Raw genomic sequence first — 127,284 nt, forward strand, 5'->3', positions numbered from 1 at the left:
CAGTAGGAAAGCACCTCAGCCACAAATGGGCATTCAAGAACTTGCATGGGATTGAGACCAGGTTCTTTGGACCACCTGTTTCTCACTATGGTCTGTACTGGTGACTAATGTAGACGGGATCAAAATTTACTTGAAACTTTCAGTGAAGAAGCCCAGTGAGCTGCTCTGCATATCCTAGATTTTAATGTACTCATTGACTGTCTTGCTGCAGTCTTGTCTTATCAACAATGTGATTTTATTCTGTATTTACCATTCTGCAGAGGACTGGAGTCCAGCCTGAAGCCTACTGCTGACTTCTCCTTCATGACCAATGTGGAATGCTCAACTCCTGTGCTGCTAATTCCTCAACAGCTAAAACGAGAACATGAACTTTTTGGTAAACTTGTAAGGCCTGTTTCAATAATTTGTGTAAAAAATGCTCTTTAGCATTTCAAAATTAGGTATATAGCGGATTTGGTTTCTTTCTTTATTATTTCTGGGCTAAATCCCAAACCTGTTACATAGGCAAAACCCGGGTCTGGAGTACTTCTAAGAAGAAATAGTGATTAAACCAGCATTTGTTGTAATGACTTTAACAGTTCTCTGGTTATGCTGCCCAGTGAGCACACTGTTTTCCAAGAAAACGCCCAACGTCTGGCAGAAGCATGTCATTTCAGGACTGACTTGATCTTAAAGAGGCATCAATTTTACTCTAAGTGCAATTCCATTAAGAAGAGCTGCAACTGATGCTAGGACTTGATATTAATATGGAGTCTGAAAGCTTAAAACCATAGACTGCTCAGCAATTAGGAAACTGCACATCGATTAGGAGATCTGAATTTGGTGCCTTGCCAGCCTTACAGATTTCATGTATGACCCAGAATAATCACAGGACCAAATTTGTAAAAGGGTACATTAACCCCAGTTGAAATTGGCCTCACTTTGCCATGGCTCATCTAAGCGACAGCTTCTGCTCTATGCAAGACATCTCTGTCTCACAGAAAGAAAGATCCATCCCATCTAGTTTTGCAGGCAAAGAAAAATAGCACACTTTTTGCTGTTGCTGATCATTTTTGTTCTGTGCTGAGGGACCCTGGCCACTGTGCCAAGAACACCTTCCTCAGCCCCCAGGTAGTCCGAGAGAAGCCCCTGATTTTCTGCTGCTGGATTTCTCTAGTCTTCCTCTGCACATGGGCAGAGCATCTGCATTGCAGACTTTTGTGGTGGAAGGGACCACTGGGGTACTAAGCCTTTCACTGCACTAATCCCAAGGGAATCTGGCCCTTCTCTCCCAGCTGGGAACTCTTCATCTCTCTGTGTGTCTGTTTCTTATTTGTTCAGTGGAGATAACGACACTACCACATCCCACAGGGATTTTGCAAAGAGAAATCTATGAATATAGTCCTTGGGATTAGCAGAAAGACTGTGATGGTTGGGATCACAGAAATACCCAGATAGATCTCTTAGGGAAACAGCTGGTAAAGGTATTGGGAGGGATTTAATTGCCCTCTGAACAATTAAAATAAGAAAATGCCAAAGTTCTAACTTACTAAGTAGGAGTAAAACTGAACTATTGGATTTTACTCTGCTTAAATGAGAAAAACTGCAGATTTTGTAATTAGGTGGTAGAATTCTCTGATAAATTTATTTGCTTTTATTATCCAATGCTTTACAAAATAGGAGTAGTCTTTGGGACCTCTTGTAATATGTTTAAATAAACCCAGTGCTAATTAATATGAAGGGAAAAGGTTGCACCCGAACAGTCACAAGCCTGGAACGGTTAGCATGGTCATTTATGGAGAAATCAGTGCTGAAATATGAGCAGCAGAATTTGCTTGAGATTTGAGGAGGAATTGCATTGCTCACTAATATTCCTGTCTCTAAAGGTCAGCTGTGGAAACAGATGGTCAAGAGAAACTAACTAGAAATCTTATTGCAGTGAATGCTAGAAGTGAACATAAATTTTTAAATCAGCAGATCTGAAGGTACAAATATTATGACTTGTGACCACAGTCTGCATTGCTCCCTTTCCACTCTCCTAAGCTCTTTCACATCCTATCAGGAGTCTGACTCAAGTGACCAGGCTTTCTGTGTTGAGACACCCTGAAATCTTGTGGCAGCTCTCCTGTGGGGCAGGGGCAGCTCGAGGCCCTAGGACCTGAGCTCAGTCATTGCACATGCTTTCTCTTGGTAACAATGTCCCAGGTGGGTAGAGCAGCCCTGTGGCAGGTAATGCCATGGAGCACCAGCTGCTGGGACTCCCTGTGTGTTTTGGGCTTTGTTCGGGCTTCAAAAAGTGTATTTATTGAAGCAATCCTGGTTTGGTTTGGGTTTTGTATGCTTCCATATGCTTTCTTTATGAAGTCTATGAGTTCGCATTTATTAGAAATGAATTTTGGTTTTGCATAATCAGTCTTTGCTACAATACTGGCATTGTGCTGGTATTGAATGATTTTTAATTCCGCCGCTGCTTATTTTCTTGACCTATGGAGAACTGCAGTGTGTGTACAGTGCCCAGTAAACCCTGTCTGCAAGCAGTTTACCTTGCTGTTTCTGTCAGTCCTGGGCTTAGTGAGAGCATAGAAGAACAGCTGAGAGAGCACAAAGTAGACAGGGACATTTCCAGCCACTGTGAAAAGCACAATAGTGGCATGTCCCACTAAGAGGGCTGAGTCCAGGCAGTACATATAGTTGATTAATTACATATCTGCATGATGCTAGGCACTGTATAGATGTACTGTATCTGTCTCTGTGCCCTCACGGCCAATGCCCCTTAAATCATCCCTTCCAATGGTGTCATCCGCTGCACAAGCTGGCACATAGAGTTACATAAATATCAGCTGACATTTCACATAAATAGGGTGATCAGAGGCAATACAAGGGGTTTTTTGACTATGAAATTATGAAATCATGATTCCAGAAGACACCCTGTTCTGCCGGCAACTGTTCCCTGAGAGATTTTGCCATCTACAAAGTGTGATTCTTTAGGAATGCAACCCAAGAGCAGGCTGTGCAATTAAGATCAAGTCATTTATTCCAGGCTTTGACACCCTGTTATGTCTGTGTGCATGATGATTATTTCTGCAGGACAAAGTGTTCAAGAAGATCACTTCTTGAGGGATGATGGGGGCCAGGAGCTGGACCTGGCCAAGGATATGGACAGGCCCACGTTTTGTGAGGAGGAGCTTTCACATGATGTGGGGGATGCTGAGAAAGCTTCTGTGCCTGGAAGAGGGCTGCATATGGCTCTAATGAGGGGAGAACAGACACTCTGGACGGTCAGTGACACCCACACTTAAACCAGAGTGGTTCCTTAGTGGGTGATTGCCCTGGCAGGGCTCTGGCTGTGACCACCCCGTGTGTGCAGCTCTGTAAGGGTGAGCGTGCCTCATGCCTGAGCGACTGGCAGAAGAGAGTGGCAGCGTGTCGCTCCCTTCCAAGCCTTCTGGGGAGCCCTTCACACGCGTCCTATTTCCTCCAGCCCCCTGACAAAGCGGCAGAAACCGAAATCTGATTTACAGCTTCCATCCGCTTGCCTTAATAGACAAGGGTGTGATCCGAGCTCGCACGCCTTGCTGCTCATCGCATCTGACAGTCCAGACTTGCACCTCCAGGACTAGGAGGGCTGCATCCTGCAGCCGATCTCATTATTTCACTCCAGTTAATAATGTCTGTATGGGAGGCGCTTTTTTTTTTTTTTTTTTTAACATGGAAAAGTTAGGAAGCAACTCAAGTCCTGTGACTTTCTCAGATATTACATTCATCATTTTCTCATCAATGTAATAGTCAGATTCTCCCACGATGGGACAGGAGCATGAACAGAGATTACAGCTGAACAATCCCCTTTTACAAGAACAGGCCCTTTATCACTCTCCTACTCCCCTTCTGCAATATTCTGCGGTTTTGACAGAAACTCAGTTTCTGAAATCTTAAAGAACTGTATTAAATACCACTATTGTGATTTCTTTTCACTGAGCATTTGGCTTCCTCTTTCTTATTCTGAAAAGAGAACCCTCAGTTCTGATATAGGATCTGCATAACATGAACAATAAGGAGCGCAGCAAAGCATGCGGGAGAGCCTTTCACAGTTTTTTTCTTGTATTTTTCTGTCGTCCTCCTCCTCCTGCTTTAGATTCTCCAAGTTTTCTTCTACTTGACATTGAATAAACAACCCTTGTGAAACTCCAGGCTCAATTAGAGTGTTAAATATGCTACTACAACCCTTCTTAACTTTGCTCAGAGTTGATTGTACAGATCTAAAGGTAAAATTCTTTTCTTCAACCTATATATATATTCAAGAGAGCACCAAAATGCATTCTAAAATGGGGAGAAAAAAGACTGAGGTTTTCATGTTACAAGGCAATTTAAGGAGCACTGGTTAAGAAATCTGCCATTGTGCTTTACATATGATGTTACTGTGCTTAAAAAAGATGTTACCACAGATATAGCATCACTGGAAGCATGATACGAAAGAATATTTAAACAGGAGCTGCCTATAATTATTTTGGTAATTTTAAATCTTTGAAAATACTCAGGTATTTATATTTGTCACCTCTTCTAATTTGTCCTGCAAATAGGTCTGTTTGTAACACAGAACTGAAAGCATCTGAAAAGAAGGAAAAAATTCCCACTCCCATTTCTCCCGGTTTCCATTTAGCTTTCAAAATCTACACATCCCTCTACCTCAGATCCCAAAGTTGGAACTAAATTTTGCTTCCCACCCAACACTTTGATTCATTTTTCTTCTGTTTTAAGAAGCAGAAGAAGAGGAAAAAAATATTCCATGTTCTCTGTGGAGAGCTACAGAGTGGATATTATCTAAACTTCCAGTGAATCACAGCTGACAGTGTTGCTATTTCTAGGCCAGAGAATCACTCTTTGAACAAAATGCAATTGCTGTGTCTTTTCAACCTGCGCTTCAGCAGAGTGAAACAGCAGGATTCCCGTACTGTATAATAACTGTCAGAAACAATTTCTGCTCTGTAAGTGAGGTGAAGCAAAATGTCAAAATATTTGAATACATTTCATTGAGGATATCTTCTTTTAAATTAGTGAAGGCTAGAGGAAGAGAATCCTATTCTCTCACATAATAAATATGCATGGAACAGTGGGGCCAAGTGAATTCTAATAAAGCTGGGTCCTTGCTCATTAATGTGTTAGAGAACAACAACAATAAAACACAATAATTATTAGTTAAAGAAATGCCAGCACTGGCCTTTTACCAACACTCCTGAACATATAAATCGCAACAAATTTAGACTGTCTGAAGATGGTGCGTTAATTACCATATTTTACAAAATGCCTTGGGTAGGGGGGAGCAATCACAGTGACCGAGAAGGATCCCAGCCCGAGTGTATACATCTCGTTATTGGTACAGCTGCTTTCCTTGGAAATCATTAGCCAAACCATGTTATCTATGCTCCTACCCAGAGAAGAATGGTAAGGAAAGTTTATTAACAAGACCTTGTAATTTTTTAGGCTTTTCCAGCCCAAAGCAGCTTATGAAGAAAATGCTTGAGAGTCTGCAAAAATCTAGAGTTGAGATACTGTCAGTGTAATTTTCTTGAATTTGCAAACAATTCTCTTGTGCTCCCACTTACTGCTTGCAAACAAAGGCTGCCCAGGTTAACAAGTCTCATGCATGGTGATAAGCAGCAAGGTGACACATTTGTGCCCAGGAGGATGGGCGCCCCGAGAGCTGCCAGTCATGAAACCCTTTCAAGCAATTTAATACAACATTCAAGAAAGCTGCAAAGGGCCTGTGACACTGAAAGGCCTTTATGTGAAGTCCCACAACAGTGAGGGAATTACATGGAAGCATCTCAGCAACTCTAAGATGTGGGTAACTCTTACAAGTCGGACAAGTTTACTCCCTGCTTTTCTCAAGTCCTTGCCAATGTAATGTGGAGCACCAAAGCACTCAGGCTGGATGCATCCAGCACCGTGTTTTGTCCAACTAGAGCCAGTCTAAGCTGATTCAGAGTAAAGTAGAAAAAAGCCTGCCAGAAGCCAAACTGTATGGTGAAGAGAGGAAAAATTACCGCCAGCCCCTGCAGGTCACCTGTGGAAATGGAAACATCACACTAATGCTAAGTAAGGAAAGGTCAGTGAAATATATATTTGTACAGGTATAATTCTAGCAAGAGGAATATGAATGCCCATAAAAAACCTCCCTCCAGTTTCCTGAGTGAGTATTCTTGCTGACTGTATTGAAATGCTGAAGTAGCTCCATCATTAAGGTGGTGAGCAGAAATAATAAGCACAATTTATAATGACATGGGCACACATACATACACACACACAAACACACACACAGAGGCAGAAAGTCTCTGTGTCAGTGAAAATAAGACTGTCTCTGAATTGATTTAGGATTCATTAGTTCACAGAGCTCATTATGCAACATCATGAGATAACAGTTCAGTCCTATTTTTGGTTTATTACTATAACCCATATAAAGATTTTTTTTTTTTTTTTTCTGTTGATGCTAAAATGTTTGCATCTGAAAAAGCCCATTTCTAACAACTTTTAACTTATTGTTTTTAAAAAAGTATTGATCTGAGTAGCTAATACTGATGGACTGCTATGTAAGACACTGATCTTCCCATAAATTCCTACTCTGCTTGTGATCCTTTGCCCATTTAGGACCCTGTAGAAATCTCTCAGGAGGTGACCAGAATGGGTTAATTCAAATTACCATACTGTTTAGTAATGGAAACCAGAAATCTTTTTTGGTAAAAAGTTTACACTAAAGAAAAAATGAAAAATACCTGGGTTGCAGGGTTTTCTGCTGAAATTAGTATCAGTCAACGAACTTTTTTAGAAATGTCGACCAAATTCGTTGCATTCCAAATCTCTGCTATAGAAGGAGATTAAATCTAGCAAATATCTGTCTAGATGCCCAGTTATCACAGGGCATTTTGATAGCAGTCCAGTGTGTAATGACAGATTACAGCATATTGACTGAGCTGAACATACTGCCAGTTACACCGGTTCTACCAAAATACATTACTTTTAGTACAGGGCTTTTTGTATCTATCCAATGTGTTTCCTCTGTAGGGGGGGGGAAAAAAAAAAAAAAATATATATATATATATATGTGTGTGTGTGTAGGTTTTACACTTGTTGTTTACATTCTTAAGATGCCTGGGTGATTTTGTTTTGAAGACAAGTGATAGAAAACAATGTTGTTTTCTTTCAGATAAAATCTTCCTAATTTGTGAGGATTCTGCTTGTTGATGTGATTGCTGGGCTGTGTTATTTAAAATAACATAGCTAGAGATTATGGGTTTCTTTGGTAATACTGAGAAAAAATTACAAACCATTTTGCTGGTGTTCGGAGGAAGATAATGGCAGCCCTTGGTAATGTACAGTGGTCTGCCAAAATTGCTGAAAAGAAAGAGGAAATTTCATCTAATCCACATAAATTGAGTATGGGGATTATCAGGCTCTCTGAAAAATGCTTGCTTTAGTTCTGGTATGTGGCATTCCAAGATAAAATATGCATCTCTGCTCGTCTAACCACAGAATATTCAGGATTGGTCTGAATTGTGTGTTTGCAAGTATTTTGGGTAAATTCAATAATCATAATTGCCTTGTTTTCCTCATAGTTTCATTCTGTTACTGCTCAGCCTAATCTCTCTTCTTGGGTTTTCTCCCCCTGGGGATCAAGGGATTGTCTCTAATATAGTTTAATACCTCCCTCATTACCAATTTTTGATTCTCTTCTCCATCCCATTAAAACTCCGACTAATTGAAACCTCTTCTGTATGTAATATTCCTTGCTACGGACTTCTTGTTGATTGTTCTTTTACCATTTTACACATCCTGTAGCTGAGCATGCACCCTGCTCACAGGCTGAGTGAAAAAAAAATGAAAAAACCTAATTTAATTTGAAACAACTTTTTATTAATAAATGTCTTCTTTTATTTGAAGATTGCACAGGTGGTAATGGTTCTTTTACTTTTCTTTCTGGTCCATATCTATGAGGAAATTTAAATAAAAAGGTCACCTTTCAGTGAACTTTTTGACTAGTTTTGGACATATATACACAAGGGTAACACATTACCTTTGGAAGAATCAATCTGGCATGTACTCAAATGGCTTAAATTCATTGAATAGTATATTTTTAAGGGTATGGAAGAACAGGCTGCTTGGTAAGCATTAGGAAGCACACCATTTGCAGTTCAGATGTCAGTATTTTTTGCTGTTACTGTGGCACCAAAGAACAAGCAGAGTTACCATAGGCCTTCAAAAAGCTTAATATGTTTTAATTTTTACTTATCTAAAAATGTTGATGGGATCCTGTTCATCTTTTCCAGAAAACGCTCTGCCAAGGAGAGAATCAACAATATGTCTGTTCGATGAGGTAAATACTTTGACGAAGTCATAACCTTTTCTTATGGTTTTACAAGCAAAAAGCAATAGAGACTTGAATGAGAGAGTACAATGTGTTGGAGTCCAGGGCATTCCTTTGGCTGCCCTGGAGGGTCAGAGACCTGGACAGGGGGGTCTGGGACCCCGGCCCGGAACTCAGAGGGACATCGGCTTTGATCTCAGTCCATGGGAAAGGCTTTCTGCACTGCGGGAAGGATTGCAAGCCACAGGAGTGTGAAAGATAGTAGTTTAGCTTATCACAGGGTGAAAAAAGAGTAAATTTAGGTTTCTAGCATTGAAGTGAATGGGGGCAAGATGGAGGATTTGGGGCATTGTCTCCTGCTTCTTCTTTCTTCTTCCCTCACTCCATTTCAGCTGTGACAGTGGCACAAAGTAGTTCAAAGAAATTGGGTCAGAGTAGGGATGACCTTTTTAGTATAAGTGATAGACATTGGCAAGTAATGATAAATAAAGAATACGTAGCAATTAGTATAAAAGATAACGACAGCCCAGTTCGGGAGGAGTCAGAGTCGGAGTCGAGGAGTTGGCAGATGCCCGAGCAGCTGCAAACATCTTTCGTGGGGCACTGAGAAAATTGTAAGATAAGAACAATAAACGAAGCATGCAACCTTGAAAAATCAGAACCTGAAGACTCTGTCTCTTTCTTCCGTTTGGCACAGAGCTTTGCAGAGGGCAAAAAGACCCTAAAACCACCTGAATGTCGGGGAAAGCCCACAACACAATGCACAGTGAATAAAGATGACTCTGAACAAACATATAAAGGAGAAGGTACCATCGGACTGCTGTTGCCTTTCATGTGGGTTCCCAGTATCTCGTAAACCCCAAGTCCCTCTGAGAAGCCAAAGCAAGAGCTGATGAATATAATTGACCCTATCACCATTTAAATTTCCTTGCTGATGTAATATAAAAGGTTTGGATCGAATTTGTTGAAGCAGGATAGCAGGTTTGGATCAATGCTCTTTCATATTACTGTAACAGATGAGCATCAAAATTCCTGTAAATATTTCTCTTGCTGTTGCCAGTAATTACCTGTGCAAATGACAATTGAATGCTTTTAAAATAAATTTAAATCATGAAATCAGGTCCCATCTCTGTTTCTCACTGGTCGTAATCTTTTCTCTTTTATTATTCCTACCCCTGTCTGTGTTTCCTTCATCACTTTTCCTTCAATCTTTATCTAAACATGTTTGGTTTGGAATGCCAGTTGTTCCTCAGGCCTGTGGTCTCTGTCGGGCCTTTCATTTAAGCAGCAAACGGAGTGCAACAGATGGAAATGGGACTGGAACTACCGGGTCTATAAATGAGTTGGAAAACATGTCATGTTGCTTTGTGGAAGAAGACTGGGATGAATAGGGGTGAGTGGGAAAGTGAAGCCTTTGTTTTAGGGAAAGCAATATTTAGCCTGCCGGGGACAGTAAACCCTTTGCAAAATATTAGCTGTAAGAGGGGCCAAAGCTGAGTCAGGTAAATGAGTGAATTTTGTCACCGTTGTAAGTTTTAAGCCATCAAGATGCAAAATACAGCTGAGAAGGTGAACAAATCCTTTCTTCTAGAGGGTTTTCTCTGTCTGACACAAATACTCAAAAAAAAAAAATAAAAAATCACAGAATCATGGAATAGTTTGGGTTGGAAGGGACTCTAAAGATCATTTGGTTCCAACTCCCTGCCATGGGCAGGGGAACCTTTTACCAGACCAGGCTGCTCAAAGCTCTCTCAATCTAAAAATTTGTAAGCAGCCCAAACACATATTTCTCTAATTGTGACATTTATTTAACTTGGATTTTAAAAAACTCTGCTAATGAAAAATATTATTATACATAATACATATATTCTGAAAAGCAGAAAAAGTAGGAAGAAATGACAATGAGACAGAACTATCAGGAATGGCAAAAGGCAACTTAGCTATGAAAATGAGAATAAAAATGTCTCTAGAAGCTGAAATTGAACATACAGTAGACCAGCACCTGAAGTAAAGTCTCAGACCCATTCAGAAGGATTTTGTTGCAGACATAATTCAGGAAAAATGAATTCATTTGAGGCACTTCCTTAATCATAAGATTCTGTCTTACAGGAGAAACGAGACCTACAAAAATAATTAGGGGCATGGAGTGAATTCATTTACAAGGGGAAAGATAGCTAGTTATCTTTGCTAGGTGATGATTAAGAGAGGGAGAGGGATGCATAATAAGAATTTACAAATATTAGAGGCATAAATATACAAAAAGCAGATTATAAATATGCAGCAAAGTATTTTTAAATCCAAGGACCAATGTTTGGGCTGTAGGTGACTTATTTGCTAAGGGAAAAAACACATGATATAAGGCTTTTTTCTATGTAGGTTACTGGTTCAAATCTGTCCCTGGCATGACATGACTTTATAAGTTAAAGACTATTTAGAATTCTGCTTGAAATAAATTTTCTCCTGTTTCAGGAGAAAATGTCTTCATTACAAAGGCTGAAGGCTGGACCAGCACTGCTGCTTGTTGACTCAACAGAGCAGCGACTGGCATGCACAGCCCCTTCCCAGGGCTGGGAAAGTGAGGCTTGTTGGTGTGGGAAGCAGAGGGAGACTTGCACCATCCCTGTGCACTCGCACCTTCACTTTGTCCTGCGTGACTCTCAAGGTCTTATTTGTGATAAAACGTGCAGGAAATTCGTGAAGCGGTGATGAGTGAGTGTGATTTTATGGACCCAGGTTTGTGCAAAAATTGCACGTATGTTAAAGCCTATGGGAAGGGTTTTGCAGGAACAGGTTTGCATTTATTTCTCTCATATACAGAGTTATGGATATGCAATTTCAAACAGCTGAAAAAATTTATTATGCTCCTCTCTAATATAATCCTAAACTCTAATCATGACAGGACACTGTTATGTCCCCACTGACACTTAGACACACACTAGGATTTATCAAGGGTCTCTGCTTAAGGACTGGTCCATCTGCTGCACTGGCTTATGCCTGCAGGACAAAGAAGCACTACAAGCCAGTACCCTCCTCGCTTGCCTCACTAGCCACCCAACAAAATATCACCAAATCTGCAAAGTTTTAGCCCTTTCTGTTGGGCAATCACAACAGAACTGCAGACATATTGTGTGACCTAAATGGAGTGCCAGGAGAAACGCTAAAAACCCTCCTCCACTAATAAACAGCAGTAGCAGGTGACCTGGATGCTTCTAGCAACATGTGTAAGTGAATCAGAATGCTCTTGCAAAGCAGACTCACAAATGCTCCCTGTAGAAGCAAAAGCTGCTTTTTAAGCGACCTAATATTTGACAAAGGCAATCTGCTGTGTAGACCCATACTAATCCAAGTGACAAGAAATATCTTTCTCAGAAATGCTGCACATAATTTGACTTAGAAGCGGGAGAACAAACACATAATTTGCTAAATCTGAGAGATGTTTGTAGCACTTCCTTTTGCTGCGCCAGAACACACATTGCATTAGGACTCCTTAATGTAGGTATTGTTTCACTGTGAAAGGGTTTTGAAACTCTTAGTTTCAGAGAAAATGGATTTGGTAATAATTAAATGCATTCCATGTAGGAATAAACTTATCTCTTCTAAGAAATATAGTAGTGTATTTAATTTTCCAGTTCTCAGGGTCCTTCACAGACCATAACATGCACGCTCCTTTTAAGCAGAAACCTCTGCTGGTTTGGGTTTTACTGTCTTTAATCAAGTAAATCCACCCCCTGCATCAATTAAGATCTGAAGAATTAGCACTTAGTGTCATAAAAGTATGTATTCTAATTTCATTTACAATGCACAAATTGATGACATAAGGCAATCTGTACCTCTCATTTTCTGCCCCTCTCTCGCTCCCTCTATCCTCCCATCTGAGTAATGTGGTTCAGAGCAGGAAAGGTCAGGATTTCAATACCTATGCGAATGAAGGTTTCTTTTTAGTGTGATACAAGGTCTCCTTTTCTCATGATTTGAAAATTCAGAATAGATTTTTTTCATGACTTGCCCTTGACTATAGTTAGCCCTTCTCAGTGTAAAATGGGATCTACCCATATTTGAATTATCTTTATTATTGATAATGAAAGGTTTTAAGAGGGAAAATGGATGAATACCAGAATCCTTGCAGTGTAACTGTGCTCTGAGCAGAGATTCTTCTAGAATTTCTCCTAACATGTAGAGATTTTTTTTTTTTTTTTTGGGGGGGGGTGGTTTGGGAGGGTTTTTTTAATGTTTTTTTAATCTCTCCAGAAAGTTCAGTTTATGGAGTTCAGAGAATGGGGAGATATCCTCTGTCCTATCTGTAAGTGAATGACTGTATCTACTGTCCATGTGGGTTGAAATGAAGCTATTATGTACTTCTTTTTCAGATCAGTCAGATTCTGGTCTGGATACTCTCTTTTGTTACCAGATGCAGTTCCAATATTCATCTTACTGTCTGTTTTTCCCTTGCAAAAGTGGCAGTGAACATGCATGGGTGGTATAAAAGGACATACCTGCCCTGACTTGAAAAGGAAATTGCTTTACACCAGCTGAGAATTTCCAGAATAGCAGCTCCTTTTTCTTCTGGTTTGGGTGGGCCTGGATGGCCAATAATAACCAGAAAAAGGAATGTCACTACTCATTTTGGTCTCCATTTTTTTTAGGGTAATAATGGTTGTACTGTTCAAGGCTTCTCTTTCAGTCCTTTTCTGTCAATACATTTCAAATCCAGCATCTAGTGGTACAAGCCAATTAAATCCCAAATTCACTTGTCAGAGCATTCCCTCTATGTGTCTGCCATATTCTCGAGCCAAGTTCTTCAGTTTCTTGGGTTTAGTCCAAGAGGAAACATTAACAATAAATAATGATGAAGACCTCTATGCTGGGAATTAAAACAATATCTATTAAAGGCACTCCACAGAAATGAACTTGAAATGCACGATGTGAAAATTAAATAAAATCTGCAAGAATATTAAAGCTCTAATGAAATAAATGGGATGACTGCTGAGAAAAACTGAAAATGAGGTGCCCAATGTTTTTAAACTGTTTGGATTTTTGGCAGCTTGCACAGTAAGTAAATGCTTTGAATCAGAAAAATTCTAAACAACTTTCAATTGCCCTTAAGAATATTTTGGACTCAGTTCTCAGTGTGGACAAATGTCATGGAGGGAAAGAAATCTGGCTCAAAACTATGAAGTGTGAGTACTGAAAAAAATTAAATATGCACAATGTGTGACTTTCTATTATATTTTTAACAACATTTCAAGGTTGGATACATAATTCATGGCATTTTGGATATCTTGAGAGAAAGTACGGTGTTGTAAAATTTCTGGATCAGCATCTCTTGGCTTGAGAACACACCCATACCTCTGAAACTCTTTCAGAGCCCTTAAAACTCTTCTGGATATAAAATCTCCAATGCTATGATTCAAAGACCACAGAAAACAAATTACAATTCTCCTTATTCCAAAATGTGCTCTGAATCTGCCTGCGTTGTGCAAGGGATTCATCCTTTATGTGGAACGGGCTGTTTACAAACACAAGGCAACAAAGCAACACACACTTCAACAATTTCCTCTTTAAGAAAGAAGCAATCATCTTCTTGTGGAAGAGACCCATTATCTCAGGGAGTTTATTTGTTGTTATTGGCTTTTTCATCACAGCAGCAGCCGCAACGTAACACGGGATGGCAGATACTACGACTGGTGAGCACCTTGGTTGGGTACCACATCAAGCTGTGTTTTGAAGGTGGTGTTTGGACAGCTTTGTCCTGAAGCTGCCCTTGCATGTGGATGGTGTGGTGTTCATGGTGCTTTTTCCTCTGTCTGAGACACCTTCTTGAAGTATCTAGAAGGAAATAAACTTCAGTGCTTGCAAACTATTTTTTCTACTTGAGTGTTTTGAATCCATTCTCTTTTTTTTGCTGTTGAAAAAGAAAACTGAGTTTTATAATTGTACACAGCTCCCAGTCCCTGCAGTGCTGAGGTCAAATCAAGCTAAAACATGAGTTGCCTCTCCAAGCTCACCCTGGAGACAATTGTCCTAAAGCTGACCAAAAACAGAGCCCAGTGCAAACACTTGAGTTGCAGTCCCTTTCATCCGCTCTGAAAGGCTTTTGGCGCGATGTCAGATGGCACCTCCCGGCCCCGCCGGTGCCTGGCAGCTCTGCCGTCATGCAGAGGCTGGCCGGCTCACCAGGGCACTTCTCCCCTACAGCCTCTGAAAGTGGGAGGCACCTGCTGCTCTCCTCCCCACAGGGGCCACGGGGGTTGCCCCTCAACACGGTCTGCTCAACAGTTGTCTCCCGGCTGGAGACATTCAGGGAGGTCCTTCAGTGCGAGACCCAGCCATGGGATAAAAGCCACACGTTAAATAATAGCTCTTATTCTCAATCCTCTACACACAGATTTTAAGGCGGAAAAGAAAAGAAGAAAGGGAGAGCAAGTGCCGTGAAAATAAATAGCGTTTGGTGCACTTTAGACTTTGACAAAAAATGATGCTAGAAATGAAAATAAAGAGCGGGTAATGTCCTCACCATCAGGAATGAAATATTCCTTTAATAACTGTTTTCCTCAGGTAGTCTTGCAGCAACTTCAGAGCCCTGTGGTCTTGATGTTTTAACGTATATTTTTGGTGGACTAAGTCTGTTCTTTCCTTCACGTAATCCCAGAATCAAATCAGGATCTCAGGGGACTTCAGTCACCATACTCCTCCCCTGGTGCTCCCTGTCCTCCTCAACAGAACAATTTACAGATGGGTAATGTTATAAACATCTGGCCAAAGGTTTTTTAATCCAGACCTTGAGGGCAACTGAACCTCCTGGATCTACGTGTCCTCGCAATTTGCCTTATTTCCTTCTGGTACTGTGATGGTAAGTAGCTGAAAAACCCTCCAGGGTGCAGTTCTGCATGTTGTCTCCTTTCAAAGGAGGTCACCAAGACAACAAACCTGTGTGGGGCAAGAAGGAGATCACCCATACCAAGATGGCTTTCTTGACTACTTCCTAAATAACCCTCTCCCATAAGTACTACCAGCACTAGGGAGTGCCAAATTAAGAACAATGTGAAATCTTTGCAAATGGTGACTAAATGATGGAGACAATAACAGTGTAAATAACTTGGTAATTTAAATAGCTGGTTTATAAATAAACCAGAGTCAATATATATTCCTGCTGGTCTCTAAAGAAATTAGACCAGTAAATTCCTGTGAATCACAATAAGGAACATATTTTGTGCTTTTAAAATAAATCTCCAAGCTGCATGATTAAGTACTTTTAATTATTGTAGAGTGGTACAGGCAGCAGCTTTATATATTATATCTCTCCAATCAATAACAAAAGAACTGCTTTGCAGGAACAGATGCTGTACTTTTGCAAGAAAATTAGTTGTACTTCAAAAGAAAAAGTCAAATGTTAACTTTAGTTTGTCCTTGCCAGTCATTTTATTTCACATGTATTTTAAAATTAAGTTGGCTATATCATGAAGAAACACGGTACTCAAAAGAACAGAGTGTACCTTGAATAGGGTGGAAGATTAGCTAGTTTTTGCATTTTTGTTGTAGCTGATCAGGGAAAAAAACAATGGAGAAATACTTTTATTTGACTTCATAAGAAGTACACATGAATGCAGAGATAATTTCTCTAAACTTTCTTTTACTTAAAAAAAAATATGAAAGCAACTCAGAAAGGTGGGCACTTGAGGTTGGTATTTTATTTTAAAAGAAACGAAAAAATGCTCACAGTAGGCAAAATCCCCATGTGAAGCCTGTAGCCCGTTGCATCCAGCGGGTAGCCTGGATTGTTAGCATAATAGTAAAACTCCAACAGTGACACTTGAAGCAAAACTTTATGCATTTTTAAAGACAGCTAAAAAAAACCCCAGCCTCAACTCGATTCCGGCATTCTTGTTTTCAAACATGCCACTGGAAAAATAAGCCAATATATAGTCTGAGCAATCAATGTTAGCAGCCCGGACTTTTCTCAGAACAGCTCTGTTCAGCATGAACACTTGAGAGATGTAGGTCCCATTCAAGGTCACTGCAGACCCGCTTTTCAGAAAACCCACCTTGCTTCTAGGTGGCTTCATGTTTAGGTAACCACATCTGTCCTCCTGTGGCCCTTTGAGATCATCCTTTTGCCTTGCTGTCATTCCTAAAGCAAGTCTTTTACTCCTCCTGACCTGAGCAAGCAGTGATCACGCTATCAGAAAGGAACAGAATCCTGTAAAAATGCCTCAGCCGCAGAGGAGCACCCAGCTAACATCACTGCTGACCACACTCAGAGGAACTGGACATCTTGGGCCTGCTGGCAGAGCTTGACCCAGACATGTGGGAGGGAGGCTCATCTCCAGACGTGGAGCTATTGTGCTACACTGCATTAGCTTTCCTTCTCTTAGCAGTGCAGGCTTTTTTTTCTCTGAATAGAGAGCCGCACTACTAGTAGCAGAGCCCGCAGCCAGGAGTGCTTGCTTCACTTTTGATATTGGCAGGTATTTTGTCCAGGAAGCAGCCACTATTAGCTATTCATTGTGTAATTTCACACCTCAGGTCTCTCTCAAGCTCCAGCTGTGTTGTGGATTACTCCAAACCTATTGGAAATGAGCATCAGCTCAAGATGGCTTCAGAGACATTTTCTCCATTTAACCATCGTAGAATATTTCGGCACCTATTTTCTCATCTTTGCCATCTATAGCACACCTGGCAGAGTGGTTGCACTCATAACAGCTGACAATTCAGTGGCACTCCTGCACAAAGACATCCAACAAACTGCAGAGAGTGTCCAGCCATCCCTAAGGCAGCAGTTATTCTGTGGTTCCTCAACTGCACCAGGCAACGTCCAGCCTGAGGATGGGCAGAATGAAATACACAATTTTATATTGACCCCAGGGCTAATATTATACTGGAAAGAATTCTTTGATAATTTTAATGACTGTAGGAAATTCAGGAAGAAGTCTCTCTACTAGATCTCATTCTAGTGTAGCACCTTCTCAGTGCTGCCCTGAATAGCAAACAGCAGTGAGGTGTCCTCTTCCCAGCCTCTTTGTCTCAGTTCTGCTCCTGCTGTCCCACTTCCACAGGGCTCTGCATGCTCTCATACACTCCTCCCAGGGATGAAAGAGGAGTCTCCCAAATAAAAAGAATAATAGTTGGCCCAAAATATTTAGATATTTGCTCTGAATTTCACCTTCACCTATATTAAAATTTACTGCCCACACAGCTCTGCCAGTCAGAGGGGTGGGATTTCTCATCAGAGGGACAACAACAAAGTGGCACTTTCCGCAAGAGCATGGATTGCGTCTGTGGGAGGGATGGGCATTGATTTCAGAAGATATATCAGAATGTCCACAGCAGTGCCTTCCCAGCTCAGTGTATCAATCCTCGCTGTCTGATAGAGGCAGATGCACTGCCTCCAAGTGAGAGAGAATTATGTCCCAAGCAGTGCTGCTTGCTGCAGCTCTCCCCCTTTTCCTCTACACACTGCCAGCCAAACGGCTCACAGAATGACTCTGGTTGACAAGAGTCACTGTGATCACAGTCCAAGGTGACAGATTCCCCCTTTGCAGGAAGCCACGGGTTAAAGTACAATTGACCTTCAAAACCCACCAACACAGGCAGTGCTATGCTGGAGTGAAATGCAAGACTAATTTATGAATGGGGCAACTCATCAGCAGCATTTTAATGAATAAACGATGTGCCCATTCATTATTTTTCCATTTCCAAGTGTTAATAAACAGGCCGGTGATAATTAACTGAAATTCTACCTTTATAGAAAAGTGGCACTTCATAAATATCAAATTGTGCTATTATCGTACATATCTGCTGGATTTCCATGAATATATAAATTCAGCAATTACCGCTGGAACTGTTTGCTAAAACATAAGAGCAGGTTAGCGAAGAAGAGGAAAGTCATACAGCAATTAAAATTTGAGAAACAAACAAAACATCCTCCTGATTCAAGAATTCAATGACAGTAAACAGGGCAATGCAATCAGGAAGGAAAGCCCTGTCCTAATCAACAGAGGTGATTTTTCACATAGCTTGAGATGTGAGCTGAGTGAGCAGCGGGGAAAACTGCCTGCAATCAGCCGAGTGAGGTTTTAAGGCACTGAGTATCTAAAATTCCTACTCAAGGAAGCGGAGCCTGGAGTCACACAGTTATATCAGAAAGGCAACTTCCTTTCAGAGAACAAACAGAAACCCCCAAAATTTTGAGCCTTCCTAAAAATTACTCTGAAAAGAAAACCCCTTCAAAAATGAACTGACCTTTACCAGGGCTGGGCTCTGCACATCGCTGGCAGAGCTGGGAGCTGCATCACTCATATCGATGAGATGCTAATTCCTATACTCTCTTCCTGCAGGGGTCAACAGGTCCCACTGGAGCGGGAGGCTGTGGGAGCAGGGTGAAAGTGAGGAAGGGGATCGTGAGGCTGCAGCGCTGGCTTGGTTTGGCTGAGCCCAGTGCAGCAGTGTAATTGGCTAGGTTGGGTCTGACCCCTACACCCTGGTCCTGGGTTTGGATATTCAGCATCTCTGTCATCGAGTGGGGTGGTGGGGGACACGAACAAAACCAGAGACTAGTGGATAAGTGACATCAGGGCAGAGAAGTGACACAGAGGGTTAGGGCTAGAATTTAATATTTTTTGCTCCTGCTTATTGCAAAAAGGTGTTGTGCCCTCCCCAAGGACAGTGCTCCTTCACTGAGTGGAAAAACCTGGACTCTCCCTCTCCTGGATAAGGGACTGTATCCAAGGAATAGCACTGCAACAGGAAAGGTGGGAAGGGGCTCACATTGCTATTTCAGCTGCAAACCCAAACTCTGGCTCTGGGGCACAGGGTGGTGAGCACAGGGACCCCCTCCTGCTCTGTGTTTACAAACACAACCTGAGCAGGACAGTGCTGTGCTCAGACCACGGCCATGGAGCAGTCACCCGTGTGCAGCAGTTATCCACCAGCCTGGACAACGAGGAGATTGTCTTGCCCACAGCAGGTGACAGTGTTGATTCATGGCTCAGCCAGCCCCAGTTGCTTAGCTATGCAACTGCCATCCCCCGGCTTCCCACATCTCCATACAGTTCCTGAAGCCAAGACTACTCCAGCAAGGGAATGCACTGGGCCTAGAAGCGCAACTTCCTTTGATGAGGACCTTTCAAACCTCTTTGACCTGACCTCACTGACAAAAGAGCCCTTCAAAGAAGGTGAACTGTTTCATGTGGCAGCAATTTCTCATGTCAATCAAAAAGATTTTTTTCTTACAGCAACAACTCTCTATCCTTTCCCCATAAAATTATTCATTTTAATACAGCTATCCTCCTCTCTGCAGTGAACACCCTTGGGTAGCATCTTCCAGTGTCTCACACATACACTCTTCAATTTGAATTTTCATATTTTATTTTCTTTCAAAAGGGGGGGGGGGGAAGGGAATTAAGTGAACTTTCTTTGATTAAGATTCTTCTTTTGCATTTTTAAAACACACATCTTCTAAAAAGCAAATTTCTGCATAAGATCTGATGGTCTTCTGAATATCTTTTAAGAAATAGATGCTCAGCTGCCTTCTTTTTTATTTTTTTTTAATGATAGAATATTTGACCTGTTGGCCTCAAATTTTTAACTCTTTTTTCTCCCTTAAAATATTGCTGCAGCGGTATTTGAACTTCTACGATATTGGGAGATACAACTGAAACAAATATTTCTGATGTTGAAGTAACTATTAAACTTCAATGTGGATCCATATCCTTTAACCATGTTTTTGCCGGGAAGGAAGTAATATGGATCCACAATCCGGAAGATGCCATAAAAGCTTCTTGAAATAGCTGACAATAGATTTTAACCCATAGAATTGTACTGCATTGAAAGTCCATTTTCTCACATTCTTCCCAGGCTCAAAGGGAGCCTCAACCTCTTCTGTGACTCTGGTAACCTCTACATCTTTGGGAAGGAGAGGTTTCCTTCCCAGTGATATAAAGCATCTGTCCTGACGCTTGAGCAGGAAATACAAAAGAGATCTAGCAAATTAGTTTAGAAGAAGAGCTTTTATCTCTTTAGAGGTTTGGAACATCTCAAGAGCTTCAGCAGAGATGGATGGATGGTCAGGGAGTAAATGAGGTGGTCAAATACACAGGCATGATTTAGTCATACTGTCACTCCCGGCAGTTCCACACTTTGCCATGTGGCCATCATTACCCTAAATGCGTGACGAGTGCATGTTGAACTTGTTCATAAACACTACTCTGTTCAATGCCTGCAGTTAGGACCATATAACCATTTCACCTTCTCACCTTCTCCTGATTTGTTGCTCTTTACCTCTTTCTTTGCAACTGTCAGCATTTTCTCAGTTCTGTAATTATTTATTTATCCATTTATTTGGAAAGGTGGTTGGCTTAGGCATATTCTAAACTTTAAAAAACCTATCACTTTTTAAAATGAGACCAAACTTATCAAAACAAACATAAACTGGAAATTTTTGAGAAAGAGGATGTGTAGCAGAGCAAAATGGGCTTCCTGTCAGCTGGTGGAAATTAGCTGTGATTTGAAAAAATGGGAACGCTTTTTATAAAATGTCATGGTTTTGTCATGTTCTCTGCATATAATAATGTGCTGTGATCATAGCCTAGTGGTTCTGTGGGAATGCTTAGTGTAGGAGTATATAAATCACACTTTGCTTTTCTCAGTGACTATTGGAGTTGTATGGAAATCTTTCTGATAAGCTGCCAGAGAGATGTTTGTCACTGCTAGTGTCCAAGTTTTATCCATACAACTCAGGAAATTTATCCATATAACTCAGGAAATTTTACAATAAATGAGACAGAAAGTTCGATCTCGGGTTGTACCTTCTGGCACTAAGAGATCTTTGTATGCGGCAAACTAGATCTATTCCAGTCATTGTAAAGAAATAAAAAAAATAACTGTAGGCATTCTCTTAGAATATTACTAACGAAGAAAAAAATAAAGGTCCAAAAGCAGGGAAAAAGCTTAAAAGTGACAGATGAACTTTAATTCTGGTCTCTGATTCAGACTTTTAATTATGCCATCAAGCAGTCCTGTACAGAATCCTGGGTCACTGTGAACGCTGAAACCTCCTGATTACTTCTCATGTAATATCTGGCTCAGCTATCCCCAGACACCCTGGGATGAAAGAGTGGGAGCCTCATGACTCTACAAGTCACAGTTAAAATGAGGAATATGGCTATGAGCCAAAGCTCAGGCTGTGCTGAACATGCAGCTGCAGTTTTTTTAGAGGCCAGAATTACTTTTTCCATGACATACCAATAGCTGAGGAAAACTGAGGCTGTTTTAGTTGTTGATCTTATTTACATGGACTTTATTTAATGCCAAAATGTAGCTAACCTGACTATCTCTTTAAAGGGAAAATGAGCTCTTGAAACAGACTGTAACTCAAACTTTTGATCAGGGCTCTTTGCTGTAGCTCTCATTTGGAAAAGTAGACACAGGAGAGGAATTCTGACAAAGTTTCCCTGTTTTGCAAGGAAAAAAACCCACAAAAGACTGAAACTTTTACTTCTTAAGACTTGATCCCTCATTTTATCCCATCTCATTCCTCATAACTTCTTTAATCCATTGATGATTGATGTAAACAAGTTTTACAGACTGTAGCTCTCAGATATGCAATTCTATCAGAAACCGTGAAAAGCAGCGTCTGCAAAAGGAAGAAGGATCCAAGGCTATGCTGCGCTGGAGATTTCCTCCAGGAGGAGCTCAGTGGCAGGAGCCTGAGCCCAGAAGTTATCTGTGGGGTTTGGTTGCCAGCTGGCCAAGCAGGCGGTGATCACTGGCCAGAGAACTGGCACCTCATCCCTTGGGATAGGCCAGGGCACATGCTATCACTCGGGCAATGTGGGGGATGGCAGAGAGGTGACAGTGCTGGGAGAGGACAAGGGGATGGGGGGAGGATGCTGTGCTGTGGAGGCCATCAAAACCATAGGGAATGTGGTGAGGATTTGGGATCTTTAGTGGGGAGGAGGCACGGAACAGAAATATAGGACACAGTTTCATAGTAAACTAGGCTTCATTAACGATGCGGCTCTCAGAACTGCTTGTTTTCTAACTTTGCGAAGAGTCTGTCAAGTGCTGCCTTTTTTTCTCTCTTAGACTTTTCTCCTCATTACTGTGTTCTTTTCTTTATTGCCAACCCATGCTGTGACTTTGATTCTCTGCTCTGAGTCACAACATATCCACTGCTGCTTTATATTTTGAAATGTCTTCAAATCAGCATTAATATAAGAATGCATTTTGGCATAATAATTGTATCCAGTTATTGACCACATTATCAATAGTGCAGAGTTGGTAGAACCTTTGCTGCCATTTAAATCAAATCATTAACCAAACCAATAAGAACCTAAATGTATAGATCTGTAAATGTTCCTAACGGTTGCTTTATATTAAAGGGAAAAAAGGGACTCAAGTTTGGGGTTTTCTTTCCTCCCAATCCTACATTAAGCTGTCAAATAAAATGATTTCATCCCTTTGTTCATCTCTCGAGGAACACAGGACTAGGCACAAATTGCCACAAGTGTCAGGCTGGGCTCCCAGAAAGCGAAGGGCAGCAGTGGCGGGGACTGCAGGCTGTGTCACGCCTAGATTGCACTGGCAGAGTGATCCAGGAGCCACAGTCACACATTACACCCCACGGATGAGCCTGGCGCTTGCTCTCAAAGCAAAAATCAAGTTGTCACAGGCTGTGTCTGTGCTGCTAAATCGCACAGGGCTAGGGAACAGGCCTGACTGCTGGCCATCCAGGCTGCTTGGCGATTAGCTGTGAGCTCACACGTCGGGGCGGTCTTGAGATGTGCCCACTTCCCTGCCTCAGGGAACACCGGGATGCATCTGGCGCAGTCAGGGAGGGCACACCAGGTTCTGCTGCTTCTGTCCTGCAGGCATCCAGGATGATCTCTGCAATGCCATGCAGTTGCAGCAGAGTGCCTGAGGTTCCTGCTAGGAAAACATCGCTGTCACGGTCTGCAACTCTTGTGATTCAGCGACAAATACAGCAATGACAAAGCCAGAATGTCACATTTATGTCCCAGGCCTGTGGGAGCATCCTGCAGGGCCCATGGGAGAGCCAGAGCCTGGTGATTTGCAGCTGGAAAGGCTGTGCCTCTCTGAGCCAGAGAACCAGAGCACAGGTCCTCCAATTAACTTAGCAGTACAGATACAGCTGCTGTGACAAGGAGCGCAAACATCCCAGGAGGAGATACTTCTGCAAGGGCTGGAGTAAGGTGATGCACTGAGCCCTCTCATTCCATTTGCAAAGGTGGTTTTTGAGGCTAGAGTAGCCTTTCTGCATGGAATGTTGATGTCTTAAGATTTAGACTGTAGTAATGTACTCCCCACTCCCGAGTGAGCATTTCTGTATAAGGAAAAGGGTTCCAGCTTACCTGAAACATATAAAGAAACCAAACTAGAAAGTTCTGCCTTTCTCTTTGTAATTGGCCCAATGCCAAGAGAGAAGCACCTGTTGGACCTTGTCACTGTCCTTCAAAGTCTGTACGTTTTCTCACTGGCAATTTACCAGTGGAACCCACCTAGACTGTTAAGTACTAAAGGGACTATACAAAAGAACCAAAGAGCTTTTTGGGACTGCTGTAACAGTGTCAGAATGGTCTCTGTGCTGTGTTCGACCTGCATTTTCTTTATCTATTTATGTTTATTATTTTCCTCGTTATTAAACCTTTTATTTTACAAAATGTATCCAGGGAAGTTGTCCCGCTATGTAATTTAAGCCATTTCCCTCAACAGGGCTGGACCCTTCAGAGGTGTTAGAAACCAATATATTAGATACTGTGAATTTTCAGTATTATGAAAATTAAGACTGTGTACACCAGGCATCTAGGAATTGAGGAGACTCACCTGACAGGTTACTTTTGAAATTCCTGGTCTGAATCTCTGGTTCGCCAAACCACAGAATGGCTTGGGTTGGAAGGGGCCTTAAAGTTCCCAACCCCTGCCACCCACTAAACCAGGCTGCACAAAACTCCATTCAGCCTGGCCTTGAACCCTTCCAGTGATGGGACATTTACAACTTGTCTGGACAACCTTTTCAAGTGCCCCACTGGAAGAATTTCTCTACATCATTTAATCTAAATCTCTGCTCTTTTGGTTTAACTGTTCCCTGTTGTCCTATCACTGTATGCCCATGTAAAAAGTCGCTCTCTCTTTTTTATAAGCTCCCTTTAACTGCTGTAATGCCTCACTGAGGTCTCCTCAGTATTCTCTTCTCTATCTGTATGATACCTCATTATGATATGTAAGAATATCTCTGCTGTACTTTCTCCAAGGGCCTGACTCAGTTCTTGCTCATTCCAATATAAGAATTACTCCCACTAACGGTAAAGGGGTTTCATCAATGTAAAGATTCACAGATGTTTCAGGGGTCAAGAAGAAATCACAGTGACACTGGTGCTGACCTCCCTCTCCTTGCTGCCAAACAGACAAGACAGCCCAATATTGTTTTGCACTCTGCAGCATGGATTGGCCGTGACGGACATGTGGACGTGTGCACATCCTTAAAATACCTGCCTGCTTCTGAAATAATTTGTTTGTGTGCAGTGCTTTAGGAAGGCTTTGTTTTTACAAGGCTGGCTAAAGATATTTGAGAAAACTCAAGACAATGCAAGGCTTTGGTCCCTTCAAGTCTTCTTTTTATATAATGGAGGCAAAATTGTTTCTGTTCTCCAAAGCCATCCTTTGCAGTGTGAGCATCACACCCACAATTCAGTCTTTACGGTCTCACACTCTCAACAGAGATTTTGTCCTGACTGTAGGCTCTTTCTTCTCATTCTGTCCTTTCTCTACCTCTAGGATCAGCTGAGCAGTTGTTTCACCACAATGCAGAAGAAAGGAAAGGAGAAGAATCTTTCAGAGATCAGCTGCATTGGGGCAGTTCACGTCTGCATCCCAGCCAGGACAGCTCCCAAGTCCCCCTCTCCGGTGTCTCATCTCTTGGTCTCTCACCCCAGGGATGACTGAGTTTTCCAAAATTCATATTTTTAATAGTCAAAGGGTCACCTACAACTGAGATGTAAATTTAATGTACAACATAAATGTAAGCTGCACATAAAACCGAGAAGCTCTAAGTCTAAGCCTTGATGATGATGGTGATCTGGAACATTTTATATGTGTGCTTTTAAAACCATAAGCAGACCATAAATGGTCCTTCCCTGGTGGTTCACAGATCTTTCTGAAATGTGACTGCAGCATCTGCTGGCAGTGTTGTCTACATACATGTAAGCTTTGTATTTCATGAATATTCATGTGGTAGGTCATTTAAACACAGCATAAACAATAACAAGCCAAGGACTATGTCTGATGGACCCCAACAGGACTAAGCTGAAAAGAAGATTTAGTGCTTCTAGTAACAATATTTTGTTGGCAATTTGACAGCTTTGACCTAAGCCAAGTGACAGCGTTAGGTGATACACAGTGTGCTGACAACTTATTACATAAAGTATCATGGTTGGCTGTCAGAAGCTTTCTTGGAATCCAGAAATATAGCCCTGGCCAATTTTTATGGCAGAGAAAATGTGCTCAGTAATTTCTACCAAGGCAGTTGTTGAGTGGCTGAAAGACAGGACTGATGGAGAGTTATTTGATAACAACAACAAGTTGTCCACCTGCAATTGGGCAGCTTTATCCACATGGCTTAGTAATCTCCTTTGGCAGTGACTCAGATGTTACAATACAGTCTGGACAATTCCCTTTTCTTCCTGGGGGAAAATACAATCCCATCTGAAAATGGATTGGGAAGAACTAGTAGTTCACAGGGCAATAAAACAATGCCAGTTGGATTCTGTGCCTCAGAAATATAGGACAATCATTTTATATCTTGAAATTGTGAGGATTTTAAGGGCCAGGGAACACTGCTCATCCTTGTATGGCCCTGGGAAGCTTTAGGCTATTAGCAGAGCCAAGGATTTGGCAGACCTGGAAGTCTGTTTTTTCAGTAATGATTTGGAAATACAAAATCACAGATCTTCATTTTTTTTTTTTTTTTTTATTTTTTATTTTTTTTTTTTTTTTTCCCTGAAGCTTTGCTTGTTTAAAAGCAAACAAGGAGCCAATTCTTAGGTTATGTCATACAGCTTGGTGAGAAGGATCGATATGAGAGGAATGGTCACTTTTCAGCTTTCCTGAACATCCCTTCTGTTGCCTCTGTTAAGGCAAGGGATCAGCACATGTCCAAGCAGCTGGAGGATATGCAGTGTTTTGAGAGGGGCAGACAGTTGCACTGCACAGTGTAAGTCAGCAGGCACATGACTCACACTTGGTACTCTGGTATCCTACCAGGTCCGTTCAGATCTGGGGATTTTCTTACGCGGCTTTTGCTACAGTGATTACATTCCGTGAGTTATAGAGGTACCCCTATACATTTTGAATGTAAATCAAACATAGCATAATAGACACGTGCTCTGATTTAGAAACCTTAATCTTGTTTTGACCAACAGAGCAATTTTTCTCATAGAAGAAGAGCTTGATCCCAGGGAATTTAATAAGTTAGTGTGCTGTCAGCTGGGTTAAAAATCCAGGAGGATCCGCTGCTCAGAGATGCGCCAACAGACAGCTGATCTCCAGCTTTGTTTGCTGGGATTTGATACCTGTGCTCCAACGTGGCTGGTGGGATGAAGTGGGGAAGAAAAGCAACGAGAACCACAATGGAAGGGAAGACACTGTGGTTATTGGCAGTGACCCTTCCTTCATGACATGTCCACCCATCTCAGCATAGCCAGATAAAATGAACAGGTATGAAGAGTGAAGCAACCACAGACAACTGTTTTCAACTGCCTGCACATGATCAGACACAGTCCCCTTCTTCTGGCACGTCTCACACAGTCTTAATTGAGAAAGTCAGGAGCTGGAGTTGAAAATACAGTATCACATTTCCCATAATGTGTGAATTGATGGTTTCCTACAGTCAGTGCTGACAAAAATCTTCCCTTCCTCCAAGTTCAAAGTAACTGCTGAATATACAGATGGGCTATATCTACACCTTTCCCCTTGCAGCAAAAAGTGCTTTAGATAATTAAGATTTTAAACTGTATTATGAGCAAGAACCTTGGCCATTTTAAGGAATAAGAGTTTCCTAAGAAACAGTGAAAAGTAGTTTAGGAGCAGACGTTTATGAGGACAAATATGTACACCATCAATTAACACCTTGTTTCTTTCACAAGTTCAGTTATATTTACAACACTGCTATGAAGCAGTGAAAGCAGACAGTTTTGTATGTGCATCAGGGCTGTGAAAGATAGACTCCGTGCTACCAGACAAACAGGGATTCACACCATATGGCTGGTTCAGGAGTTTTGACCGACTTAGAACAAATGCATAGTAATTTCCCACTGGGGTCGGGTTAGGATGAATATTAATACAGATCAGAAATGACAAACAGAGAAATGGACAAAGATTGCCCCTGGATTAAATCTCCCACTTCTGCCTTACAATAAGCCTTAAAGCAGTTCTCTTGGCAAAGGCAGCAGCTTGCACCTGATTTCCATGGTACTTTACTTACACCAGGTCCCTGTAAAATCCCACTAAATGTTCCCAATTCCAAGCAGCAGATTATCGGCTGCAGTTTGACATCCAGAGGAGTCCATAGGCTGAACATGTTTAAAAAGCAGACAAACAAGCCAAGAGCTCAACAGCTTACAATGTTGTGGAGGCTGTAGACCCTGAGCTTGGCTCTGACAAACGCTGCAGCCATTCCTACTTTTAGTTCTGGTTTTATCCAGAGATGGTTTTACACCAAACGCAGTGCTGAATACCCAGCACAATGCATCTACATATCCTGAAAGGTAGCAGTACTAATATGTTACACAGAACTTAACAGTTCAGCTGACAAACAGAAGAGTAAACTGTTGTGGACTCAGACAGCATAAAATTAAACCTAGTTTAATCTTGCTTTCATGGAAAGTTTATTCTCCTTCTTTGCAGGCAGCTCAGTTAGAAGGTAGTTCATAATCGCCTATGAGAGTCTCCTCGATTACTGATTAGCTTGTGTAGTGAAAATCATGAGTTTGAGCCAAAACGTGACTTCTAGATTTGGTGCTAAAACGGACATTTTGAGTCGCAGTCCTCCACCTGTCTTGTTTCAGAGATATAGCACTGTGTTCAGCTCCTTGGAAAGCAAAGGCGCTGCCATTGGAAGTACTGTTCCTCAGCTTCTGGAAGAAAGCCTTTTTGGAGATGATATGTGAATGGCGTTGTGTCCCACGTGCTCACCGCCTGCAGGAACATAACAGGACAAGCTCCTGCTAAGCTTAGGGTACACTGATCCTCTCTTTGGGCATTCTGTTTTCAGCTGACAAGCTCCAAATATGTGAGTGGAAATTTTTTCATTCAGTGGCTTATTTCAGGATGGCTGATCTGAAAGAATTCAATTAAAAGTGACTCATCTGATTCTGAGGACAGGTTAGTAAAATGACTGTCTTCCAATGTTACAAAAAAAAAAAAAAAAAAATTTGAGGAACTCTCTAATACAAACGTTCTGGAGTGGTGCCTTCATATTTGGCAGGATGAGTGACTTTTCTGCACAAGATTTGCTTTTTGCAGTTATTCTCAATATTCTCATGCAAAGCTTTTTAAAAGTGTAATTAATACATACCTTCTAATATACAAGTCTGGTATTATGAAACGGAATTGGTAAGTATGTTGACATGGGGATTTCCTTGAGACTTCCTAATTTTCTTTTTCATTCATTCTCTATTTGGATTTTGGGTACCACTGAGCTAGAGCATTCATGTTGTACCTATTTTACTTCCAAAGAGAATATATGAAGGACTATTAAGCTATGAATTCAAAACTTAAAAAATAGCCAAGTTTAATTTCTCCTTGCCCATCCAATATACTATGAGGAACTATGCGAAGCAAACCAAGTAACTCAACAACTATGTGCATTTTAATTGTTTTCCTGCATTTGGCATGCCTTTTTTTTGTTGTTGTTTGTTTGTTTGTTTGTTTGTAATTGGTATTTTGGTCCAAAGGCAACTTTTTAGATTTTTTTCCTTGCTTGCAAGATGCTCCTCAGGGGTGCATCTTCATATTTCAAACACAAGCTTAATTCTTGCAATACTAATTTTTGAAGTCGGATCTTGCCACCTTTGAAATAGTCTCATTAAGTAAGCTGTTCATCCATTAAAAAAAAATCAGAAAACAGAACAGACATAGCATTCAAGGTTTCAGAAAAAATGTCTGCATCAGGCTTAGATGCCAAAATGAAAGGCAGTTCTGAGAGACTTACATTTACTATAACGTATGGGAGAAAAATAAAAAACACGGCCAAGATACAATTCCTTTTGAGCTACAGCAAAACCAGTCCCTAAGAATAAATGCACTTCAAGGGCCTCCTCCTGAATGGGATCCACGCAACTGCATCTTCTGACCCTTTGCAAACATGAGCCCTCACCTCACAGAAAATACAGTAGGCTTGAAAATCCGAGCAGCCCATCCCAGGCGGTGTGAGACAGACTCTGTGAACCGCAGGACTCGCTTTTCATCGGCGAGGCCGGCGCTCACCTCCCGAAGGTTTCAATCAGCCCGCTGGCAGATGTGCTCCCGTACCAGCCTCCTGCTCGCCCTCCCCGCTGCTCCCAGCATTGTTTGGCAGCGCCACGGCAGAAGCGAGACAAAGATAAATGGAAGTGCAGAAGCTGTATTTACACAGCATTTAAACATACTGTATGCTGGAGATTGGAGAGCTTGCTGATAGGTGACACTGCAGGTTTCAATAGGGAGCACGGCTAGTGGAGCCCTTCTGCCTCATTCAGGTCATGCGTTCCCCATGACTTTACTTAAGGGTTGTTGCTTTGCCTGAAAAACACTTTCTTTTATTGTGGAAAAAAATCCAAACAATAGTGAAGTCTGATCCCTTATCAAACAGCAAAGCAGGAACATTGCTCTCCCAGAAATGTTCTTCAACTGTTCAAAGATTATCCAAATCCAAACAAGAAATAAATACGGAAAAGAACATACACAGAAAGCAGAGAACCAGGAAAAAAAAAAATTAAAATACATTGATTTTGCTCCATAAGCCAAAAACATGCAGCAAAAATAGAAGTATTACATTAATTTTTCATCATTTGCCATTCAAATAACATCTCCATTTGGCATACCTTTAGACACCAGTCTTACACTTCACAGAGTGTTAATATTACAGCTGGAAGGACATAAAGCTCCAAGAAATATTTGTAACAAAACAGATTTTCATGGATTTAGGTCTGTTTTCAAATTCACATGACAGTGACAAAACTGACATAAGCTTTTGACACTTTGAAGACTGCCAATCCATTTCTATCATAGGATGACTCTGGAATTTTTTGTTGAAGGCTGGCATAAAGGAAATATCAAGAGATATTACAAGATGTGTCTTCAATGAAAAATATTTTACTACATGGAAATGATGAAATCACCACACTTAACCACATCTCCTTTCAAGAAGTCCTTTGTTCTGCTGTGAGTCACTGACAGAGAATGCAGATTATGAATGGCAATAAACACAGTGTTATAATAAATAAACTTTCATTGCAAAAGTTTATTTTAACCAGGTCTCTTTGGCTGGTGAATACGATATTTATGGTACCAAGGCAATCAAAATCTTGATGTTACTGCTCAGGGAGTACATGGGATGAAGGACTATTAATGTTACCAGCATCTCTTTTAGACATTAAATACAGAAAGGTAGTGGGTTATGTATTCTGGTTATGCAAGACGTGCCTGAGCACCTTGCAGAGGATGTATCAGGTGCTGTACCTGATAGGTACAAGGGAGGGGAGATTCAGCTGTCTGGTTGTTCCCTGCAGGCAGGTGTGTAGAGGTTTGTAAGAACTGGCCAGAGTTGTGGGGTGTTCTCTTCCCTCAAAAGCTGGTTCTGATTCTCAGAGGATTCATTCCTGATGAGACTTCATCCCTTTATGCATGGGGGGAATGACTGCGGAGAGGGATGCTGCTCTCCCTTCATATGCTGGGGTTACAGCCCCTTCGGCTCCTGCTGTTCCCTCTTTGCCCATGAAACTGTGCCTGCCTTATTGTCATGCAAAATAATTCAGCAGAAATAAAAGTAAAATACTTCAACCAGATGAAATTTAAATAGTATAAAATTGTGATTTGTGAAGCAAAACTGCTGAACGAGTAAAAGAAAAAGGAGCATGAAACATTTCGTATCAGTTTTCCCATTTCAAAAGGCTTGCCTGTAGAATGACCCATCCAGCATTCTTCAGGCTTTAATTAATTAAAAGCAGGGAGAAAGTTAGGATTTTGGCACAGGATAAATATTCCAGACTTGAACAGAAGATGTTGCTTTAATGACCTGGACACCATCCAGGAAGTACGCAAAGGATAGCAGACACTTCTGACAGCTAATATATCTGATAAAAAAGAGCATTCTGGCCAATTAAAGAACTGGAGTAGAAATAATGGTTTGTCACCAAGTGTGTAACTGAGGCCAATTGGTCCAGATTAACCAATGGGTTATCCTTTGTAAGTGAATTTAAAGGTCACGATGAGCTGTCTGGGTAGGTAAAAGATAAAAATGTTAAATTAATATGGTGGCAAAAAATTTTCAAATGTGAGACATGGAGATAAAAATTAGATTTGCAAATCATGCAAAATCACCTGGAGTGGACTAAGCAAATTGCTCTTATGGCAGAAGGTCATTAAGAAAAATGTGTGAATAAAAGTATGAATTTCTATCCACTGTAAAAAGCAGAAGCTTTCTTTAAGTATTCATAGGCAAATGTACTCCTGAAGGACTTTATTATAAACTACCAGCTGGGTGCATATAACTCTCTATTCCTGGGGGAAGTGAGGTGAGGCTGTTTTAGGGCAACCTAGTTTCCACCTTCTACAATAAAACAATCATTTATATCATTGATAGCTGACCTATGTGATACAATTTGACCATGAAGAGATTATCTCTAATCTAGCTGTAAATGTTATCATTCCCATGCTGCAGAATGTCCCAGGACAATTCCCACGGAAGAGGATCCTCTTTAAAATCTTCCATTGCACACAGACGCGAAGCTCAACACCGACTCTGGACAATGATCATCACGGACTTCAGGATCCCTACAAGACCCATAGGTAAGATGTCCTGCCCTTGTGCCTACCGGGCATGAGGGATGAAGAAACAGCCTCACAGCTCTGGATGTTGTCTGCCAGCACTGGAGGCTCCCATCAAAGCACCCTGCCAGGTGGCTGCTGCTCACCAGCCACTCCTCAAGTGCACCGCTGTCCCAACCCTCTCCAAAAAGTCCTGTAGTGCTATGAACATTAAAAAAAAACTCTGTCCAAAAAATACTTCTGATTTCATGCACATTTCAGCCAGCAACTGTATTCAAATGACTCTCTTTGCTGCTACTTGAGAGATAAGATTCCCAAAATAAGGCAATAAATATCCACAGTAGCTGTTGCTTATTTTTACGAGCACCTGCAATACAGGGGCCCCACATCATCACTGCAGTGCATAAAAATGTAGATGCTTATAACAAGCCAAGTCTAGGCAGCCCTGCAGAGAGGCATTTTGGTGCTCACTTCCTCATAGCTGTCCTTGGGGCTTTCTTCCTGCCTAGAGGGGTAACTAACCCTTGTCTCCCAACCAGGAGGATGCAGCTTGCTGCTTTTCTTAAGCCCCCTTTCCAAGCAGAGGAATAGCCTGGGAAGGACCCTGCCTGCCAGCCTGGTGGAGCTGAGCTGGTAGAGAAGGTCAGGTGGGCACTTTCCTTGTTGTCCAAGTGTGTGGGTGAGGAGAAGGGGAGCACTGATACTCCCGAGTGCAGAAGCAAAGAGCAGAACCAAGGAGGCAGCATTTTGCAATCCCTTTCCTCCGGCAGAGTGCAAATATTTGTTTTTTAGCCTTTTTCTTCCAGTCCCAGGTCTGACTGTGTGCAATCTGCTACTCTGGCCAGATTTGGGTGCCTTTGAAAGCACAGGCAACAGCAACAGCTCTGACAAAATTCAAGCACTGCTAAACAGCATAGATCTCCATTCCTGCACATAACATTGAGATCATCATCCAGGCTGTGAGATTTTGAGACTCCAGATATGGGTTACTACAAGTATATAACCGGTGATCATAAACAGTATTTATTTTTCTTTATGTGAGTACCTAAAACACCCAAACCACACATAAAGCAGCTATTTATTTCTCTGAGGAGCATTTAAAACACCTGTTCTTTCATGGATTACCTATGTGAGTGGATGAACTTAAACCACTAAAGAGCTGATTCTGAGCCAAATTTTCAATGGATATTAAAAAAGATGAACACATACCTAGGAAAGTGAGCATTGCCACATGAGGCAAATGCATGCAAATGAAGATATCCAAGTACAATGGCCATAAAGCGTTGATGAAAGGTATTTTATTGACACCGAAGTAACCTTGTTGAATTGCAAATTTGGACTTCATTTCCTTTTCTGTAACCAGAGCAAAAGCAAAGAAAGGATCTGATTTCCTGGAAGCAGGTTTGTCTTATCTGTTAATATATAGTCCCACCTTTTATATTGGGCCAATATATTTATATGCCCTTGGTTGGCATAATCTGGGACAAAAAGAAGGAGATATCTTGATTTTTCAGAGAGAAGCATCTATTTTGAGGACAGAATCTAGGAAAGTATTTTGTCATTTCTTTAAAGAAAATATTAAAACAAGTCATGTCTAGTCACAGCATTAGCAAATGGCTCTTCCAGTAGAGGGAATTAGAGTACCAAAACTTTTAGCACATAGTTTCCTATAGTTAATTTACCTTGTAGGGTTTTGTAGTAAGAGAGACAGCCAAGTTGAAGTTAGCTTGTGTGTGATATTCCTTATGATGGAAACTTCAGAAACACTAAGTAGTGCATGAGCTTAATTACAAATTTGAAAGAGACTGATCTTAGAAACAAGAGAGCATGCGGCAAAGTTGGTCTGGAAAATCCTGATCGCTGCTTTGGCTCAGGCTGCAGTGGCATCTGCCTGAGTCTGTCCCTGCCTGGTGGTGTCTGTGTGCCTGTGATGGAGCTAGCAAGTTGTCCTGATGCCTCTGGTGAGGCTGGTTCCAAGGCTGTGCTCATGTCCTGCCATTTCATGGACTGCTACACCACACTTAGGTCCCATTGATTCTCCAGTCATGCAGACTCTCCAGTCCCTTACTCACTTTTGAAGACTCACTTAGGGAGCTTCTGAAACTTCTACCTTAAGTCTCTTTGCTGACACCATGAAAAAGTGAGAGAGTGGACAAAAGCACCCGTGTAAAATAACAATAAACTTATGCAATATTTGAAATTTCAATGGAACTGCTGTTCTGCTTAGAAATGGCATTGTCCATTCAAGTGCTAGCATCTCATTGTTAACACACAGAGCTGGCAAAATCTCATTCTGTAATCACAGTATGTCTTTCATGAGATGTAAAATATGGTGAAATGAAGCTCAGTCAAACATTCCCTCCACTAAGTAGCAATGTAAATTATGAAAACCCCCTCACGCAAACAATAAGCAGAGTCTCCTTAACCCAGCTGACTTTCCTAGTTTTTGCCTGGTTTTCTTGCCTTTCCTTAGCTGTCACTACATCTCGCCCCCTGTAAGCAGCTCAGTCTCATTAAAAGCAATGTGGTGAAACTAGCCACATCATTATATTCACTTAGACGGGCTCTTGTAGCCAGCACTTACTGTTCATAATAGCTGCCACTTATGGTTTGTGAACCCCCCATTGGCACCTTCCTTGTGGTTTGTTGGCTGCTTTTTTTAGTTTTTTTTTTTTTTTTTTTTTTCATGTCTTACTTTGAAATTTACACATCTTCAGAACAAATAAAATTCACAACAACAAACTAATTAATGGATTCCAGTTTTGACAGCTACAAGAAGACAGATGAGAAAGTAACATGCTTCTGGCAGCGTGTTATCAATTGGGAGGCACCAGTGCATCGCCTCTATGTGGTACAGTGAGCTGGAACTGACACTGACAGATGACACAGCCCTTGACAGTGAAGCCTGTATGAGCTGACAGCTCCACTTGCACTCAGGCAGGTCCACGCTCGGCACTGGAACTGAACCAGCTTGATGTGCAGAATATGCTTGCTTTTATCTTCCCCCGGCTGTACAGTGGGCAGCCTGAGCAGCACTGTCAGGTGGAGCCCAGGACCTGCCTGACAAGGGTAAAGATTTTACCAGTAAAAATAAATTAAACCAGTTGATAAGTGTCATTATCTTCCAGCCAGTGCCTTGCTCTCGGTTATGGAAGCAGGGTGGCTTCCTGGTCAGTAGGACTGCAGGAGCTTGGTTTCCTACGGACTGGTGGCTGCCTCTGGTTGGATTCTCAGGTGCCTACTGAGGGACCTGCTCTGAGCAAGCCTCTGTCACAGCTGAGCACTCTGAGCCTCCCTCTGTCACATGGATTCTCCATGTTGAAGAAGGGCTGAACACACACTCCTGCCTTTCTTTCAGGTGGATCTCCCTTCCTTGGGCAGCTGCCTTCCTTCACAGAACTGCAGGAGCTTGCATCTTCGGGTCTAGTGTCGCTCTGTCAAATTTGGTCAGAACTAGCCAGACTTAGGTTCGGATGGTGCTGGGGTGTGGAGAGGGTGCGGATGCACATGGAATTACAAAATGTGACAACATTGACCTAATTTCCTTTTAAAACAAGGGTAATACAACAAGGGTAGAGTTTCTTCACGCTGTACATTCAAGACATATATCTACAATTTTCAGATTAGATTGAGTCTGACTGTAGAGGCCCTGGCAGCCTTATCTAACTCTTCCCAAAGGGGACAGGGATGCTAGAGGCACATGCACGTGCTCCATGCTGTGGTGAATTACAGCCCTACATCAGGTATCTCTTCCGAGATTACTGTAGTAGATCTTTGTTCCAGTCCTCCTCTCTTAGTGTATGCAGATGAGCTTAGGAAGAGACTGTATGCTTTTAAGGGAACAGAATACTGAAATCGGTATTGTCTGATGTATTTAAGAGTATATTGTCTTAATGAAGGAACAGTCTGGTCAAATTAGTTTGAATCAGCCTAGACCTTCAAGATGTTTCCTTTTCCTCGCCTCAAATGCCGTAATTTTTTTTTTTCTGATGACATTACAGAGGAACTCAGAGCCCTATTAACAGAAAAATCCAAGGTTTATGGCTCCAGCGAGGGGATTTATTGCAGCCAACACATCTCTCTCCCTTGCTCCTTACAGCTCCATGTGGCCCTTCTGCCTGCTTCCCTCCTGTTCATTACCGTCTCCTTTGGCCCTCGAGAGCAGCTGCCAGCGCTCCCTTGGCCTCACGCCGGGGTGACACAAGCAATAACGCCGGCAGGAGCCAGCGTGGCACTGGGCACACTTGTCCGCATTCAGCAGCTGTCAGCGGCAGCTATTTGAGAGATCGATGGGGGTTTATATGGCTTTGTTTGTGCACATGTGCCTCAGAATACGGCGCTGAACTGGAAGGAACATAATTCCACTGGCTTCACTGGGACTATTCGTATCCTTAATATTGTGCTCATGTTGTAGGGACTTTGCTGAATCGGGACCCGGATTGGTGAAATTTGTGTTGTGTGCGCGTTTGCCTGTGACATGCTGTCATTTCAGCTACTCCAGAGCTTGGTACTACTATGTAACAGGAGGTACATTTCACACAGTCTGTTTTCAACTGATTTAAAGTGTAAGAAAAAAAAAAAGTTCATTAAAAATTGTTCTATAAAAAGACAACTGGGCAATTTTTTTCAAGTGTTTTTCTCTGTGAAGCTTTATGAGGACACAATTAAGATTTTTTTTTTTTTTCCCCATATATTTATACTTTTGCTTAGTGCTACATATCTAGGTGATGTATGAAAATATATCTGGTGGAAGTCTTCAGGAAAAATTGTTAGCTCAGCCAAGGTAATGTGTTGGGGGGCAGCACTGCAGGCGCTGAGAGTTCAAGTCAGGCTGGTCATGTAGGGTTGAAAGGTTTTTTTTGACATCACAGTAGCAATGCTATAACTATGTTTGACCAGACAGTTTTTGCCAAGTTCTTCCTTTCAAGATCTAGCATCTACCTGAAAATTTACCACTTAGAAAGAAATTCGAGCGTTTCTTTTCAGCCAAACCAGTTTAGAATGGACAGAATATAGAAAGCCAGTGATTTGCATCCTAAAATTCTCTTCATGGGAAAAACCATTGTATTTCCAGGATCCAGATATGTGAATATGCATGTTGCAGCAGACAAAATTTTAAAAGAAAAGCTTTATAGAAAAGATGAGCTAAAGATATGTGGTTCTTTGTTCTGTATTTCATACCAATGAAAACTAATTTTATATAAGCAAATAAAAAATATCACAGGTGTGTTTAAGTTTTATGTATTACAAAAAACCTCCCAAACCACTCTGGGGATAAAAATATCTTATTCATACTGCTCCAAGTTTTAGAAAAATCTTCCCAAGCACAGAACGAACATGCCATAGGTGCAAACATGCAAGTGTTACAACTAAGTTCCCTGGGTGGTCAGCTGCAAGGTCAATAGAAAAGCCTATTTAGAAACCAGGCCCTCACTTCAGTCCCTCTAATGTGAAACTGAGCAGTGAATTGACTACCTTCCATAATGCACCTTGTGGCAAGATTCTAGGATGTCTGACTTTTCAGAACCAAAGGTATTATCCTTCAGGAGTTTTTCTTCTTTGAGGATTTTTGAGTCTCTACCAGTTGTGAGAATCCTATTCTTACACTCTTACAAAACAAAGCAGGATCACCGAACAGGCAATTTGTGAACTCTGCCCATCTAGGTTGGGAGCTGAATCCAAATTCATACTAGATCCAGATGAAATATTTATGACTATGCATAAATAGATATTTACAGAGACAGACATGGATACAGACAAATTCAGATTATCTGTTTTTCTCCTGCATGATCAGACGGTTACTGGCTTGCTCGCTTAGATATATTTTAAATGGCTTGCATTTATATTCATGGTGTTGCACATATCTGTGTTCTTGCTGTTCTAGATAGATTTTAAAATATCATACTGAAATTTGGTGGAGCCTGATAAAGTTGGATAGCAAACTTTCCTAAACAGCATAAAATTGTACTATCTAACATCATACAGGGCTATCCACGATACTCTTAAACTACTTTAATTACAACATACAGCATGCAGTTCTTTTTCTTTTTTGGAGCAATTTCTCTTCAAAAACCTCCATATTTATCTGCAACTCAAGAATATATGCAATGTTTCTTTATAGTCTTGTTTATCAAGAGATTCCCAAGGAGGCGAAACGATGGTGAGCCAAATTTTCCTGTGGTTTATGCAGGGAAATTTACTGAACTCATGAAGACTCTCATAATTTATACTACTAGAGCATGACTACTCCGGTGTACCCACATTATGGAAATCAACAAAACATACTGAAATTTTCAGCCGACTATGTACCGTGGTACCATCAGCATGAAAAACATTGTATTTTGCATTAAGACAAAAAAGCTGAATTTTGTTTAGTGACATTTTTATTCCATTGACCCCTGCATTTAGATAGGTAAATGTAGTAGTCTCTGGCTTGTTCCTTGCTTCTGTTTCAGAGCCATTCATGGAAGAGAAATCCACCAATGGCTTTTAAAAAACAAACATTCTCTCTGGTTCAGAAAGCCTCTGAGATGACAATTTGTGGTTGCTAGGACAGTATTTTTGGGAAATATCACTAGATGTTTTCTATATTCTCATACTTTTCTGTAGCCATCTGCCCTCCAATCTGCTGAAAAAAAAGTGTCTTGGGCTAGATGGCCCTTATATTCATTAGATTCAAAGAAGCTAGAAGCAGTCTAGCTAAAATTCTAAAAGTTGTTCTGTAAGTAGGAATGTTTGCTGATTCTCAGAGTGCTTTAGATTCTGATAATGACATTTTGCTCTTTTGTAATGACCAGGTTGGTCAAGCATAATTTACCTTTAGTGAATCGATTCTGTGCACAGATTTTCTGCTGTAACTCTGGAAGGCAGAAGCAGGGATCTGAGAGAGGTGACAGCAGCAAGGGAGAAAGAGTTTTATTCCTTTGAGATCTAAGGATAAAAATGATAAGTAAATACTAAATAAGAAACTAGAACTTTGTTTGTTTGTTTGTTTGTTTGTTTGTTTAAAATATATATATATAATGGAAGCAATGGTAGCATTTTAGATGAAGTGACGAAGAGATTCTCCAGTAGATGCATTAAGTGGACTGAGATTCAGGGCATGCAGCTTCAGTTTCTACTCTGTCCCAGCAACTTCCCTCATTTCTGTAGGAGTCAAACTGTTCTACTAGAGGAATGAAGATCAAAGAAGGGCACAACGAGCCCCAGCTATGCGCCCTCTAAATTGCCTTCCCACTGTTGGCTTTGCTTGGGGTCACTGCAGGCAAGTCATTCACAGACAAGGCACTTCCAATTCCTGGTTGGATTCACCCTCAGGTCTGTTCCTGAAAGGCAGGATGGGAGATTTTGCACTCAGATTTGTAAAAACACTGCTCTAGAGAGCTGCAGCACAAGTTTCATATTAATCCAGTAGTTCAAACTGAAGAAATACAAGGAGGAAGTCATAACTATATCCAAAATATCCAGAGATGTTACTTGGCCCTGAAGACACCCAGGTGGATGATCTGGAAAGAGATGAGAGGAGTATCTCCTACTTTTCTCCCTGAGAAATCTGAGTCAGCAGCTGTCTTTAACAAGATTTGTTAAGCAGCTAGATTAACACCTGCAAACTCTAAGCACTACTGTAGGCTCAGTAAATAATAAAAATGAGGCTTGCTTTTTGATAAAGTAGTTCTGGTAGGAAGGAACAAGACTTTCCATTATACTTCCTGAATGTGATGCCTTTAAAGGATGGCTCATCAGAAATGTATACAGCAATCCTGTTTCAAGACATTCTCAAGAATTCCCTTAATTAGCCATCTATGTTTACTGTACTTATCCATCATAATATGTGCAGTGTTATATTTGCTATCTGTAATCTCTTTGTTGGTTTTGATTCTTCTGAAATGCATTTTCCCCCTCCAATGAAAAATACCAAAAGAGCTTTCATTCAAGAAAATATGCTTGGCATCTGAAAGTTTGGGATATGTGGGAGTCACATCCTTTTTGTACAGTTTCTTTTAGTACAGCGGGAGTTTAACTCCTTGCTGTCTCCAGAAAAATTAAGTCAAGCTCAGGGAACTTGTAGTGTAGATGCTCAGTGCAGGGGGAAGGTTTCAAGGGAAAGCCCAGCAGCTGCTGCTTTCAAGGAAAGAGGGCAGATGAGAAGGAAAGGAAAGAAGCTTTATTTGTGCTGTGTCCCAGAAAGGCAGAGCACCACTTCTACCACTGCAAAACAGTTGTACAGCAGCTCTAATCTTGGTTCTGGATAGGGAGATTTCCCTGGAAGCACTTAGCTTTCTGAGGTTGGAGAGCTCTGCAGGCTTAACAGGCTGAATTTTTAGTTGTTATAGGTGTAAAAAATAAGGCATAGTATCTCTATGTTAAGGTTTTTGTACGGCTCCTTTATTTCCCAGTACTTCTCCAATTCCAGGGTTGGGTTAAAGGCTGTAGAAGCTGATGTGAAAGTATTGGGTATTTGGAATGGAATTAAAATAAACAAGGTTGTGATTTTGTTATCTTCTTAACTTTGGTTGATCTGGGTATCACAGGCGCTCCTCCTCTCCCTGCCAACTGTAGCTGCTCTGCTTTGACAACCTTGTGCACTGGCTATGGTCTCTGCCACTGCGCACAGTTTGCACATTAAATGCACTTTCCCCCACTCACGAGCCACCATCTCCCTCACTTCACTGTATTTGTTCATCTGAGACTATATGGCACAGGCATAAGAGCAGTACAAATGTAGGAAATGTAGATTCTCCAGCATTAGAAAACTGGCTTATCATCCCAAGGCCCGGACCGCATAGAAGCAAGGAAGCTATAATGCTCTCTAGCAGGGCCTCTGAGAACACTTGCCCTGTGTCAAAGGCACAGCCATGGGGCTGATTTACTCTTTCTGCACTGGGGAATTGCCAGAGATCATTACAGGAGGGACATAAAAGAAGACAGGATCTGGCTCATTGACAAAGAGATTTCAGGCCAAGTGACTCACCTCTGAAGGAGTCAAGACCGGTTTTCAGAGGACATGACTTACAAGGAAATTCAGTAGCTGGGATTTATTTATTGTTCAGGGCCTGTTGAACTTTTTTTTAGGTTTTAAGCAGTAAATCTGCATACACAAAGAACACAGACTTCAGAGTCATGAGGTTTGAGGACAGACTTCATAAATGGTCACTTGTGACTTATCCACGAAGGAAGAGAAAGCAGGTTTTTAGCATCTTATTGTTGCCCAGATCATAAGATCCTGGTGCTCGTTTATGTGACGATAGCAAGCTGAGCATTCGCCTGTGGTTATAAACACATCATTTGTGAAAGCATCCATTCTGAAAGATAGAAGTTTGCTTCTCATGAGAGCTGTCTCCTTTTTCCCCTCTGGTTTCATGAAGCTCTGCCAAAGAGTTCAAGTAGAGCGAGGTCTCACAAAACTGAGTCACCTAATGTACTTTAGTGTATTCCTAACTCTGACATTTTCTAAATATACTGCCAAAGAAGGGCGCTCAGAAAAAGACCATGCTGATAAAAGTATGAACATTCAGTACAAACAGCCAGACACAGACTGAGTTGTAATACAATGGGTTAACTGGAGCATAACCCTACAGTTGAAGCGTTACCTTGAAGTTCTTCACATTCTGTGCAACAGTTTATACCTTAAGTCATTCTCACCTTTACTGCAGTATGAACTACGTATGTCACGTTAAACTCCTAACTTACCCTGGATATCATTGAAAACTAATTTTGTTTATTAGGTTTGTTTGCCTGTTGAAACCAGCAATATTATATGTGATAGTTCTAATGAACTTTTGCCATATAACGGGTTCCTCTCAAGAAGAACCTCACCAGTAAGTTAAAAGGACAGGAAATGGGTTAAAAATAAATTGATATTTATTTCCATTTGAGAAGTCATATAGACATTTTGGTAGGCATTTTGTTATGTAACATTTCAATATTCAGAACAATCTATTTTTACATGGGACAAAAAATTATTTGATACCTGCTCATGATAAATTTAGGGTCTGCTTCACTAAAATATGACTTGAAATGGTCTGAATTAAACTCCAAAAACAACAGATCCACAATAACAGCTTTTGGGTACTTTGCAAGTCCATTTCTAATTAGCCAATTTTGGTACAGATCATAGAACTGCAAACAAATCACATTTACAGAAAGCTTTGTGTGTTTAGAGTTTTAAATTTACGAGTTAAAACCCTGCCACAGCAGTGGATTAAGAAAAAAAAAAGTGGCATTTTTCTGTTACATAGATGTTAATTGGGGTTTCCTTGTCAAAATGAAGGGTTATACAGAAGGTGATCTAAAGAAGCTTACAGATGGCACTTTCACTACTACTACTGGCCTGATTTACTCATTTCACTAGGCTTGCTTAATATTACTGTGTTTGTCTGTTGTGAAAGTGAACAACAGTCAGACATAGTGTAGGAAGTCTCCTAATTAGAAAGAAAAAACATATGTAAGAAATTTAAAAAATATTTTACTAATAAATTGCAGCTACATTTTACAATTACAAGAAACTGCAATGCCTTGACGGGATAAATCATGTTGCTAGTCTAAATACAACCTCTTTCTGTAGATAGTTTTTGTACTGGGACCATACCTTGCACTCCACTACGAGGTGGAAATGGGAGCAGCAGTGGAGGTTGACTGGGGAGATGTGGGGAAAGTGCCACGGTCCCAAGAAGCTGAGGAATACATAAATGGTCCTTTGCATGCTATTCTCCTGCCAGCAGCAGTGCGCAGTATTAGCCGGACACCAATTCTGCCTCTGTCTAAAATCAATCAGGGTGCTCCAGTTTTGACACAGATAGAATTTTCAGCATTTATGGATTTGTAGACCTGAGGAGGGATTAAAATACTTTTTTTTAGAGTGGCAGACATGAGTTTTAATGGTGTTTTGCTTGCACTAAGCCTCTAGCTGCTATTCCATAGGCGTGGAAATTGCTCATAGCCCTCTGCAGATGACTTAGATTCTGCAGAATATTTCGAATAACACCAATTGCCTATATTTAGGTAACTAAACAGAGACTTAGGTGTCCACATGGACATCTCTACAGGTGAACAAGATATCTCATCTTCCTTTGTAACATGTGGAGTTCTACCTTTGTAACATGTGGAGTTCTACTCTTTACAGTCAACAGAGAGTTGACTTTGTTCTCTGTGGTCCTCTGACAGTATTGATAGGGTCTCAACCTACTCAGATGAGACCTTACATACCTGCCTCCTGCACACCTATATTTGGAGCTGAATACCACTCCACATTCTGGTTTAAATTCTGGGCTTTTTTGTTCTCATTGAAACAGGACATTTTTTTACTACTGTTTAAACTCCGGTGATGTCTAAGACGTCTGCAGTTTGAGACAGAATAGGTCATTAATTAAATCAGCTTTAAAGTCTAGCTTGGTGGTGACAGTAGCATAACATTCACCTGCGCCACATGGGCAGGATGGTAACAGTGTGACAAATTTACTACAGAAGACCGCAGAGAGAAAACTGTGAGTTAAATAAGAGCATGCAGGTTCTCTTCCAGCTGATGTGTTCAGTGGACTGCTCTGGAAAGCAGCTTTGCTATTAACTGAGTGCTTATTCCTCTTCATTTCAAGAGAGCAAGCTCCTCTCAGTCTAAAAGAACATGGGACTACCAGGAGGTATAGAAAATATTCTTCACACTTGGTCATCTTTAAACGGCTTCAGCCAACCCCATTTGTCCCTCAGCTCTATCAACACCAAAAGGGAATAGAAATTTAGGCAAAACCCCCCTATATATCTGTCAAAAGTGAATTATTAAGGGATTTCTTAATTTCTTTCTGATGTTGCACATGAAAAGTAAAAAAAGAAAATGAGAAATAGTCTATTTAAACTAGGTACTGACTATAGTTTAGAGAAAGAGCAGGAGGAAATAAAAAATAACTGAACTGGACTGAATTTGAATGGTCTTGGATGGATGAAGAAGAAATGCCCATGGACAGACCTGGAAAGCTCAAAGATGGCGTTCAATTTAACTAAGTAACTTTGTTCACTTGGATTCAGCTCGCATAGCTTGGTGCTTAAATAGAATATAGAGTCCCAAATTTGGATGTTGTAATGGGAAATTACCTTTGGGTGAATAAAAATGAGGCAGATTTTGTTCATCCTACTGCAAATACCTAAGTATGAAAAGCTGAGTTCTAAATATTTGCCTTCCTGACTCAGGACAATTATTAGACATTATATCTTAGGGAGGATGCTTTATGGCTTGCAAATAACAGTCATGTGTTCTAATGCATTTAATTTTACTGGCCTGACTTGCACATATTTTAAGAGCTCTCTACCTCTCCTTGGCAGCAGAAGAAATTTATCTTGCCAGAGGAATATAAAGGGCCTGTAAATGAAAATCAGGGCTCAGTTATTCTATTTCTGAATATCAAGGTCTCAGGTATTAGGCTGTTTGAGATTACTGTTACCTACCCGACCATAATGTGAAAGTGAAATCATGCAATGAAGAATGTGCTAGAATGAGTAAAATATTTCCCTCTTCTGTAGTTCTATTTTGTTTCCTTACAGTTAAGAGAAACATAAAATGTGCAATTGAATCCCGTTTACTTGATATTAAGATAATAATTTCATGCACATACCCATACAAACAATGCTGCAATGAAAACGGAATACATTCCTGCAGCCTATGAAAACCTGTAGCAAATGGCCTTACTCTAAATTAACTAATAAAACTTTCCTAATTATGCATGCTAAAAGGGTAAAGGAGAATGATAGCAGGAAATTCCTTTTGCCTCATGCTATGGGTTTAGAAATACAGTGACATCATTCCTATTGCCAGGCACTAGAGGAGATCATAATGGGATATAATTGTTGCTTGCTCATTTGATTGAACTGCAAAACTATATCAAATAACACTTAATTATGCACTAGAATACCGTTACAGAAGAGAACTCAGAACTGAGCACTCAGTGCAAGCAGAAGCATTTAATAATTACAAAACTCCCGTAGAAGAAAAGAGATAACTTGCTGCTAATTAGTCTGGAATTTTACGCTCACAATATCTTCAGTAAATCTAGTGAAAATTAGTTGGGAGCCTGAACATACAGTTTTACTATAGCTCCGTCTGGTATGTGCCCTCCAATTACCCAGCACGTTGGCTGCCTGTTTGAGGGACACATTTGATATCTGGCCAAGTTTAAAGGTCTGCTGGAGGTAAAACAATGCCCACCTTTTTACAAGGGGATCATTGTTGCTCAACAATAAAGCTCTCTGGCTTATTTGAATGTCAACAATTCAGAAAAGTTGATGTTTGGAGCCTTCAAATAAAATGTTTTTGTGAAACAGTTTATTATTTCAGTGGTAATTATTTGAATCATTCATGGTAAAGGATGTTTGCTAATGAGAGCTTGGCTGCTGTAAATTCCAGGGAGACTGAATGCTCTTTGTGCTGACAAAAAGGCCCAAATCACTAGAGAGCGACTGACTGGACAAATCATTCATCTATGCAAATGCCAGCTGAAATGGTCAGATGCATTTATTACCCTGCTCATTATAGTAAACAAGGCAGAAATCGTGACTGGCAGTTATCAACTTGCCCTGAAGTGTGATTTGTTCTCCTACCACTATTTAAATGAGAGGAAGAAAGGCATGCCACCAGGGACTTTGTCGGTTTATAAAAGAGTAAATGTCACATAGCCCAGTGCTTAAAGACTTTTGATTGACAAATGTTTTATTTGACATATCAAACGATAATGGTTTTCATATCAAAAAGTCCATATTTGTTAGCAGAAATTTAACCCCTGGAAGAGTGAGAAGTGATTTTTCAGAATGCTCTGAATCCAGATGGAAAGTTAGACACAGACACTCTCCAACTGGGTGGACTGGAAAGAGAGTAGTGTGGAAAGATATTTTTAATGCAGGCTTCAAATGAACTGCTGTCTCAGTTGCTCCAATAAAGCATCTCACATTGGCAAGGCTAATAGCATGTAACGGAAGGAAATAAAAGAGTGATTTATTGTTTTTTCTTTTCTTAAAGGAAATACAAGAGCCATTTGGGAGTTCTAAGCAGGACCTGCCTCATCCTTAAACTACGTTCCTAGAACATTTATACTTGTAATAGGACAGGACATAGCCTGATTTGTTCGAGGAATGTATGAGTTTGTCAACTAGAAATTTTACTGGAAAAACTAAAAACAAAAAATAAGCAGAAGAGCATAAATCAGAATTCTTATTTGTATCACAAGTGTGTAATTGCTGCTACCTTTTATTTTAACAAGCATAGGCTTGCACAGGTGATCTGTCATTTTTGAATATTAACCAGTTTTTATACAGGTGATTCTAAGACTCTCTAAAAATATTTACAAAATCCTAAGTCCCCCGGTATTACATAAGAAAGAAATGACACATGATGCTTCATATCATTTGCAGATGATGTCTTTTCATGTTTGTTAGCTGGTGCAAGAACCAGATGGAAAAGCATGTATGCTCTATCCAAATGTGGGCATACGCTGTTTGAGAATCACCTCTTTCAGCTTTATAGAAGTGGGAGGAAAAATTCGGAGCCAGATCCTTTAAACACTTTTCCAGAAGAGTAAACTGGATCCCAAAAATGAGATCCTGAAAGTGAAGAAAAATCAGAGATCATCAGGTATTGTAAGAGGGTAATGAAGCCCTTTGATTGTGACTCTTGGGGGAAGGGGGGATACTGCCTGTATCTTCTAACCAATACATATTGTTGAACTGAGATTTTGCAACCCAGGTAGCCTGAAAGAGAAATGCCAAGTGGGAAAGAAGAAAGAAAAAGGGTATCAGAAAGATGCTTTGGATTATTTACAAAATATAATGTGATTTTAATAATGGCATGAATATGAAAAATACTACCTATTAGCCAGAATGATAGAGGGAGGAATTAAAAACAAACAGTGTCTATATAATGCTTTACGGTTCTTGTGAATCAAACATTAAGTGGTTCATTCTCTCATTAGCTCTGTGAAGTAACATCATTAATCCTCCTTTGTGATGGGGGAGCATCTGCATACATAGGTAAGTGATAGATATTTAAGGTCACTCAGCTGGCTGCAGCCGACCTGGGTGTTATTACCTAGAGCATTTGATCTCCACGTGTGTGCATAGCTATTACTGTAAGCAGGAGTACGTACAGAGACATTTCCTACGTGCTGAAAATTAACTTGCACTGCACACCTCCGCTATCAACATTTAAGGGTTCCTGCTTTTCAGTGTCATAAAAAAAGAACTTGTCATCGCTGTTATCACTACAGCCATTAGAAACGCAGGATTTTTCATCCCAACCTGAAATACCGACCCTTATTCCCAGTATCCAGTGTGTATGGAGATAGGTTGGCCTGGTGCTTGAGAGTAATACCCTTGACTAGTCAGGCTGTGCTGCCTTGCTTATGGAAGGAAAAATCATCCATAGATATCCTGAAACCACAAAGACATTTGTTGAGATACACCTTGCAGACAGAGGACTACAAAGATCCTTGCTCATCACAATCCAACCGAAGCATTTGATTTTGAGACATTGTGCAAGGATAACTGTCAGAAGATAATTATTGCAAATGCAGGGAAGAAAATATTCCCTTTTTTTTTCTTAGCATGGCTTCTATTATTAGGACTAAGTGCCCTCTCTCTGATTGTAATACATTCTGGATACACATATTAAAAAATTAAAAGTAATTTGTTACCAGCATCTGCTTTGTAGGCATTTTGACATTACCCTCCTGTCTTGGGATACATCCAGCTCTGATTCATGGGAGTCCCTACTCCTCCCCCCTCCTATGCCTTCATGTTCCCCTTTGATCATCCTCATTCTCCTGATTTCTGACTCGGCCTCTCAGAAGCTGGCGCATTTAAATGTTCCCATTGGTCCCCATTCCAGCTGCCATCCATCTCCTTCAGACCTGCCATGACATTCTGGAGTCGTTGCTTCTGCGCGTCTTGAGGGTGCTGTCACAAGGGGCTGATTTAACACAGTGGAAAAGGCAGACAAATGGTTAGCAGCAGACACAGGACAGGCCGAGGGAGCTTTGTAAAAGCTATAAATAGCCTTCTTGGGTTTGAGGATTTTGCAACTGAAGAAGGCAAGGTGCTAATGAGGCAGGGAGGAGCACCTGCTCTTCGATGACATTGCTGGCCTCCACCTTCTCTGCTGGAGAAGAAGTTAAAGGAGTTGATTAATATAGTTCAGGAAGGTTTCAGGATTAATTTTCAGGAATGTGAAGTAATCAACATTTTCTCAAGCAGTTAGTAGGTTCAGTCAATAACAATGCTACCTTCAGAACTACGTGCCCAGAATAAGTGATCATCAGGAGGCCAGGGACAGGACAACATTCCACCTAAAGGGTTATAATAATAGAATAGGGAAAGAATTCATAAATAATGCTAAATATCTTTCATTAATGAGTATTGGAAGCTAACAGCAAGCAGCAAAAAAACCCAACCGTATTTAATTTTGCTGGTTAATCCAAGTAACACGGTATCCCCTATGTGGAGGTGAGAGGGCTGCTTGCACATAAGCAGTTTTCTGTGCACCCCAAACCCATGCAGGAGCTGCAGACGTCATTGCAGCTTCATGCCTGAACTGGTGATCCCCAGCTATGTCCTCCAAACAGTAAGGAAAGATGTTGATGCAGGAACAGAGAAATTAACAGATTTAAAAAAAAAAAAAAAAAAAAATCAAACACTCTTCTTGTGAAACTGCTCTATTTAAAAACTAAGAATAAAATTACTCTGCCCTGAAAAACATATCCCAGTGTTCTTAACAACTGCACACTGTTACCTTGTTTTCAGATAAGCTAATTAATTGCATTACCAGTAACTCACTGACAAATCTCATGATATGCTGGAGGAAAAACCTCCAGGAAGACCTGACCTACCTAAGATTTTCCTTATGCTACTTCATAATGGGTTAATTCCAGTCACTTCCAAGTGCAAAGAATCGGTATAGAAGCAGGCCAATTCTTTTATATATAATTGTAGTCAAAAACTATTGAATGGTCATAATTAGGGGAAGTCATTGGCACATGTGCCTAATAGCCTGAAACTGAAGGGACAATGGAACAAATAAAACAAACTGTAAAGATATTTCTGTATTAAAAAACCTGTTCCTTACACAGTCTGAGTGGTGTCCAATACAAAGACACTATTATCAGCCTTTTCATAATTCAGAATTCTTTCAACAATTGCATCCAAATTGACATGACCATTGATTTCCATGAGAGCATGAATTCAGGCTAATTTTACATTAATTCCCAGGACGAATAATTGAGGTATCAGAAGCAATAGCTCAAGAAACTAAATCTTGTTCAGTGCTTAAGTAACAAATTATAAGCCTTACTCTGATCAAGAAAACTGTACCTAGGTCTTCATTAACACACTAGGAATCAACCCACAGCTGATAAAATGAGATACCATGCAGGTTTAACAGTGCATAACTCTGTGGTGTTTGACTCAGCCTGAACATACCTGTGGTCTTTAAGTTTCTCAGTGCCGGTAATTTTATAGCTAGAGACCATCACCTCTCATTATGCTATAAAAGACTTCTCCAAGGCAATCATGATGTGTGGATGTAGAAAAAAAGAGTTATTTTAAAATGGTGCCTAGTTTTTCTTGTGAGGAATCAGCTAGCATTGACTCCCACTTTCCTGTATTTCTTCCTGGCCATCCTGAATGGAGAACTTACATGTGTATGTTCTGCCCATTACTATTGCCCTGTGTACTAATATGACACCATGTTGCTTGATATTGACTTCCATTAACCCTCTTTATAAATATTACCTAGATCATGAACCTACTTTGTCAGTTAGGGAAACCAGCCAAATTCTTGCCAGAAAATATGACAAATTCAAAAGTTAAAAGGTTGCAAAATAGGAGGAGATAGCTAAATTTACTTGTGACTAACAGCTTGCTTGTTTCCAGCCAGCTGTAAGATGGAAATAGAGCATTCAGCCTGCAAAGGTAGAAAATTCCAGTATAATTATTAGCCAAGAAAGGAAAAAACCCAGACCCACCCACAACTTTTATATTCTGGTCATTTGAACATCAACATGGTACCTGTGTATACTTCAGAAGTTACTTAGTCCAGTTGTTTCTCTTGCTGTAGCAAGTCCATTACTAAGCAGAGAATGCTTGGGTCAGGCATTTGGCTGTGCTATTTTGTATTTCTACCATATCCCCACTTAAGGGACTTTCACAAGTGCGTGTGTCTACACATACGGAATTTGTGTAGACACAAATTCCACAAGCACACATACACAGTGTATGTTTTAGCTGTTGGTATAGCACGGAAAAGAAGGTGGATACAAGCTTCTAGTTAGAAGCTGAAGCTCATTAAGTCTTTCCCGAAACTGGCTGTTAAAAGCTTATGTATTTAGGGAAGTGTCAAGTTTCTTTACTTACACATTATCTGTTCAAAACAAAAAGGACAAAGAGACTCCTTGCCAACTTTACACACCTGCCCTACTCAAGATGAGCCCTCTTTCTCAATCCATTTCCCTAGTTTGCTCTACAGTCTGGAAAAATGCTTGCATAACAAGCTCAGATGGACAACCGGAAACCATTTATCCTCAACTCTGAGAGGAGGATAATTTCTGATGGCAAAATGACCTTATCTGTTCGAGAAGATAGCTTCCTTTTTTGTGCCCCTGCTTGCTGAAGAGGACTCATTAAGTTAACCAAGAGGTCATTAGGTCACTAACTGCCCAAGTTGTGGTAGATTTCCCATGACTTTTTAAAGCTTGCATACGTTTAGACCTTCCAGACTTTCCTGCACTAAAATTCAGGAACAATTTTGTTTTAAAAGAAGGCAACAAAATAGAATGCTGAACTCTAATACATATTCTGAACTCTTCCATCACAAAATAAGCTTTTTAAACTGCTTCATATATTTACTCTTCTCTCTCTCTCTCTTTTTTTTTTTTTTTAATAAAACACAGCAAGCACTATAACCTTAACTTTTCATAGATATATTTTCTTATATTGTCTTTTGATCCATCAGTTTTACCTTTTATACATGTGATATCCCCAGCAATGGAGAAAGATACTATATAAGCATTGGTGGTTTTAAAACCACATAAGCATATATGGTTTACTGTTGGCATATTTACATGGCTGAAAGCGGCTTTTCTGAATCCATGGATGCAGATGCTCTTTCTGAAAGAAAACTTTGGCCCATCTGATCTGACATATCAGAAGCCTAAGACAACAGTTGCAAAGAACCATCTCCAGCTTCTGCACCTAGTGATGCTGATAACAATGCTAACATTGATCCAATTTGAACAGCAACAGGAACTTCACAGTACTTTTCAATGCCTTCCATGTTTCTAAGCTCTCAGTGGTGTCATCTTACTGTTTAGTATCTGAAAATCTTCAGCTCTGCTGAGTTCTGATTTGACTGATCATGCCACTATGAAATGTGGCAGCAGCGGATGAGCCACAGTCCGTTTTGCAGCCATGGAACAAAGCTGACCTATAAAAATACCTCTGGTCATATGAATATATTGTAGAGAGTTTAAAATAGTTATGTGATGCTTGATGAGAGGATGACAATGTCTTTTCATGAGGCTACATGACATATCTCTGTTGAGATCAATATGATTCAGATGTGAACACACTGAAGTACTGCACTGCAGCTGTATCTATTCCTCTGGTTTTTGTGCTAAAATATGCAGTGTGGACGTTACACACATCTATCTCAAAACTAACCCATCCTCTGCTCCTTGCTTCCAGACAGTTCATATAGCCATTATATATTAAAATATTAAATCACTGATAAATTTCTAAAGAAAAATTAATGGCATGATAAATTATACTTGAGCTGATTAACAGTTACTACCAATCAATATCATAAGTCTGATAAAACACTAATTGTCCTTCTAATTGTTAGAACTTTTTTTTCATCACAAAATTACAATGAGACATTGTTCAAATATACCTCACAGCTCTCTTGTTATAAGGAAGGATTCAATTGTCCCTGTTCCTCGTGTGTACCTGCCTGTGATACCTCTCTGCACTCCTAGCAGGCTGCAAGGAAAGCCTAGACTAGAAACAGCCAGCAGTGCACCAGGAGCACTTACTTTTAGAAATCTGACATTCAGAAAGTTAAAGCAGCAGGCCTGGTTTGAAGAAAGTAGGTGTTTTGCCTGAATTGCCTCTGGGAAAATTTTTTATGGCATAGACACCTAGAGCATTTACTTGTCTGTTGGAATAGAAACATGGTGGTAGCCCAAGGGCTAAGGGAATTTCCGACTTATTCTTTCAATTATTATTCACGTTTCAGTGTTACTGTATATCTTCCTAAAATGTTATATAGGTTTTACAGTCCTGCTTTTAAATTTCAATTGAATGCAGTAACAAGCTGTGCAGTGTCAACACAAAAGCTTAATAAGATAGTGTCTATCTCTGTCTCTTTAGATCCCTATATGAAGCCTATTGCTGGTTAAAATTAGCATATTATCCTTCCTGGATCCTACTGTTGCTGACAAAGGATTCTGGTCTAAAACTTGTCTGAAGATTCTTGCACAACAACCTCCTTGTATACACTAGATTTTGCTATCTCATATACCCTAATCCTCATTAAAAATCTCATAAAGACTTCAGTCAGCACATCCTTTCCAGGCTTTAGGATTACTGCTCATATTTCTGTAGAAAGACAAAAAAGAAAGAAGAAAGATGTTTAACTATGGTAATACAGTATTTTGATAATTCAGGATTTTCTCACTCTTTTTGCTTTTTCCTTAAAGGTTAATTACATATCATGTAGAGTATTTACACAGTAAGGGCAGTGCTTAGCCATTCAAATGCTGGATCTGTTACTGTCAAACAATTTATAAATATATAAAATCATGTATACTAGGGACTTCACAGGAAACAAAGCAAGATATCACCCTTGCTCAGTGAAACTATAGCCTAAATTCTATGTGATCTATCAAGAAGTAGTAACAAACAGCAGAGACACAGATGAAACACAGCAGTTGTTTAATAGCGTATAAAATTTAAGCACATACTTGTACTGTGGCACATTCTTGTCTTTTTTATCTTTTGATAAAATACAAGAAAGTAAAGATAAAATGCAGTAAATATTATCAACTACACAATACAGCACTTTCATAAAATATAGCAGAGAAACAGAGAATGCTACACAAAATATTGTTACATGGGAAAAAAACCCCCCAGGGAATAAAAAAATTCCTTTTGAGAAAAGACTTCCAGCTAACATAACAGCCAAAGAATTGTTAGGCCTGGCTCATGGAAACACCTACAAACGTACTCAGTCTCATTGACTTAGTATACTTTCTCTTCCATTTCAAAGAATACATGTAATTTCACATATCAAAAAGCAGTAATGCTGGTCCAAAAGGCAGTGAGATATTTTCCATGCTGGGTTAATATCCTGGGATGTAGAGGAAGCCAGAAAGAACAACTCACACCAGTGGCAATGGTGTTATGCGTACGCACTCAGTGCTGCTTTGCAGTTAGCACTTGGCTAGGTTTGTTGTATTAAAAATAACTCACTGATTAAAATGATTTCATTCTTTTTAGGGTTCACTTTAACACTTTAACATACAAAGCTTTGCAAAGTGATAACAAAATTCAGATCAGTTCCCTGCTGGGAGCAGGACCTGGTGACTTGAAAGTCAGCTAGTTTCCTGCATGAATTGTTTACTTGCAAAATGTTTTTGCAAATGGTAGACTAGAAATAGCAACACAGGCCTCCTTTGTTTGCAAACTTGACTAAAGTGTTACCCTGTTTCCAGCAGGAGCTGTCTTCTAAGTCTTTACACAAGGCTCAGGTAAGCCTCACTGCTTCATCAGCAGATTCTTTGTTCTCACTATAAATCCCTCTGCTACATAAGCTTTCCCAATAACCTCTTTGCCTGGAAAAGTGGATCTGGGCATCTTTTGTGAACGCAGAATATAAGTGAGCCTTTGACCTCCAATGACCAATAGCTGGTGCGTGGGATCTTTACCTCCTCCTGTGGAAAGTTTCCCTCTGGACATTTTAATCAGGTTACAATGTAAGATGTGCCCAAAGTATGTATTCTATCACCATCTACATGAGATGTTGAAACTAGGTTGAGCAGTGTTTCTCTTCCCCCTCCCTCCAGACTATCTTCTGTTAATGGCCCATCAATGCCCTGCTGCATGACTCATGGGTAACTCCCTCCAGGAGCTATCTCTGTTTAATGGGCAATCAAGGACTCATTGCAAGACTCATAGAATGATATCAGCCCATTGTGAGATGCTACGCCCAGGGGGAGGAGCCAAGCATTCCCACCTGGATATAATCTGGGATTTGGGACAGCACAGGCAACCTTACCCACTGGATTCCCAGAGGACAAGAGCTACCAGACCTTCCTGTGGGAACACTGGTTCAACAAGACCACTTCATCTGGACTGCTGCCACCACAGTGTCAGGTTGTATTCTGACTCTGTCAGTGATCTTTTGTACTATTGCATGTGCTTTATTTTATTTTATTTTATTTTATTTTATTTTATTTTATTTTATTTTATTTTATTTTATTTTACCTTTTTCTTTCTCTCTTATTAAATTGTTTTTTCTGACTTGGAGTCTTGCTGGTTTTGCCTTCAAGCCATCACAATCAGTCATCACAATGGTGCCTTGGGATGAATTAAAGTACCCAACAGTGAACTCAAGGCCTAGTCACGTGTCTTGGGAGCCAAAGGTAATTGAAATGTCACCAGTCATGTCACTCCCTTATGTGCCTTTGATATAGACACATACATAACTTAGTCACATTTATCCAAGCCACTTACATGGCCGTTCCATGCTCTATACCTCTTTTGAAATAACAATATTCCTACTGACTTCGTTTAAGATTTCCCCTTATGAGCAAGACATACCACTGCTTATAATAATGAGAAAAACTTGAAGGAGAAGCAGAATGCTGTTAAGACATGAATTTGGTGATTACACAGTTTGATTAATACACAAAAGACAAGTCTCACCCTTATGTTACAAACAGAAGGTTTCCTGTACTGCTCTACCAGTGTATTTCTTTTCAACACAGTGGACTATTTCTGGGACATATTCTATGCCTAGTTTTACTGCTGATGTGGATATAGAAATATGTATAAATTGTTCATGTTCCATAGCTCACTGGAAATTATCTGTCAGCTCCAGATGTAGATAACTGTTGAATAAAAACAGATCATCAATTGATTTTTGCAAAGGCTGTGGAATGACAATTTGACAGTAATTTGGAGCACATCTTGAATGCACATAGCATGACTTCGAGACAGCAGCCTAGACAAAAAGGACATTGTCACCCAATGTCCTCTATCCCCTTCAATAAGTACTAGTCTCTTTGCAGTTTTAAAATGCTACATGCCATTGGGCAGCCTCTGTGAATAGTGATGGAGTTGGTTTTGTAATTTCTCTAGCTTGTTAAGGATGTGTTCACACATAGCACATCCTATTTTCTGTTTGAAAGCTTGAGGATGGTCTATGAGAAGTGAAGAGAGATGTACATCCAAACAGTGACAACTTCCATGCCCCTTGGGCACCTATCATAGGAGTGAAGAGGATATGTTGGCTCACCTGGAGGTATCCATGTCTCCCTGTGATTTAGAGAATAAGCCCAGCAGACTAGACCAAACACAGAACTTTGACAATGCTAAATTTAAGAGCAATCTATTCCATTCTCTGTGAGCTGGCAGATGACTGGACCAAGAGAAAAACTTTTCATATCCATCTACCTTTTGCACTGATACAGAATTCAACCTCCATACAGTTAAAATAAACAAAGGATAGGAATGTTTGGCAAACACAGACCTCTGTACAGATGTCTCTTGCTTGCTTTCTCTTTATAGCTGACAATAGACAGAGACAGAAACTTTTGCATTCCTGTTCTTAGGTGATAGAATGAATGCTAATATAGAAGGGGTTAGATATTTTATTAAATTATCCAATTACATGGGTTAGATAATTTGTGCCTTCCAAGTATTCCCTCTCTCTTAATTTAATTTGAAAAGGGAAGATTGCATGAGAGGTACAAAACCTAAAATGAAAACAATAACATAAACTAAATAAGCTACAAAAATTCATTTTCATGCCTAACCTATTTTCTAACTCACCAAACTTATTTATCTTGTTTCCAATTGTATTTTGTACTAAAAATTCAAACTTTGAGTTGGACACTTCCTGGGAAGGTGGTTATCGAAAGCACCTTTATAAATACTCTTGTAGCTTGCATCAGATTGTAGGATTGAGGTGAGGATAAATCATGCCAAAAGGCACTCTGCATTGATGTCACTGAAACCTGAAGAGTCTAGCTTCCTCTTCCATGGAAGCAGTGCCTTAAAATTTGGAGCTTGAATTGTTATTTTAAAATAGTACAGTGGTGTCTGAGACACATAAAACATGTGTGTATATATGTGCATTTCTGTATGTGTGCACACAGGTGCATGCAGGTGTACAAATCACCTGTAAGCTGGTCATCCTGTCATGTCTCTTGTGGAAGTCAGGGTTGTGTGGTGCCACTGCAGTCAGCAACCAAGATGTATTCTATACTAAACTTACAAATTTCGATATTTGAAATTCATTATAAATGCATAGAATTTATATTAAAGCATTATACAAAAAGCACATCACAGAGCAATTATTTGCATGTTTTCTGGAGTTTTAGAATTATATTTGACCACCTAGTACAAGTCGGCAACTCCATTTTCTACTGTAACTGAATGATCCCAGGTACCATCTAACATGGAGCCTTGCTGGAGACCTGAGGAGAGCAGATGTAGTAACAGCAATTTTGGTGATCTTTGCAGAAGCTCTGACTGGAAGGGGGGTGGGGAGAGAAAAGCACTCATGCTTGGATACACGTACCAAATTAAATTATCTGACACTTCCTTTGCAATACACCAGGTAGCGACCCAAGAGGCACCACCACAGTGTGCTGGAGAAAGTACTCATAAAGATCAATTGAAAACAGGGCTGCCCTTATGACATGCCAGGAACTCAAACATGACACTGAAAGCATAACCTGACTGGCCTGGGGCTAGGGCAGGACACATTGCCTGGTAAAAAGCTCTGTGAGAAACCAAGCCAGGGCTCATCATGAGCAGGTGACCTGAAGGCACCCACCTCACCACGGCCTTCATGTCTGCAGAGGTAACAAGATACCAAACAGAGTGGGCCTGAGTCACAAACCACAACACCACATTAATTCGACACCCTGGAGGGAAGGGACGCCCTCCAGAGGGACCCTGACCCACTTGAGAGGTGGGCTGATGTGAATCTCATGAAGTTCAACAAAGCAAAGTGTGAGGTCCTGCACCCGGATTGCGACAATCCCAGCCACACCTACATGTTGGGTGGAGCCGCACTGTGGAGACTTAGGTGTGATGGCTGATGTAAAACTCGACCCGAGCTGGCAGTGCGCACTCATGGCCCAGAAAACCAATGGAGTCCTGGGCTGCATCAAAAGCAGTGCGGCCAGCAGTGCTACTGAGGTGATCTTCCCCCTCTGCTCTGCTCTGGTGAGATCCCATCTGCTCTGTACAGTTACGGTGTCCTCAGCGTAAGGAGGACATGAAGGTGCTTTGAAGCAAGTCCAGACTAGAGCATATCCCCTATGAATGCTGGACAAGTTGGGGTTTTTCAGCTTGGAGAAAAGACGGTTTCGTGGAGACCTCATGGCAACCTTCCAGTATCTGAAGGGAGTGACAGGGAAGCTGGAGAGACTCTGCATCTGTCACTGTTGTGATAGGACAAGGAGTAATGGGGACAAACTGAAAGACGGGAAATTTATGTTAGAGATTAGGAAGAAATTCTTAACTGTGAGGACGGTGAGACGCTGGAACAGGTTGCCCAGAGAAACTGTGGATGCCTGATCCCTGGCATTGTCCAAGGTCAGGTTGGATAGAGCCTTGAGCAACCTGCTCTGGGGCTAGGGATCGCTGGCAGTGGGGTTGGGCCAGATGATCTTTAGGGGCCGTTCCAACGCTTACAATTCCAGCATTCCCCTATCCCATAACAAACCCTCCGCCCCGCGGCCCGCCGGAGCCGTGCGGGCCCGCCCCGCGCCGGGGCTCGGGCAGGCGCAGCCGGCGGCCCCGCCTCCGCCGCGCCGCTTCCCCCGGTTCCCGCCCCCGCCGCCCTCCGTGCGCGGAGCTTCCGGCGGCGTCCGGCGCGGCGGCGGCTCCGGCGGCCCGGGCGGCTCCGCCCTCCGGACGGGGTAGGGTGGCGGCGGCGGCGGCGGCGGGGGGCCGCAGTGCCGGGCCCTGCAGCAGCCCCGGTGCGGGGCCTGCCCTGCGGGGCGGGTGCGGGAGGCCGCGGGCGTGCGCTCCCCGTCCGCCCGCCCGCCCGCCCAGGGGAGGCTGGCGGGGCCGGGCCGGGCCGGTGCTGCTGTCGGGGAGGGGACGCGGAAGGCAGCGGCGGCACCGGGCAGTCCCGCCCGCATCTGCCCGCCGCTGTCCATGGGCCTCGGCGGGGAGCTGCACCCCGCGGAAGGGAACTGCCCCCCTGGGGAAGGGAGCTACCCCTGTCGGTAGAGAGCACGGGTGCCCGAGGAGTGGGAAGGGGTAGGGATGGGATGGAGCAGGGAGGACGGGAGGAACAGTGGTGGGACCAGACAAAGCGGACAGGGCTGGGCACGATTTGTGCTCCTCTCCCCTGCCGGTCCTCCGCCGCTGCTCGGTCCCTGCGGTGTCACACACTTACTTCACCTGGTTGCCTGATCACAATACAACAGAAAGCAGGATAGGAGCTGAACTAGCGGTAGTGCTTTATTTTTTAGGTGTTTACTTTGGGGCGCTTCACTTCTTGTGGATTGTTACTTGCTACCGGTGCTGGCTGACAAATGGGCATCAATTGGATGTGAACGGGCATGGTTAGGATGAGAGAACGCAGTCTTAAGCTGTGCCAGGGGAGATTTTGGTTGGCCATGAGGAGGAATTTCTTAACAGAAGGGGTGACTAGACTCTGGAGTTGGCTGCCCAGGGAGGTGATGGAGTCACTGTCCTTGGAGGTGTTTAAGGAAGCATGGCACTTAATGCCACGGTCTAGATGACATAGTGGTTTTAGGTCATAGGTTGAACTTGATGATCTCAGAGGCCTTTTCCAACCAAATTGACTCAGTAATTCTGTGACAGTGGGGTATCTCCCACAACTGCATGGCCTAATAGCTGTGATCCGTGTCGTGAAGGAGCAGTTGACCAGCAAGTAAATGCTATACAGAATATGTCTGCATGGAGTGGCAGTATGATATCTGAAGAGAAAAGTGAAAAGACAAATAAGACAAATGCATGCAAATTCCTTTCTAAAAGTAGTGTGGGGAGGTTTTTTGTTTGTTTTTGTTTTTTTTTTTTTTTTTTTTTTTACACATGAGGAGGAGAGCTTCACTACAGCTGGAAGGGTAGTTGGTCACAATGAAGTGGTATAATGCTGGTAACTTTAGGCTATTAATAGAAACAGCTACCTGATGATTTACTCATGTTGAGAAACAATTTATATTGTCTGGAAAAGCCGCCTCCATAAGATAGGGTGGCCACTTTCAATGTGTAATAGGTGCCCAAGGAACTTTGTCTTCATTGTATCTTAGTACTAAACCACACGATGAGTCTGGTCCTAGCAGGAATGCAGTCAGTGAAGTAATCTGAAATTCTTGGATTTTGCATGTTTTGGTGCTCGTAAAGGCAGCACAAGATTGTAGATAGATAAAATTGCTGTATAGTCCAGTTTTATTCAAACAGTAAAATTATAAGTTAGAAATGTGTAAAATGCCTAGATTTAGTGCCAGAATATATTATGGGAAGTAGCACATTAATGGGGTCTGAGTTTAAAGTATACTGTAAGAGCTTATTCATTTTTAATTAATAATAACTTCTAGTTTCAACAAGCTGAGTGTAGATGTTGGTATAATATAGGTAATTAACAGTAAGAGATGCTAACCTGTGGTAAAAGTACCGTTTTAGACTGTAATGTAAGGATCCAGTATTCCCTCTGTGCATTGGTGTACAAAGATAATTAAGAGTTTTCCCATTTTCTGTCTTTTATCTAAGACACACATATTAAATTGCATTAATCTTTCTTCAGAGATCATACAATCCATTGTTTTTGTCATTTATACATTCTTTGTAATTTGTCAGTGTTGCTGTTTCTTTTATAGTCGAATGAAAGAAAACTGCTCACTGCTCCCAAATGTGAGATTAGCAAAGCTAGTGTAAACAGGAATTATTACTTCATTGGCTTTAAAATTTAAACCTGCTGTATACATGACATGCATGTACAACATTTGCTTCTCTTGAAATAGTACGAACTCTTGCCTATCAAGTGCTTTTCCAGGGATGGCTCAGAGATAAAATGTGCCATGCTTTTTTTTTTTTTCCCCTAAAACTAGTGTCTGTTACTTGTTATGTTTTCACACACTTCCTTCATTTTCCAGCCCCTTGAAATCTCAAGTATTTTTCTGTGTACTTCCCACCTTTTCTCAGCAGTCTGGTTGGTGAATAACTCTGTCCTGTTTCTGCTCGTGTGGGGTAAAATTGTGGTTATTGAGGAGTTGCATTTGCCAAATTAACCAAAACAAATAGGTAGAACCATAGTATATCCTGAGTTGTAAGGGACCTATCAGGATCATCGAGTCTGACTTCTGGCCCTGCCCAGGACACTCCAACAATCACAGCGTGTGCCTGAGAGCATTGTCCAAAGGCTTCTTGAACTCGGACTGGATTGGTGCTGTCACCACTTCCCTGGAGAGCCTGCTCCAGTGCCCAGCCATCCTCTGGGTGAAAAACATTTTCCTCATACCCTAACTAAACCTGCCCTGACTCAGCTTCATGCTGTTTTTTCAAGTACAGGAATCGCTAATTGGATGGGTTGCTTCAAAGCTGGAAAATAGTTTGGTGTACAAAAACTTCCTGTAAAAAGAGGTAAAATAGACTGAAGAGATCTAGTGCTTGTGAATGCTTTAACTTAATTAGTGTTTTTTTCCCATGAAATCTACAGAAGCTGTGAGACATTTTACTTTATCAAGGTTTGCTGTGCTTGGAAGAAGGAAATAGTGAATTGCAGTCTTAGAAGCCTTTCTGTATGTATAGCATGAAGAGGAGTTATTCAGATTAGAAAAATGAGTTTGCCCATATAATTGAAATAGTGTTCAATTAAATAATAGTCTGGGTGGGAGATACTGTAAATAATGTGATGGACTCTAATGTATTTTGGAAGGAAATATCTCTTAAAAAAGTTTTATTCCAGGTCTAGTCCAAAGTGGTTTTCTGAAGGCCTGTCTGTCTTGTAAAAGTAGAGGTGATGTTTTTGTAGCCCTTTGAGATGGTCTGACCTGGGGCATGTGCAGTCTTGCTCCCCCCTCAAGCCAGCACTGACCCAAGATGGTCTGGGGACAAGAACAGACTGAAAACTACGTGTGCTTGCGAGAGTGTTTCATGTCTGGCTGGGCAAGCCTCAGGACTCATCCGGCTCCCCGGCAGTGCTGGCTGGAAAGGCGTCTGTGAAGCAGAGAGGGATGCGCTGCATGGTGCACGAGATGGGAGGACAGGGCTCGTGCAGCCCCAGAGAGCAGCTGGGAATTGGATCCAGCCTCAAAGTGCAAAATGGGCACATGGGCATAGGACAGCAGCTCACAATGGCGTTGTGTGTTCATAGCATATTGTTTTTTGTTTCTAACCAAGTGGTTGGCACCTTCTGTGCTAGTCTCCGGTGGCCGCTGAAGGTTCTGGTATTTATAGCACTATTTCAGTCCGTTCAATGGAATTGACAGAAAAAAAATTATGATAGAAAAGACGTAGAAGGCTGCTGCTTGGGAGGAGGATAAAAAGACACATTTACAAGAAGCCTTTATTAGGCTTTAGTTTGGCATAATTATGCCTGTACAAAAGAAAAAAAAAACTATACAACAGGCCAAAGACTCAGCCAGAGATCAGAAGGCATAGTCGCATGGGCCTAAGTGGATCTCTTTAAAATAATCAAGCAATTTGAGGGAGAGGGGAGCTTTCAGCAGAAACTTTGCATGTGCGTGAGCTCCAGAGCTGTTTATCTTGATGCTTTGCATAGATCTGGGTCCTCATTTTTATCTTTTTTTGTAAAGTTAAATCCTTTTAATTAGAAATCAGCTTGACTTCTGGTAGTTCCTGAAGAAATCTCTTTGTATCATCTGGCCCTACTGATCTGTATTTAATGTAATGCTTTCACTAGCTTATTATCCTTTAACCTCTGTCTTTTAACTCCACACAATTCTCGATGCTTCTTTTAAAATGCCAGAAGAAGAATTTCTATTTGTATTGTAGTCCTAATGGTTATTTAATCCTTCTTTTATAATAGTTTTGTCTTACTTATTATAAACTACTATATCTGATATTGTTCTTAACTCTTTAAAACTAATTTGTCTCCACTTCTGTTGTTTAGACTAATAAGTTTTCATGAAAGCTTCCTGTTCCCACTTAGTTACTTTTGACCCTGTTGACCAATGTCAGCCAAAACTGAGGAAGTTGTGTCAGTGTCAAGGATTTCAAATCATCAAGTTTCTAGATGGAGAATGACCCAATACTCCTAGTGGAAAATCTGCAGCATGATTTCAGGTTATTTCCTCTGTTAGACCCGGCTTAAACTGGCCAGCTAGCTGACGTACAGCTCTGAGCTGTTGGATGGTTTTGCTGCTCTTGGACAAGCTTAGATAAGGAGCACAGCTGGGTTTTACAGCAGCGCCACAAGAGCTGCAGGCTGTGGCCAGAGGAAGCCTGGAGTTTGCAGTGCCAATGTGAAGTTGTGTAGGTTGTGTATGTGAGATAAAGTGATTCCCGCGTGATCTTGAAATGTCACAGCTGAATGATTCTTGAAATTGAGAACTGTATGGCCATAATTTCTGTGGAGCAGCCTTCAAATCATGGTAATCAGTAAAATTTTGAGTTTGAAGGTGGTGTATATGCTGATCTAGCCATGATTTCAGGGCTTGATAGCAGAATGTTTTTTGAAGTTTAATGTCTGTTGGCATGTTCTTTAAATAGATCTTTCTTTTTAAGAGGAGAAAAATCCAGAAGAAGAATGTATTTTTAATCTTTATTTACATCTAACATCAAAGCATCTCTGCTTTGAAAAAATAAAATAACAATTTTCAGTTTGGAGGTTTTTTTGTTTTTTTTTTTTTTCCTAAGGAGGAGCGGTTCGGGGCTGTGCTGCCTTTTTTTTTCCAGTGTCTTTTCTGTAAGGTGGCTATGATTGTTTGGGAGAAATGTGACAATATTGGTTGTTGGCATTCCAGGGGAGCTTGAAATAAATCCAGGGTATTGTCTGATGCATTCCCTTCTGCACTGAGTATCAGGAGTAGTTCATGTTGTTGACAACTGCATCAACATGTGAAACTAAAAAAAAGGCCAATAATAGAAGAGGCAAGAAAGTGAGAATTGAGCACTTCATTAGGAAGTTTTCTTTCTGTCATGAGTAAAATGGGCAAATCATGCAGCCTGTCCTTATCTGTTACCACAAGTGCCTTCTTGCTGGAAAGGTCATGCGAAAGAGAGCTGTTTGTACATCTCTGTGTGTGTAAGTTTGGGAACAAGCAACTGACCCAAAAAACATACACTGTGTATCTGTGTAGAAACTTTTAAAAATTTCCATTTGTTTAATTATTTACCCTACTTTAAACTTATGCTTCCAAAACCACTATAGTCGGGTCTCACTTTTACCCACTGCAAACATTAAATGTGTGGTTTATCTGCCTGGCAGTATAAAGCATTGTGTTAGTTGTTACTTGAGATGTCTTCTGCAATAGGAGGATCACGTCTGTTGGTTCAGAGATTACCCCAGTGTGTATCCTGTGGTGAACTAAGCGGCAGCACCACCACAGGCTGTTGAGGAAACATTTATTCTATTTTGAGACATGCTTAGTCATCCCTGTTTTGGCCTCTAACGGGTTACAGGCATTACTCCTTACTCTCTCTTAGTGAAGCTGATGGGCAGGTTAATGAGAAGGCCAGTTTGTGGGAAACAGTTTGTGGTGCTGGAGGATGTGAATTCATAGCCCGAGTGTGTTGTGTAGTGCCAGCGGAAATTGGAGAATACACTGCACGTTTTGTTGTGTGTTGGTAAAACTCACAGTTTATATCACACAGGTATGGAGCAGCTGCTCAATATGGGACACGCATATGTAAGAGGATCTTTATTAGTAGGGAATATGATACAGCCTTCCTGTGTCCTGTAGAGAACATTCAGCTGTAAATGTTTCTTCACTGTTGTAAACAGAGAACTTTAGTAAAGTAACTTACCTTTAGTTTAGCTTTTTCTTGTTGTTCAACCTGCTTATTTGATTTTTACTTGTGTTGGTATAGGTGGTGTAAAACACATTAGTATCCTTAATTAATAACATATTTTGTGTTGAGTTTCTTAAGTATGCAGGTCTAGCACATTTTGTGTTTAACTGAATTGTTTAATGAAAATATTTTCTCTTGTCAGAATTAAAATGCTTTCTATGGGGACTTCAGCTTCTGATGCCAGGACTCTTTTGAAGACCTGGTTTGTTGCATGGTTTAAAGGAAGATGATGTTGTTAATGAATTCTGAGCATCCTTCGGGAGGCTGGTGACCCTTGTGTCATGGGTGTGTCATGGACAACTTCAAATGGTAAAGGCAGTATTTTTGTGACTCTGTTTCAGATTAGTGCTCTGATAGAGGAAGCAGTGGGTTAAGTTTAGATTAACAGCCCAAAAGCTGTTAAAAACTCTTAAAATCATTTACACTGTTTTTTTAAGGAAGTAAAACCATTCACAATGGTTTTAAGAAGCTGTATCTTCACAATGTGAAGGTGTATCTTCAGATATGCTTTCTCAGTTGTTTATAGCATGGGCCAAATTTCATTTCATACTTGAATTCATTTCTCTCAGTCAGTGCAATTTTTTTTTCTTGTAATAAATCCCCAAAGATAATGTTTATTTTGACCACCAGTTTTTTTTGTTGCTTGAGGGCTGGTTTTGGCTAATGATTCTTCATAGTCCTCTCTTTTTTTTAAACAAAAAAAAGGGAAGGTAAAAAGTAAACGGGAAGCCACACTTAATAGCTTCCGACTAAATAATTGTCTTACAATAAAATACAATGATTTATTAATATGTAGTAGCAGTACTTCGTTTAAGATGATATTCAAGACAACACAATTTGCTCTCTAAGAATGCTGTATTTGCTCACTGTGTTTATTCATTCTGTTTCGTCAGCTCTTTTTCAAAACACCGCAGGCAGTTAATGCAACTTGTAAAGGACCCCTGACTTTTTGCATCTTCCTAAGTCCTATCTAGATGCCACCAGTGTTTCCCATGTTAACAGTTCTGAGCATGTTTTACTACATGTGCCTTCGGCGCCGAGCTAGGACAGCGACGAGAGGAGAAATGAACAGTCGGCGGGCTATTGAATCGAACACCCGAGCCTTACCTATCAATGTTGAAATAGTTCAGTATGCCAAAGAAGTGTTGGATTTCAGCTCTCACTATGGCAGTGAAAATAGCATGTCGTATACCATGTGGAATTTGGCGGGTGTTCCCAATGTGTACCCTAGTTCTGGTGACTTTACCCAGACTGCTGTCTTTCGAACTTACGGGACCTGGTGGGATCGTTGCCCGAGTGCTCGGCTGCCTTTCACGAGGACACCGTCCACCTTCTGTAGCCAAGACTATGTGGAACTTGCTTTTGAAGAACCAGTTTATCCCACTGCAGTGCACATTCTGGAAACCTATCATCCTGGAGCTGTAGTCAGGATTTTGGCATGCTCTGCAAATCCTTACTCACAAAATCCACCAGCTGAAGTAAGGTAATTTTTTTCTTCTTTACGCTTTTCTGTAATGTGTTAAATGCTGCAATTGGGCTGTTTAGTGAACTTTACTTCCTAGTATTTATCAGTTTTGTATCTGAGTGACTAAAACTTTCTTCATTTCTTCATGTTTTTAAAAGCGGCGACTCGTTTTGATAGCAACTTCAGAGATGTAGACGTTTTGTAGGAATTAATGCAAATGACTTATGTATGGTGTCTTGAAGAGAAGATAAAGGAACCCTTTCTCTACATGAAGGACACAATGTTTTTTTCTCTGTTCATTTGCTCACCTTTATGAGGGAATCTGAAGAGTTGCAAGAGCATAGTCTCTTTTCCGCTTCTGTTCTTGGTCTCTTGTTTTTACTTCCAAAAATTCTCTGAGATATCAGCTAAGAATTCTTTTTTTGAAGATGGGATGCTGTAATCTCAGGTGATTCCTTGTTTAACTGATGTTTTGGTCTTAAAACACCGCCATACTATTTTCTTCTGTTGAAAAAGGCCATGACCTACTTACTCAAAAGGCGCTTAGAACCTTGTTTTCCTCTTCTGACTGTTTTGATACTTGGTTTATTACCAATGAACCTTTCAGTGCTGCTTTGTTTTATCAGCTGACGCTGTATCTGTTTCTGAACACTAGTCTAGAAAGGGCAGGTCATTCGTTTCACCAGTTCCTACTTTTGATATACAAAGAAAGCCAAACTATTGATGAAGTCAAAACTGCTGAGAGGAAAAAATCTGTTCAGACTTGCTTAAATGTTATGTTTAGTGGAGTATACTGCTCTAACTAGATAATATTTTTTCTTTTTGGTTAGTATTTAAAACATCAGCTCATTCAAAACTTTGCTGTATACAAAAACTTCTAGGCTACAAGAGTCTTTGTGGGGAGCTAGTATATCACAGTTCTTGCTCAAGAGAATTTTATATATTTTTGTTAAACAATGGCTAACACCCACTTACTTGGTCAGTGTATTACTTTATGCTTTAGTTTCATGAAGGTGTTCAGAAAATGGTCTTTGGTCATGTTCCTTTGTTGCTGGTGCGCTGAGTACTGCTATTGCAGCTTTGTATGCTGCTGCTGAGGTGAGCTTTATTCAGTGTCTCTGGAGGTGGGGGTCAGATCTTCGTGGAATTGGAATAAGCATTTACTTCTCAGAGGGTATGTAATTGTGTCTAAGTAATCCTCATGCTTTGAACACAACAATTAGTTTGAAGCTTTTTTCGTTATGGTTTAACCGGCATCCAGCAACTGGAGGATTCTCTGTCCTCTCGTATCTTGTGCTGCTTTAAACACAGAAGGCATTACATCACTTTTCTCCACATAAAACAATTTTTAAAAATCATAAATGTCAGAGAAACTGCTGTTCTAACACATGGAAACCTTTTGTGCTATTCCTTTGTGTCTCTCATACCTTGACTGGTGAGAAGTATGTAATTCCTTAAACTGTACTAACGTTCCATGTACAGATTTGTTACGTGAATTACCCGAGTGCAGAAAACCCAAGGAAAAAAATTAATAGTCTGAGATTAGGGAAATGTTGTAACATAAGGTCTCAGTTTTTATGTGGTGAAAAAATCAATCTCTGTTTTTGATTGTGTTATGATTATTATACTAGTGTGGCCCTGGGACTTTGTACTGCAGTGCGCATTCTGTGTTTGTAAGGTTTGATGACAATGCTGAGTTGTCACCAAGCTTCAGCCAGTGGAGGAGGCAGAGCTCTGCACATGTGTGGTGGGGAGAAATGCAGCATGAGCTGAACCCAACCAAGAGAGTTTTCTTTGTTTTTCATAGTGTATTAGATTGATGGGTAAAATAGAGCTAGCTTCTGTGATGAGAAAAATGGTTCTTTTCCTGTTCTTTTTCCTCCTTTTTTACCCAGAAGGCTTATTCTGGATGGTTCCCTAAAGGCTTCTATAGTGTCAACCCTTTTTATATATTTTGATACATTTTTGATATTCTTAAGAGTTAGTTTTGTTAGTCTTTGTTTAAGTGGGAATTACCCAGTCAAAAATATTTTTTTTTCAAAAGTTTTTCAACTTTTTCCTTTTATAAAAATAACTTAGGATTTTAAGTTTGGAATATGAAACAAGAAAAATTGCCCCTATTCTCCTGTTGTGGTCTTTTAAAATTTAATTTGACTTGTTTTTATATTATATATGTTATAGTAATACTGTATGTTCATGTGCTTTTATAAAAGCTCAAAATCAGAGATTCCTAAGTAGTCTGGAAACTGCGACTGCACTTGGGGAGATATTTTGTAGCATATGTCCTTCCTCCTTCTTCAATAATTAGAGATTATCTTGTGATTACTTTTTCTTGTTTTCTACAGATAAGATCTGACTCTTATTAGGTTTTTTCACACAGATGAGATACTGTGATCATTTGTCTGGGACCACTTCCATTCTGCCTTGTGTATTCCTGTTGTTTATTTCTATTTAATTTGTTTAATTTCATGTCATTTAGAATTTTGCTAGAAAATTGAGCATAGCTCAGTATTTCCAAGCTGTGTTTGCTGTATGCAAAGTTTCTTCCTGTTTCTGAAAGTCTTAAAGCCTATAGAGGCAGAAGCTGCTACGAACCAGAGGAGCAGGCTAATGAAGATGAACGATATAAAAGGCTGCCTCTCCTTGCAACGGGAAATTTATTGTATTTAAGCAGCCTGGACAGGGATCAAAATATTTGATGGAACCTCCACCTCCTTTTCCCAGCACTTCCTTTTTTGAAAAAGGGAGTGAAACCAGAAAGGTTGTGTACTGAGTGTAAAATATCACGAGTTCTTACTTGCAGAGAGTGGCATTCAAATGGTTCTTTCACGCTACCTTTTATTCCCTGAGAATCTCAGATGAAAACACCCAAAACACTGCTGATACCAATAACACATTAGAGTGTGATAAGAATCCTTCGGGCCTGTATCTCACCTATGTGTAGCACACAAGTTCTAGACATTTGCATCCTTACTTAAAACTTGTTTTGACATCTTCAGGCAGCTTCTTGTTCAGATGCCTGTCATAGAAAAATGAATTCTGTGTTCATGTAATACAGTCATTTTTGAGAAACTCCTAAAAAGTTCATGTAGACAGAGCAGTTACTTGAAGTACTTTTTGCTGTTTTAAATGTCCTGAGCATTCTTGGAGTCCTGTCTGCTGTCTGGTATTATAGAATTGAACTCTTGGTAGAATGGAAATTTGCTTTGTATTTTCCCATAATAATAAGACTACTGTGAACTCTGCTTATCATCTTAATCTGAACGATTCTTAAATTGTGCTCATGATCTTCCCAGTCTTCCCTGCCTTTTGTGTTTATGAGCTCACAGCTGAGGTCAGGGGTACACTTTCCAGGTTGGTTTGATCTAGTCTGCTGAAGAATCTGTGGCATGTTTGCAGGCAGGAGATGTTTTCTTGTAGGTAATCTACAGATTTTTGCTGTGCAGTTGCTTGGCTAAGAGGAGCGTGTGATTATAGTTGTTGGATAAGTTGCATTTTCATCAAAGGGGTGGTTATATTCTCTGATATTCCTTGTTCTCCTTGTTGGTCTGTCTGGAACTCTCCCTTCTGTTGGCTTTTAACTCAGCTATTAGTTTCTTGAGGCAAGGCATTTATTGGATTGCTTGTAGTGCTTTTTTTTACTTTCTACACCTATCTTGACTTGACAATACAAGAAACCTCAGCAATTGCAAGCAAAGTTTAATCTTGTATTGCTGGAGAGAAATTTGATTACTTTTCCTAGAAGCCCCTTTTCCAAAGACTCTCTCTTATTACATGTATTTCTTCAGAAGTAACCAGGTCTGCTCAGGCATCATCTTAACCATTTAAAACCTTTCCACAGTGTTAGGTCAACAAAAAAAAAATAGGCAAGCTTTAAATATCATCATAATATGTGCTATCATTTGACACAGACCCTACAAGTACGATTCTCAGCCTGGAAATCACCTGACTGTATTTTTATTCATGATGAAAGAAGAGGAATGGGATTTTTTTTTTTTTTTTTTTTTTAATTTTTTTACCACAAAGGTGTATGGAGTCTTTAGTATCAGAGAAAATTGAGTTTCTGTCAGTCCTCACAAGACAGAGAGAAATTTAATGGGATAAACTGAATGTGTGGCTGAATGGAGAAACTCACTTAATGTCCTCCTTTTCTTCAATCAGTAGAGAAAATAATACAGATGTTGCTGACTCTTATTCAAGCTTGCCTGGGACTCCTTGCTGGAAAGACTGAGGTTTTCTAGCACATTGCTGATGAAACCTTCTCACTTCTCATCAAAGCATTCTCTTTGTGACATATTTGATCTGCTGCTACTATATATCTGCAAGATAGGAGGATAAACAATGTACTACCAGAATTCATTTTATCCTACCGGATCTTTTGGGAGCTACCTAATTAACTCAGGGTGTGGGGCAGGCAGAAATCCTTTGCCTTTTTTACAGGTATTTATTGAGATTCAGTTTCTCTTTGTTTTGGGTTAAATAGTTTATTGAGCATTGTAAGCTTGAAACAGATGCAGGCGACCTTCTCAGGGAGACTGATTTTGATACATATCCTCAAATCAGGACTGACTGTAAAAATGCCTTTTTCGTGAAAGATTTTTTAAGTGGATTCCCATAACAGAAGGATGTTCCAGAATAGAATAATGAAATTCTTGCTGAAGCCTCTTTGAAATCTAGACTTTTTTGATCCTGATGTGAATTCTTCACTCCCATTCTGATTATATGCAGCCTATTTAAATATCATACTGATGATTCTAGAGGAAGAGATCACTTCCACTTGTGGTAATGGGTTAAGAGCATGGGAAGGGTTTACTGTGCCTACACATGGGTAGGATTTACCAGCCTTGACTCAGAGAAATTGCTGTTGCCACCAAGGCAGAGGACATCATCAAGTCAACCTGATAGACTTGAGATTTTCCAGATAAACCAAGATCTAACTCCTTTGAAGTTAGATTGGTGGGCTGTTGATGAAGAGTAAACAGTATGACAAGGACAATGGGAAATTGTCACTGTTTTTGTTGTTCGTCAGCATTTGGTGCATGATGTGGAGCTTCACGAGATTGTGAAGTCATGCAACGTGTCTTCCATTTTCTCTAGTTTATTACAAAGACTGGAAATGGGCTACTGCTTGCTGGAGCTGGTTATTGCACTGTAATTTGATGAGCCCAGATCTCCAGATACATTATTTTTTTTTTTCCAGAGCTCTGCTGCTGCTAGATAATACTCTCTCCAGGGTCCAAAAGGAGAAGTCAATAACAGACACCTTCTGCTAAAAGTTGATGGTCCAGTCTGTGTTAGATTAGTGAAAAAACAGCCTTGAGCTTCCCTAAGGGTACTTTGAGAGGGTACATGGAAGTGTCTAAGCAAAATGTCAGATGGTGAGCTGGATGCGTTCAAGGAAGGTCATGTGCCTTACCAGCACTAAGTGTTTGCTTAGAGAATCGACCTGTGTGAGAGGACGTGACAGTGGAACTACAGTTGTTACTTTGCCATGAGTTGACTTTCACTTTGTAAATTAATGAAATCTTTTCTTAATACTATGTCTCTCTTATGATAACTGTTAATTTTAGGGTAGAGCTGTCCACTCTCCTATGTTAGAACTGTGATGTGCCATATCCTCTCTACTCTTATGTTTGTTTTTGGTTCATGATGTTTTTAGTGTTTTTTTTTTTTTTTTCCTTTGGACATAAGAATTCTGCAAGTCTCCCACTCTACTATAAGGTACTTGGAGAGCAGTATGATGCAGGATAGGAAAATATATCTGTGCATACCTGAAAATGTCCATTGTGAAATTGGAGTTTCAGCCAGTATGGATTAATTTTATTAATTTTCCTACTAGCAAATACCCAACTTCTAAACCTTACTTATGCTATGTGCAATGTTTTAATGAAAATCCCTGCATTTGTTTTGCGTTCTGTTATGGTGAAAAGAGTTAAAGCATTTGGTTCTGAAAGTAAAAAATGATTGATTTTATTTTCTAATTGATGTTTCCCCTCTTATCCCCACAAGTGTTCTGTGGTAGGTACCAGTGAAGGATCTCCATTCACTGAGTGAGGACCCATGCAGATAAAAAAGAGCATGTTTCTGTTTTCAGGCCTTTAGGCAAGTTTGGGAGTGCTGAAGATGTAAGGAATGTAAAACTTTGTTCCTCCAGATTACTCAGTTGGCAGCAGGTTTCCCTGTCACTTACTGGAGAAGATTTTGGGTCTGTGTGTGAAAGTAAGGATGTATGTAGTTCTGTGCATGCCCTGAACTTCTGTCTGTCACTGGACCAAAGAGAAGAAAGGCATTTCACTTCAACAGTTTGGAAATTCTGATGTCTTTTGTGAAGGACCCTTTCAAAAATTACTTGAAGTTTCTACTTTCTTTGCTAATTTGTCAGAGAATTACTTCTAAAAGGAACATTTTGCTTGCCTAGCCAGATAAACAAAGATAAACAAAACTTTATTTTTTTTTTAGTAATTTGTAATACTGTAATTTGGACAGGCTTGATATTAAAGAGTCTGAGTGGTAGGGGTTTTTTCTTTTCTTTTGTAGGAAATAAGAGGTCAGATGACTCTTTGGGTTACATGGCAAGCTTGTTTCTTGTGTACTTACACTAACATGCGATCATTGTGAAGACATCAGCAATCCATTTGTTTTGATTACCTTATCTGTAAGATGTTGGAAAAACTTGGGCACAGATAACACTAACAGAAGTGACTATGAGTCTACAGCTTGTTTTGTTATTCTGCGATGCAGATAAAATATTCTAAGGTCATAATAAGTGTGTCCTGTTAAATTAATCCATAGGATGTTTATCAAATCTAGGGAAAACCTAAGTTTCATGAATCATCTTTTCAGCCATTTTTCTTGCTTGTTAAATACTTCTATGTTGCCCTCTTACTGTGCTCAGGAATTGCTTTAGTAACTTTGATTTTAATTCCTGTACTGTATGTGTGTATTTTTATTTTTTTTTTTTTTCACAGATGGGAAATACTTTGGTCTGAGGCACCTACCAAGGTGAATGGTCCTCAGGCTCGGCAGTTCACACCTTGTATCAAACAGATTAACTTTCCCACAAACTTAATCCGACTGGAAGTGAACAGCTCTCTTCTGGACTATTACACTGAATTGGATGCAGTGGTACTACATGGTGTGAAAGAGAGGCCTGTGCTTTCACTTAAGACTTCAATGATTGATATGAATGATATAGATGAAGATGAGGATGAAGAAAAATTTGCCTGTGGAATGGACACCCTTAATAAACAGTTCAGCATTGTTACCCTCAGGGAATGGCCAACTAATGGATATTTTGATAAACTCCCTTATGAGGTAAGAAAAGTATTTTTATGCTCAGTCATTGTCTTGGTCATTAGGGGTGCAAAGATACATTACAGGATGTTGGTCAGGATTGTTGTTTTTTCTTAGTTAGTTCCCTTGCATTCCTTGTGAATCTCTTGCATTTACTGTATAGGTGTGTCTGAATTTTGTCTGTCTGCTTCCATGGGTGGCTGTTAGATATTTGCATAGTTATTGCACTCTTCAAGAATCTGTACATTCACACACAGTTTTAACACCAGTTACTCTAGCCTTGCATTTCCAGCTCTTGAACTTGGAAGTTTTAAGCAGTTTTCCAGTAGGTTTTTAGACCTCATGCTTGACAAAGAAAAGATACAGAAGAGGTATGAAAAGATTCAGGCAACATCTGGAAGTGGAAAGAGTTTGTAATAGGCTGATTGTTTTTTGATTGTTACAAAACTTAGAGAGCTTTGTTCTTGAAAGTGCCATAATATTTTTATATTATTATTAAATGAGCTTTTTCCATCCAGCTAAATTGTGAGTTGTGGTGCAGGTAAAATATCTTACAGCTGGACTTCTGCGTACTGACTTCTTTTTATGCTTGCTACTTTTTATTCTGTCGTTAGCACAGAAAACAGTTTTGAATAAACTCCTTTCAGATCCCCTGGCAGCATGATGGTTCAAGTGTGCTCAGAGGCTATAGATGAGTATTTTCTTTCTTCTAATTTCCACTGTAATGAAATTGTGGAGTGTGATTGCTGAATACCATGTGCAAGCCAGGCAGTTCTCAGTGGTGCAGCTGTTTATGAAGGTTGCTACCCTGATTTGAGTAAGAATTGAGAGGTGAAACAATTATCTTCACCTCTCCTGAGATAAACTGTTGGCACATCATGGAAAGGAGCCTTTACTTGCTGGTCAGACCTTCAGACTTGGGCAGAGACAAGATTATTCCTGCTTTTCAGTGTGCTGCAATCTGGCAGAGGCAGCAGATGTTCATTCACTGTGGTAGCTCAGCAAATGCTCAATGTGCTTGTGGCTTGAACCAGCCTCTCTTTTCAAAGGGAAGGGAATGTGGCGAGGTGCTGCCACGGATTGAAGGGTGCTTGCAGAAATACCTGATCTAATCAAATAAAATTTTGGTCTTACCACATCTTTTGTCTCTGAGTACTCCAGTTTGACACATGAAGGCCACGGTTGGGTGACCATGTGCCCTAGTAGCCTGCAGAAGTTTGTTGTGCTTGTAAAGAGGAAAGAGAAAGGAAGAGAATGTAACAACTCTTACTGTCTTCTCTTGAAACTTTTCTTGAAACCAAACCTCTTGAGTTTGGTTTAGGATTTTTTTGTTGTTGTTGATTGCTGTGGCTCTCTCTCCCCCAGAGCCCCTGCTCTGTTTTTGCCCCGGCTAGCTTGAGAGAGAAACCACAGCCAGAAGAATTTTTCCCTCCGGGGTCCCAAAGATCCCAGAGAGGCTGGAACCTTTTCCTTTAGAGAGAGAGTAGGTGTCCGTTGATGGCAAAAGGAAAGAGTCTGCCCTTGGTCTGGGGGAAATCACGGCTTTATTCAGTCTTTCTCCTGTGGTCCTGCCCCCGCAGGGTCAGGAGCTCAGTCCAGTCCCCATCCTGTCCCGGCCTAGATCCACGTGTTCCCATGGCTTTTACCCAGGGAGGATGGACCTAGAGGCAGGGACAAGCCACTGCCCAATCAGGGACAAGGTGGGGGTGGAACAGAGTTGGGTTACATTCCAGTGTGGGAGAATGGGAGGGGAGAAGGAGCAGGGACAAACCGCGGGATACATTTTCCGAGGGAACAGGGTGGTACAGAAGAAACCATTACAAAACCAGAAATAAAAATTACATACAATATAAACCCAAATAATGCACAACAACAGTTGATGCAGTGGAATAATATTTGAGGATACTAACTTTACCATGAGTTAGCTCTAGTGGTGTTTGTTTTCTCCCCAGAGTACACATGGTGTTTAACATATTTTACTGTTGATGCTTGCATAGCAGTACTGAAGTAAAGAGTACTTTACATAATTGTTTGAAAGTTTGAAAACATGTTGATTTTAGTAATTCACGGAAATTTATTGTAGATAAAACTTCATTTAAATGTAGGAATTTTTCTTGTTTGAAAAGGCTGGATAAATGAATTTGTGGTATACTAGAATATCAGAGAGATTGAGTCATCTCTTTTCTGTTCCACATAAACACAGAATCATGAAGGCTGGAAAAGACCTCCAAGATCACTGGATTAAATCATAAATGGTTGATTACACATAGTAAAATTTTAATTTTGGAAGTATTTGTGTAGTTTTGTTACTTCTATGAACTTCTGTCTCCGTTTACTTTATTTCTGCTGTTTCTCTGCTGTCCTCTTTGTCTACCAGCTTCCTTTTTTGTCCATTTTTTAATGTGTTTGGTTTCATGAATAAATCTATATGGTCTGTTAATACCAAGAACATTTTTTTTTCTTCTGCTTTGATTTAAAGAAACTGAAAGTATGGGTGGAATAGTCATCAGAAAAGCATAAAAGACTATTTCTATACTGGTTTTGTGACAGTAGAAATCCCAGTTTCCTGGTTTCTAGTCCAGCTGGAAAGGTTGGACATTGGAACAACAAAAATGTTGTACTTGGTAGTGTGACTGTTTTTATGACATTGGATATGGAAGCAACACTCTGCATGCTGTATTTAAGACTGACAAATATCAGATTTTTATGGGAAGTATTCAAACTGTGGATGACGTAGGGCAGTTGCTGACTCCTTCTGGTTTTGATTGATGCATTACATGAAAAATTGTAGGTGTATATTGATAGTCAATGTGTAACTGTCCTAAGTTTTCCTGAACATGCCTGTTCCTTACTTGAGCTGTTTGAAGCTTTTTCATACTACTCTCTGTAATTCACAAAATATACCAGCTGAGTGGGTTTTGCTAAGTAGGAAGCAGCTCGTCCAGCTTTTTTTTCTGGCCTTTGTTGTATTTCTGAAACTTCCGTAGACTATCCTTTCATGAAGTATGTTGTTTCTCAAAATGGCATTAGGAATGGTTTGCTACAGTGTGAACTCTAAAGATATTTTAAGATTGCTCCTGTGTAAAAAAGAGAAAAATGCTCAGCTTCCCAGCACAGGCTTCTATAGAAAAAAGTGTAAATTTTTTGATGAGCTAGTGAGAGGAGTTTTCTTCCCTAATCTTGGATGGTGTTAACCAGGGCTTATTAGTTGTGAAGTACTTGTAGTATCTATGATCTCTTCTCTAGAACTATCTTAAAACTGAGGAACTATTTTAGAGAAGAGACTTTGTCATGTCCTTGTCTTCCTTCCCAGTTCATTAACTAGCTTGTGCTGCTTATGAAGTGGAAGGAGTAAGGCCTTAGTCTTAGTTGGCTTTGCAGGAATACTTGAGGCTTGAATGCCTGAACAAATTGAAAGCTTTTGGGAAAGCTGAGGAATACCTGCCACAGCATACATGTTATGCAGTTTTAGACTCACCAAGATGTGCTGGCTTATTTTTCTTCAGAGAGGAGAGTCAGAAGACTCTGCATACTCCAGTCCAAAATATATTCTTTCCAAAAATTTTGGTATAGGAAAGATAAAAATTACATCTTTGTCATTCCGTGAAGCTGATTTTTCCAAAAGCTGCCTACAAGCTTTATGAACCATTCATGTCTGCTGGTATTCACATGCACTATTAAATGTGTGTGCATTTGCTGGTGCAAGTTGTACTGTTGTGGAACCAGGGATGTGTGTTTTCTTAAAATATGTTGAGGAACATCAAAAGCCCTAGCAAGCCATCTTCTTCTTGCCTTCTCTCTTTGCCTCTTTGTCCTTTACCCTGATTATGTTTTAATATCAGTTCTAATTAAATGGATTCTAAACTGTCGCAGCTCTAGCTGCAAGAGTCAAAAAATTGTAGGTTGTTAATTGTCTGTTTCTGAATGAGTGGTTTGCATAGGCCAGTATATTTTTTTACTGGAAAACCATCTCATCTTCATGTGGAAGAACTGAAGAAGGAAATTTGTAGAAAGTACGGATATTGTAGGTCTGACCAGCATCCAGACATTCTTTTCTGACGAAACCAAGTTGTACCTTATTGTGGCTCTAGCCACAGAAAGGATTTTCTTAGGTACAAACGGTTGTTGCTTGCTGTTTTTCAGCGAAAAAAGTTTAAAAAGCTAAAGAAACTTTTGGTTCAATAAATATTATTAGAAACTGCACCATTGGTAAAGCTTTTCCCCCTGTACTGAGGAGTGGAAATTCTGTCTGGGCTTATAAGCAAACTTTGCAGTGGGCGAGGAGCTGCTTTTTTTTTTTAAGATGTTATATTTTTAGTTGGTTATGCCTGTATGTGAGATGCCGCAATCAGGGACTACCATGATCTTAAAAATATGGATTGAGTAGGAATCAGAATCCTTTTTGTGCTCAGCACATGGTGATTTTATGTATTTCTGTTGGTTGAATTGTGGAGAACTATGATTTGGAAACCTTTTGGTTTTGGAGGTGTTCATTGTAGTGGGCATTGATCTCACCACCTGTTTAGAGCTGGCATGTGCCATGTTTGCCCAGGAAATGGGAGGGGAAGTACCTTTTTACTTTTAGTCCATCACAGCCTAAAAAGGCAGTCAGTATTGTATAAATTATATTTTGTTTTCCTCTTTCTATTATTTTTTCCAATAAACTCTGTTTTTACTGATTGATTTATAAGAAAGTGTGAAATAATAATGATTGTCATAATTTTTCATAAAATCGCAGTAAAAACTGTTGGTTGTGAGGAACTGCATTATGAAATTAGCTTTCAAAGCAGATACTCAGTTCTGTAGCATTCTTGGAATTACCACAAACACAGCACAGTACAGCACATCATGTCACATACTCATTATGATATCAAATTGTACTTTATGCTAGGGTACACAGACACAAAAAGAGTGTTCCTGACAGACACCAGACTCCAGGCTAATGGTGATTAATGGTTATTGGCCTGTATATTTTGAACCTGTTATCTTTGTTTAGTCAAAAGCCAGGAAAAAAGCACTTTATAACATAATATCATAAGAGTGGCATTTCATTGTATGATTTCATTCTACATATTATGAAGTAGCACAATTTCAATAAAAAATAAAGATGATTTTTTTTGACTGAGACATGGGTGATTTCATCTCAGGTGTGGAAAGACATCCTATTTGTGACAAAATACTCATTGAAGTCATCAATTAGTGTAAATGGACATTGTTCAGTCATTTATAGTTTCATTCACCATTCTCTCTCTGTTGTTCAGAAACTACAAAATAACTTCCCACTGAATGAAATTTGTATTACTTTGCTTTTATCAGACATTATGTCACATTAATTGTAGACATAAATTCTGCTAATTGTGCAGCCTCTGATGAGCTTTCAGCTCTAGAAAACTTAGTAAGTAACCATGGGAGAAAAATCGGAGGGAAAATACATTAATAAAATAAGTATTTAGCTGACATATAGTGTGGATTAGTTGAAAAGTTTTAAAAATCAAGATATTATCTTGGGATTATGTCTTTGTTAGCTCCTAGTTATTTTGGTTATTTTAGGTTTCAAAATGTCAGCAGGCTCCTAAATGTCAGTTGGGTGCAAACCTTGCTGATTATAATATATCTGGAGTTACTATATGCACATATATATTTTATGCATATGCGCGCGCGCGCACACACACACACGTGTATATGTGTGTGTGTGTGTGTATATATATAATATATATGCACACAAACATATATACTGTTACATTGAAATGTTTGTGCTGGTCCTCTGCATCAATCTGGGTTCCAGACACCTGCAGAGACAAAAGCCTGGGTTGTTTTTAGGGCAAAGGACAAGCAAAGAGAAGAGAAGATGAAAGTCTTGAAACCAAGCATGAAGGAAACTGGGGCATATCAAACACTGTATTTTTGCATTGGAGTTGAACTAAAGTTTTTTAAGATACGTAGATCTTGTTGGAAATCTAAATACTAAATCTGGAGCTGAGTAGGAAGTAACATTTTCCGTTTTGCAGGAAGTTGAATTGTTTTGTTGTTCCAAAAATGAAGGGGGGAGGAGGGAAGGTGGAAAGTAGCTGCATAATAAAGTGATACATTGGAAGTACAATCTGTTTGGATCTCACAAAAAGCTCCATTTTTCTTTTACGTCACAGATTTTATTCTGATTTTTGGCGGATTTGCCTTATGAATCCTTCAAATTAAAATGAAACATGTAGGTATTTTGAAAAGACCACAGGATTCTCTTCTGTTTAAGTTGATTTGTGAGTTGTGGTTTTTTTAATTTACACTGATTCATTTCAAGAGACTGTTTCCCACTCTGCTTGAAAACAGTCAATTTAAGTTATATAACTTGAGTGCAGGTACTTATATGTGCTAAAGACAGCTCTGGTAAAGTAAACATTAATTTTTAGATTTCATTTTTCAAGTGCATTTTCTCTCAGTTCCTAAGCTAAAGGAGATTTATTTATTTTGCTGGGTGTTTTCGTTATTTCCTAAAGCAAGTATTTATGTCTGTGTGTGTGTCGATCTTTCTTTATAAAGGAAAACAGAGTGTGGTAGGAGAGGAGGGATATTTCTTAGTTTCTGAGTGTGACATAAGTTATTACAAAAGCTGTTACAGTAATGGTAGCCAGAAAGGCTGGTGATTATTCTGAAGCTGAGATGATTCGACTGATACAGTTAAAAAGGGGTTTTGCCTTTCAGATTTGACTCTGGTATAGAACAAAAATGCTCTCAAAGTATTACAGCAAGGAAGAGATTGTAAAAGGATATCTGATTATGTTGAATTTTTTGCCTGTTTGCATAGTCCAGAGGGGGCATAACACTGATTTTTAAAGCAGGGAGAAGATGAATAAATCTGAAATTGGTTCAGGGTGTGGGGAAGCTGGAACATGGTATGGTTTTTCCATGTACTTTGCAAATATCTCCCATCTTAAAAACAAAATACAGGCAAGAGGGAGAATGTCAGTTCTGTGTTCTGTTCAATGAAAGAGCAGACTTAGTGAAAGGAAATATATAAACACAGTGTTTACATGTATATCGCTGTTTAAATTAGCATGGGTAAAGATCCTTCTGATTTGAAAGCTTCCTGTCACTTTCTTATGCTGATCTGCTTTTTCCTTTATTGTTCAGCATGTTGTCAAATTGAGAAGGCAGTGCACTTCTATTTAATAGTTAATAGATTTGTTTGAGAAGTTACTTTTCAGTAAAAGGTTTTACTTTCTTTGAAGTTAGAACTTATTTTCTTATTCCTTTGCAGTTTCCCTTAATGTTTTAAGTGCCTTATGACCATCTGTGACTTTTTTTTCCTGTTTTTAATATAGCTCATCCAGCTGATTTTGAGTCACCTTACAGTACCAGACCTGTGTAGACTAGCACAGACTTGTAAGCTACTATATCAACATTGCTGTGATCCTCTACAGTACATTCATCTCAGTTTACAACCTTACTGGGCGAGGATTAATGACACATCCCTGGAGTACCTACAGTCTCGCTGCACTCTCATCCAGTGGCTGAATTTATCTTGGACTGGAAACAGGGGAGCCATCTCTGTTTCTGGATTTAGCAGGTCAGTGTTAAATGTACAGAAATGTTTTGACGAGCTCTGTTTGCAGAGCTGCTGCACAGTGGTTTCACTAAATATTTGATACTTTATTAAAAGGCAAAAAATGTCGGATTTACTCTAAAGGGTGTGATTGTTAGGACGTAGAAAAAATGAACAGCTAAAACAGTAGGAGATACTAAATATAGCAGCAGAAGTCCATAGCAGTCTGTAGAGTCTGCATGTTCCAAGCTGCTTGTGACAGAGAGGCTTCTTCCAGGGGGAGCACTGTTTTGCTTTCTTCTGGGCTTCTGAAACACTCTGCTAGAACTGAGCTATCAAAAATCCATCTCACAAGGAAAATGTTTGTGGTTGTTCTTTGTACAGATGAGTCGTCAGTAGGACTGTATTGGAATGGCTGCAGTAATAAACTGATTGCATGCTCACATGGTATGAGCCAAGTAATCACTGGAGTCCAATGTAAATGCAAATATTTTCATAAAAGTGATTTAAAACATTAGCCCTGTTGGAAAACAGGGGGGTTGCATGTGCATATTCCAATGAGCTGAAAATATGACTGTGGTGTAGGTCATTAAAATAGCAAATTTGCAGGGATTCTTCTCTGTATAACAGCCATGTTCTCTGCTTTTTAAAGATACTATTTCTTGCTTCTTTGCTCATTTGCATTACTTAAACAGCTTCTATCAATGCATTTCATTTAAGCAAAAGTTGTTGTTTTGACTAAGGGGTAATCAGCAATGGCAGGTGAAAGCAGAAATTGACTGATAAGAACCAGAAATGTTTAATATATCTGAGAAAGTTGTCTTAACGCTCATTTGTTTTCTGAATAAAAAGGTTAACTCAAGTACGCAGATGTTTCCTCTACTTTTGTGCGTAAGTTCCTTACCTGAGGAAGTAAAATATTTTGAAGAAATACTTTGTCAAGATGGGAATGTTGCTTCTGTTTTTCCAGACCCTTCAGTATAATGCAAGAATCCTGTGCTTTTTTTTTGTGCTTATTGGTAGAAAAACGTAAGAGGCATTGGCAAGTTGTTGAATTGGATGCAAAAATTTCTCCTAAATTTGGATTTCATGTTAGATACTTTATGCAGAGGATAAATATGCAAGCTTTAATTGAGAATTCACTTCCAAAATCATGAAGTGCTTTCTGATGCTTAGCTATATGTCTGTCTTTTGAAAACTTACCATATGTGAATCTTTGTGGCAACTTTTTAAAATTTCCATGATTTATTTATTTTTTTTTTTTTTTTTAGCATACAGTACTGCTAGAAGTCTTTGTAGGCTTGGAAGAAATTATTGCCAGATTCAGAGACTTATAAACTTTTCAGTTCTGGCATTTCTGACTTAGACTTAGTTGAAAACGACTTTAGTATTGCTAATTTTATTTTTCTTCAGTGCTGAACTACTAGTGACATTTATGTGTATACAGTGTTTTTAAATAATAAATATTCATTATTCGCCTACTAATAATCTGCGGGTAAATGTTTTCAGTTTATATTTCTTATAAGGGATTATACTTACTTGTAACAAATGGGGAAAAATTTTTGACATTGTTGCAGTTCTGAAATTATCTTAGTTTTAGGAAAAAGTGTTTCTTGGGAAAGATCGATACAGTCTGGGAATTGGAGATGCAGTTCAATTTTAAATTTTAGGGTCAAAGTATAAGCGAAATAATTTGCACGTCTAAATTGTGCTTATCATTTTCCCTCCTGAAACAATAAATCTCCACTGTAACTAGGTCTGATTTTAAACTTTTATCTATTATGGAAATAATTTTGCAACCCTTTGTTCTGTAAAAGTCTTTTATAGTAAAGTCCCCAACACAAGTTTTTCCTTCGACAGTCTTCATCAGCATGTTTGTCAAATTTGCTGGCCTCCAGGAGAGGAAAATTTGCTGCTCATTTACTATGGAAGTATCTACTAGTAGAGGACACTCGTTAAACCAAGACTTGCTTTTCAAAAGCATTGTCTAACTCTTGTTGAAAAAGGAGCTTCCTGGTAAGAGACACTGTTCCTTGACAGATAACTCTGTCAATAAATCCTTTAGTTCTGTTGTCCTGGTTGTTATTAAGATGCCTCCACCCGGGGAATATTGCAGTGTCCAGGACACATAATCAAGAATTCACACCATTTTTCCTTTTGTTCAAAACCTGGACACACGTATTTTTGCATTTTTCTCAGCATTTGGAGTTACAGCTGGCAGTACTGAATTCAAGACCGGTAGAGTTGGTTTAATTCTTAGAGTTGTACAGTTTAAGTTACGATTTCTACAGATCAGGGTATGTTTAAATTCTACTCTTGATTAAATCATATTTTGGAAAATACCTTTCAAAAATGTTTTTAGCTGTTGTTTCTTAGGACAGTCTTAAAAGTAGTAGCTTGTATAAATTTGTCATTTTAAAATGTTCATATGTGCATGAAATGATTAAAAATACTAGGAAATTATTGGAAATACCTATTTTCCTCAAAATGTATTAGAATGAAAAGAAGTTAAAAGTAATTTTAGGAAATGTGACTGGAGGAAATACTGTATTATCATGAGAAGACAGAATGCTTCAGGCATATGAACATCCTGAGGCAAAGCTGAAGGTATTTTAACTTATTGATAACCTCTACTCCTTAGGGCTAAAAATTACTATAATAAGTTTTTCATTTCAGGATTTAATATAAATTAACTAAACTTTATATTAGATTGAACTAAAAGTGTACAAAAAAGTGAAAGCAGTATCTGAGCAATCTCAGGAGTCTGAAATGCAAAATGACAGGAAATAAACAAAGATTTCACAGCAAGCATTACATAAGCAGGAATGCATTTCTCTTGGCTTTAGAGGTCTGGTGAATCTCCTCATGCCAGGAGGAAATATCAGTGTGGGAGGGTAGGACCTATATAGGAAGAGTGAGGGAAATTGATTGGAGCAGTGCTAAATATTGAGATGCTGAATAAATGCTCTGAGGTTTAAACAGCTCAAGGACAACAACAGTTTAAAAATGGAGTTCTGTATGCAGATTTCCTTGGATCACTGATAATGTCATTAATTTGTTTAAACTCTTTTGCTTTAAATATCTGAGGAATTAGGATTTTTATTTACCTTTGACATTTTACACTGTGAAAATGAATTAATAGTGTTTTATTTTCAGGTTAGTGATGCAGTGTTTGCATGGCAAGCACATCCAGGAACATTTCTTTAACTGTTTTGTTGTTGTTCACATTTGAAGGCTTTCATTGCCTTTAGTAGAAGTGTGTTTTGACAGTGTTTAATTTGGTGAGGCTTTACTAGAAGTTAAGCTAGCAGGAGGGTCACAGAAATTACTGAAATATGCACCAAACAGTCACAGAAAATAGGAATAATGTGTGACTTTACAGGAATTCTCGATTTAACAATCAGGGCTGTCCTTGCTTTGATTTCCAATTTAATTTTAGTAAATCTAGGTTTGGCTGTAACTGAAAGTAAGTTACAACATTTGTTTTTCATGTTTTTCTTGAAATAGTTTAATCTGTGTTGAGAAAAGCACAAGATCAGGTACTTAATATTCTGCTTACTTACATGCCATATTTTAGGATTTGCTTACTGAAAAGGAGGTGTAATACATGCTGGAGTAGAAAATAACATTGTACCAATTAGAATAGCTAGAGGAAGGGAAAGGGACTTAATTTTAAAACCAAATTACCTTACAAAGTCTCACTCTCAAGCATGAATACTTGCATGCACCAAGAGAACCAAAATGTGTGTCCAAATCAATTTGTCTGGCATGTGGTCTCACCATCCTGTGCTGCTCCTGTCCTTCATCTCCTAATTCATGTGCCCTGAGAAACTGTCTGCACAACTGTTCAAGGATGTCAGTGACCTGCTAATCTGATTTCCACCAGCACACACCTCTGCTCCAGCCCTTGTGTTGCCATTTGTTCTTTCTCATGCTTCTGCACCTCTGTGTACCCAGTCCTTCTCCACTCACACCAACCCTAACGCTTTTGTTACAGTTACCTGTGCTAAGTGCTGCTGCTGTCATGTAACATGGCAGTCTCGAAAGGAAAAGCATCACAGTGAATTTAAAAATGTCTTTAACATGTCTTTAAAAGGATATAAAAATGGAATTCCACAAACCATTTTATTAAATGCAAGACTGTGCTTGTAAGGCAGAAAGTCCCTTGAGTTTGTGCAAGTAGTCATATAGATAGAACTAAGTAAGAAAGAGGGGACCTCAAGATCTTGGAAGTCAAGTGAGGAAGAATAAAACCCAGGTGGGTTTTGACATTTTGCTCATCTAATAGCAGGCTCTGGAAACAGGAGACCAGAGTAGCTGGAGGGAGCATGTAGTTGGCTTGAAGCAGACAGAAATGGTTGTTTCTATGAAATACTGATTCTAGGAGGCTTATACCAAGGAAGGCCTGGCAAATGAGGGCAGCATTGTATCTGTCAAATAACAGAGGTAATCCCTAACATGGATGCTAATGTAAGGTAACACTACAAGGGGAAGCACTAAAGAAAAAAATTCTGTCCAATGCTTTGTTGCTCACAAATGGAAGTTGCTTCCCTTTTCCACCCTCCCTTGGATACCAAATTCAAATATATGTCAATGAGTATAAAATCAATTCTGAAGATTATAATTGAAAAAAGATTTGGTAAAATCAGCATAATAGAAAACTTGTGTTAATTGCACTAAAGGAATATAAAACTATGTAGCTAATTGCATTTAGGGAGGATGAGTAGATGCAAGAGAACAGGACTGTGATTCCTTCTTGTTGTAAGGTCTTTAGTAATTTTGAACTGGTGCATATAGAGTAAGTGAAGATCATTAACTAAGTGTAGATTCTGTAGCCAGTGCTGTTCCACTGGAGCATATGTGATGTGTTCATAAGCACACGTCTAAAGGTATTTTGAGAATTTTGGAAGGTCTTACATAAAGAGTTCTATCTCTTGTACCTTGGATTTTAATTTTGAATCATGAGATATACTTATGATGTACACATGAATTACAAGATTGGAAATGGTTAGTGGGCTAAGTGACCCTGTGATCATGATGGGTTTAACATCACCATGAGCAAATATCATCCTCCCTGCTAATAGATATAGCTGATGTTTTGGAAAAACTTTATTAGGACTTACTTCCCAAAAGCTGAAGGGTTTGAAAATAAGCAGCAGTTCTTGAGAGTAGGCATAAGGTGATGGAAAGTGAGATTGTTTTTTTTAATTAAAAACAACAGTCCCTTCCACTTGAAAAAAAAATAAAATAGGGCCCCCCTCCCCCCTCCAAAAACCAAATCAAAAACCATTAAAAACCACCAAAACTGAAAAACTAAAAGGTCTGAAATACTGCTGTCTAGAGTGGGGATAAACTTCAAGGGAAGGGCCCAATCCAGTGTCTGGCAAAAGAAATGTACATGTTCACAGTATCCTAGGTTGTTCAGTCATATTATATAGCAAACATGAAGGGATGAAGAGAAATCACTTCAGAAATGTGTAAAATATTGATAATAAAAACAAAACTAAAGGGATGGATGAATGCAGAACAGAGGAGAGACTGAGAACAGGAACCAGTCAATCCTTAGTGATTAAAGGAGGTATGTGAAGAAATGTGAGGAGATTTTGATTTGGGTAGAAGGTTCTTTTTTGGGTGTTGTTTGTTTTCAGATTAACTAAATTGAGCCAGTCACTCAGAGACTGTAAAGTCTCGGAAGTATGAAGACCATGCCACATTTGTTTTGAAAGCATGAGAACTCATAATCTAGCTTGCTATATGGCTCTCTGTGGAGATTCATGTAGAAAGATGGCAGGAAAGACCTCTATCCTGAGCAGTCTGTTCAGTGCAAACAAAGGTCGGGGTGTCCCCATCACTCAGCTCTGTGCACTTCTGCCCGATGTTCTCTGCCCTGTGCTAGTTGGTGACTTCCTTAGATTCCTCCTTCTTTTCGTGTTCCTCTCTTTCCAATTTGTATGTCTGCTTATTCATGTACCCTGCTGCTGCCTGTACCTTATTCTTTGTCTCTGTTTCATGTCTTCTAAATAGCCTTTTCCAACAAAGAAGCAAAGCCATGAAGAGCGGTGCTCATTGCTGTACACTGTGTTTGGTCTCCACCTGTGTGTTTCAAGTGTAATGAGTTTAAATAAAACATTATGAGGGTAGTAACTCCTCGAGCTGGTGAGCCTGGAGTTCTTCTCCAAGACTAGGGGGTTAACTTGAGTGTTTCCATGACCTGGTAATGTTAACTTTTAATAGTCCTAGAAAGAGAAAAGCATTGATCTCTGCTAACATTTATAACAGCCAAGCCCTGTTAAATTATATGGCAGTTAAGCTAACATCCATTATTGTAATGGAGTAATTCATAAAATATTTATTTGTTAACAAATTAAAAGCTAGAGGTATAATAAGTGGTGACTGGCAAAGTTTTATGGAAAATACCATCATTCAAACAAACCTGATAATTTGTTGATGAAAGAAACTGTGTGAATGTATTGTTAAAGCACTCATTAAATAGAGGAATTGGCTAATTGGTAATCAGCAATGTATCCATATATCTCTACTCTGATTTTCAAGGGATCTCCATCCTGCCTTTCTCCATAAGTGTTGAATTCTATTGGTAGTCTAAAATAGCACTTAAATGTTTAAATTACCCGATGTTAATTGTTGTGAATTGTCGTGTCATTTCAGCTCTGATATTCCCATAGGAAGGCTTACCAGTCTCTGTGAATTCACTGTGTCCAGTATGGAAACTGCTTGGTGCTTTATTAAACTGTCTTTAAAAGCTAAAATAGGTTCTAAATAGAGACTGCAGAGTTAGAAAAAAACCAGTGGAGGAGTAGACTTGAAGACCATACATGACAGAACTCCTGTGGCTCTGGGGCTATGTCTCCCCTTGCGTGTCTCAGACCCTCTCTTTGTTTCTGTTTGCTTAGGCTCATAGAAATGTTGGATGTTAGGGACCTCTGAAGGTCGTCTACTCCAAGGTCCCACTTGAAGTGCCAGTGTCCCCAACGCTAGATCAGGTCAGTCAAGGTTTCAGGTGACTCTTGGAGACATCCAGGGTTGGAGATGCCACCCTGGAATCTCCTTTTCCCTCTGTATTACATAGGATCTGCATAATCACACTAAGGCCATGTAATATGCAAGGTGAAAGGAATAAAGAAAGGTATAATGATATGGGATAATGAATGGCAAGTATGACTTGAGTGAGTAATGAAAAAAAAAGGAAAGGAGGCAGCTTGAAAACTTGGATCTTGAAAGATGCATTTCAAATCTTGGGCTACTGTTGGTGTCATTTGAGGAATGCCTCCCTGAATGTGTCTTCATCTAAGACCAGCAGCAATTTCATCTTAAGCTTCAGCGTGAACAAACGCTTGGGAAAGCTCATAACTCTTTTGTTGTGGCAATAGGAGTTTTTGTGCAAGCAGGAGCCTTGTGTCTGTCTGGCATTTCTATTACATCAGTTAAACCCAAGAGGTAATACTGACTTCATGGTGGAAGTGTCAGAACCTGAAGCTGCTTTGTCTTCATGAATGTTTTTGTAGGCTAGAACTGCTAAGAGAGCAGATCAGAATATTTATTTAGAGAAAGTAATTCATGCTTCACAAGTAACTCCATTATTCTAGAGAGTAATATGGGAAGCTCATTACAGCCTGTAGTTTAAGAAACTGTAGTTAAAGAAAGTTTTTCTACTGGAGTAACTATCAAAATATAATATAAACATGGCAAATGTGTGGGGTTTTTTATCTTACTAAATATCAAGCTGTCTTACAAGCCTAGTGGTTAATTTATGGCTTGAATGTTATCTTTGAAATGAAAATGGACTAAGTTTTAAGTGTTTCTGGTTAAAGCTTGGATTAGAGATAAAAGAGCTTGAGTTTCTGACACGAGATCTCTGACAGGAAAACAAAACATAGAGACCATCAAAGTTTCTAAATTTGGGGTCTTTTGTCATAGGTTATATTAATTTTTTATAATTCCAGTGAAAGTCAAGTATTCCTCGGGAATTTGTGTTCTAGAACAGCTAGCTAGTGCTGATTCTGACTTGTTAATGAAAACTTTTTCCTGAAAGTCTTAAAACACTTCTGGATGTATAATCCATTTAAAAGCATTTGTTTAACCTCATTTTTACATTTGCAGAATTTTCTGAGATAAATATGAAATTATTGGCATAAACTTGCAGGCCACTGTCAAAATTGGCTTTTGACTGTTTAAAAGCTTTTCAAACATGATCAATATTTTACTTTGCTCCATTGTCTCAGATAACATTAACAACAAAGCATATTCTAACTTCCTAAACCTAAGCAGAATTTGCAAAACCAGTGACTTTTCTTTGTTGAAAGGAATTATTTCCTGGTTTACGTGGTTAAGGTTTTGACAGTATTCAGACTCTCACCTGAAAGTTTGTTAATTTTTCACTTAAAACATGGCGTTCTTTTACAGGTTCCTGAAAGTCTGTGGCTCTGAACTGGTACGTCTGGAGTTGTCTTGTGGCCATTTCCTCAATGAAACATGCTTGGAAGTCATCACTGAAATGTGTCCAAATCTTCAGGAATTAAATCTCTCATCATGTGATAAAATACCACCTCAGGCTTTCAACCACATAGCTAAAGTGGGCAGCCTAAAGCGTCTCATTCTCTACAGAACAAAAGTGGAGGTAGGATCTGCTATTTTTAACATTTGCAAGAAGTGTTTTCAATCCCGATAAAGTTGGTTTGGCGGTTTTTTGGGGTTTTTTTTCCAGTAATGAAGAAGTAAATTAGAATTTTGAATGTAAATTCAGAAAATCCAAAGGTAGTTTCAAAAAACTTAGGATGGTTTTTTATTTTCAAAGTAGCTTTTGGCCTGCATGTTTTAACTTTCATGGTAGGTCGGTGACTTTCCGCCAGCTGTTTTAAGCAAATTTAAAGATTTTCTTGTATTTTGAAGTGTGCTCTAGACAAACTTCATTGGCAAATACGATTGTAAAATTATCATGTTCAGTAACTTCCTTTAATTCTGAACATTCCCTCTTTAAAATGACTTGCTAATTACTAGATTCCTATAGTCTCTGTATATTAGCAGTATCTGAGACACAGAACACAAGTTTTTTGTTAAACTTCTCATTTACAGTGTAAAAATTACTTCTTTATATAGTTACTTGATTGCCCACTCAGAGTTGTTACTGCTTGCTGCAACACGTTTCCTCTCTAAAATGGAATGGGTTTGTGTGCTGCCGCTGACAAGCCTGATGTAGTTTGCTACATTTTACAAATATTGTATCCTTATAAATTCAGCAGTTTGAATCAGAAGAATTCCATTTCCACTCAGTAACTTCATTACTCATGTGTTACAACCTTACTACCCTGGTTGGCCTGGAAGCTGCCCTACTTCGGTTGTTGCAAAAACTGTGGCAAAATAGAGACAAACCCATGTCTCTGCAGTTTTTTTCCTAGCTTAAGCATTTTAAAGAAGAGTTTGGTTGTTTGTGTGTTACTTGTGCTTGTACACAGAAGTCAGGCTGTGCCACTGGATTGTGTGGGCTCTTAATCTGTAGTGTAATGAAAGGAATGAAGCTGGAACAGTAGGTTCTGTGAACTAGATGTGCAAGGGACACCTGCAGTTGAGTACTGTATTGCATTTATGAGCAGTTCACACCTGATGCACGTGTTAGCGTTAGTTAGGTCTTCTTGTCCTTTATTTGGCGAATCCTAAGTTTGTTTGTGCCCAAGTTCCAGCTAGGTGCCTGTAGTGGTGAGTGGATAACTCAAGGTAGTTAGATAAAAGAGTAATCTACCTGTTGTGAGTGGCGCTTATTGTGGGGTTTGCTGTGGAGTGTGCAGTCACCATGAAGCCAGTGCCCCCCACTAACTTGTTACTTTGTGGTAGCTGCTCTCTGTATTGAAGCAATTGTTTTCTTCAAACCCAAAAGAACATTGGTGAGCCCTTCGCACCTCTTTGAATAGAGCTGCATTGGTGCCTTGGGTGTATCTGTTCTGTTTCTACAACACTAGTCTTTCTGTTAATCTTGGATAAGTCTCTTTATTTCATTTTGACTGTTGACTCTAATTCACAAAGCTTTTTCAGATCCAGAAAAGATCATTGTATCAGAGGTAGTGATTGTATAATTTTATTTTTTTTTTAACGTTGATTGATTAGGATCTTCTTGATTCTACTCAGGTAACTTCTGAAGTTTGAGACTTCATGCTTGTAATAGTGCAGCAGATGAAGTGTACTCTGAGGTGATTGGTAACTGTCATTCCTCTGCTATCACTTTGCTGAGCAGAGTTTGGAATTAGATTGAGTGTAGGTGGTAAATATTTCCTGACTTTGAAGCGCTTACATTGTGAAGATTCACTTCTGCCTTTCACGGGTATGGACATGCCTCTGCTTGTGGCTGACAAGAACATTCATTCATAATCAAGTTTATTTAACAATGAACAAAAGGCACTGTTCCCAGCAAACAGTGGAAGAGAAATTTCTGGAAGTTTAAAGAGATAAATTGGAGACGATGCTTGGGTGTTACTTGTTAATATGAAGCCACTTAACAATACACATTGTGCATTGCAGGTCAAAAAATAAAAGGGAAAGAATGAAGATGTGGCATAGGATTTGAGTTAGAGCATTAGAACTACAAAAGTCACAGATTTGTAGAAATAAAATTATCTTTCTCAACATGAGCTCCTCTTAGTGCAAACCTTTGGTTATCTGTACAAAATAAGCTGCCATTCCTTCTTTACTTTTCAGCTGGTACAGAAATGCTTGTTACTAAGTGCTGGCTATATGCAAAAAGGGGGATAGATTGATCAAACGTGCTGTGAAGTGATTGAGACTTCTCGAAACCTTGTCAAGGAGCTGTTACCGTTCTTGATTTTTGTGAAATTTCTACTGCTGTCTTCATTTTTGGAGCTTCTGAGGAGCAAACAGAGGAGCAATGCTAATGATTAATCAAGAACTTGGCACTGTATTGTTGCCAACTGGATCTGCTCAGTGAAAAGAAGCTGTGGCTGTGAATCCACAAAGAAAAAAAAATGCAAACTGATAAAAAGTATGTGTTTATTATGAGAAAATAGGAAGCTGACAAGAACAGAGCTGATACAGTGTTCTGTAAAGTTCTGTCTCAAAACCCAGGAAGAGGAAACCTAGAGAAAAATCTGTTCATTTCATTTAGCCTGTTTTCCTAAATAATTTGGGGGCTTGGTTTTTTCTCCCCAAACCAAGCAATGAGCAAAATAAACCACAAAATTTTCATGTGATAGAGCATGTCTGGGTAAACAGTACATTTTTTTTTTTGGGTTGTGGATTTGAACATGTGATAAAATAACATAGGAAGAGTTGAAGATTCTCCATCCTATTTGTCAGTATGTTATAATGTTGGTCAGAATTAACATTTTAATAAAAGAAATAGTATTTCTCCGATATATACTCCCAAGTATCTGTCCAGATACAGGATTTTCTTGTACAGTCTTAAGTCTTGCCTTTCATTTTACATTTTTGCTTTTTAATACTAAAAAAGAGGGAAAAAGTTCTTTCAACATCTAAATTTAGAGTACTTGTACTTTTTCCCATGTATATGATTACTGTGCCGCTAATAGATAAATTCTAAGGAAATATTCTGCTGAAAAATTGACTGCTATTAATGATTTTTTTTTTTAGGCACATAGATTTTGAGGACAATGGAAACTTAATAAAATTGATAACATTTTTTTTTGAGCAATTGTAATTACAGTTTCTTTTTATTTTAGCTATTTTCTTTGAATAGGTTTTTGTATTTTGAAATGTTGCCATTGTTTCTGTAATCAAAGCTCCAGTTTTTAAGTGTATGTTTTTAGTGCAATGGGTAATGCTGGTGTTTTTCTACTTAGTGCACTGCTACTTTGAAAGATTGCTGTACCGTCTGGGGAATGTTGTAGTCTTTGGTCTTAACCCTGCTGATTCTTAAGGCCATATATACTGTTATTTCCTTGACATACTGAGTGTGAGGTTTTGTGTATAAAATCGTTTTCTAACCTCTGAACTGAAGCTTCCAGTACCTTTGAATTATTTCAACCTTTCCATTAGAAGGTGGAAAGTCCAGTGATTTTCAGTGACTTTCCAGTTACTAAAAAAAGTGTCCTGCATGGCTATCCTCCCCACCAAAAGTGGCTCATTTTTCCAGTGCTTAACAGTTCATTAATAAAGGTTGTCAAAGGCTGGTTGATTATGTATGTGCTTGAATAATTTGTATCTTGCTTTGAGAAACTAATCTCAACTTTTTATAAATTTAATTTCTTTGCACTTAAGACCACTGTTATACCTGTGGGATTTTTGTGCTGGTGGTTTTGGTATTCATTGATACATAACTCCTTAATGCTTATTCATTGAGAGTGTATTCACAGCATAACTTAAGCACTTGTTGGCATTGATACACTTGAAGAATACAACAAACAGTGGAAATAATATTGTATACTGTAATTGCCAATGCACATCTTTATCCTTGAGCCTGAATATTATCTTAATTTAATGCTTATTGTGAAGTATTTAGTCCATATAAATAATGCAGCCAAAATTGTATTTTAAAGAAACCAAAGCCGCAATTACAGTAGGAGAATGTGTCAGTCTTCTTATTGATGGGTGTAAATTTTAATGTAAGATTATATATTTCATGTTGCATGATATTCTGAAATCTTTCTAATTTGTAAAGAAAAAAAATTAAAGGTTGTGTTGCAATTATATTTGAGATACAAAATGAACTAAATTCAAATTAATTACAATGAACAAAGGACTTTGTTTTTCACACGTTTTAAAGCAAGTGTTGTATTTATAGATTATATCTCTGATAATTTTGACCAAAAACAAATTTGGAACTTGAGCAGCTGCAAGAGAGGACACTGGAAATCTTAGATACACGCACACACCCCACCTCCACCCCCCCCCAAAAAAAAAAAAAAAAAAAAAAAAAAGGCAGAAGAATTGTAGCAGTAAATGTAAAAACTCTTATTTTCTTATGCCATGAGCAATATAACAGCTGCCATAAAAATGTTCTACAGAGTTTTCAGAAATAGCCTGTGTGGGTCAAATCAAACTTTTGAGAGCTATTGTTTATAGGGTTTTCAGTTTGGGCAAAGTTCCATTGGCTTGGGTATGAATCTTTAGGATGAAGAGTTGCAAGCAAATAGGGGAAAAAAGAAAACCAAACTGTGAAAGGCTCTAGCTGGAATGTGGATTCTTGGAATCAAGCTGAGTCAGTGACAATTAATTGTGCGATACAGGGCCTTTTTGATTTCATGTCAGGCTCACAGCGTGGAATTTGGTTGTTTGAGCCTGTAATGTGAAGTGAGGGGGAAGAAAGAAGGTGTAAAACAGATTTGCAGACATAAGGGAGGACATAATTTGACCAAATAAAGCAAAATCAAAATACAGTAATTTAATTAACTGCAGAGACTATTACTTTCATCGAATTAATTCAGTAATTGCTGTGTTGCTGTGTCCCAGTCCCTGCTGTGCCCCTGGCACTGCCGAGTAGCTGTAGAGAACAAAGAGGTGCCCCTGTATATTCTGAATCCCAGCTTGCAAATTATACTGGGTCTGTTTCTGAAGAGCCAAGTTGTTCTGACTTTTGAAAGGCTACACCTGCACTTGTTAATAGGGCTCATTCCACCTCATTCTTCTCTTATCTCATGCTTACAAGTATTCATATTGCATCAGTGTTTTTAAGTGTGTCGTAAAGTTTTGGAGACAAAAGTTTTATCACTGTCTCAAAAACGATATCTCAAAACTGGTCCTGTAATCCATGTGCATTAGGGGGAGATGGGGAGCTGATTTTTAATTAATACATTTCAACTGTCTCCCTTTTCATCATGTTTCTTTCCAGGTTGTATCTTCCAGGGTGATAGCTGATGGATACTTGGGGGGAGAATAGAATTCCTGTTCTAGTGCCAGCTTCTAGTGTGGAGGAAAATGATTTGCTGCTGTGCTTATTTTGAATCTATAAATGAAAATTTTCTGCTTTAATGTCAGAAGGCATCACTCAAATACCCTTGTGATTGTAGTATTTAAGGACAGGATGGGGGCCTCATGCTGGAAAGGGACTGGGTCCTACATTTCTTGACAGCGCTTTTCAATCAGTGTGGATATGCCAGCTGAGCTGGAGCCAGGTGATCTGGGCTAAACAGTTTGCAGAAGTCCCTTCCCAAGCTTAGCTCTTCTGTGATTCTCCTAGTGCTGATGATGCTAATTGAGGACTCCCCCTGGGAGCTTTGTTTTCCTATCTCTGACTGTGGCCAGTTAAAAGGTGCACAGTTTCTGTATGCTACACTTCTTCCATCAGTAAAATTTGTTTAGTAGCAACTTGCTCATTTTGTAGCTGTGGTATGAGGATAGATATAAAGAAGACGGAGATTCTCTGACATGTGTGATTCTGTATAGGATACTCTACTTAGGGGTGTGTGTGAGGACTTGAAATACTGTACATAACATAACACAACATGCTTTTGTAAGTTGCTGGATGTTCAGTTTGTTACAAAGCTCAACATTTTTTCATCTGGAAAATCTGAGAAAAGGATTGTTCAAGCTTGTTTAAGAGGTATAACCATTTCTGGGCACAAAGCGATTGGAGACTTGTAGGGGATATCTCTCTCTGGGACTACAGGGGCATCTTGTTCTTCCAAAATCCACAAAAACTACATTGTAAAGGGTGAGGTGACCTCTTCTATTTGTTTCCTCATGAATTAGCTCAGGAAACTGAAGGACTTAAGCGTTAAACAAATTTGGCCACCATTTAGATTGAATTTGGCATACGGTTCTCTGCCAGTTTCTATAACTGACATCTTCTGCAACATTTCATTTAGCTGAAAATTAACATATAATGAAAAATAGACGAATAGAAGGTGAATAACTTGAATGACTCTGTAGACCTCTAGATCCAAGTATAGTTTCAAGAAATAGTGTATTACGTATTTTGTGTGTTATTGAATGTTTATGGGTTTTTTTCTATAAAAAGAATTAACCCCCCCCTGGGAATAGGTATTTATCCTCAGAACTCGAAATCTTAGAAGCAGTCTGAAAATAAGTGCTTTCTGGGCAACCAGCGGGTATTTAACTTTTTCTGAAAGCTAAAGCTAGTACTTTTTAAGTATCTAAAATTAATTTTGTGGGGTTTTTATCTGGTTAAACTACTGACTCTTGTGTGTTTATTAGCATGCATCTCATCTCTGTAAACCTCTCACAGTACCTCATATCTTTAACATAATTATTTTGTAGTATCATAGACGAAGAAGTCTGTAACTGGAATTATCTTGATTCTTTGAAATACTGTGGGTGTGGAGGAGAATGGGAGGGAAAATAATCCTTGAATCATATTTTGCAATTTCTTGGAGCAGATATAGACAAAAATTGTATTTCACCATTACCCTACATTTGGTTTTCTGCATTCTCCTTTCTGTAAAAAAATAATTTTGCTTCTGGGGACTACTGCAGCATGATTGTTGGTTTTTAGATGCAGAGGTATGATACCTTGAAATTCATGAAGTACACTTTTTTTTTACTTACAGGTAGTATTGGTTTGCCCTAGTTTGATAGAAGTTTATAGAATTTATAGAATTCTGGCTTTGCTTCCAATGAGGTTTTTAATTGATTTGGTAGAATAGTGGATGCCAAGTAATTTCTGACTTAGTTCTTTCACAGACTGTGCCAAGAAAATCCCCTCACCCAAACAGTTGGTTTTTGGCTTTCTTCTAGTGCTGCATAATGCCAAAGGGAGGAAAAAATAAGTACTGTGAATTTTTGTAGATTTTTAATTACTTTTGACAGTCTTAACAAGATCATCTTTTACATTTGTATGGGGCGTTTGTAATTATAAATATTTATAGCAATCGTGGCGCTCTGATTGAAACAGAATTGGTTTCTTCTGAGGATTTCCTTGTTTGGTTGGTTGGTTTTTTGCTACAGGTAGTTCTAGTTCTTTTTTTGATGTAGTACCTATGAAATATGATTTCACTGGCTTAAGGTAGACTGATACATCAACTATTTGAAAATACGTTTTAATTTAACAACAATAAGTAGCACTCATGGGGTGTGTGCGCTGAAGTTAGAGATGTTTCAGGCTAATCTGTTTCCACAGTGGTGAGTTTCTCTGGGTGAGTCAGCCAGTTCCAACATCTCTTGCTGTAAATTTAAACCTTTTGGGAACAAAAAGGAAGCTTCTGCCCAGATCATGAACAGAGGAGCAGTTTTTTGCAGGTGTAAGAATATTACGATTTTTCTGCTGAAAAATCAGCTCCTGAGAATTATGGATGTGATTGGTGGGCTTGGGAGACATAGATTTCATTGGCCTGGCCTTCATCCGCAGTTCTCCAGTTCTTCTTTCAGTATCTCAGGTTCCAAGAATTTTAGGGAATTCATTCAAAAGTCATTGACTTGGATAGTTTTAAGGAAGATGGAATACTCAGAGCACCCCACAGAGTTGCCTCCTGTTCGCCACATTTACCCCTGCGCATTGAGGCAGGGTTGTGGGGATGAGTATTGAAGGAAATATTTTCTACTAGTAACTTGGATTTTTAATGTTAAAAATGCAAAATTAAATCCTGCATAATTCAGTTTTTTCTTCAACAAAAAGGTTAACTGGACAACTAGTAACCCTGATTAAAAACATAGTGAGCAAGGGAAGGAAGGAAGCAGTCTTTAATTATCTTAAGATAATTTTTATATTCCTTTGTCGTAACATTAGCTTCACTGAAAAATTTGAAGAAACATTTGCAGAAGAATAAAAGTCCTTTAAATGACTTAGGCTTTTGTTTTACTGAGGGGCTGGAAGAATTCCTAATTTATGTCAGACACAGTTCTTCTGAGAAGGGGAAAAAACGTGTTGTTTGTCTCCAGTAAAAAAAGTAACAAATTTAAAAGTATCTTTAAAAATTTATCTATAGAAAGCTAATTAAAAGCTGCGCTATTTCTTCCCTGACCCAACCCCAAAGCAAAACTTTTTGTTTTCCTTAAGCTCTTCCTTTAATCTTCCAGAGTCACACGGTGGTGCACTTATTTTCATGCCTTGTATGGTAGTGCAGCTGTTATGTGATAGCCATAAAATGGTGTATCATTAGTATTTTTTGAACCCTTTCATATGTTTTTAATCTCTGACTACTTGGTAATGAAACTGCAATGAGTAAATAATTAAAAGTTCTAAGTGCATCTTTCACAGGTGAGTCACATCTGCCAGAGACAGAAGGGTTTTCTGTTTGAACAGACATTGAGCTCAGGCTATCTCTTGGATGCTTTCTTTATCATGCTAACATCAGAAATGATTTGTGCTTTCTGCTGGATCATGAATGTAAAAAAAAATCCTGGAAAAACTCAAGCAGGATTCAGTCTTGCCAAGTGTATTGCTAGTGTATTGCTCTGGCACCAGTGTTTGGTTTCTCTGCTGGTGGGCTGTCTGTTCAAACCAGCAGTACTTTTACAACATTGAAGTCAAAACCTGTGTGATGGCCAAGGCCTATACAAAGACAGGTAGAATAGAACTGAGTCCAATACCACCTGTTTATTTGAACTATACACAGCACAAAACTGTCTTCCAGTAAGTATTACTGTATGTATCCAGGCGTGTATTGCAGAGTGGAGGACTTCGATGTTTGGGCAAACCTGTCACCTCTCTTGTGTGGAGTAACGCAGGATTTCAAGTGGTACTCTCATCTCTTGTTCAAGCCAGGATCAGCTCTGTTGATGTCCTTTCTGACAGACATTTGTTGTACCCGTATATAAAGATTTCAGAGAATGTTCAGGCCATCTTCCCTTTTCTGAGGTTTATGACTAACTACTGTGCCTTAAAATATTTCTGAAATCTTCTCTGTAAGTTTGTGTTTAACACCACTGTCATATCCCTCTGATCAGTTTGACGTCAAAGTCTTCTCTCTGAAAACAACCTTTTCGCTGTATGTTTTCCTCATCTGAAAACATCTTTCCTGGGAATGGAGGACAGGGAGACCATTTTATTTGCCCACTTTGAACTTTTCCTGTTGTATCTGGCATCTTATAAAAATTTATTATTTTGGTAAGTTTTGTTTTGTCTTAGATGGCAAAAGAAATTTAGACCACTGAAGCCATGATTCCACTAAACAAAAGTAAATCTTTACCTAAAGTTTGTTCCAGAGATTTTTGTTTTAGTGTATTTTGGGTTTTTTATACTCATCCACTCTTTTCTCAATACCTTTAAAAGGGAGCAGGTACAAAGCTAAACTTTGCCTTTGGTTCAGGGGAAACTCAAAAAATCTCCAAAACAATACATGTCTTGGCTACTAGGCTGAAGAACATTGTTAGATGGATAGTCTTTGATTTGACTGTCTCTGCTTGGCCAAGAGAGTGTAGTTAGACTCCAGGTTAAAGCTTGCTTTTCCAGAGTTTAGGTGGCCTCTTAGCTCCTCTTGCAAAGCACTCTAACATTTGAAAGTTGGCCTGTGTTACAGCTCCAGGATCGGGTGATTGCCTCACTGTTCTCCTTTGCTTAAGTAGGAGTGTTGTCGCTCATGCTGTTGTACTGACAGATGGCTTGACACAGACAGGTTATTACAATGATAGTCCTTCTATATGTAGTGCATATGGATTCTGTGAGCTGCCATTCTCTCCTGCTATTTTCATGTCTTTTGCCACCTGGATTCTCAACTGACTGAGACACGGCTAGGCATGCACAAAAGGTTTTTTCTTCGTACGTGACATATGCAAAGCCCACCTCAGTTACAGAAGAACAGACACTGTGTCTGAAGGAAATCTGGCTTGCTGTGTGTGGGCACGTATGCGCCCCAGAAGAGGAATTAATATAACCAGTAAAATAAATGTTGACTATGTGGTTGTTTACTCTTTAGCTTGACTTGGCACAATTTGTGATGGTATGACATAGTGTTCTTCCAAGCTCCCTTCTATTACTCAGATTTCTAGTGCTTTTTTTAAAGTTGTTTTGGTTTTTTTAAATAATGGTTTAAAGCAATAGATTGTGAAAAGACCTTTGAAAATGTGGACTCAATGCATGGCAGTACAAAAAGGACTGTGTTGAGAAAGAGAGGGACAAAAAAGGTGCTCCGAGAGATCCATGACATTCGTGTTGCATTTAACACATGGAGCTCAATTATCTGTTAAGATAACTATGAATATTATTCTTCCTCTCTATTTCACCCCTCTCTGAGGAAGGATGGAATTGATCTCATATCTTACAAGCTGTTCAGAGTGACTGTTCACTTTTGTACTGTTTGTGTCAATTCAGGAAAGAGATCGCTGTTTCCCATCCTTTCAGGCCAGTGTTTACATTCCAGTCTGGAAACCATTACTAAAAGACGTGGTGGAATGCAGCAATACATTCAGCTTTCCTGTGGAGACATCTGAATACCTGCAGAAACCTTGTTTGGAGCTCCGTGTACAGTCAGAGATGGATTTGTTTAGCTCTGATATTTAAAGTTTTCGAACAGGAGTTTGGCGATTTTGCTTTTAATTTATGCATCTGAGTAGGTTCTGAAGCTCATAGCTTTCACTGAGTTGAACAGGAAAGACTATGTCTCATTTTCTTTGAGTTGTTCCTCTTTAATGATCCAAATGAACCATTTGCTTATTAAGTGCGCCATTTAAAATGAATTGGATATTTATACATTTACCAGCTTTAAAATGTTCTTTATAACTTCTTGAATGATGGCTTTTTAATGCTTGTGTTTCATTCCCTACCTGCCTTTTCCTTTAAAAAGTGAATGAAAGTCAAGCAAGGGACAGTGATTTTGTAGGACTTCTACTAAGATACATGAATGGAAGGCTTATTCTTAGCATCTACTTTTAGGCTGCCTTTGGGAAATCAAATCTTAGAAGGCCAAGCTGGAATCACAATTCCATATGTGTCAAGTGTTGGGTGTTCATAATTGCTCTTTGGAGACACCTAAATTAAATGTCTGAAATACCCTGTGAATCTGTCTCTGTGAATACCCCATACGATGTTCCTCTTCTGTGTCTGCCAGTCTTTCCAGGATTCGGATGTTTCTTCTTGGTGGTATGGCAAAGGATATGTTTCTGCCAAGTACCTTTGGAATGTAACAAACTGAGGAAACTAAGTAAAGCATTTAACTATAAACTTTCTGAAAACAAGTAAATTTATATTAAAAGAAACTATAAAATATATGTATATCCCCGCATACAAACATTTTTGACTAGCGTTCTCGTTGTAATTACACTTAATAGGAGTGTATTGCTTTGTCACTTGTATATTGCTTGGGTTTTTTTTCTCTTAGAAACTGTTGTATATCCTATAGAAATCCACATATTTTTATTGTTAATATGTTGTGAAGCCTAGTCCTGTTTTAAAGCTCATATAGATCACAAAGTCCCAATAAAGTGATGTTTTAAGTCTGATGCGCAGGTATTTCTGATGTGAATCCCCTGTTACATTCTTTATTTCACACTGTGTGTGTTTCCAACTACAAAACAAAATATGTCTACAGACAATGCAGAAAGATGAAACACAGGTGAAAATCTGTAAAGTTTCCTTTGTTGTGAAACGGACCAGCTGTGCATTTTTGTAAGGTGCATCTGATGTTGCGGTGTAATTTCAGGCTGAGCGACGTGCAGTACTTTCTGCAAAGAATGGCAACGTTAAATGGCAGGAACGAGAGTGTAAAATACACATTGTATCTGTTTCAGTCTGCTTGATAGTAGTGACAAGTGCTCAATGGCTGTCAGCATCCTTGTCAGCACGAAGCCGCCTTTGACATTAAAGTCCCCGGCCCGGCCCTGAGGCTGTGCAGCTCTATTGGCAGTTCCATCAGGCTGCAGCTGATGGGCGAATGTCAGAACCTGCCCTCTTCTCCTGGTGTGTCGCCCGCTCTCTGTGCTTGCAGGCTGGCCCTGCCTGTTATTTGATCTTGCCTCACTTCTTCATCAGCTCTCCTGTGGGAAATGAGCGGATAGGTCAGTGGTGTCTGGGTATCTTCGGGGCAGCGCAGAACCCCATCCAAAGTGACTTGCATAAAGGTTTGTAACGATTACCATTTCTTAAAGCCAATCAATGGGTAAGGTACCCAGAGACTCATTAAGTGGCATTTGAGGCACCTGTAAAAGAGTTTTGAGCTGTATTTCAGGAAATGTGGTGACAGCCTTTAATGTCTAATTGACCTCTTCTCTTTGTTTCACTTTCCGTATTTCCTTCTGATGTGCTCCCCTGTGGCAGCAAACAGCCCTGCTCAGTATTTTGAACTTCTGCTCGGAGCTGCAGCACCTCAGCCTGGGCAGCTGCGTCATGGTGAGCGCTTGGACCATTCAGGGTGTGGGGATTATTGTGTGTGTGCACTCGCTTCGCAATCAGCATGGGTTTCGTTCACAGAGATGTCTTAAATGCCTGTTGCTACAAGACTCTACTCTTTTGGAAGGTCCCAGATTAATTCAGCTTGGTCATGTATTTAAGGGTTATGTACTTGTTTAGTAGGCCGAAAATGGCTTGTAGGCTTTCTCAGAGTTCTTCAGCCTTTTTCTAAGTTATGGACATTCTCTATATACATAATCACTTAATAAGTAATTAATAAGACTTTCATAAGGAGATGCAGCAACTGATCAACTTGAAATGGAAATAAGTACAGTCTTCAATCATTCTTCAGTAGTTGCACTTCCTGTATTTGTAAAAGCTGTTGTAATCAACTTTTAAGGGGAAAACAGCTGTGCAAAAAATGTTTCTTCAAAGAAACTACTTTTGCTGTGGTTTGATCCTCATTATTAAGTGAATTTAAAAACAGCTATGTCTGGGGTTTATAGGAAATTTATTTTATTTTTGTCTTTTATAAAAGTAGATCTGACTGTACCATGCAATGTACAATTTTCAGAGCTCTTTAGAAATGACAAATGCTTGAGACAGATGTGTTACGTGTGTTGGGAAGCAAACCTTGAAACACCTCTGTATTTGTCTGGAATGATGCTGCGCATGACCGAGTGTCTGCTTTCCTTGCAGATTGAAGACTATGACCTTATAGCAAGCATGATGGGAGCAAAATGCAAAAAGCTTCGCAGTCTGGATTTGTGGAGATGTAAAAACATAACTGAAAGCGGGATCGCGGAATTGGCTTCAGGCTGCCAGCTTTTGGAAGAACTTGATCTTGGTTGGTGTCCTACGCTCCAGAGCAGTACAGGCTGCTTCGCAAACCTTGCGCGCAAACTCCCGAATTTGCAGAAGCTCTTTCTTACGGCCAACAGGTCTGTGTGTGATGCAGACATCGAGGAGCTCGCTGCCAACTGTACGCACTTACGGCAGCTGGATATATTGGGTAAGAGAATGTGGGAATATTGGTGTTTGTTTTACAGTGTCTCAAAAGCCTTTCAATTAAAAAGGAGTCCTTAAGACAAAACTGTCCTCTAGACATATTTTTTAAATAATTATTTCTTAAAATTATGGTTTAGCATGTGAAAAAACGGGCATTTTACTCACTGCATGAATTGTGGCTCGGAATCCACTGGATTTATACCAGCTGTGTCATTTGACTGCTGAGTATGAATTGCTTAAACTGGAATTTAAGGGCAAGATTTTTTTCTGCTATCTTTTATTTTCAAGACCATCAGTTTTTTAACTGAAGCCTTTCTCTTTTGATTAGCAGAAGATCCAATTTCTTATCATTCTTTCTGCTTTTGTTTGTGTTTCTATTTCTGTGAAGTGTGACAAAGTATATTTATAGCATGAGTGATCAATGAACAGATTTTGCTTTTGTCCAAGAAATATTTGTAATGTATTATATAATATATACTATATACTATGCAATACTGAATTTCTTCATCACTGCTATCATACGTGAAGTTGAGTTACTAAAGATGAAAGGGTAATTAACAGCAAAACTTAAATAAACTTTCTAGTAAGGCACGAAGGAAGTGATGAGGGTCAAAAAGCGTAGCAAATCTGTAGTTTTTAATCCTCTGCAGCTTCCATAGTTGAAAATATTTTTAGAGATCTAAAGTAAATATACTTTGAACTCTTGAGTAAGGACTTTGAGAAGTGTAGTTTTGTGTGATGCTGAATTTATTCTTTTATGGTGGCATATGAGGTTTTCTTTTTATAATAATGTAGGACAGCGGGGATGTTTGTGACATCAATGTGGGAGAAAATTCTTCATAGGTTTACCAACTTAGTTTCACAGGTTAGCTGAAAAAGGAAGATTCAAATGAAAGGGAATAAAGTGGTTGCTCGGTGTACTACTAACTTTTAATAATTGTAATTAAAATAATATATTTAGCTTGAGAGGGATACTGCAGAGAACTGAGAGCCATGAATGTGAATAATATTCCATGCAAATTTAAGGACTTATTCTTATCAGCAGTTATCATTTCGGTATTTACCATATGGCTGCAGATCAGCACTCCAGTACACTCTCCTGTAATGATAAAGAGTTTTACTCATTTCTGACTGAGAGAGTTGCCTTCTGACCAACATGGGAAAGACATATGAACAGAAAAGACTTTAACTCCACGTAGTACAAGTTGTAGATACATTACGTTTATGTCCCCCAGGGGTACTGTGTTTTGTATGTCTTTACAAGAATTTTCTTTGTAGCCAGATTATCAGGGGCACACTGTCCTGTTCAGACACGAAAAGTTTGCAAATGGTGTAGGGAATTCAGTCTTTCAGAAACACTTACGTGCCCCTGGCCACCCACTTCCGTGTGTTTCTGTTACAATGGCCTTGTGTCTGCCCACAAAGTGGTCAGGTCTCGTTACTGCACCAGGGGCTCCCCAAAGAATAGTTTGGCTGTGTTAAAGCTGTGGACAGTCTGTTACTTCTATTACCTCTCTGACAGCAGTGAAGGCTTGCTGCCACATTTCTTTAGTGTTTGAATTTAGATTTTAATTCAGTTTGACATCTTAAATGATTTTAAAAACAAACTAACTAACTAACTAACTAACTAACTTGAAAGTGGAAAAGGAGTTTGTTCTGTTCCCTGGGTGCTTACCAATATTCCTGAGTCAGGTGGATTTGTAGTCAAACTTTTACAGTGAGACTGCATGTTGCGTTCAGATAAATCCCCTCTAGGTGATATCCAGTTGAATTACCTACAAAGTGAATAATCTGCAAAAAATTATTTCTTTCTTCCTTCAGGGAAATACTTGATAGGGTGAAAAAAAGGTTGTCCTCTGCTTTAAATGAGTCAGTACAAGGTGATACGTGAAGGACTTACCCTGCTTTTTTGGCAACAGTGAGGAAACTATGTTAATTTTTTTGGTCTGAATATAGTAACCACTGCAGTCTGTGGTTACAAGAAAGAGCTGTCAAGTAGAACCACATCGTATCATCTGGAGGTAGAGTTGCCAGGTGTTCCCATGTAAGTGCAGAAGTCTCTGTTGTCTGAACTAAAGAGTGAGTCTCTCACTGTGCAGGAGTACCAAGGAAGTCATAAATCTCTGAATGTGCTCTTACTTTAGGCATGTGATAGATACAGAGCCATCCTGTTGCTTTAAGCTGCATAAATGCGTGGTATGTTTTTGTCCTTCAGTAGAAGTGTGACAACAGGTCTGAAGCTGTAAGAGGTCAGAGCTCAGCTTTGCAAGAGTAACCTTGAACAGTGGGTCTTCTCTGTGATGTGAATGAACGAGAGGTGCTCTCATTATATCCTTTGTCATCTCCCAAGTAAAGAAATGTCTGGCTTGCGTATGCATTTTGAAGGATGTAGAGGTATTGCTGCTAGGTTAACACTGTGTGCTGTAAGGGAACTTTTGCTTCAACAAAGCTGTGTAAAAGCGAGGGTTTTGCTGTATACAAGCACTTATCTAAGTAAGGGTCAGAATGTCTTCCTTTCACTGTAGTTACCAGTGCTGAAGATATTACACTGATTTCTCTCTGCAGTTGTTAGAACTTATAGACTTGTCAGAGAAAACTTCTTGTTTCAGTTATAGGTTATTTATCATCACAATAGCTTCAGGGGTGGAGGAGTCCAAGCCTCTGAAAGAAATCTTGTTGAAATGTAAGGGTTTCAAAATGCACGTTATATATAGTCTGGATGCTGTTTTAAGGTGATAGGTCCTGAGACTTGCTACCCATCTGTCGTTTACCATAATTGTTTGGCAGTTTCCTCGTTACAGAGTCAGAGGACTCCGCAGAAGATGAAAATTGCTGGATTTCAAGGACTCTATATACTTACTGGCCCATCTAAAGCATTGTTGGATGTCAGGCTGTGTTTGTGCTATGTAAAACATAGAAAGTAGATTTCTGTTCAAAAAAAATCATGGGCTGATCCATATCTACTGTATCGTAAGTTTGGAAGAGGAAGCGTGGTGTGTGTCGCTGAATGCACAAGGATGTGCTTCTCTCGAACTTTTAGTTCTGAGGTTTCTTTTACCCACTACATCCTGAACTGCCTGCTTACAAGTATCATTTCCTTCTCAGCCCACATTTTTTCCACTGACTGACATGGCATATTTCCACCCTCTGTCAGAATGATCCAGCTATGATCATCTGACAGTTCTATAGTGACGCAGTACATCAGCCAGTGCTATCAAAAGTTAAGTGGACACCTCTAGACCAGTAGTTAAAAAGCTAGTCTTCAAAATATGATCAGCATTGAGCAATGTGACAAGTCAGATGGCAACCTGAATTGACAGTGCAAAACTTTTCCTGCACATCACATCAGCTGCTTAGTTCTCTTGCTGTGGGGTTCTTGGCTGCTGTCAAGGGTGAAGAGTAAATCATGTTAACCTTGCTCCCCAAAAGTTCCAACTGCCTCTGTCCTGCACAAAAAGAGTAATGAAAAGTAGACACCCTCGTTACCACAAAATTCATGTATTCCTATCTACATTCCAACACCTCCCACACCTTCCTGAGCAACAGAAAACCCAACTGCCCCCTTGCCAGCTGTCAAAGTTTTCAGCTTTATCTTGAGAACATCAACACGTAGTTAGTCAATTCAAACATGAAAATGTGTATAGCACATTTAAATTTTGAATTTGAGTTGTGTGCAGTAGATTGAATAAAATGTAAAGAATAAAAGGCTAGTTTGTCTGGTCTAGGGGAAGAAAGTAAAGAAAAATAAGAATATTTGAAGGAAGAGTGCTAGTTATTTTGAAGGTTGGTACTCTGAAATATTATTTGGGTCACTAAAAATTTGGGTTCTGCAGTTTTTATATCTGTCCTGCACAGATCTTCTTAACAGCTATAGAATTAGAAGGCTTGGATATATGATGGATATAAATTAAATTATTTACAGCTAATAAGCATAATTGTTCTAGCAAAGAGATCGTTACCTGAGGTGCCCTTTACAAGGGTGATACCAGAGAATTAACAAGAAAATCAAATAGCAGATTTTAATGTTTTGGTTATGTATGTATTCTGAGAAAAAAACTGATTAGTCCATGGAGGAGAAGTTGTAGTAAATAATAAAAGTCCAAAAGCCTCCAAACCCTAGAAGAAAAATGCACTATATAAGTAATTAACTAGCAGGCTACATTGTCAGTCTTTCAAAAGCAAAGGAAAATGTGCTGTGTTAAAATTCTGAAATGCTTTTGAATGGGCTTTTAAGATATATACATCACTAATTGTACATTGCATAAATAAAAGTAAGACTACAGATGATGTTCACTTATCCTGTGGTGTGCGTAACCAAACCCCAACTGGATTGCTTTTAGAAAGTGGCATAAAATCTTAAGTCTGAAGAGGAATAAAACCAGGTGCAATAAAACATGCAATTTAAGATGACCTGTTTAGTTGCAAATCTATTAAAAGTCTTAGATTAAATGGTAGGAGAAGTATCAAAGTTCAGATAGGAAGGAATGAAGAGCATCCTATACAAAAAAAAATCTGTGGCTAGGCATCTAAATCTAGAAGTTTTGTGGAAACACACATTCGAATCTTGAAGCTGTGATGCATAAATGAGGCTGGGTTTAGATGAAGGTGCTGATGTAGTAGCAATTTTAAGGCTTGGTGGAAAAAAAAGATAAGTAGCATAATGTGTTGTTCCTAGAGTTGCATTTGGAATGGTAGAGTGGGTCCTTATGGTAGAACAGTAATACTGTAGTAAAGTTCATGGTCAAATGAAGTGAATAAATAAAGCATGTTACAGAATTTCTGTATAAAGCCCTAGGGACTGTTGCATGAACCACCAGACAGTTCTGATGATGGTGATTATATAATGGTAAGGGAGGTAAAAATCATAGTGATAGTGACAAGCTTAGTCTCTTAGGAGGAGATAAAATTTGAAGGCAAGACTGTCCTTGGGTGATGTTCAATAATGTCTCAAAGTAACTGATCTGAGAACCCGACATAGGATAATTGAAGACCACATTTAGACACCCCCTTGCTTATGCAGAAAGAGTACTGGAGACTTCTGAAACCATCTGGAGTATTTCAGAACTTGAATCCCATTCAGAGTATTAAAATAGGAAGATGAACTCTAGAAAAGTGAAACACAATCACAGTAAGGCAGTATGAGGTGTGAAGGAACCACTGGCTAGAGGTGAATGATACTGTATTTCAGCTGTGTTAGAGGCTCACAGGAGTGACTGAGCTCGGTAACCCAGATGTGAAGGCTCACCCCAATACAAGGCTATTGCAGGAGAGCTGTTGTGTGTCCATTTGTGTTCGTGGCAGAGGGGATCAAGCAGGCTGCTACATCCAAGCCATTCTTTCCAGGAGATTAGCCTGGAAAGCTGCCTTAAATTGGAATGCCAATACAGAAAGCTTTTGAAAAATCAATACACTGAACAATAATAAATTTTGAGGACTAAATGGTATTTATACAGTGCTTGTAAATGAGCTCAAATACAGGCCTCTGGAAATCCTATTTCTGGTGTGTGATCTGTCTCTTAAATCAGCCTCAGTGCTAGAGTAATGCAGGGTTACAGACATGGCACAACCTTCTGTAAAGGGTTTGGGTTAGGAGCTACAAAACAGTAGGAACATCTTTTGCACTCTGTAAACCAGTGACAGCCAGGAGGAAGTCAGTCAGTGGACATGAGAGAACATTACTGTATTTTGAAGAAGAGCTGCATCCCAGCAAGTGTAGTATTAGCTTTGCCTCTCCTGTCCTTTAGAATTCCTTGGAGTTCTTCATGCATGTGGGCACTACTCCAGTCCATAGAAGATTGGATTTTTCGAAAGCTTTAGCCAAGATTGTGCTGCTTTGTAACTTAGCTGTCTTCTTCTGGATTATGAATGTTTTTGAGACAACAGAGGACAAGAATGTATCATGTCTTTTCACAGTAATGTCATTACTGTGTCACCAAGGGTCTGTTCTGATCTGCTTATAAGTAACCCAGGCAGAGGGGAGAATAATGCCAGAGGGTAACACACAGGTGTTCAGGGTAGCAAACTGAAGAACTTAACTGAAAAATGGCAGAATGATCCTGTGATACTTACTAAACAGGTAATAAAGCAGGAGGAAAACATTGAATCAAGTGCAAAGTAGTAGCATGAGGCAAAATAACATCAACTAACTATATATGGGGCTGGATTTACATTAGCTGCTGTTTTATAGGAAAAAGATCCTGTGGACAATTTTTGGAAAACATCGGCTCATTGCCCAGCATCATTCTAATGGGAGTAGAGAAGATTAGGGTTTCTTATACAAGAAATGAAGAAAACACTGTAAGATTTATTATAAAATTACTGACACTGTGCTCAGTGCACTGCATTGTTCTGGTCATCCAGTTTCAAAAGGACTAAATTAGTGCAGAAACAACACAACAGGGGTCAACAGTTTTGAGATGCAGTGGGGTCTGGAAAACAGATGACCTTGAGGGAACAGAAGAAATGTGCATGGGAGTATGAATGATTTAGAAATAATGAAATGGGAATGATCTCACTGCTTCTTTCATTGCACCTTAAATATTGCAATTAATAGGCTGGAGTTTTTTGTGGGTTGTTTTTTTTGTTGTAGAATTCATGAAAAATAGCTTTAGAAACCATAAAATTATAATTTTTGGCAATTGAGAAGATTCACCAGTGAAAAGCCACTTTAAAAAATCTGCTTTTTTTTTGCAGGGGAGCTAAGGAGTGTAGGGAACATAATTGGCCCTGGCTCTAGACAAGATCCTGAACTAGATGTCTTTTTGGGGTGCTAGTTAGCTGAAGATGGAGCTGTGTGAGTTGAAGTGTCTGCCAGCAGTTTTCTGCAGTATTGTTGGATGTATAAACTCTCTAGAGGGAAAGCTTGATGAGCAGTTTAGCCCACTGTAGACACCCAGGCTTAGTTCACTTGCCTAGAGTAACCTGCTAGGCTTCCAGCCTTCCCTCTAAGGCATGAATCTCCTCCTCTGGGGCCAATGTCCTGTCTGCCAGCAGTGTGTAGATGTCCTACACGGGGTAAGGTCCCCAAGGGGCACTGACTACTTCAGACAGCTGACTCAAACCTCAGTGCCCAGCCAGATGCATCAAGTGCTAAGCTGATGGACCAAGCTGCCATGGACTGGACTGTCTGGCTGTCCTTTATCTGTAATGGGTGTGTGGATTTGTGCTTATAAACATCAATTTATTTGGTTTCTGACTGAATCCTGTGCTTGATCTGACCCTGTGTGACACTTGGGAGTTCAGCCACTGTGGTCTTGTTTTTAGCAGGGTTTAACTAGTGTGTTTTATACATACATGTGTGTATGATCAGCAGTCTTTTGAACAACTGCCCCTGCATGTGTGTAATACCCACACTTGCTCTAGAGCCCTGGGAGCCTTGCTGATGCCTTTGGAATTGGAGTGGTCCCCGATCACTCATCTGCTGTGCTGATGGTCTGTGTGCTCACCAGGAGAGTCATGAGAGCATGACTGCAGCATTCCATGCTGCTGCCTAAGCCAGCATCTGGTCTCTGGGAGGTTTGTGGCTCTGGGCACCTGCCTTCCATAATAAGAGATTCTCCTTGAAGTTGTAAAGTTACCTCCCAATAGGAAATGATGGTGACTTAAACAGTTAAGAAAATATACTTGTCTTTTTAAAAGTTAAAGTTCTACATGCTTTCTGAGAAGTTTTTAATTTGAAAACGAATTTAAATAATTTAGATAAAAGTTGTGTTTTTTCATGACACTGTATTAACAGCTTAAAATTCTCCACTATTCTTGGTAACTTTACAATTCTGTTTTGTTTTGTTTTTGAACAGGAACGAGGATGGTGAGCCCTGCATCTTTAAGAAAATTGCTGGAGTCTTGTAAAGATCTTTCTTTACTCGATGTGTCCTTCTGTTCACAGATCGATAATAGAGTTGTGCTAGAACTGAATGCCAACTTTCCTAATGTGCTCATAAAAAAGAGTTTCACCCAGTGACTCCCTATATATGCCGCTGTGGAACTCATTTGACAGAGTTGTTTTCCTGTAAATTGTGCTGATTTTTTTTTAGGAGAATATAAATCTGCTGTAAAATAGTGGAAACTATTAATTATCTACACAACTGTGTAAAATACAGTATTATTTAAACGTATTACTTTTCTTAAAGTTGATATTGTACCTAAGAATTATTTTACTCTATTAATGGTGGCACTGCATGTTTTTAAATACTAGCCATATGTCTGGCTTTAATGAGAAGCAAATAAATGTCTTCTTAAATGTCCCTTCACAGGGTGTTATACACAATACACTATGTTAATATCCAGGTGAAAGCAGAAGTTTAATATTTATTGGTAGGGAAAATATGGGTGCTTCCTTTTCATGTGTTTGTATGTGTATATATAAAGGTATACATATGTATGTGCATATTCACACACAGATATTGTAGCATTCTAGTTTGGCCTGCAGCATAAGATCTTATGATCTGGCCTATAATTAGTTATTTGAAAACCAGTTTAAGTGAATATAAGAACAGATAGAAAAGGCACTTTGTCTTCTTTGAGTTTTGGCAGTGAATTGTATCTGATACAGTTTTCTCCCTTCCTTCATCTGAAATAGATGTAGTGATTTTTTACAGTCCAGCCTAAGCAGCACAACAGATAAATGTGAGAATCAGGACCCACCTGAATTTAGAGCAGAAATGAAAGATAAAATTGACAGCTGCTTCTTGGTATTGAGATACAAAGTTTAAGCCAGGTACTTAATGTCGTAACTGGTAATGTGTAGAAAACTCCAGAGTAGTCTTCTTTTTCAAATTTCTGTCATGGTCAAGTCTTGATTTGTGATACATCTGGTTATCATGCAGAGTACCATGAAAAGTAGAACTTAGGGCAATGCGTTAGCAACTGTACTTTCACTGGCATCAAATCTACTGTCAGGTGTAAAAACAAGCATCTTTGTTCAGTAAAACAGCAATGAAAATATAATGGGTTTGGAACAAGGGTAATATGATTTGATGATTTTATGATCACCAAACCTTAGTACTGGTTTTTCCAAGAGGAGAGCAGTTCAAATTACTATTGCACTCTCTCTTTAAGACTGCTTAACCTCTAGAGAAGGAAAACTGTGTTGATGGACGATTTCTGGGAGTTTCTTCCTTTTGCACTTTCTTGGATGAAGCTTTTCTCTTTTTTTTCCTTGAATACCACTGCTAGAGTATGTTGCTATGTACAACTTTGGTTTAGAATTTTACCCTTTTAGCCATTGTTGATGCATATGGACCATAAAATACAGGCTGTCGTTTGATATTGGTTCTGTTATTATTGTATTGATGGCACTTATTACCTACTGGAATAAGAAGAAAAATTCTTTGAGAGAAGTACAGTATTGTACTGAAGATCAGTGACAAAGAACACTTCAGTTCATCCAGTAAATAACCAACTGCTACTAGAGAACTGCTGCAAATCATTAAAAATCTGACAATCTCTGTGACTCCTGAATGACGGCTTTGAACTCATTGTGCTGGTGCCAATACTTTATAAACGGTGTCATGAAACAGCTACCGAACATTTATCTGATTTTATTGAAGGACCTGGTTCTTCAGATTTTTAAATTTTGCTGAATCTCTGGGGAATTCTGGATCCAAAGAAGGGCATGCACAGTTGGCTTTTTGATTTTTTTCCTCCACACAGATGGCACTATGGGATTTCCAACTAGTTTATGCCATTCCATTTTTTTTCTTCTTTAGAAATCTGGGCATTGTCAGAGAAGTTTAGATTGATTTACATTTTTTCCACACTGAAGGATGTCAGCTTTGGTATGATTCTCTGTGAGACTTCATTTTTCTCAGTCATGCTTGGGTTCGTTTGTTTTTCTGTGAACTTTTAACTTTTTTTAGTCTATATTTTTCATTGTAATTGAGTATTAAACATTATTATTCTAGTTACAGGAGAACACAGGTACAGATAATGGGAGTTTACAAAGAACAGAGTTTCAAAACAAATGTTTTTCTTGTAAAATTTCACTTCTCAGGGGTTGTTCCGTGTTTATCTCCTTTTTCTTCTATAGAGATCCGTTTTATTTGTTTTTCACTGTAAATAGAATGAGATGTGGATGAAGTGATAGCCATTGTGCCTTTAAACTGGTAAACTTGGTAGATAATACAGTTTAGCTTCTCATCAGTGAATTGCATATGTGTTTTTGTAATCATGTATGTGTAAAGAATTCTCTGTTGCTTTTTACGTAGCATAAAGGTTTAAATTGAAATTTTGTTCATACTGAAGGATTTTTTTCTTTCCTATGTTGCATCTTCTGTTTGAAATTGGTTTTTTTTCAAGAATTCTCTATTGTCATTTGGAAGATAAATTGAAGTTGACTTTTTATTTGGATTGTTTAAAACTTAGCTATTGCCAACATATAATTAATTAATTCAAAGAGCAGAGAAACTATTGGGAATTACTTCCATCTATAGCTGTAGACTTCAACCTTCAGTTAGAGAGTAAGAAGCTCTTTTAGCTATGGCCTTATAAGTCCAAGAAGTCTTCCAGCAAAACAAAGTGAGACCAGACTTGGCATTTGTAATACTTGTAGAATAAAGAAAACAACTTGCTTTCAGACCTTCCTCATATGTCATGAAGAAGCAAGAATAGGTTGCTGTCTCTTTAGTTCTTCTATCTTATGTTTGTCTATTTATTTATACATATGTATGCATAAATTATATATACACACACATATGTTCGTGTGTTTATATGAATTTTTTTAGATGTGTGTACATACATAAACACATATATAAGTCTCAAAGCTTTTCATGTAGGGGTTACTTTTGTAAAGTGAGCAAAAGATGTTTCGTAGCAGTTCTGTTTCAGCTGTTGCTTTACTCTACCTGGAGACTGAGTTCATCTCCACCCATGCAGCAGGAAAAGCCTGGACAGGAGATGTGCTGGATTTCCAGTGTTGCTTTACCAAAGTGCCTTTTGGTTTGTCTGCTGGTGAAAGGTGTTACAGGGTATGAAGAGTGAATGCAAAGTCCGATAACTACTGTGGACTGTCTCCTTGTGAAGCAGTCATATAGAGGGAAACTTACATTCTAGTTTCATTTAATCCAAAATGAATGATGTCAGTTCCTCCATTGGAGAGATTTAATTACTCTTGAATCGGGTTGTCATCTCCATCACTAGACTGTCCCTCAGTCACGTCATATAAATTCTGGTGTTGAGTGTATTCCTTTTTTTAATCCTGTTGTTTGATTATCTGTTTTCCTGAGGCTTTGTAAAAGATGTGCTTTGGCAACAAATGTTAAAAAACCATGGCTAACATGTCCAGGAAAGAGGGTTTGCTCTGAACTGCTCCTGTTTTTAAACTAAAAGGGGGGTCCCATACCCTCTGTATGAAATCGATGTGGGATGGACTGTAGGTAAAGATGTAATTCCTTGGGTAATTTTAAAAACTTTAAAAACTTTACCATTTAAAGCATCTTCTTAACTCTTCTGGGCTTAAATTCGGTAGTGTACTTATTTGTATTTGTAATTTTGAACTGTCTGGCTACATAGCTCTATGAAATGGATGGGGTCTCTATTCTTTAAATTATACGCCTGATTAAGGCCTTTAGTGAGGAAGACTTATATATAGAAGAGTTTTGCATGGGAGTTTGGACCTTCTAATCTCCTATGTACGTGGAGGTTCAAGTTTCAGACAAAGCCACAAACAAACAACAAAACCTACCAAAACCTTTGTATTTCCCTAGAGCTCTTACACTTAAGTTTTCCAGATACAGGATGTCCAGTAATCGTGGTACACAGTGAGTAGAATTCATCTCACTGATTGTTAGTTCTCTGAAAGTTGGACATCTACTTCAAGGGAGGAATCTGGGCACCTCTAGAGAGTTATTAATCTCCTAAGGCAGACATTTAACGAAAGTAGAATGAATCATGTTCTAGAGAGCCTCTCTGGAGACTGTGGAAGCTGTGATTTCGCTCAGGCTAGATACTAAACTGAGATTAATTCCATCCAGTGCTGTACTACCTGTCTTGAAAAACAAGACTGAAACAACATCAATCCTTAAATCTTCAAACCCTCCAAATTACATCCAGGGAGAAGCAAAAAAAAAAAAAAAAAGAAATTTTGACAACCTTTAGGACTTCTCTTAATGCCAGGATGTGCTTCTGCCCCTTGCCAATATCTGCGGTATATATTTTGTTAGTTTGGCTTTTGGGTTTGGGGTTTTTTTTGGAAATGCATCTCCTTTCCCCATTCCAAAATCTCATGTACCTAACTGGCTGTATGTATGGTTCTGTAAATGCATGAAGTGAACAGACAAACATAATTAATGCATTGCCACTATTCTGATAATCTTTCATATTGCTATAATTAAAACTGAGTAGTTTAACTGCTCTACTGTCATCAGAAATGTCACCCACTGTGCATTTGCAAAAATTTTGTGCTGAATCCTGGTTCTTACTGTGTGTACTTATTGCATCTTATGGGATATATTTCCGATGTCACATCAGCAGGACTGCTAAATTTACAAAAACAAGATAAAATGTAGCATTTTATTATAAGGACTATGGGAGCGACTTTATATATATGATTTACATGTTCATTATTGCTCTTTAACAATGATTCTGTAACTTGCAGCTTTTGAAATTACGAGACCAGAAATCCCTGGTTTAAAGCATCTGCACGTGCTGTGTCAGACTCAGTCAACATTTTTTTCCCAAATGAAGGCATTAGTCCTTTGCTGAGATGATGATTTCTGTGATTATTAGATTTCTGACTTCATAATGAAATGCAGGAAGGTGCTCTTTAATAAATGTTACCAGGCACAGGACAAGTTGTGGTAACTTACTTTTGGAAGGGCTAAGAAATGAGTGTTGCGTGTTACAGATCCTCATGAACTTCAGAGAAGGGCATCAGTGGGAGGAATCTCTTTAAGAAGATTCAGCCTCTGTAATAGGAAGCAGTGGTGAGATTTTCCTTTTCAGCTAATGAATCGATTAAGTACTTTTGTTTGAGTTACGTAGCTCTGGTTTCTCCTTGACTTGTTTTCATTTAAGGATGGTAAATGGCACAGTTAGGACAGACGTCCTAAACTGAATGGCCTCCATTGTGAGAAATGAGGTTTTTCTGCAGCTTTTGTTCACCTTTTCTAAAAATAAAAGAATAAAAATACCCTCAACTATTGTTTGAAAACTCATTTTCCTTAGATTCTGAAGAAATGCGAATGTCAAGAAGGTTGATAAAAGAAAAATAGGGGACTTACCCAGATTTATCTGGAAACTCATGGAAGGGTAGCCAGAGCTGTTTATAGAAGTGAGGAAAGTAAGTCCCTTGCTCTAGATCAGCTTTTACCTTTCCCAGAAACATAGCTTTCCCCATAGTATCACATGGTCATACTTCTAAATCAAGATTTACCATTTAGATGCTCTTAATATTGACCTTTCATGTACATGTTTGTGTAGTAAATCACAATGTCTTAGTTTCATTTTTATCAACTACATAAAAATATTTTTCTTTGCCCATTGCTATGAAATCATGTTTTTTTTGTTATTTAATGAAACTAATTCATGCATGTACACACAGGTGCGTGTGTGTTGCTCAGGTTTTTTGCAACTTGTCATTTTCTGGGGACAAACGGCAGTATGGGGGTAAAAATAGTAAAGTCTCTGGAGAAGGTTCAAGGGAAATCTGATCAATGTATAGGAATACCTGATGTACGGGAAGAAGGAAGAAGAGGGAGCCTGATTATTCTCAGATATGCCCATGAACCGGACAAGAGGCAGTGGGCACAAACTGAAACACACAAGATGACACATTTTATGGCACAGATTGCCTAGGGAGCTTGTGGAGTCTCCATCCTTGGAGATACTCATTGTCCTGGCCAACTGACTGGGTGGCTCTACTTGAGCTGGTGGAGGCTGGACTAGATGACCTCCAGAGATCCCTTTCCAGCCTCATCTGTTCTTCGTTCTGTGATCCAAGATACACCTGTGGCTGGTTTCTTTGCTTTGTTGTACTGATTGCTTGTGGGTAATAGAAAAAGCAGAAAGCTTTCATAGCAGTGCAGATGTGGGCCTAAAGTTAAAAAAGATACAAGAATGAGGACATAGAACAATAAGACTGTGTTTTTGTGCTGTGTAGAGTTAGGCCTTAGCAAGCAGAAAAACATGTTAAGCAAGATAATAGAAAGGTTTAATAATGAGGCTCTGTGTTTTATTTATAGGAGAGTAGAAAAAGTTCCTGAATAGCAAAAAAATATGAAACAAGCACCTATTGTTAGATATAAGATATACATGTAGTTTAAATGATTGGTTTATGCAGATGCCTGTAAGCTTTTACCAATTTGCTATTAGTTAGAAAACTTTTAAAAGGTCTTGTAACACAGAGAATTCTGGCTGCTTTTGCAAGAGGTGGGCTGTTGCCATCTTCCTTGTCTCACCCTGTACTGGGGCTGATGTCACAATAAAAGCTCAAGGAATGTCTCCCAGCAGTCCCGTCCTGTTATTTGGAAAATTATAGATCCAACAATTGCTGAAGAAGGTAGGGAAAGGTGAAAAAAAAATACTACCTATCATAAGGAACTTGTCATGTTGAGAACAGACACAAGAATCTTGAACATTTCCTTTTTTTTTTTTTTTTTTTTCTTTTTTTTCCCTTTCTTTTTTGCTATTTTAGGAGAAGTAACATATCTCTCCATTTAAGTTAGTGGGAAACTTAAATGGAATAAAATTTTGGTAATGTTTTCAACATGCAGATCCACACAACTGTTCTTTGGGATTTAATTGCCACTCCAAAGCCTGAACATTGCACCAAGGACTAAGAAAAGAAAAATAGTCCTATTCTTGGGCACTGGCAATAGTTTCTGGTTAGAAACTGAGTTGTCTATAAATCACTAGGAATAGTTCAGTTTGTATATCTTTAGTATTTGTTTACATAGACCTTACACTGAATTGGGATTGCCATGGTTTTGGTAGTTTGGTTTCCGTTGGAGACTGAGTATAGTCTATACCTGTTTGTAGTGTCAAACACACGTTTGAATTCAGGTGAAAAAGAGAACCAAGTTTATGAAACACAGATATCTTGAGTGTTTTAGGGAGCTACCATGTATAATTGGGGTGAGTTCTTATCTTTTGTGTATTTACTATTTTACCATTGTCAGGAGCTGTTGTCTCTCACCATCAGAAAATGGCTTCCCTTTTATCAGACCTTGGTCTCTCTTAAGATTTTTCTTTAGGGCAGTGCCACAAAATTTTCCACATACCTGCTGTTATGAAATGAACAGAGAAAATAGCTGGCTTGGTTAGGATTTGGAAACTAATGGCTAGTTTATGCTTGAAGTTATTTTGGAATAGTTGCTAAAAGTGAATTAAAATAACCAGGAATTGATGTGTTCACAGGGAGATCTTGCACTTTCTGATTTAACTTTGGCATACAGACAGTTACAAGTGCCCTTCAGCTGTAATAGTGAAATCTGTGTGATGGTGATCTTTCTGGATTTTTTTTAGTGAAGATAAAGGCACTGCAGCTCTTCAGCATCTTGTGGCGTTTTGCATTCATGTCCTTGCCAGGCAGATGGTGGAGTTGTGGAGATTGGCCTGATCTCTGGAAGTGAGGTGTGTGAATTGCCTGGGGAAATTTCCTACTCACATTTACTCATAGGTGCAGATGAGAAGGAAGGGCATCTCCAGACTTTCACATTTAAATTCCTAAACCCAGCACCTGGATCCATTTAAACATAATAGGTCTCTCCCTGCCCCCGTCACATAACCGGCAACAAAATACTTGCATTGTATTTATGATTTAATAGTACACTCCATTTTCTGCCACGATAGGAGTTTGAGTAATGTAGCAAGAAACTCCTATTGCATTACCTTTTAAAGAAATTAATTTCTGTAAAGGTGGAAGAGCAGCAATAGAGGGAATAGTTCCAGACACTATCTGTAAATACCTGTGCTGTGCATGCTATGCCTGTAAGCACCAGAAGCAAACTATGCCTTTTTGTAATAACAAGTTGAGAAGGACAAAAGGGATAATTGTCTCTAAGCACATTTTCTGTAGCTGGAGGATATTTATATCATTGAATTTTAAATATCTAGAGTAGATACTAAAGTTAGGACACTATTCTCCTAGGGTCCTGTCACTGAGTAGATAGGTTCTTCTGTAGGGTAATTCAGATCAGATTAGTCTTCAATTGAGGTCTTGAATTGACCTTTGGAAAAGCAGAGGTCTGTGTAGACCAAATAAAATTTCTGTTGGAAGCTAGCAGGAGTGGATTCAGAGTAAGAGGTTGCTTATTCCTTGGTGCTCTCTCTTAGTCCCTTAGATTGACTTTCTTCCACCACTTGCTTTGTTCTGTTAGTTGAACTGGATCTGATTGCTCCCTACAAAATATCTTGGTTAAAACTAGAAAACAGCTGTTTTCTAGTGGTTGTCCTTTTTGTTGGTTGGGGGTTTTTTACCCTCCCAATTTGGCTATTAGAGCCAGCAGAAGGAAGGGGGCATTTAGCTTCAATTAAAAGAATAACAAGCAGCAGGTGGGAGCATGTTGGTTGTGCAAATGTTTTAATTCAAATTAGCATAAATGAGGATAGCCACTCTTGATTGTGATCCAAAGCTGCTTAATTTTTACATAGTTCATCTCAGTACTGTGCCACAAAAATGTCCAAAGTGAGGTTGTTTATTTGCACCTCATGATGGTGGCTCGAGCCCTAAAGTATAAAATGCTACTGAGAACATTCAGGTTCTAAATGGCTTCCCCCCAAAAAGATCCTCTCAAACAGACATTGGAAACTTTAGATTAGAAAGGCTAATAAGAGTATATTTAAAGTATGGCAAAGGCAGTGGTTAGCAAAACTAAGCTGGAGGGAGGGGCAGCAGTACTCAGATGTGCTTTTCAGGACTCTTATCCTGATCTTAAGCTGCATTGGCCCATGAAGCTAACATCCACTCCTTTGCAGTCCTAAATATAGTCAGTATTCAAGGAGCTCTTTCTGTGTGTGCAGTCTTAGATCCCAAATCTGTTTTCTGTGCTCCTATGCGGTAATTAGCCCCACTTTTAGTCTTGTGCTCCTCTTAGGATACTAGCAGTATTTATCTTAACATCTATATTTCTTTTTAATATTCCTCTCTGAGACTCATGCTTTTATACTTAGGCAAGTACTAGATTACATTTCCTTACAAACTTTTTCCTCTGGTCTGTGTTTTGCTTGACCAAGAGTGAGCAGAAGATAATGTTATTGGTGTATTCCTTGTTTTCAGAGTTGGCTACTGTATCTTCTTCCTGTGTGTAAGCCCAAAGGTTTACGTCTGCATTTGCAGACACAGCTCAGGCAGGTATACCTGGCTCCTCCTCATTTGACTATGCTTTTGGGGTATGAAGTATGGGTTGACTTGAACACACACATACACACAAAACAGAGATATTAGCCCTGTATTCATGAAGGATTTCATTTATTATCGAGAAATCGTCTAATGCCTTATATTACTAATTCAAAAATAAAATCTTGTCTTTAAAAGTTAATCAGTAATTTCTATTTAGGAAATTAAGCCTGTTTTCTTCTGCTTTCTTTTTCTGTGTTGGATCATTTAAAATGCCAAAAAGCTGTGTTGTGCAGTTTACTCTATTACTGCCAGTATAAAGAAGTTGAAATTAATGTTCTCCCTGAGTTGTCAGTGTCTGCTAATTCAGAGATGACAGAAATGTGTTAAAATATATTCCACCTATAATATTTATCTTGCTTTGCACTTAATTTGTTTCCCTTTGACTGTGTTGCAAAATGCCAAGTGTACATAAAATAATGAATAAATAAAAATAAATTATTTGTGTACATTCATTGACCTTTTGTGCATTCATTTTAAAAAAACAATGAAATACAACACAATATGATGCATTCCAAAGAACAGTTTGGTTCATTTTGAAATATGACACTGTTCATTTTGAAATAAGACACCCTGATTTTTTTTTAATACGAATTTTTCACCTAGCTTTTTTTAAAAATTATTATTAGAAAAGTGTATTATTGTTTAATGGTTAGCTTCCTCTAATCCTATGAAAGCACATGGAACTAGGTGTGTTGCACAAAGTAGATGCTTCACTGCCTGAAACAGTTTGTGGTACAGAGCAAGAGACAACAGATGTATGCAGACAGATGGGATATAAAGCAGAATATGGAGATTACAATGTACCAAGAGAGACCTCCAAGAAAAAGATAATTGTTGAATTTCTTTCAAGAATAATTTCCTAGTCTAGTGCAAATTATGTTACCATAAGGTATTTCTTAATCCCTTTAATTATGTACATACTGGTACAGTTGCTTTTAAATGTGGAACTTAAGTAACATGATAAACTCTGAATTTAGCAAAAATGTTAAAGAGTTCTGCAGCTTTGAAAATGGGCACCAGAAGGGGACATGTGATCAGCTGGACTCTACTTGTCAAGAACAACCCAAATGTTGAATTGAAAATGAGGAACTGCTTTGCTAAGAGTTTGTCCTCCTTTTGATGAGTTGTCTGAAGTGGTTTTATGGGTTCCAAAGTTGATGTTGATTTAATCAGTGCCCATTTTCTTCTTGACAGTTTTTTTGAGTGCTAGGTTCTCCTGATAATGTTAATGTTCAAGGCAATTAACTTAACCAGATACAGAGCTTTGAGTTTTCTAACATCTCTAAAGAAACTCTTAATAAGACTTTTAATCTCCAGCACCTCCTGAAGGGTTCCACTTTTGTATCACAGCTTTGCCTCAGGCCAGTGTAATTTCAAATGTGCTAAAACTGTCTTCTGGCAACAACTTGGGGCTGCTGGTGCTTACAATTATCCAGAAGTGTAAGAACAAGACTAGACCTGGGTTCTGTGCATTCGGACAAAACACAGCTGACTTTTGACACCTGCTAAAGCACTGTTTCAGGCGTCATTTCTGATGGCCCCGTTTCTTGTGGTGCCTGTTCCACAGTATTGAAAATTCACACAAAAATCTGAAATGTGTCAGACATCTGTCTTTCCTCTGTGTGGCACTTCTGGTAATGCAAATAGTTTAAAAACCTACACAGATAAAGCCAGATTTCAAAATATTTCAGGACACTTGCAGACTTTAATGCCTGAGAGCCTGTAATATGCTTCTTTACATTATTACTTGGCAGATGTGCATTATCTGGGCAATTTAAGGAGTTGTGTGTTCTCCATGCCCACGCTTTTACCTGCTCGTTGTCCAGATGGAGGAAGGAAAGCTTTGTGCTCTGTGAAAACATTAAAAAATGCAAAGTTATCTCTGTTACTTTGCAATGTAATTGGCAGTCTTGACTGAAATTTAAACAGAATGCAGCAGATCCGATACTGTGCATGCTGCAATTGTTTATTCACTGGTAAAATCAAATCTCATTATATACAATGTAGGCATTTATTATTACAAACAGATTTTAACATAATGCTTTCCTTCACAGTTTTTTAGAGTTAGAAATAAAAATGCCCTGATGCTGTGGCCAGGCAGTTTTGAGCTGACAAGTATCTTCAGAACTTAAAATAAATGCAGCGGCATTTTTGCAGCAAGGTCATGTCCACCCCTCTGGATGCAAATGAACAAACTATTTCAGTTCAAACTTAGGGCCAACAGATCTCTAAAAGCAGTTGCAGCCCAATGATGCAGTCTCCATAGTTTCTTTGTGAGAAGGATGAATCATGCTTAGATTCAGCCTTATTAACTGGCTACAAGCTCAGACCTCAAAGTGCACTGCAGGCAAAATATTAAAACAAAACAAAACCCCAGATAATAGGCATTAAATTGTCTGTATTTAAAAATTATACTGAATGCAACAGAAAGATGTGACTGGCAATCTACTTAGGTTATCTTTTCTAGTACCCATGTCTAATAATAAGTGTTAACATTACCATAGTACAGAAGGCCTATCATAGAAGAATCTAGAAGAAAATGACTGTGTTTGGGATAAACTTCAGAGATACTGTGTGGTATCTCTGTTTAGAGAAATCTTCATTGTGTTTTTGCCATTGCTTCTGCCTAGTAATTGCAAAGGTTTTGTCTACAAAAATATCTAACTGTCACAGGGAGTGTTCATTGAAAGTGTTGACATGCTATTTTCAACATGTGTCTATTTTTTTTTCCCATAACATTCATTGATAGACTTGATGTGATGCCTTGCAGTAACTTTCATTCCCCCAGCAGATATCTTTTCTAGAACCCCTGCCTAGTGCTGAGTATAAGATGCTCCTCTTTTTAAAGTGAGTGTGGAAGGGGAACAAATGGTGGGACATAGCTTTCAGGCACCCTGGACTGTGTTTTTACCAGTGCTGTGGTTGCTGCTTGACCTGGGGAGGAGTTTTAAAACAGTTCTGATTCATCTTTCATTTGTGTGTCACTAGGTAGTATTTACTGTATCTGTTACTAATGAAACTTATGGAGAAAAATGTTATTCAAGAGTAAATCACTATCTTTGAACTGGCTAAGAGAAAGGATTTGTAAGATCAAAATATTGTGGGCACTGATCAAATGGAGAGATCTACAATGCTGCTCTGATTTTTTTATACCTATACTTTTAAATAATTCAGTCTTTTCAGAGAACTATGGCAGCTTTCAAGTAAAAATATTGATTGATGGGTGTTCTGCTGCTTTCCAAAAGGTATAGAGGCTTTCACATCTGTGTCTCCTCCGCTCAAAGTGGCACATCTTCATAAAGGAGGCACAGATTAAGGACCTCCAGCTAATGATTGAGTGCTGTCTGTCACCAGAAAGGTTGTTGGGGATAGGGTGGGGTTACAATCCCCCTTTTTGCCTTTTCCTAAATATACAGTCCTTAGGCAGTTTTTGCATCTTTCCTTTCCCCTAAATATTGTAGGGGACTAAGTGAACACATCCAGGCTCCTCTCTCTTTGCAAGGAAGTACGTGTACTGCCTTGCTCCCTAACATTATCTTTTTCCTCAGAACAGCACTGTCTCCTTATAAAAAATACTTTTCCCCAGAAGTCTCCTAAAATAATGAGCTTAAATTTGGAAGAGTGAGGGAATTCCAGCTTCTTGCATCTTTCTGTCTGCTGCTGCATGATTCATATCTGTTGTGGCTCTGTTCACACACAGCCGCGGGATCTATCCAGGGAAGGCAGAGGCCGTTCCCTCTGGCCAAAAAATAGCAATGCTATAGCTTGTCTCAAAACAGATATGAGAAAACGCTCCATATTCCCTTGGGATGCTCTTCTGAATTGGGTAACAGGTTGGAATTGTAACATTTCAATGAGGCTGTTATTTGTGTTTAACAGCACTCACAGCTGCTGCAGATGCTGCCTCTAAGGACTCCTGCAAACTCCACAGTGTGTGCTTCTCACCCCAGACTCTCTGGTCACTGCTGAATTTACCTTAACTGGAAATCATTCAGCACATTTAAATGATGGGGCTTTCCCCTGCCTGTAACACCCCCCTGGCCATGTAGACTGCATGTTTAGGACTACTGGGAGCTTACTGCGGCTAGCCTTATGTCCTCTGGAGAGTTAGGTCCAAGGCTGGCAGTAGAGCTGTGCTGGAATGTGGGGAGCCTTGGATTCAGGCCAAGGGGAATTAACTGAAGGTGCAGCTGAGGCTTAGCTGCTGGGTTATGTGTGTGTTCTCGGGGTGAGCCCCCTTCTGCCCTTTCACTAGAGATGTAGAGGCAGGAGGGCAAGAACCACGGTGCTGGGCCAGGCAGGGGAGAAGGAGATTGATTTCAGTCTTGTGGGTAGAGCCTGTGGGAAGTGAAGGGGAGTGAGATCAAACCCATAGATATAAAACCTCAAGAGGTCTGGCCCCTAGTGTGGTCAGGCCTATATTTCCGAGTGGTCAGCTGGAGAGGAGACAGGACCAAAGCCAAGTGGACTGACAGCCTCTCTGCAGGTCTGCTGAAACACTCACCTCTCTTGGCCGGTTGCACAAGGAAGGTGGGCAGGCTGAGTTGTCTGTCTTCTTTCTTGCCCAATTCAAAGAGCCAGACATGCATAATTAAATGTGGGACTGCTTTAAGCTGAAGGCCTCGATTCCACCCAAAATTAAAAACCTCTGGTTTGGGATATGATATATCTACTGAGCATGTACGCAAAATTAGTATGCAAAAGGCCAATGTTCTCCAGCTCCTCAGACCTATTAGCAAATAAATCAATCCTTATTTATCAGCTGGTTTAGGAAGGGTGCCTGGAACAAAGCCAGTTTTTCCCTTTAGGGGCTGAACCTTTGTTATGGTTTTTTGCCTACTGTGAACAGAGCTATCTCCACAAGTAGGACAGACACAGGCTTGGTCTGTAGTTGAAGATGTAGCCACGGCTTACCTTTCCAATTCCTGATGTACCCACAGCATCTCATTTCTGTTACCTGAACAAGTCTAGCATTGATGTTCAGCTGGAAAACAGCTGGATGTTCTCCTGTGTCTGCTCGGTGTTACAGTATTGGCTGCCTGTAGTGTGATTAGCTCTGTGCAGAATGCTTATTTCTTTCTAAAACTTAATCTGTCTTGGGTGTTTTGTTTTGTTTTGTTTCAGCTCAATTTGCTTGTTGAGTTAACAAGAGACTCTGAGATCGTGATATGTCACTTATCAGTTTTCAGTGCAATGAAGTCTGCTGTAGCAGAATGTCTGAATGTCTTGGGTTCTTGATATTCACAATATTTTAACATTTTCAGCACCTACATACACAGCGTGGCAAATGGTAGTTACAAACCGGCAGCACTGAAATAAACACAAGATGTAAACCTGTGTGGTCGTACCAGCCCGCACTGCCGGGCCCCATACAGAGCCGAACCCCTGACACCTCTCAAACAGCCTGGGTCTAATAAGAGAGCACCCAGCCTGCACCAAAAAGACCCTGCAGGAGACCAGGGCTGTCCTCAGATCTCTGTTCCTGGGAAACAGGGGGGGTTCGTCCAATGGAGGAGAGGTTTGGGGTTGTTGCGGTTTTGTTGGAGGCGTTCGGTGACACCGGTCTGGCATGCGGGGCGGTTTGCCTTCAGCAAGAACAGAAGCCACTTGGTGAAATGGTGAGATTTGAGCCCCCTGCCTTCCCAGAAGACGGGAGCCCTGTGGGAAGGCCCTGGCAGAGGTGTGCTCAGGGCCCCAGGACCTGTCCCGCTCCAGCCGCCCCGGCTGTGCCCTCGCTTGCCGGGGGATGTGCGGCGGGCAGGGAGCAGCTCCCGGAGGCTGCGGGATGCCTGGCGCTGGGCTCACACCTCCCCGCAAGCTCGAGGGCAGGAGCAGGAGCCACACCGTGCCCACGCAGCGCGGTCAGAACAGCCAAATCCCACGCGTGTCCCCTCCGTGGGACCACGCGGGTCTGCTCCTGTGCCACGGAGAAGTGACAGAGCTTTGTCCTGCTATCCAGCATACCTGGGCTGGAAGAGAGATTGCCAGCCTGAAGGACTGCGCACTTCCCCAGCAGGAGGAGGAGGCGAGGCAAATAGCAGCTCTCCCAGTTTTCAGGGGCTTGCAAATAAACCATGGATTTGCTGGGTGGTGATTTTTTGGGGTTGTTTTTGTTTGTTTGTGGTTTTTGTTTTTTGGGATTTTTTGGGGTTTTTTTTTTAGACGGCAGGACAGGCAACACTTTCAACATGGGATTTAGATGTTTGTGTGTATATTTTAAAAAACAACAACAACAACAACAACAACAACACCCACACAAACAAACAAACAAAAACTAACAACCCCCCCTACCAGGCAAAAAAGAAGCAAACAAACCAAACCACAAAAAAATAAAATAAAATTTAAAAAAAAAGGAAGAGAAGGCAACAACGTACTCACGACTTTGTCATCCCTCTCCCCGAGGCACGACGGGCTCCAGCGACCTCCAGGAAGGGTGTCCCTGGGTCCAGCCCGGTGCGCAGGGGGAGCGAGGTGTCTGGGAGCCGGGAGGGGGATTCTGGATGCTCCCCTGCCCTTCCCGGGGAGTCCCCGCGCAGGCGGCGCGGGCCGCTGGGCGGCGCCCGCGCTCCACGCGCGGCCCCGGCCCCAATCCCGGCCCCAATCCCGGCCCCAATCCCGGCTCCAAACCCGGCCCCAATCCCGGCCCCAAACCCGGCCCCAATCCCGGCCCCAATCCCGGCCCCAATCCCAGGCCCAATCCCGGCCCCGCTCCCGGCCCCGCTCCCGGCCCCAATCCCGGCTCCAATCCTTGCCCCAATACCGGCCCCAATCCCTGCCCCAAACCCTGCCCCAATCGCTGCCCCAA

General features: G+C 39.7%; 1 protein-coding gene across 3 annotated transcripts; it reads left to right on the plus strand.

The window, feature by feature from the left end:
• The first annotated feature begins 58,489 nt into the window (after positions 1–58,489).
• Positions 58,490–116,277, plus strand: FBXL4 (F-box and leucine rich repeat protein 4). 3 transcript variants are annotated; one of them, XM_040058364.1, is made up of 9 exons: positions 58,490–58,554; positions 64,785–64,951; positions 65,536–66,125; positions 73,076–73,421; positions 80,717–80,961; positions 89,359–89,572; positions 102,065–102,136; positions 102,836–103,148; positions 110,941–116,277. In XM_040058364.1, the coding sequence occupies exons 3-9, from the start codon at positions 65,617–65,619 to the stop codon at positions 111,102–111,104; spliced, it is 1,863 nt and encodes a 620-aa protein (XP_039914298.1). In that variant the 5' UTR covers positions 58,490–58,554; positions 64,785–64,951; positions 65,536–65,616; the 3' UTR covers positions 111,105–116,277. The 3 variants fall into 3 exon arrangements, with proteins under 3 accessions (XP_039914298.1, XP_039914300.1, XP_039914299.1); XM_040058366.2 differs by lacking the exon at positions 58,490–58,554 and adding an exon at positions 58,790–58,900; XM_040058365.1 differs by lacking the exon at positions 58,490–58,554 and adding an exon at positions 60,480–61,249.
• The last annotated feature ends 11,007 nt before the right edge of the window (positions 116,278–127,284 follow it).

The sequence above is a fragment of the Hirundo rustica genome, chromosome 3 (genome assembly GCF_015227805.2).
Source record: "Hirundo rustica isolate bHirRus1 chromosome 3, bHirRus1.pri.v3, whole genome shotgun sequence".
Taxonomy (NCBI): Eukaryota; Metazoa; Chordata; class Aves; order Passeriformes; family Hirundinidae; genus Hirundo; species Hirundo rustica.

Excerpts from the sequence above, each read along its gene's own strand:
- FBXL4 (XM_040058364.1), top strand. The coding sequence starts at position 65,617 with ATGCCACCAGTGTTTCCCATGTTAACAGTTCTGAGCATGTTTTACTAC. Across the intron at positions 89,573-102,064 it reads TCTACAGAACAAAAGTGGAG|CAAACAGCCCTGCTCAGTAT; the intron begins GTAGGATCTGCT and ends CCCCTGTGGCAG. Across the intron at positions 103,149-110,940 it reads ACGGCAGCTGGATATATTGG|GAACGAGGATGGTGAGCCCT; the intron begins GTAAGAGAATGT and ends GTTTTTGAACAG.